The 144,179-nt window shown below is 38.6% G+C and overlaps 3 protein-coding genes across 17 annotated transcripts; 1 reads left to right on the top strand and 2 right to left on the bottom strand.

Moving 5' to 3' along the window:
- Window positions 1-211: 211 nt before the first annotated feature.
- TUBD1 (tubulin delta 1) lies at window positions 212-26,795 on the bottom strand. 5 transcript variants are annotated; one of them, XM_047709319.1, is made up of 9 exons: window positions 26,652-26,794; window positions 25,614-25,829; window positions 22,153-22,300; window positions 20,947-21,163; window positions 19,419-19,650; window positions 12,067-12,231; window positions 5,771-5,911; window positions 2,189-2,372; window positions 212-436 (listed from the first exon to the last, which is right to left on the bottom strand). In XM_047709319.1, exons 2-9 carry the CDS (start codon window positions 25,783-25,785, stop codon window positions 334-336), a joined length of 1,362 nt encoding a protein of 453 aa, XP_047565275.1. In that variant the 5' UTR covers window positions 25,786-25,829; window positions 26,652-26,794; the 3' UTR covers window positions 212-333. The 5 variants fall into 5 exon arrangements, with proteins under 5 accessions (XP_047565275.1, XP_047565276.1, XP_047565277.1 ...); XM_047709320.1 differs by lacking the exon at window positions 26,652-26,794 and adding an exon at window positions 25,939-26,168; XM_047709321.1 differs by lacking the exon at window positions 2,189-2,372 and having other exon boundaries at window positions 26,652-26,795.
- Window positions 26,796-27,019: 224 nt separating this feature from the next.
- Window positions 27,020-80,501, top strand: RPS6KB1 (ribosomal protein S6 kinase B1). 10 transcript variants are annotated; one of them, XM_047709309.1, is made up of 15 exons: window positions 27,029-27,287; window positions 35,506-35,555; window positions 36,561-36,681; window positions 38,196-38,264; window positions 46,343-46,490; window positions 48,571-48,628; window positions 50,065-50,165; window positions 52,140-52,230; window positions 52,393-52,483; window positions 52,973-53,080; window positions 54,007-54,069; window positions 54,492-54,569; window positions 58,886-58,993; window positions 60,803-60,915; window positions 80,140-80,501. In XM_047709309.1, the coding sequence occupies exons 1-15, from the start codon at window positions 27,147-27,149 to the stop codon at window positions 80,492-80,494; spliced, it is 1,695 nt and encodes a 564-aa protein (XP_047565265.1). In that variant the 5' UTR covers window positions 27,029-27,146; the 3' UTR covers window positions 80,495-80,501. The 10 variants fall into 10 exon arrangements, 9 of the variants coding, with proteins under 9 accessions (XP_047565273.1, XP_047565274.1, XP_047565265.1 ...); XM_047709313.1 differs by lacking the exon at window positions 80,140-80,501 and adding an exon at window positions 61,847-61,982 and having other exon boundaries at window positions 27,039-27,287; XM_047709315.1 differs by lacking the exon at window positions 80,140-80,501 and adding an exon at window positions 69,371-70,183 and having other exon boundaries at window positions 27,040-27,287.
- On the bottom strand, window positions 67,777-80,642 carry RNFT1 (ring finger protein, transmembrane 1). 2 transcript variants are annotated; one of them, XM_047709325.1, is made up of 9 exons: window positions 80,496-80,642; window positions 78,747-79,204; window positions 78,484-78,560; window positions 76,340-76,440; window positions 74,736-74,889; window positions 73,774-73,932; window positions 72,811-72,876; window positions 69,206-69,307; window positions 67,777-68,678 (listed from the first exon to the last, which is right to left on the bottom strand). In XM_047709325.1, the coding sequence occupies exons 2-9, from the start codon at window positions 79,147-79,149 to the stop codon at window positions 68,544-68,546; spliced, it is 1,197 nt and encodes a 398-aa protein (XP_047565281.1). In that variant the 5' UTR covers window positions 79,150-79,204; window positions 80,496-80,642; the 3' UTR covers window positions 67,777-68,543. The 2 variants fall into 2 exon arrangements, with proteins under 2 accessions (XP_047565281.1, XP_047565282.1); XM_047709326.1 differs by lacking the exon at window positions 67,777-68,678 and adding an exon at window positions 68,876-68,905.
- Between the last annotated feature and the right edge of the window lie 63,537 nt (window positions 80,643-144,179).

The following is a 144,179-nucleotide window of genomic DNA, read 5'->3' on the forward strand; positions in this document are numbered from 1 at the left end:
TTCAACTTTGTTACTTTAACAGGTAGAGATTTGAAAACCTTACAGAGAAAGTATTATTGAAAATATTTTAGCCCATGGGGTGCCTGGGTGGCTCAGTGGGTTGAAGCCTCTGCCTTTGGCTTGGGTCGTGATCCCAGGGTCCTGGGATCAAGCCCCGAATCAGGCTCTCTGCTCAGCAGGGAGCCTGCTTCTTCTCTCTCTCTGCCTGCCTCTCTGCCTACTTGTGATCTCTCTCTGTCAAATAAATAAATAAAATCTTTTCTTTAAAAATATAAATAAAAATAAAATATTTCAGCCCAAAAATGACTTAACATATTTTTCCTTTGTTCGACATCAGAGGTTGCAGTAACTGGCAACAACCTGTTCCAACAATGTGAAACTATCCAAAAAGTCCTCTTCTTCAAGTCCAAATTTTGTGTACTGATGAATGTAGGCTCTGGTGAAAGAAATAAAATGTAAAATAAAAAAAATATATCAGGCAAATGAATAACTCTTAAAATCAAACAATAAGTAGAACTTTCCTAGTTCACGAATACTTGAAGATGGCAGAACCTCTTAAATGTCTTAGATTTGCTTCAATGTTTATTCCAAAGATTAGCAAACTGAGAACGTTTATGTCAAGCTCCCTGTCTCTTTAGTGTCTAAGAGAGTGACAATAAGAAGCACATAGGAAAAAGAAGCATGTTCAGATTTGGTTATCGAACCCAGTACATACTCAACACCCTACAGAGATGACTGGGTTCAGTATCAACTCTAAAAAGTGCCTGAGAATTTTCACCTAAACCTTGAAATTTCAGAAATACATTAATCCAGTTCTAGGAATGAAGTGAAGTCTCCCAAGTATTTTTCAGACATTTAATTTGTAGTTATGCCAGGTGGTTCTATGAATACCCTGTACCCCCCAAATGAGAAATCATGTTAAAAAGAATGTCGAGCAAAGGCAGACATGGATTAAACTGAGGTAATAAGGGCGGTGGCCATTTAATGGGAGTGGGAAGAGAACAATACCAGGAAAGGACAGAGTTCACAATCCTGGGAGTGGGGGCTTATAGAATGGCCACGTGAAGGATGGGGGGCCCTTGGGAATCCTGGCTAATCACAGTAGAGGCCTTGCCCATTAATATGGAAATTTTGCTTTGACAGGAGGTAATTGTGGCCGAGGTCAGGAAATCTGATAACACATTTCTTAGTACCAAGCAGAAATTTCTTAGCAGACAGAGTTGAACTTGCAAGATTTCTTGCTGAACAAGTTCAGGGATCTCTTCCATTCTTCCAAGGGTCTTATTTTGGAAAACTATGTTATTGTCCAGCCTCATAATGAAATTTCTACTTTCATTTCATTTCATTTCATTTAGAAATGACTCCTCTAGTCAATAACAGCACTGTAGTAGGTGATTTTACATGGGTATCACATTTAATCCTCACTGCATCTCCTCAGTGTAGACCCACTGCACAGATAAGAAAATGACACCTGAACTAACATGACCCAGTTTCACACCTACAAAGCGGTAACTGTGCTTACTCCAGGCTGTAGGTTGTATGTTTATGTTCCCCCCAAATTCATACATTGAAATCCTAACCCACAAGGTGATGGTATTAGGCGGTGAGGCCTTTGGAGGGTGATTCGATCACAAGGGTGGAGCCCTCATGAATGGGATTAGTGCCTTTTAAAAGGGGCCCATGAGGGACGCCTGGGTGGCTCAGTTGGTTAAGCAGCTGCCTTCAGCTCAGGTCATGATCCCGGTGTCCTGGGATCGAGTCCCACATTGGGCTCCTTGCTCTGCAGGGAGCCTGCTTCTCCCTCTGCCTGCTATTCTGTCTGCCTGTGCTCGCTCTCTCTCCCTCTCTCTCTGATAAATAAATAAAATCTTAAAAAAATAAAAAAATAAAAAAATAAAAGGGGCCCATGAAGTTTCTTTGTCCCTTTGGCTATTTCAAGACACAAGGAAAAGAAACCACCTATGAACCAGGAAGTAGGTCTTCATCAGACATCGAATCTGCCAGCACCTTCACTTTGGACTTCCTAATCTCCAGACCTCTTGAGAAATTTTGTTGTTTATAAGGTACCCAGTCTGGGCTATTTTTGTTACAGCAAACCAAACAGACTAAAACATTCCAAATCCTGCTTTGTGTTTTAAGGTATTATCTGCCTAAGGTAGAAAGGTTTGTAGATTTATTTTTTACTTACTTTGAAGCAAACATATTCCAGGCTTTGCCCACAATTGTATCAAGTGGTTTTAGTAAGAACTGGCTATTGCTGACCAACGCTGCAGACTTCTCATATTTGCTAAAGGCTCGCTGGGTTTTCCACACATTGAAAGCATTAATAGGTTTTAACCAAGAAGTATAGAGACCTGGATCTTTAAATCCTCCTAGAGTAAAACAACACAAAGCCATTGTTTACATCATAAATCATTAATTTTAGAAACAAATTAATAAACTTTTTTTTTATTCATTTCACCAGAAATCTCCTTTTGTTTTGCCTTCTAATACTAGCTTTATGGGCGCCTGGGTGGCTCAGCTGGTTAAGCATCTGCCTTCATCTAAGGTCATGATCCCAGAGTCCTGGGAGGAGTCCTGCATCTGTCTCCCTGCTCAGTGGGCAGTCTGGGTCTCCCTCTGCCCCTCTCCCTGCTCGTGTACACTCTTTCTCTTTCGCAAAAATAAATAAATAAATAAAAATATTTAAAACTAGCTTTATGTTGCTTTTGGATAAATGATCCATATTCATTGTAAAAAAAAGTAATTCACATCATTCAGGAAAGTAAATGTGAGATAGGAAACCATCAAAAATCCTAGAGGAGAATACAGGTAACAATCTCTTTGACCTTGGCCATAGCAACTTCTTACTAGATATGCCTGGAGGCAAGGGACACAAAAGCAAGAATTAACTATTGGGACTTTATCAAGACAAAAGTCTGCACAATGAAGGAAATAGTCAACCAAACTAAAAGGCAACCTTCAGAATGGGAGAAGTTATTTGTGAATAGCATATCTGATAAAGGGTTAATATCCAAAATCTATAAGGAACCAATCAAACTCAACACCCAAAAAACAGATAATCCAGTTAAGAAATGGGCAGAAGACACGAATAGACATTTTTCCAAAGAAGACACCCAGATGGTCAACAGACAAGTGAAAAGATGCCCAACATAACTCATCATCAGGGAAATACGAATCAAAACTACAGTGAGATACTGCCTCACACCAGTCAGAATGGCTAAAATTAACAACATGGGAAACAACAGGTGTGGGTAAGGATGTGGAGAAAGGGGAACCCTCTTAACACTGTTGGTGGGAATGCAAACTGGGGCAGCCACTCGGGAAAACAGTATGGAGATTCCTCAAAAGGTTAAAAGTAGAACTACCCTCTGACCCAATAATTGCACTACTAGGTATTTACCCAAAGAATACAAAAATACTGATTCAAAGGGACACATATACCCCAATGTTTACAGCAGCATTATCAACAATAGCCAAATTATGCAAAGAGCCCAAATGTCCACTGACTGTGAATGGATAAAGAAATTGTGGTATACAGGGGTGCCAGGGTGGTTCAGTCAGTTCAGTGTCTGACTGTTGATATCCACTTGGGTCAAGATCTTGAGGTCCTGGGATTGAGCCCTGCTTCGGGTTCCCTGCTCAGTGGGGAGTGTGCTTGAAGATTTCTTTCCCTTTCCCTCTACCCCTCTCCCAGCTTGTGTTCTCACTCTCTCATTCTCTGAAATAAATAAAGTCTTTAAAAAAAAGTAGTTGTGGCATACGTATACAATGGAGTATTACTTTGCCATAAAACAAAATGAAATCTTGCCATTTCCAACAACGTGGATGGAGCTAGAGTGTATTATGCTACATGAAATAAGTCAATGAGAGAAAGACAAATACCGTGTGGTATTTAAGAAACAAAATGGACAGGGCGCCTGGGTGGCTCAGTGGGTTAAGCCGCTGCCTTCGGCTCAGGTCATGATCTCAGGGTCCTGGGATCGAGGCCCGCATCGGGCTCTCTGCTCAGCAGGGAGCCTGCTTCCTCCTCTCTCTCTCTCTGCCTGCCTTTCTGCCTACTTGTGATCTCTCTCTGTCAAATTAATAAATAAAATCTTTAAAAAAAAAAAAAGAAACAAAATGGACAAACATGGCAGGAGGGAGAGAGAGAGGCAAACCATAAAACAGACTCTTTACAGAGAACAAACTGATGGTTGCTGGAAGGGAGGTAGGCGGGGAATGGGTTAAATGGGTGATGGGTATTAAGGAGGGCACCCTGTGATGAGCACTGGGTGTTATGTGTCACTGATGAATCACTAAATCCTACACCTGAAACTAGTATTACTGTATATGTTAACTAACTGGAATTTATATAAAAACTTGAAACAAACAAACAAAAAAAAAATGAAGAAAATTTAAAAGTCAACTGAACATCTGAAATGTCACCACCCAGAGAAGACCATGAACATTTTGCTGACCTTCTTGGGTCTGTAATTTTACAAAAATGCTGTTCTGTAATCTGTTTTCATTCACCAATATGTTGTGAACCTCCTTTCCATGTCGTCAAATATCACTCATAAAGTTTTATTATATGAATATACCATAATTTATTTAACACATTTCCTACTGTTGAGCATTTAGGTTGTTTCTGCATTTTTATGTGATAGATATTGTAGTAAATATCTTTGTGAGAACACCTCTCTGTATGTCATGTGCTATGGATACATTTTTGGAAGTTTGATGACTTTATATATCCTCTTATTCTCTCAATGTAAAATCTGAAATGAAGACTATGAAGAAAATGTTCTGAGGTAGGAGAAAGTACACCATTTGACAGACTTGAAACAATCCCATCCCTTTTAATTACCACTTTCTTATCTAAGGTGTATTATAGGAACTAAATTATTTGTTTTTTTTTATTATTACAGCAAGAAGCAGGCAACTTGATACTACTAAAATCATCAAATAAGGAGTACCTGGGTGGCTCAGTTAGCAGGGTTTCCAGTAAAATAAAACCATCAAATAAAGATAAGACAAACCTGGAGATTTTCCATAAAAACACAAAGCTAAAAGAATACTTCTCTTTGAACTTCCTGAAAGTTTTATATCAAAATGCTTGTCACAGAGACCACTGGTTATGCTACATGACCTGTTCTCCCCTTCTTCTTTAGAAAGAGAACCCCCAAATTTTAACTGTATTCATGGCTGCCTTTGTAGCTAGGTGTAGCACAAGTCAGCCCCAATCAAAGCGTATAAACACCAATGTGTGCAACTCTAGGAGGAGGCTGGTGGCATGCTCATTCCTATGTGGTTTGATGCCTGAAGCTCAAACAGATGTCTGGGACTACAAAAGGGAGCCAGAAGGTGAGGACAATAAGAACAGCAAGGCTCAAAAGAAAGAATTAAACCTGTATCTTGTTTCAATCACTTCTATTTTTGGTGTCCAATTACATAGTAACTGATAGAAACACATAATTATGATTTTCTTTCTTTAAAAATAAATTCAGGGACTTCCCTTTTTAAAAATATTTTACTTATTTATTTGAAAGAGAGAGCGAGTGAGAGAGAGCATAAGTAGGGTGAAGGGCAGAGGTAGAAGGAGACTCCCCGCTGAGCAGGGAGCCCAACATGGGACTTAATCCCCAGACTCCAGGATCACTGCCTGAGCCAAAGGCAGACGCTCAACCGACTGAGTCACCCAGCCACCTGGGACTTCCTTTTTTTAAAAAAAATGTGTTACCATGTACATGTGCAGAATGTACATATTGATTTCACCTTAACTTCTTACCCAGATCAGCACTGTGCACATCTTTCCCACGAAGGATGACCAAGTTGGCAATGGAAGTGTTAAACTGAAGCTCCCTGTTGAGAGATGCTTTACCCAGAGTAGGAAGTCTTGATAAAGGAGGCTGTACCTGCCAATCAATACCTACCAAAAGAAAAAAAGCACAAGATTTTATAAATAGTTCAGAATAAGAAGAGAAAAGCATATTACGGTATGTATATTTTACATAAATTTTTATAGTTGCTTTTTTCCTACTAAATGTTTAAAAATTCGTATCTGGTTGACCCAAAATGATTCAAACTATTCAATCCCGAGAAAGGCAGGAAATATTTCTTCATAGAGTACTAAAGGATGGGGGTAGGTACATATGATGGATTTCTCTTCACCAGTAAAAAGAAACTATTAATACACATAACAAACAGCAGGGATACATCTCAAAAGCATTATGGTAAGTGAAACAAGCTTGACTCAAAAAATTATGCACTGTATGATTTACAGAACATTCTGGAAAAGGCACAACCATAAGAATGAAATTCAGATCCATGGTTGCTAGGGGCTGGAGTCAGGGGCAGAAAGTGCCTCCAAAGTATGAACGAACTTTCTGAGATGATGGAAACACTATCTCAATTGTGGTGGAGGTTATACTTTATAGAGGTTTGTCCAAATTCATAGAACCATACACCTACAAAGGGCGAACCTTACTCTATATAGAATACATACAAAAATGTTAAGGGATGTAGAAACATAAAACAAAAATAGGATTGAAAACTGACACCAGTCATGTAGAAATATTAAGAAAATACTCTTAATGTATATAATGGAATATTACTCAGCCGTCAGAAAGGATGAGTATACTTACCATTTACATTGACGTGCATGGAACTGGAGGGTATTATGCTGAGTGAAGTAAGTCAAGAAGAGAAAGACAATTATCACATGGTTTCCCTCATAGTGGACTATAAGGAATAGTGCAGAGGACCATAAGGGAAGGGAGGGAAAACTGAATGGGAAGAAATTCGAGAGGGAGACAAACATTGAGAGACTCTTAACTATGGGAAATAAACTGAGGGTGGCTGGAGGGGAGGTGGGTAAGAAGATGGGGTGACTGGGTGAAGGGCTTTAAGGAGGGCACATGATGTGATAAGCACTGGGTGTTATAAGCAACTGATGAATTGTTGAACACTACATCTGAAAATGATGTACTATTTGTTGGCTAATTGAATTTAAATTAAAAAAAAAGAAGATACTATTAAAGTATACATAGGATAGGGATAAAATTCAGCACACAGCAACAGACTGATTTTCAATGAAAATAAAAACACCATTAACTATAAACTTTGGCATGCTGAACTCAATAATAACACAAATGAGCCAATTTAAAAATCAGAAAGAGGGACGCCTGGGTGGCTCAGTGGGTTAAGCCGCTGCTTTCAGCTCAGGTCATGATCCCAGGGTCCTGGGATTGAGTCCCGCATCGGGCTCCTTGCTTGGCGGAGAGCCTGCTTCTTTCTCTGCCTCTGCCTGCCGCTCTGCCTGCTTGTGCGCTAGCTCACTCTCTCTCTCTCTCTCTCTGACAAATAAATAAATAAAATCTTAAAAAAAAAAATCAGAAAGATGTTTGAATAGAAATTTCACGGAAGAAGATAAACAAACCTAACAAGCACATTAACAGATCTCAACATCACAGTCATTAGGAAAATGCAAAATGAAACCACAAGGAGACACTACTTCACACCCATTAGAATGGCTATAATCAAAACGACTAACAATGTCAGGTGTTGGCAAGGATGTGGAAAACTGAAACCCTCTTCAACTGTTTGTGGGAATGTAAAATGGTGCAGCCATTTTGGAGAGTATAGCAATTTTACAAAACATTAAACACATACTTATCCTTTGACCAAGCAATGCCACTTACAAGTATATAACCAAGAGACTGAAAACATACGTCCACACAAAGACTTTATACAAATGCACACAGCAGCATTATTCATGACAGACACAAAGTGAAAACAAGCTAAACGTCCATCAACTGTTGGACATCTAAACAAAATGTGGTATATCCATGTAATGGGTTATCGTTCAGCAATACTGAAGTTGATACAAATTGAACTACTGATACATTCTACAACGTCGATAATTGAACTACTGATACATTCTACAACATCGATGAACCTCAAAGACATGAAGTAAAAAAGGTCAGACACGGGCACCTGGGTGGCTCAGTGGGTTAAAGCCCCTGCCTTTGGCTCAGGTCATGATCTCAGGGTCCTGGGATCCAGCCCAGCATCAAGCTCTCTGCTCAGCAGGGAGCCTGCTTCCCCCTCCCCTCTCTGCCTGCCTCTCTGCCTACCTGTGATCTCTCTGCCACACAAATAAACAAAATGTTAAAAAAAAAAAAAAAAGGTCAGACACAAAAGACTGTATATTGTCTAATTCCATTTATATGGTATGTCTAAAATTGGCAAATCTATAGAGATAGAAAGCACAGCAGTGGTTGTTTGGGAGTAGGAATAAACATGGGAATTGACTACAGTTGAACACAAGGATCTTTTTGAAGTGATCAACATGTTCTACAACTGTCTTGTGATAGGGGCACAAGGGTGGCTCAGTCGGTTAAGCGTCTGCTTTCAGCTCAGGTCGTGATCCTGGGGTCCTGGGATTGAGCCCCACCTCAACCTCCCTGCTCAGTGGGAGTCTGCTTCCCCTACTCCCTCTCTCTCTGCTCCCCCGGCTTGTGCTCTCTGTATCTCTCTTTCTCAAATAAATAAAATCTTAAAATCTTAAAAAATTTAAAACAAAACAAAAAAACTGGCATGTGATAATGGTTACATAACTCCAAATTTACTAAAAAAATCACCAAATTATACTCTTATCATAGGTGAGACATATGGTATATAAATCACATCTCAGTAAAGATATTTAAAAATTTACGACCTACTGTAAAAGCTGTATTTGTGTGTGTGTGTGTGTGTGTGTGTTTTAAGATTTCATCTATTTATTTGACAGAGAGAGAAAGAGCACAAGCAGGGGGAGCAGCAGGCAGAGGGAGAGGGAGAAGCAGGCTCCCACTGAGCAGGGAGCCCGATGCAGGGCTTGATCCCAAGACCCTGAGATCATGGTCTGAGCTAAAGGCAGATGCCTAACTGACTGAGCCCCCATGTGTCCCTACATACATGAAGATTTTTTTTTTTTAAGATTTTATTTATTTATTTGACAGAGAGAGATCACAAGTAGGCAGAGAGGCAGGCAGAGAGAGAGAGAGAAGGAAGCAGGCTCCCTGCTGAGCAGAGAGCCCGATGCGGGACTCGATCCCAGGACCCTGAGATCATGACCTGAGCCGAAGGCAGCGGCTTAACCCACTGAGCCACCCAGGCGCCCCTGAAGATTTTTTTTTTTTTTAAAGATTTTATTTATTTATTTGACAGAGAGAGATCACAAGTAGACAGAGAGGCAGGCAGAGAGAGAGAGGGAAGCAGGCTCCCCGCCGAGTAGAGAGCCCGATGCGGGACTCGATCCCAGGACCCTGAGATCATGACCGGAGCTGAAGGCAGCAGCTCAACCCACTGAGCCACCCAGGTGCCCCTACATGAAGATTTTTAAAGCTATTTGTCTCAACCTGGTAAGTGACATAAATATATTTATTCATATATACTCATATATATGAAAATATTTATATGTTCAAAGCTGTATCTATAACTGTTAAAAAATGTTGACACTCAAGGTTCTGCATGGGAAAATGACTAAGCAAACTGGTTTATTGACCTAAGAGAGCTCAGAGCAGCATGTCTCATGCTATACCCTGAGGAACACTGTGTTCCTTGAGATGTTAACAGGTATTACTAGAAAAACAGGTACTGAGGCCAAAAAATTTGGTAAGCATTCCTTTAAGATATGAAGATGTGACCTTTCTATTTATCTCCAAACCTCAGGCACTATGATCTAAAATCCATAAGGTATCACTAGTAGGTAATGTTGAGGAAATCCATCCACTTTCATAGTATTGAAACCCAACTCGTTGTTATTTGTGATAAAATATATGACAGGGGTATTTTTAAAAGGCATAAACAAGAAAACAGGGAATGGAAGAGAAGATAATGGGAACAACATTTTGGAAGCTGACAAGCAAATGAGCCAGCGGTGGCTGACTTAGCAACCAGGGAAAGCTGACATTTCTGCCCCCAGTGAAGGTCCTGGCAGGAGGCCAGGCCCTTCTAAAAGGGGGAAACAAGAGGATTAGTTAAAAATCTTCATGCAAGGGGCGCCTGGGTGGCTCAGTGGGTTAAAGCCTCTGCCTTCGGCTCAGGTCACTATCCCAGGGTCCTGGGATCCAGCCCTGCATCGGGCTCTCTGCTCAGCAGGGAGTCTGCTTTCCTTCCTCTCTCTGCCTGCCTCTCTGCCTACTTGTCTCTGTCAAATAAATAAAAAATATCTTTAAAAAAAAAAAAAATCTTCATGCAAAGTGGAGAGGCCAAGACACTTCCTCACTCCTGGCAGCAGAGGGCGTGCCCCCCCCCTTCATCCTAGAAGCCATCTGCTCAGGAAAGGCTAAACCAGTGAGGCTCCAGCCTCCACCAAACTACATGCTGGGCCCTGCGTTCCAGGCTTGGAAGATACAGCAGTAAACAAAACAGAAATCTCTGCTCTTCTAAAGCTTATATCCTACAGAGATCAATGGAAGATCCACACTAAGGAATTCCAGAATGCTAGAGACAAAGAGGAAATCCTAAAAGATTCAAGGGAGAACAAAACAGGATTAGGAATCAGATTGATGTGGGACCTCACGGCAACCACTGAAGCTGGAAGATAACAGAACAATGCCTTCAAAATTCTGAGCAAACATGACTCCCCACCCCCAGATCTTATACCTGAGCAAATATCATCAATCAAATGTAAAGGCAGAATAATGACATGTATAGCTTTAATTTTTTTTTTTTTTTTTTTTTTTTACCTTCCCTGTACTTTTTCTTAGAAAGCTCCTGGAGATCATGTCCTATCAATATGAGAGAATAAACAAAACAAAACAAAACAAAACAAAAGGCAGGTGTGGAATCTAGGAAATCAGACAGAATATAGAATGAGGCAGAGATGTTGGTGCTGGCTGCTCATCAAGCCTGGAGAGTAACCAGGGCAGCAACAAGAGGAGATCTCCAAAAGGGACATTTCCAAAGAGATAATGAAAGTAAGAGACTACCTGATGGGTTTGAACATGTTGAGAAGGGATTCATTTTTATGGGAAAAATTTAGGGATAGAAGTGTGACAGGCACACAGAATACTGAGCAAATAAGTATAATTTTTGTAAAGTAATCTCTACACCCAATGTGAGGTTCGAACCTGAGTCGCAGGTTCTACTGACTGAGCCAGACAAATGCCCCCAAATAAGTATAATTATTAACCAGAGGAAGAAAAAAATTAACTGAAGAAAAAAATTACATGAAATAAATTTACTCTATGTATACAATACATGGCTCAAGTATAAAAAATGTTTACTTATCAAAGGTAGTACAAACATTGAAAATAAATCTAATTCAAAAGTATGTTATAACCATAAAGGGAAGAGGGAGGGGAAAAGAGGGAGAGAGAAAGAGTGTGTGTGTGTATGTGTGTGTGTGTGTGTGTGTGTGTGTATTTGTGTGTATACAGAGGAAGTATAAGTAGATTCAATTCTCAATTTCACATTAGGAAAACAACTGACAATATCTAAACCTGGAAAATAAAATAAGTAACAGTATAAGCAAGATACTTAGAAATATGGAGGGGAAAACAGCTAAAAACATTGACAGTTTCATCGAGGCAGTGGGGATGTGTAGGACAAGGATCTGCTCTTTCCCTCATTATAAATTCATATTGGACAATTGGTTTTTTAAAAAAACAGATATAATTTACATACAATGCAATGTACAGATATAAGTATACACTTAGATGAGTTTTGACCATTTGATTTTTTAAAAACTATGTTCATTTATCACTTCGATAAAAATAAAACAGGGGCAGCTGGCATGGGATTCCTGGTATCAGGTTAGGGAATTTGAGTCCCAGGTTAGGTGTAGAGATTACTAAAAATAAATAAATAACCTTAAAAAAAATGTCATGCTCCTCTGAAATTTTTTTCATTTTTGGTAAATGAAACTGTGAAGTGATTAAGAAACCCTCCTGGGATGTCCTGGTGAGTTTCTGTAGGAGCCTCCCTGACCAGAAGAAGGCACCACTATTTCAACTGGCCAAGGAAGTTTATATTGAGAATTCCAGTACAGGCACTTTCCCAAGCTTGTGGCCTGCATATTTTTAAAATATCCTTTACCTTCTTCCATTTTTGAATTAGAAATGAGCATCTGTCTCAGATGTTTGAGGAGGCCGGCCCAAGTAAAGGTGCTGTATGCCAGTGAGTTCTCAGACATTTGAGGAATGTTACGAATACCCAGCATCTTGAATTCAGGATGGGGAACCAAATTCTCCATTAAGTCTCCTGTAAAGAAAAAAAAAATCTGAACTAAACTTTTAAATTCCATAATGTTTCCATTGGCCCATGTGGCTTGATGGTTTGGAGGGCCAAACATGTTTTCTCCTCCAAGACCAGAATTGCTTAAGTTTAAAAACATAAATAAAATTTCAGAGACAATGTCTATTTTAGATCACATATTTTGGCACCTATTTTAGCATGAGTGAGAAAAGACACTTTGCCAAAAAGGAGACAAGAATTTAGAAGCTAAGAAACTAGAAACATGAATGAAAAATTTAGCTACACCTCAGGAAAATAAAGTAAGCATGAGAGCTACTATGCTTTTATCATCATTCTATAGTCACTAAATATTCCTTTGGAAATTTTCCTAGATCTCTTATTTATTTTATCTACTTAAATGATAATCAGAACCTTTTAAATCAAACTCTACTAGGAAAAAAAGAGAAGATTAGGGATTCCTGAAGACAGGAATATGCCTGTCTTTAGAAACTTATATTTGTAAAAAAAAAAAAAAGAAAGAAAGAAACTTATATTTGTAATGACACAGGATTATGGAGAAAGACTAATTTGTTTTGCATTCAGAGATGTTTTATATGTTTGTAGAAAAAACTAGAGGAAAGAGAAAAATATATTACTACAAAAACATGAAATATAAATTTTATAGCAGTACAAACTCATATTCTATATCCTCAGGGAAAGAACAGATTTTGACGCCAGCATCTACAAAATGCTGCACAAATTGGTCTTCTGCCTAATGGAGTTTTCTCTAAACCTAAGAGTCCTTTTCTGCAAAATACCTAGAGCTGAATTCTGTTGCACAGCACACATAAAAGAAGTAACAGCCAATAGACGTAGCCTGAGCACTAACACATAAATTATTAATTATCACAATCCACCTTTCCCCCCAGCCTCCTTGTTCACCTACTCTCATTTTAGCCATTCTGGGAACTTGCTGAGACCCTATTATGAACTGAAGGTTTGTTCCCTCCCCTCAAATTCCTATACTGAAATCTTAACCCCTGAGGTGATGGTACGGTAAGGATGGAGCTCTTATGAATGGGATTAGTGCCCTTATAGAAGGGGTCCTCCTGAGCTCTCTAGCCCTTCCTGCCATGTGAGGACACAATGAGAAGATGGCCATCTGAGAACTAAGAATCAGGCCCTACCAGACACCACTACTGGTGTCTCGATCTTGCACTTCCCAGCCTCCAGAACCACAAGAAATAAATTTATGCTGTTTATAAGTCACCTAGTATACAGCACTTTTGATATAGCAACCTAAATGGGCTAAGACAAACTAATCCGTGGACTGCCTGACTTCTTAGTCTATTAGTCTCCCCCTTTCTTCGCTCCTCTCCTTAATCAGCTACTTGCTCTTGTCTCTTCTTCAGATCTTTCTAGTGAAAATCCAATCTTGGATCAGCCTCACTCCTCACATTCTCTGTGCCTGTCAGAGCACAGCTAAAGCAAGTCACCCTGGGGTGCCTGGGTGGCTCAGTTGTTAAGTGTCTGCCTTCAGTTCAGGTCATGATCCCAAGGTCTTGGGATTGAGCCTCGCATCAGGGTCCCTGCTCGGTGGGAAGCCTGCTTCTCCTTCTCCCACTCCCTCTATTTGTGTTCCCTCTCCCGCTGTGTCTCTTTCTGTCAAATAAATAAATAAAATCTTAAAAAAAGAAAAAAGCAAATCAGCCCATCTCACTGATGGGACCCCTCAGAATTTAGATGCCGAACACTGCTGCCCACTAATGCTGATGCTTTGTTGTAAAGGTGCCATCCCCTCAAACACCTGAGTGGAGCCATGTGGCTATCCAAGGTCATCTCATGCAGACTCTGGAGCACAGCAGACATACCTGAGAAGGGGCATGGAGGCCAACGCAGCCAGAAGAGAGTGAGTAGCAGCATATAAGATCAACAAAGCGGTGGGAAACCAGACAGAGCAAAGCGTTACATGTGATCCCAAGGACTCTGGCTTTAACTCTGGGTGAGATGGGAAACCTCCTGAAGGTTTGGAGTAGGAGAGTAACAGGATCTAATGGGATTTAACCTTTTAGACAAGTAAAGCCAGAGTTCAGTCTAGCTGCTATACTTAAGGAAAGGCTGTGCATTGGCAAAAGTTGAAGAGGGAAGACCAGCCTCCAGTCAACTCCTCACAGGACATTTCCATTACGATATAGCAAAGGCACCTCACACTCAACATGTCTAGGACCACCTCTTCCCTGCCCTGTGGCCTACAAACCACATCCTTTTTCAGTGTCCCCAGCTCTAGTGAATAGCACTACAATTTACACTGTTATGCAAACCGGGGCCCCACAAATTCTGCTCTGTACCTCCCTGTCATTTTCTAGATCTAAACCTAGTCGTGTACCACTTTACCCCACCCCCAATTGTTCTCAAATCTGTCCTTATTAGCTCCATTTGTTTAGGCCCTTTTGGCAAGGGCCTGTTATATGAGAGGCTCTGTTCTGAGGACGGGGGACATGGTGGTAAGCAAGGTAGACAGGGCCTCGCCTTCACAAAGCCTCTATTCTAGTGGTTAGAAACAAAGAATAAAAATGGTAATAGAGGGGCGCCTGGGTGGCTCAGTGGATTAAGCCGCTGCCTTCGGCTCGGGTCATGATCTCAGGGTCCTGGGATCGAGCCCCACATCGGGCTCTCTGCTCGGCAGGGAGTCTGCTTCCTCCTCTCTCTCTGCCTGCCTCTCTGCCTACTTGTGATCTCTCTCTCTGTCATAAATAAATAAAAATCTTTAAAAAAAAATGGTAATAGATGAACAAAAACAATGTCAGAGAGTAACAAATGCTGAGAAGGGAACAGATGGAGTGAGTGTCTGTAATATCACTCCATTTGTTATGGAGTGATCTATATATAGTGATATATATAGATATCTATATATAGATATCTATCTATCTATCTATCTATCTATAGATAGATAGATATCTTTAAAGGTTTCCCTCAGCATGATGAGGGTCAGATAAGGTCTCAGTTACTTGGTGGTGATAACTCTGTTGAGGGTAGACTTTTTTTTTTAAGATTTGATTTATTCATTTGAGAGAGAGACAGACAGAAAGAATACACAAGCAGGGGGAGAGGCAGAGAGAGGGAGAAGCAGGCTCCCCGCTGAGCAGGGAGCCCAATGCGAGGCTCACTCCCAGGACCTGGAGATCATGACCTGAGCTGAAGGCAGATGCCTAACCATCTGAGCCACCCAGGTGCCCCCATGGAAGGCCACTTTAAGGGGTAACTGTGACCTGAGACTGGGAAGATGAAAGGGAAATGGCCAGGAGGATATTCCTGGTAGAGGGAGCAGGAAGTTGATGAGGACAGCAAGAACAGACCGCCGGAAAATGAGCTGGGCTATGATGTGCAGTGAGGCCCCCGAGGCTGTGCTCGTGAACAGGGAAAACAGCAGAATGGAACCTGGAAGACAGAAGATGGATTACATACAACTGAGGCACTGGTAGACTCTGCTATAAGAAAGCTGGACCTAAGACTTTAGAATCCTTTTTTTTTTTTTTTTTTTTTTGGAGGCTCCATGGAGCCCTGACCTAACACTTTAAAATTGAGCAACTGAGGGAGCGAGAAAGAAACAAGCTTATGGGAGAAAGCTGTTTCAGATACATTATGTTTGGGATGTCCATACAGGAAGGCTGCAGGATATAGAAATCTGGAGCTAAGAGAATTGGTAGGAGTTGGAGATAAATCAGCAGGTTGGAGGATACAAATGGCATTTAGAGCCATGGAAGTGGGCCAGTTATCAGGGAGAGAGTCCAAGACCAGCATTTAGAGCTTGGGAAAAGGATGATGAAGCAAAAGAGGAGAAAAGAAAGGAATAAAAGGAGTGATCATTGAGATAGAAGGAAAATCAGGAGAGGGCTGTCACAAAAGACAAAGAGAAGATTTGGAAGACTAAAGGTCAGCCATGCCAAATTCTACTGACAGGTTGATGGAAACAAGGACAGCAAAGTGTCCACTGAATGTGTCAATGTGGACATGCCTGTGACTTGTAAAAAGAAATTTCAGAAAAGCAGCGAGGGAGAAACTAGAGGAGAGTGGGCTGAAGAGTAAAGAGATGAGAAAAGGACAACAAGGGCAGACACAAGTCATAATGCCCTTGTGTTGTTCTAAAGAATAACAGAGAAATAGGTTCAATAACTAGAGGTGAGGTCAAAGGAGGGTATTTTCAGTGTGAGCGATGCCATAGAGTTGTTATAATGGCAGTTATCTAGGAAAGATGCACAAGGAAGAAGAGATGAGTGAGGAATTAAGCTCCTGAAAAAAGAGAGGGAATGGGACCCAGAAGCTAAGTGAGAGACTGGCCTTTGATAGGAGCAGGACAATTCTACTGTGACACCAGGTGAAGTGCAAAGGTGAGCCCAGAGAGCACAGTAAGGTTTGCAGACATAGTGGGGGAGCTGAGAGAGCTCCTGTGTGACTAAATGCCTTTATTTCCTCAGTGAGGTCCAGTGAGGAATGACTAGACTAGTCTACAGACTCAACCACCAATTAGTTATCCACAGGCAGTCCGGCAAATTTTTCAATAATAAAAGTGACTATGTCACCAACCTGCTTAAAATTGTTCGGCAGCTTCCCCTTCTCTTTGGGTGATGAGAAAGGCCTCCAAATGGCTTACGAGGACCTGCAAGCCTGCCCCTGCTTACCATGTTAGCTTCAGATTTCAGCCACCCCCTACACCATTCCCTGCACTCCAGTGCCACTGGATTTGTTTGATGTGCCAGGCTTCCTCCTGCTGCAAGGCCTTTTCATGTGCTGTTCCCTCTGCACACGCTACTCTCTCCTCCCTCCCTAAGTCACTTCCGAGTCCTTATCCAGCTCTTGGCTCAGGTGTTGTTTTCTCAGGGCAGCCTTCTCTGCCCCTGCAGTCTAAGTCTGATTCCTTCATGACACATTCTCTTGTACTATGTTCCTTTAGAGCACTTAACTCAGTCTTTAATTATATGTTCTTGATGTAATTTATTTGTTTAATGTTTCTCCTTCCTATTTCACAGGGAACACAATGTCTGCATTGGCTCCCGCTGGATCCCTGACATTTAGCATAGCGACTGACACATAGCAGGAAGTCAATAAATATTGGTTGAGTGAACAGATGTGCAATATGGTTAAGTACCATGACATGCACAGATATGAACAAGATACAGGTCTCCAAGGAAGCTGCAAATGAGTGGGATTACATAATATGCACATGACAGAAATCCCTCTCTAAGGAAACGAATGGTGTTAGTTACAATGGTATCATCTGGGAAAGGGTGAGGACACCTACTTTTGATTACATATTCTTTTGCATTCTTTGAATGTGTGTGTGTGTGTGTGTGTTACTTTTATTTTTTTAATTTTTATTTTTTAATTATTTTTAAAAGATTTTATCCATTCATTTGAGAGAGAGAGCATGAGCGAAAGAGCACAAACAGGGACATCATAAGCAGGGAGAGCGGCAGAGGGAGAGGGAGAAGCAGACTCCCTGCTGAGCAGAGAGCTCAATGCAGGGCTTGATCCCAGGACCCTGGATCATGACCCCAGCTGAAGGCAGATGCTCAACTGACTGAGCCACCCAGGCACCCCTGTTACTTTTAAAGGTAAGCAAACACACTTAAAGAAATAATAAAGGTAAGAAACATTAAGTGACATAAAGGAGAGAATGCCTTAAAATTCAAAGGAAAGAGGGTTACATTAGGTAAAGGCCTCAGCAGGAAAGCTTTATAGAAAAATTATCACTTGAACTGGTGAGTGAAGGATGAGTTAAGGTGAAGGTGGGTGAAGGTGAAGAAGGTGAAGGTGGGAAGGAGGAAGCAATTACTGAGAAGGAACACTGAGCAAAGGGATCAGGGCTGGAAATTACCAGACTGAAGAAAGACAACGGAGACAGGATGAAAAGTAGGTGGGGGTCCATGCAGAGGAGGCAGGAAGTAATGAAGCTCGGAAGTTAGGGTTTAGGGCATAATATGGAGTCCAGGCTAAGGAATTCTGACAAATGTGGCCACAGGTTGAACAGGAGAGTTTAAGAATTAGATCTGTGCATGGGGGCGGCTCTTTTGCAGTCAGTGTGCAAGATGGACTGTAGGGGGAAGACGCAGGCAACAGAAAGGAATGCAGGGTTAGGACCACCTTAAGACAGGAACATCAATTTGATATAAGCTCTGTTTTTTGTGTGTGAGAGAGAGAGAAAGAGAGAGAGAGAAGGAGTAGAAAGAGACTAGTTTACTTTGCATTCAAGGAGAGTATGCACTATTAGATAAGAGATATCGATACCCTGAGCCAGTGTCAGACAGGAAGGGAGGGGAATAATGCAGGCAGAGGGCAGAGACGGCACCAACAGGTCTGAACATCCTGATGAGATATGAGACAGTGAGAGAAATCCAGGTGATAGAAAGTGAGGAAGAGGGACCTGGGGAGAGATGGCAGGAAAAAAAGATGGATCCATTCAGAACAATCTAAATTTAAAGAAGCAGAAGGTAATTAAGAAAAGTGGGGTAGGTGACTATTTGGGAAGGAGATTAGGACTGAGGAGGGTATAGATTATAGAGTTATTTGCATCTAGATGATATGAATTGATAAGGCATCACTTGACCAACTGAAAAAAGAATGATGAATTTCTTTATGGGGTGATGAGAATGATGGTTGTACAATTTTGTGAATATGCTAAAAATGGAATTGTACACTTTAAGTGAGTGAATTATATGGTATGTGAATTATATGTCAAAGTTTCTATAAAAAAAGAAGAGAAAGGATCCTGAAGAATGGAGTCAGTAATATCACCACTCTTCAGAAATTTAGTAACTTCTCAAAACCTCATAAGACAGTTGGAGAGTGGGGTGCCTAGGTGGCTCAGTGGGTTAAAGCCTCTGCCTTTGGCTCAGGTCATGATCCCAGGATTCTGGGATCAAGCCCCGCATTGGGCTCTCTGCTGGGCGGGGAGCCTGCTTCCTCCTCTCTCTCTCTCTGCCTGCCTCTCTGCCTACTTGTGATCTCTATCTGTCAAATAAATAAATAAAATCTTTTTTAAAAAGTGTAAAAAAAAAAAAAGGCAGTTGGAGAGTGAAGTAGCTCTTTAGGAAGGTTTTTGAGAAGAGGGAAACCTGAGTGTATCCTCAGACAGAGAGGAGGAGCTAGTGGGGAATAACTGTGAGGCTTTCAGAACATAAGACTTTCCTACAAATTACATACAAGAGGACAAATACCTAGTGGATTTCTTCTGTAGTGACATGAGCCTTCCACAGAATACGTAGGCTGGAATACGCTTCCCAACTGATGTGCAAGGACTTGGTTTATATCACTAAAGGAGATCTGCTTGATGTTCATCAGTTTCGCACAGATCTTATGAACAGCATCATTTTCATGAACAAGGAGGGCATCTGAAGATCGGTACAAGTGAGAAAGAGTCAAAATGGAGTTGTAGTTCTGGACAATAACCTGGAGAGAAAAAGGTCAGAAAAAAAGAAAGGAAGAGAAAAGAGCTGTTAAGAGGGTAGACTAGAAGGGCATCCTGCCTGGGTTCAAATCCCAGCTCTGTCACTTTCTAGCTGTTATGATCTTGGACAAGTTATGTGATGTCTCCATGCCTCAGTTTTCTCATTTGTACAGCAGGAATCATAATTACACCAGCTCCTAGAGTTGTAAGGATTAATGACAGAATCCAATTAAAGCACTTAGAGCAGTGTCCTGCTGTTTGTAAGGGCTCAAAAAACAGTGACTATTACTATTACTATCACACTTTCTTACTACATTTCCTACAGTGACTTGACTCACCTCTATTTTACCATTTCTCTTACAAGGTTGATCAACAGGAAATTGACCTATATAGAAAATTCCTCTCAATGGAAAGAAAGGAGGGGCGCCTGGGTGGCTCAGTGGGTTAAAGCCTCTGCCTTGGGCTCAGGTCACTATCCCAGGGTCCTGGGATCCAGCCCTACCTCAGGCTCTCTGCTCAGCAGGGAGCCTGCTTCTTCTTCTCTCTGCCTGCCTCTCTGCCTACTTGTGATCTCTGTCTGTCAAATAAATAAATAAAATCTTAAAAAAAAAAAGAAAGAAAAAGGAAAAGTCTTTGAAGGTTGGCAATGGCATGATGAACCCCAACATGAGATCAAGGTCCCTCCTTTACATACTGTAGCCACAGGGACAAACCCAGAAATGGGTTTCTGAGAGAAGATGCACAATTATCTCCTTTGGATGGATTTATTTATTTATTTATTTATTTCAGAGAGGGAGAATGAGTGAGAGGGAGCATGACAGGGGAAGGTCAGAGGGAGAAACAGACTCCCTGCTCAGCAGGGAGCCTGATGTGGGGCTCCATCCCAGGACTCCAGGATCATGACCTGAGCCGAAAGTGGTTGCTTAACCAACTGAGCCACCCAGGCGCCCCTCCTTTGGAGTTTTTAAAAACAAGGACACCTCACTCGTTTGGAAAAGTTTAAGCAAAGTTAAATGAATTGCTCACAAAAGTACTATATAATATAATGAATGACTCCTGATGTGGTAACTTGGTATTTCCAAAGAAAGGGTGAGAGCAATATTTTACCTATATTTATCTCACTGCAAAGAATACAAAATACAAAATTTTCTTTTTCTTTTTTTGGTAAGTTTCACTTAAGTAATCTCTATACCCCATGTGGGTCTCAAACTCACAACCCTAAGATCAAGAGTCACATGCTTTTCCAACTAAGTCAGACAGATGCCCCCAAAATATAAAATTTTTCAAAATCTTCATACCTCACCAGTTTCATAAGGCCATATAATGTGATTCATTTTCAAAGAGTTTGAGTACTGATCTTGTAAATTCTGTGTAACAAAGGCTCCTAGCCCTGATCCTGTGCCCCCAGCCATACTCATTATGATGAAAAAACCACTCAAAGAGTCACATTTCTCCACTTCCTTCTGGATTAGGTTCATTATAGATTCTTCATGCCTGGGTCCATGAACAGAGTAACTATGCAACACAAAGAAAAAAATACAAACACCTTTCAATTTACTCAGAAAGAGGCAATGCAGAGAGGAATATATACAATACCGAAGCTTTTTTAAACACATGGATGTGAACTAGCTCTTATGAAAGGTATAGGTGCCCTGATTGATAAAATTTAAATGTTAAATATATTGAACAGATGAATAGCCCTGCGGGGACAGTGAATTTACTGGGTACAATTCTCTTTTGTTGGCCATTCCTATAGCTGAAGACTTCAGTTACCAGGTACTTCTGCAAGTTTATGGTACAAAATAATATTCAATATTTATAATAATACTCCTAAAGTAGTAGTTCTCAAACTTTGCTGCACATTAGAATCACAGAGGGAAGCTTTAAAAAAATTCCAACATCCGGACTTCATCATAAATCAATTAAATCAGGGCGCCTGGGTGGCTCAGTGGGTTAACCCTCTGCCTTCAGCTCAGGTCATGATCTCAGAGTTCTGGGATCGAGTCCCGCATCAGGCTCTCTGCTCAGCGGGGAGCCTGCTTCCTCCTCTCTCTCTCTCTCTGCCTGCTTGTGATCTCTCTCTGTCAAAAAAATAAATAAAATTAAAAAAAAAATAAAAATCAATTAAATCAGAATTTCTGGAAGTAAGACCCATGCATCGGAATTTTCCAAAGAACCCCAAGACATACTACTGCCTTGTTGTGTTCCCCATTAGCTGGAATACCTGCCAGATAAAGATATTGTTTTGATAATATGCTAGTTGGCGGGATGACAGTGAAGAGGTAGAAAACCCTGTAGGAAGAGAGCTTTGGTTTTATCATTACCTGGACCAGAAGCAGAGACACCCATGAGATAGAATGAAAAGTTTCTTCTGGGTGAAGTCACACTCTAAATTTTAAAATAGCAATTTCAGGATTATGTGCTTGGTATATCAACTGTGCAGCAGTAACTATGCTAACAGGGTAGCTGTATCTAAACCAAAAATCATGAGGAATTACTCTTACCCATATGCCCAGTTGTTTCCAGAACCTTGTTTTTGACAGAAGCACGAATGCTGACCATATTTCCATCGGCCAGACTGGGCAGCCTTTGATAGTGTCTGATTGGTAACTTTAGGTTCCATATCGACAAGTATGGCCCGGGCAATTGGAACTAGAGAGAGGAAAAAGACCAAAAGAAAAATATTTCATATGTCTTATTCGGGTTATTTCAGAGCACAAATTTCTAGGTACAAAAAAAAAAAATCCAAAGATTAAGGATAGAAAGATCTGTCACACTGCTTAGATATTAAGGTGGGCAGGGGCACCTGGGTGGCTCAGTGGATTAAGCCTCTGCCTTCAGCTCAGGTCATGATATCAGGGTCCTGGGATCAAGCCCCGCATTAGGCTCTCTGCTCAGCAGGGAGCCTGCTTCCCCCTCTTTCTCTGCCTGCCTCTCTGCCTACTCGTGATCTCTCTCTCTGTCAAATAGATAAACCTTAAAAAAAAAAAAAAGAGATTAAGGTGGGCAGTAGCAGGTATATGCAGATGGTTCATAATGCCTAGCATTCTACTAAGTAGAATGGATCAGTGTAGGCTAAAATGATCACTGGGTCAGGTCTACAAACATCTGTTAAGAGCTTACAATGTCCCATGTACGGTGCTGGGAACACAGAGATGAAGACAACATCAGTCTAGCCCTAGAAGGACTGGTGGAAGAGATAAAACTTAATCTCAGTGTGATGTGATATGACCCACAATGAATCCACATTAACAGAGTAGCACATTCAGATGTATAAAATAGCATGGGCACAGAAAGTGGCTCAGGATTGTTGAAACAGAAGACAGAGAAGGAGGGAGTACACGGACTGATGAATGGGGATGCAAAGCAGGCAGGGCTCAAATCTTGGAAGTCCTGGTATGCAGTGCTAAAAAGCTTAAAAATTTATCTTTAAAATACTGTGAAACTACAAATGTTCAAGCAACTGAGGAATTGTCATATGACTTTTAATCTTATTTTTAATTAATTTTTTAAAGATTTTATTTATTTATTTGTCAGAGAGAGAGAGAGAGAGAGAGAAAGCAAGAGCACAAGAGGGGGAGCACCAGGCAGAGCAGGCAGAGGGAGAAACAGGTTCCACAGTGAGCAAAGAGCCTGATGCAGAACTCGATCCCAGGACCCTGGGATCATGACCCAAGGCCAAAGGCAGATGCTTAACAACTGAGTTACCCAAGCATCCCTTTAATTAATTAATTAATTAAATTTTAAAAGATTTTATTCATTTATTTGACAGAGAGAGAGACGGCGAGAGAGGAAATACCAGCAGGGGGAAGTGGGGGAGAGAGAAATAGGCTTCCCACCAAGCAGGGAGCTTGATGTGGGGCTCCATCCCAGGACCCTGGGAACATGACCTGAGCTGAAGGCAGATGCTAAATGACTGAGCCTCTAATTTAGTTTTTAAGTAACCTCTAATTTAGTTTTTAAGTAACCTCTACACCCACTGTGGGGCTTGAATTCACAACGCTGTTATCAAAAGTCACAAGCTCTACCAACTGAGCCAGCCAGGTGCCCCATCAGATGACCTGTTAAATACAGCAGTATGGAAGAGAGATACGACAGACACAAGAGTTAAGGCAGGGAAATAGAAGGAATGTCTTGAAAAAATCTAGGTGAGAGAGGACAAGAGCCAGAACTAAGCCAATGGCAGTGAAGATAGAAAGGGGAGAAGAGATATGTAGGAGGTAAAGTAAGCAGATCATTATGTTTGATGGTATGTGGGCAGAAAGAGCCCAAGTTCTAAATGAAAAAATAATGAATGCCCTAAGGTATGGAGATGTTGCGTTTGAGGTACACATGAGGATGCAGGTGGAGATGTCCACTAATCAGTCTGCAGCTTGGAAGAGAGGCTGCAGATTTGAGAATCACTAGTGTCAAAGAAGTGGCAAATTACAAGAGTAACTGAAATTAGCCAGAGAGAACTATACCAGAGAGAGAGGATTATACCAGTGAGGAGAGATAGCCTGAGATGCAACCAGTGGAGAAGAAAAGTTCAGAGACTAAGGAGGAGTTTCAAGGAGGGAGTTTTTGTTGTTTCTTTTTTAAATATTTAATTAATTTATTTGACAGAGAGAGAGAGATCACAAGTAGGCAGAGAGGGAGGGAGAAGCAGTCTCCCTGCTGAGCAGAGAGCCTGGATTCAGGGCTCGATCCCAAGACCCTGAGATCATGACCTGAGCTGAAGGCAGAGGCTTAACTCACTGAGCCACCCAGGTACCCCTCAAGGAGGAAGTTTTATAGTTAATGTTATAAAATCCAGGAATGAATTGAGAAAAGAGAAACAATCACAACAATCTAGTAATTAGGAGATTACTAGGAACTTTTTTTTAAAAGAGAGGTGGGGAAAGGCAGAGGGAGAGAGAGAATATTAAGCTTGCTCCACACCCAGCATGGAGCCCAATGCAGGGCCTGATCTCATAATCCTGAGATCATGACCTGAGTGAAATCAAGAGTTGGACACTTAACCAACTGAGCCACCAGGTTCCCCACTAGGAACTTTTTAAAAAAATTTAACATATAATGTACTATTGGTTTCAGAGGTATAGGTCTGTGATTCATCAGTCTTATATAATACCCAGTGCTCATTACACCACATGCCCTCCTTAATGTTCATCACCCAGTTACCCCATCCCCCTAGTCCCCTAGGAACTTTTCTTTGAGGACTTCAGTGGTGGTGTAGGGCTAAAGCAGGACTGTAGTTGGGTAAAGAGGATTCTCCTTTGAGAATCTTAGATGAGAAGGTAAAGGGATAAGAAGGAAAAAAAAAGCTTGGGGTGCCTGGTGGGCTCAGTTGGTAGAGCATGTAACTCTTGATCTTGGGGTTGTGAGTTCGAGCCCCAAGATGGGGGTAAGTTTACTTTAAATAAAATTGCAAAGCTTATTCCAAATCCTTGCACCATGTACCACCCCACAGTGCATATACCCAAAATGGAATAAAATTTTTTTCTTAAAGATTTTATTTATTTGACACACACACACAGAGAGAGAGAGCACCAGCAGGGGGAGTGGCAGGCAGAGAGGAGGGAGAAGCAAGTTCCCTGTTAACCTGGGAGCCGGATGTAGGGCTCCATCCCAGGACTCTGGGATCATGATCTGAGTCAAAGGCAGACACTTAACCCACTGAGCCAACCAGGTGCCCCAGGGAATAAGACTTTAAAAAACCAAACAGAACAAATCAAAACAAAACAAGAGAAAAAAGAAAAGAAGTTAGTCATATGTTGTTTGGTAGGTTGATGAGATCTGGGCATGCTCATGTGCTGAGGGGAAGTTGCCACTAGAGAGGGAAAGGTTGTTAACACAGAAACAAAGGGCTATGAGCAAAGTCATTCCCTAGAAAAATGGGAAGAGTTGGGGTTCAGACACCATGCGGAGGACGTGGCCTTGAAGAGATGTCAGAGTAAGGGAGAGGAATAAGATGCATCACACATACCTTCATTTTCCTCCTCACTGAAGAATCTTTCTTTGCAAGATGCTTGATATGCCTCATTCTCTCTTTTAGAGCAGAGTCCCTGGGGACAGTGTGAGTCAGTATATAGAGCATCAAATACTTCAAAACCAATCTGATTACCACACTGACCAAGTTGCACTGTTACTACTGACATGCTGAGAGGCAAACTAGGCCTATTCCCTCAAAAAAGTGAGCAACCTGTAATAGAAAAATACAGGCTTTGAGAACCACTACAGTACTAATAACCAAGGAACAAATAAAATATATGTATGTTGATAAAAATATAACTTAAAAATGCCATACATATGGTGTTATAGATGAAATAGGTTGTCTAAGGAACTAATCATTCAAGGAAGTTGTTTTCTTTCTCTACATGGTTTTGGGATTTGGAATTTACTGTACCCAAATGCATTCAAAGACAGCTCAATAGTTACTGAAATCTGATTTGTAGTCACTGTGTCCCCAAGCATGCATTTAAAACAAAACAAAACAAAATGAATGCTAGTTGAAGGAATTCCTAGTTCAACTTCAACTACACTTCACACAGAACATGGAAGTTAGCTCAACAATTGTACATTTAATTAACTTTAATTTTCTCTCTTCTAACTAATGACTTTCTCTCTCTACCAATCACCTTCTGGCCTGGTAACTACAGTAACACAAGAAATATGTGCGTTTAGCTCAGGTAGAGAGCAAGGAAGACAAAGCTTGGAAAGGGAGGACTAGATGAAATAGGAGACCGAGCTTTCACTATTTTTAACAATGAAAAGAGGATTTTTGGTAAAGACCTCACACCAGGTCTTTGCAGCACTGGAAAGAACAGTGGCTAGTGGCTTTCGAGCCAGACTGTACTTACAATTTTCCAGTAACCCTGCAAACTAGGTATTCTCATTTAATAGATAAGGAAACCGAGACTCTGAAAGGTTATGTGACTTTCACAAGGTCACTGAAATAGAACAGCAAAACCAAGTTTCTCCCTTTCTCCACTAGCCCCAGGAGCTCCCCATAAACCCCACTCACTGATCCACCCAGAACCAGCCGTTTCTGTCCTGTTCAAACTTCAGAGGGCCAACCCCCTCATCATGCGCATGCTCATTGTCAATTAAAAAAAAACTACGGAGGACGAATGCGCATGTTCACAAACGAAGAGTTTTGTTGGTTGGTGTTTTTTTTTTCCTATTCAGAAAGGTTAATTACGCATGTTCAATTTCAATTTATCAACTTCAGACTAGGTACGCATGCTCATTGTCCATCAAAAGCTTTAGCCGACAATGCGCATGATCTAGCTACCTCAAGCGGCTTCGGTCGGGGATCTGCGCATGTTTCTGCCAGTACCTGGCTCCAGGCGATAGCTCTACGCATGTTCATTGCCCGCAGTTCGGCTTCACACAACCTTGTACGCATGCTCTAGCGCTGAACTTGAGGAGCCAGTCTAGGGCCTAGGCGCAGACGCACTGAGCCCAAGCAGCCGGTGATGGCGGCAGCAGCGGCGGTGGCTGCGGCGGGTCCGGGCCCATGAGGCGACGACGGAGGCGGGACGGCTTTTACCCAGCGCCGGACTTCCGAGACAGGGAAGCTGAGGACATGGCAGGAGTATTTGACATAGACCTGGACCAGCCAGAGGACGCGGGCTCTGAGGATGAGCTGGAGGAGGGGGTGAGGCCCGGGGTCCCGGGGGGCCCGAGGTGACAGGGCCAGGGCGGCGGCGCGGGCCCTGGAAGCCCGGCGCGTCGGAGAGCTCGGAGACCCGGGGAAGCGGGGGCGCGAGTAGTCTCCAGGAGGAGTGTAGGCGCCGCGCGGTCCGAGGTAGGGGAGCGGGTGGGGCGGACTTGGCCCTAGGTGTGAGGCCGCTTCGGGGCTCGCAGGTGCAAGTCGCGCCTGTAGCCCCAGATCAGCGCAGCCCGGAGCAGTCTATTTGTGGAAGGAACGAGAAAGGGCGCGTGGTCGATTCCTTGAGCTGTTGAACTTGAGTGTGGCGGGGCGCGAGTGGTGTAAGCGCGTGTTGGGGGGGGGGGACTGCGCTTTCTGGGTGTCCCTTAAGTGCAGGTGAAGTGCGGAAGGGTTTCCCTTCGAGTGTAAGTTTTCAAGTATTAAATCTTCAGACCTCCCACAACCACCTCTCTTCTCGGCCTGTCGCTTCTCTCCTAGGAAGCGCTCAGCTGTTAGAAGTGACAGCTGAAAACTTCTGTCGGGAGTAGCGCTGCCGCTGCTGTTACAGCCACCAGGAGTTTTATTTCGGGAGCAAGGGGGCTCTGCTGCATCTTCCAGGGTTTGTTTGTTTGCTTTTTTTTTTTTTTTTTTTTAAACACCCTCTTCCGTGTGGCTTTTTTTTTTTCTTAAAGCATTTATAATGGCACACGGCATTTGTAAGTTTTCCCCTAGTTGAAGATGTCTACATTTTTTCAAAATACTTTGTGTAATTTGGGGGTGGAAAAAAACCAGCGTTGACAGCTGTGATTTGGCTTGCCAAAAATAAATTGCTTGTACTGAGACTTGTGAATGGTGGTGTGAGGGCTTTCCTTGCTGTAATTTAGGGTACTAAATTTAGAATTGTTTTTTCCTAATGCATAGCTTGGTTTTACCTTTGCTGTCTTAATAGTTTGTTATTCTTTATGGAATACCATTCTTTTTTCAAGATAAAGTTATTGAAAAATCACAAATTGCACTTGAAGTTCAAAAATACTGTTGTCATACTAAGTCACTGATTCTGGGCAAATGTTCACCCGTGGTAACCTCATGATAATTTAGATTTTAAATCCCACTGTCTAGGTGAGCATATGAGTTAAGGACTGGTGTCAGATATTTGCTCTATGTAAGAAACTTCTTTTCCTCACCTGATTTTCCTTTCCTGGAAAGTAAGTTGTTCCCTGCTTGTTGCCAAAAGATTGAGATGCTGTAAAAAAAAGAGCTTTGAACATTGTAAGAAACTAAGTGGGCTGAAATAATATTGTTTTTTTCATAATGAAATGAGTGTAAATAAAAATCACAGTTTGTAAGGTGGGTATTGAGTTGTATACTTTTTAGTATGTTTGCCTGCAGAATTCCAGGTAGCCTCTTAATACCTGATACACTACATACAATTTGAAACAGATATGGAATTACTTTCACTATGTATTGCATACTCTCATTAATTATATTGGCTCCATATGGCAGCGGCTTTGGAGTGGGGCAAGGGAGAAAACTGGGTAATTCAGGAGATGTTAAAGCAGTTGAAAGTAAAACACTGTATTAAGATTTCTGTTATGAAATGGGATCTCCTTGAGATGTGTTTTGGCCTGCTCCTGTACATTCATTTTGTTGGGTACGAGCAAACAGGTTTTGAGAGAGTGTGGAAGAGGAGACCAGAGAAATTGGTAGAAATATGAAAGAGAAAGAAATATGACCACTACCCTGGGGAGGGGAACTTTGGAGAAAAAGCAAAGGTAAAGAGGATTTTGAGGAAGAGCCTTCAATAGAATATATCTTACTTAGCAATGCTTTTGGAGTTGAAAATATTTCTTTTGAATGTGTTTTTCCAAGAGATTCCTCAAGGTAGACAAATGAAAAGAGTTGAGAATGGGATTGGGTTGGCCACTTGAGGAAATGCAGTGACATCCAGGTTTCTCTAAAACAAAATATAAAAATTCTGAAAAACAAGAGAAGTTCAGAATCTTGGAAAATCTGGATAGTTGTGAATATGCAACACTTAGTACACAAGCTTTTAAAACATTGGTCTCCGAGAAGCCCCACTTCATCATTGTATAGCAAGGAAACCGAGGCATAAACCAGAGAAGTGATTGCTCAAGACTATATAGATAACTAGTAGTTAACTGGTAGTGTCTTCTTCTTCTTTTTTTTTTTTTTTAAGTTTTTTTTTTTTCTTTTTATTTGACAGAGAGAGAGAGAGAGATCACAAATAGGCAGAGAGGCAGCAGAGAGAGGAGGAAGCAGGCTCAGTGCTGAGCAGAGAGCCCGATGTGGGGCTCGATCCCAGGACCCTGAGATCATGACCTGAGCCGAAGGCAGAGGCTTAACCCACCGAGCCACCCAGGCGCCCCTGGTAGTGTCTTCTGATTCCATTCAGCCTGAAGGCTTCATTGCACAGCTTCTTCATTGCATTTACTTGTCTTGTTCATTCTGTACCTCTTTGTGGTGGGTTAAAAGTTAATTCAAATCCCTCTAGGCATTGTCACTGACTGTGTGACTTTTTTTTTTTTTTTTTTAAGATTTTACTTATTTGAGAGAGAGACAACACAAGCAGGCAGAGCACCAGGCAGAGGGAGAGGGAGAAGCAGGCTCCCCGCCAAGCAGGGAGCCCAATATGGGGCTCTATCCCAGGACTCTGGAATCATGACCTGAGCTAAAGGCAGGCGCTTAACTGACTGAGCCACCCACGTGCCCCTGACTGTCTGACTTAGAATAAATTGCTTAATCTGACACTTTTTTCTTCTCTGTAAGATGAGGATTATTTGAGTTAAAGTATGTAAAATATTGTCCTCTTAAAATATTCTTTTTTTTTTTTTTTTTAAGATTTTTTTTTTATTTATTTGAAGAGAGAGAGGGAGAGAGAGCAAGCACAGGCAGACAGAATGGCAGGCAGAGGGAGAAGCAGGCTCCTGCTGAGCAAGGAGCCCGATGCGGGACTCGATCCCAGGACGCTGGAATCATGACCTGAGCCGAAGGCAGCTGCTTAACCAACTGAGCCACCCAGGTGTCCCTGTCCTCTTAAAATATTCTGGCATATTAAGCAGTTAGCTTGTTCATGGAAATACAGCTTGTCAGTCTTACTCATTGTCAAAAAACCAAACGTTCAAGTTTACCCTCGTTTTTGCCTAGAGACTTGATAAATGCAGTTATACCAGAGGTGCTGCATTTTTGAAACTGTAGGGTTTTTAAAAAATTATTGGTCCTAGTTAGAGATATATGCCTTCTTAGATATGTTATACTGACTAAATTTATAATAGCTAATATATATGTTTATACAGCATAGTTAATTCTTCAGTGAGTAAAGGATGTCCTCATGAGGACAGTAAATGAAAGCATTTATGGATAAAGCTGAATGTCTCTTAACTAAGAAAAGACCCTGATTGACTACCTCAAAAGACTATATTAAAAAGCAATGGGTAAGAGTGTTTTTTGGGAGGGGGCTGGATGGGTAGGTTTGGATCTTTTTTGTTTGTTTTTCACTGGTGATGGTATAATTTGGGGAGAGCGAGTTGAAACCTTTAAGGGAAAGTTTTCCTCTAGAGATTTTCATTAGATTTTGAAGATGTTGTAAACTTCTGTTTTCTATAGAGACACAAAAACAGTACTAATCCTTAATTTTTACTCTACTAATTCAAAATTTGAAGTAGTCACAGAAGCTTACTGCATGAGTTTCAGATTGGGATATCAGATTTTTATTGAGCAAAAAGTTTAAAATTTTTTAGTGCTTTGAAAAATATAGTGCTAGAGCAAATATTCACTGTTATGAAAAATTATAGAAAAACATCAGTAGTTATCCTGCATTATAATAGGCATTATAAAGCAGTTTTAAGTAGCTCAAGATTTTGAGCAAGGTTTACTCCTTTTCTCCCAATTCATTGATTTACTGAATCTTATTTTATAATGAAATGTCTGTGACAAGCAGGCAAGTGGATAAACCGTATAATGAATATCTGGATTAAGGCTATTTCACCCATTGTGTAACAACTTATTTACATTTTATGAAATGTTCTCTCTTGGATTGGGATTTTAGGCATATTAAGTTGAATTTATATACAATTTTAACTTAAAACTTGGGAAATAGTTTGGTGGGTGGTTTGAAACATACCTTGAATAGTTCCTTAGGTGAGCAGGATTCATGTTGTCAATCATAGTAGCACATGAAGAAAAGCATTAAGTCATAAAAAGTCATAAAGCTTAAAGCGGAGGAAAAAAAATCTAACTGAAAAGTTTCCTATGAAAGAGTTGTCTAGTTATTATATAATGTTAGCCTGATGCTTCAGGTGTGAGACTTTTCTAAAGGTCACGTGGGCCACAGAAAAGCATTGTGCCTCAAATGCTTCTGCTCCAGAAGGTAACGGTAGGAAGTTATAAACACAGATGGAGGTGGTAATACAGGCCTGGCTGGCTTCGGAAATGAACTATAGCCGCAGGCCGTATCTTTCTAGGTGGCTTCAAAGTCATGGTTTATGTTAACTACCCTGTGGTCTTTAATTTAAAATTAAGTAAAACTAACATTAAAGTAAAAACAATTATGTATTACTACCTTTATCACATTTGAGAGAAGTTAGTCTTTTGTCTTTAAAGTGAAGCTATTATATGTGAAGCACTGGAAACCAAAAAAACCTTTAACCATAACTACTCCTACCCCCCCAAAAGAAACTGTATCAAGTTGAAACTGCAAGAATTTTTTCCCCTTGGTATTGCCCCATCCATTTAGCTCAGTCTAACATTGAAACATACATGCCTAGTATTAGCCTTCATCCTGACTTGTTCACACCATGAGTAAATTTTGGCTGAAGACTTACAGTTTTGGGGGGACATTTAAGCATCCCTTGTTTAAGAATACTATCAGTTTTCTTTGTGTAGCTTGAATGTGTACTGGTACCTTTGAAGGAAGAATGTTCAACTAAACATTTTATAGATTATTCTAAAATGTTCAATAAAAACTTAAAAACTTACCATTTTTATTTTTTTATTTTATTTTTATTTTTATTTTTTTTAAGATTTTATTTATTTATTTGACAGAGAGAGATCACAAGCAGGCAGAGAGGCAGGCAGAGAGAGAGGAGGAAGCAGGCTCCCCGCTGAGCAGAGAGCCCGATGCGGGGCTCGATCCCAGGACCCCGAGATCATGACCTGAGCCGAAGGCAGCGGCTTAACCCACTGAGCCACCCAGGCGCCCCAAAACTTACCGTTTTTAAAAAGTACTTAGATTCCAGTTAGTCAGCCTACAGTGTAATATTAGTTTTAGGTATACAGTTTAGTGATTCAGCACTTAAAAAAACATTATTGAGAGCCCAATTAAGGGATATCCTTTTGTATAAATTGAAAGACTCATAAACAGACTGTATTCAAGAATACTTATTTTAAAGCTATATTTTATAATATTCATAACTGAATTTCTGCTGCCAAGTTTTTTTTTGGCAATCCTGTGACTTTTAGTATATTTATAGAGTTGTACAACCACCACTGCAATTTAGTTTTAAAACATTTTTATCGCCTTAAAAGAAACTGTGCCCATTTAGAGTCACTATTGCCACCTCTGTCCCTAGGTAACCAGTGGTCTACTTTCCATCTCTGTAAATTTGCTTTTTCTGGACATTCCATATAAATTGAATCATTCAGTATGCGGACTTTGTGTCTGGCTTCTTTCACTTAACATGACGTTTTTGAAGATCAGCTATGTCGTAGTATGTACATAGAACCAAGTTGTATTCCATTGTATGTGTCAACCACATTTTATTTATGAGTTCACCAGTTGATACTCATTGCAGTTGTTCCAGTTTTTGACTTGTGAATAATGCTGCTAAGAACATTTGTACCCAACTCTTTATGGAACATATATTTTTATTTTTCTTGGGTAGATACCTATGAGTAGATTTGCAGGGTTATATGTTAAGTCTATGTATAATTTTTCAAGAAACTGCCAAACTATTAAAGAGGTTGTACCATTTTATATTCCTGACAGTAGTTTACCAGTGTTCTAATTTCTCTGCTTCTTGTCCAACTTACTTTTCTGTCTTTTTAATTATAGCCATCCTGGTGGATATGAAGGGTTATCTCAGTGTGATTTTGATTTGCATTTGCATTTCTGTAATGGCTGATGATGTTGAACATTTTTTCAGGTGCTTATTGACCATTTGTGTATCTTGTTTGGAGAAATACCTGTTCAGATTCTAACATACTTTTTAAAAATTGGGTTATTTTTAAATTTTTGAGTTGTAGAAGTTCCTTATATATTCTTACTCTGTGGGTTTTCTTTTCACTTTCTTAACTTTTGAAGTGCAAAAGTTTTACATTTTGAATAAGTCCAGTTTATTGGTTTTTTTTTCTTGAATCATTTGCGCTTTTGGTGATCTGTCTTTTTTAAAGATTTTATTTATTTATTTGAGAGAGAGACAGACAGTGACCGAGAGAGAGAGAGAGAGCATGCACGCGCGCGCACACACACACACACACACACACACGCACGCACAAGTGGGGGCAGGGACAGAGAGACAAGCGGACTCCCTGCTGAGCAGGGAGCCTGACATGGAGCTCTGTCCCAGGACCCTGGGATCATGACTAAGCAAAGGCAGATGCTTAATTGACTGAGCCACTCAGGCGCACCTTGATGATGTGTCTTAAGAAATCATTGCCTATCCCAAGATCATGAAGAATTACTCTAGGTTTCTTGTAGGAGTTTTGTAGTTTTAGCTCTTATATTTAGGCCTATGACCAATTTTTTTTTTAAGGTTTACTTATTTATTTGAGAGAGAGTATGTACATGCAACAGGAAGGTACAGAGGGAGAGGGAGAGAGAATCCCAAGCAGACTCCATGCTAAGTGTGGAGCCTGATGTAGGGCTCAATCCCACGACCTTGAGATAACTATCAGAGCAGAAACCAAGAGTCTGACATCCAACCAGCTGTGCTAGCCAGGCACCCCAGGCCTGTGATGAATTTTAAGTTAATTTTTTAGTGTGGTGGAATATGGTGTGAAGTAGGGAACTGAAGTAATTTTTTTGCATGTGGATATCCAAATGTTCCAGCACCATTTATTGAAAGACTGTCTCTTTCCCATTGAATTTTCTTGGCATCGTTGTCAAAAATTAGTTAACCATAATGTAAGGGTTTCTATTTCATTCATCTGTATGTCTGTCCTTATCCCAGTATCTCATTGCCTTCATTGGTGTTGCTTTGTTGTAAATACATTTTAAAATAAGGAAATGTCAGTTCTCCAACTTTGTTCTCCTTTTTTCAAGATTGTTCTAGCTATTTTGGATCCCTTGCATTTCTGTATGAATTTTATGGTCAGCTTGTCAATTTCTGTAAGAAAGAAACCTGGGATTTTGATAGGATTGTGTTGAACCTATATACCAGTTTGGTTAGTATAACCATCTTAAACAGTATTAAGTTGTCAGATCCATGAACTTGGAATGTCTTTTATTTAGATCTATACTGTGGTCAGAATAAATGTTCAGCCAGCGTGACTCTTGACAATTTGAGGGTGATGCTTAATTATTTTGCTTTGATCAGCCACATCATACAGTACAGTGTCTTGGACTAGTTGTGGTTACTATAGGCTTAGTTAGGTGGTAGTTACATGTTAAGTTAGTCTTGTGTATCAGAATCATATCAGAATAGCACTTTATGTAAATAATTTGATTTAGTAATTCATACTTAAAATATGGTGTCTTTAGGGGCGCTTGGGTGGCTCGGTGGGTTGGGCCGCTGCCTTCGGCTCAGGTCATGATCTCAGGGTCCTGGGATCGAGTCCTGCATCGGACTCTCTGCTCGGCAGGAAGCCTGCTTCCCTCTCTCTCTCTCTCTGCCTGCCTCTCCGTCTACTTGTGATCTCTCTCTGTCAAATTAAAAAAAAAAAATATGGTGTCTTTAGTTTCACAATACACAAAATTTATCTTTTGAATAAATGTAATTCTTAAAGGAGCTATTATCCAGTTTTTTTTTGTAGATCATTATTGGGTAGCATCAGTAGCGTAACTATCATAGAAAACTAAAAGTGAAATCCCTGTGGTACTGTGTACCTTATTTTGTTCATCATGACATTTGCCTGTTATTAAAGTATAGAGAATTTTTAAGCTGGTTTATTTCATTCATTTCTCTTTTAGTAGTAGGGTGAAGCATTACATATTTTGATTTTATGTTTATGAGATTATTTATTTTTACAACTTTAATGTATTTTTCAGGGTCAGTTAAATGAAAGCATGGACCATGGGGGAGTTGGACCATATGAACTGTAAGTTTATATGAAAAGATTTCATTGTGCTGTCTTTCTTTACAAGTAGGTTTTATAAGTTCTAGTTTGTAGCCATCATGTGATTCCAGTAATCTGTTCTTAATTATCTAGTCATATATGTAAACTTGGTTTATTGAGTTTAGCTCTAATATAGTAATATATCCAGGTTTTGAGATCATATATAGATTTTAAGAGAAAGATATTCATCCTGATTAACACTAGACTGAATATGAGTCTGAATGGGTTAGAAATTTTTACTAGGTTAATAGAGTCAACTTTCTTACTTAAATAAAATTTTTAGAAATGCCTTCAAAGTCAAATGTTTTTTGTTTTGCTTGTAATATGTCATTCATACAGAGATCTCAAGCCATCTTAGGCAAACTCTGTTAAGTGAAAATGGTGATTAATCTGCTCTATACCCCAAACTTAAGTAAAAACCATGGGTTGGGGGTAGACCAAGATCTCTCATATAAAAAGCATTGAAGGGACAAATTGCCACTTAAATGCCACTTTTGGAGTCTTTAAAGCAAGCTAATAGTAGATATGGAAAGGTGCATGGATACATTCTATTAGCAAGAATTTTTGTAGCATAAAGACTTGAACTAATCGGGTACTTTTACAAAGTTCCCAGATTTTCTGAAGTTGCTAAATGAAGTTGGATAATACCTAGTCTCATAGACATTTTGAATGAACTAAATATGAATAGCCAGAAGACTTTTTTCCTTTGTCAACTTGCTCAATAAACTTGTTCTAATTTATCTTAGTTTGGGGGTGCTTGATGTTTCAAAAAATAAGTAGCATATTCTGTAAATAAGCAGATAAGCAATTATCAAGTCATCCTAATCTTGACTTACCTTGTCATTGAATCATTAGTTTATTTAAAGTCCAGATAGTAAATTTGTTGTTATGTACCTTTTCCTTTTTACTTATTTGGATTAAATTATAGTAAACTGAAGGTAATTTAACTTTTTGAGAATTTACTTTTGGTTTTAATTTTCTTCTCAGTGGCATGGAACATTGTGAGAAATTTGAAATTTCGGAAACTAGTGTGAACAGAGGGCCAGAAAAAATCAGACCAGAATGTTTTGAGCTACTTCGGGTACTTGGTAAAGGGGGCTATGGAAAGGTAGGAAGTATTTTTGAAATAAGAGCTCTTGTCTGTCTTGGGTAGGTTAATTTTTGGTGGGGGATAGGTTAATTTTTTTTTTTAAATTTTTATTAACATACAATGTATTGTTTGCCCTAGGGGTACAGGTCTGTGAATCATCAGGCTTACACATTTCACAGCACTCACCATAGCACATACCCTCCCCAGTGTCCATAACCCAGCCACCCTATCCCTACTCCCCCACCCCCAGCAACCCTCAGTTTGTTTCGTGAGATTAAGAATCTCTTATGGTTTGTCTCCCTCCCTGGTCCCATCTTGTTTCATTTTTTTGTTCCCTACCCCCATAACCCCCCGCCCTGTATATACTTGTTCAGCAGTCCTCTTCAGTCTTTGCTAGCTATCAGCAAAGGATATGATCGCTTAACCTGATATTATTTGGAAGATGTACAGAAGTTCTCTTCCTCCCAACATAAATATAAAAGAGTGACACATAATAGGCACTCAGTCAATATTTGTTGAATAAATAAATAGACAACGTTGCCAGTCAAAGTCTGTTATTAGAGGAATCCTTCCTTCTTTTGGTTAAAGGGTATCCTCTATAGGTATCCTCTTAAAAAACAAACCACTCCTTACTTTTAATGGGCATGGCATATTGCTAACTGTTACTGAGATCTAAATCTGAATTGGTTTTCTTTGACTTGCAGTATTTGGAGCTTTAGAGTTAGGGAAGCTGAAGAATGTAAGAAGGGAGAAGAAAAAGGAGGAGAACTGGTTAGCTTCATGTTTTGCCCACGTCTTTCTAACTTATGACCTTATCTTTATGTGTGCTGCCCAGGAAAATTTATACCTAGCTATTCTTTATCAAAAGGTAGACTTTGGATAACATTTTAGTAGTTAAGTTTAAGAACTATTTATGCTACTGTGTAGTGTTAATTTTTTCATTGCATGACATTTGTAGTTTCTTCTTAGGCTTAAGGACACATTCTGATTTGTTCTAATCATCTTGAATGTGGAACACATGCACTTTGAGTCTCACATTGTTTTAGCTATTGCATGATAAAGTTTTATATAGTTAGCCATTTTAAGGAATAGGTAAACAGTAATTCCTGTCAACTATTATTAAAGTTTTATGTGAAGCAAGAACAGTGGCATTCCTAGAAGAAATTTATAAAATATTTTATAATTTTTACTTTTGGTATTCTGCCTCTGGGAACCCTGATTATAGCTTTTTCCAAGCAAACTTGGATTTTGTGTATGAAGTTATATAGATTACTCATTATTAGATGATCACTGACCGACTTTGCCACCAGATGTCAGCAGACCAAATAGAACAGTCCCATGTTTGTCAGATTTCATTACTAAAGCTTTAATATAGTCTGCTCTTTGAGCTTATCATTTTTGCACAGTCTTTGTGTTACTAGTTTTTGTAAGAATATAAACTGTTGTATCTGCTTCCTATAAATAGGCATTAGGGGAGTGTGACTAACCTAGTTTAGCTTTTAGTAACAAACACTTTTTTATTTTTTATCCAGGTTTTTCAAGTACGAAAAGTAACAGGAGCAAATACTGGGAAAATATTTGCCATGAAGGTGCTTAAAAAGGTGATTCCTTCCCTCCTTTTTGGTCCTTTTTCCCTTTTTTTTTTTTTTTTAAGTAGCTCCATGCCCAGCATAGGAGGTGAACTCCATGACCCTGAGATCAAGAATTGCATGCTCCACTGAGCCAGCCAGGCATCTCTCCCCAACTTTATTGTTAACTGCTATAAAATCCACATTTTGGCCTAAAATTCTCAGTCAAGAAAATCTATTTCTAACACAATACTACAAGTCCTCTTAGAATGTGAGGTATGTTTCATTATTGGTATTCATGTTTTCTGCTTAGTGAACATGGAGAGGAGAGCTCTTTTAATTTTCCTCTGAGGTAACTCTTTTAGCTCTTTGTTCTGGTCTCCATTTCTAAGTAATAGGCATGTTCTGCTGTCACTTAATACAGCAGTTTTGAAATATGTATTGATTTCCACTCTATTCTCTTTTACTTCTTCCTCCTTTCTCCCCATATTCTGATTTTGCTTCATTTCCTTTGAGTCTGCTGTTGTCTTCTCATGCCTTCCAACAACTCTGTTTAGGTCAATGTTCTGTGGTCCCACTTACTAGGTTGTCTATCAGTTCCATTTATTTTCCTGTAGATATCCCATCAAAACCTTCTGTCCTCCATTCCTGTCTGTATTGGTAGCTCTGGAGGCATAGCTGCCATTATTGGACTTTGGTCACAATCCTTGGAATCCCCTTGGCTCCATCAGTGTTGGATTCTTTGTGTCCTGGATCCCATATCTTCCTTTATCGTAGTTTATTCCCTTGTTCCCTCTTGTGGTAACCATCTACCAGTGGCTTCCTGAGCCAAAGGCAGACACTTAACTGTCTGAGCCCCCCAGGCACTCTCAATTCCCATTTCTTTAGAGATCTATTTTTCTTATTTATTTATTTATTTGTATATTTAACGTCTTTTAAAAAGAAAAGATTTTATTTATTTATTTGTCAGGGCTGGGGAAGAGAGCACAAGCAGGGGGAGGGGCAGGCAGAGGGAAAAGCAGGTTCCCCGCTGAGCAAGGAGCCAGATGTGGGACTCAGTTCCAGGCCCCTGGGATCATGACCTGAGCCAAAGGCAGGCACTTAATGCACTGAGCCACACAGGTGTCCCTAGAGATCTATTTTTCTTTTAAAATATCTAAAATTTTCTTTAGTTTCCGTTCTAAATTCTTTACAGTGGTGTATTTATCTTCCTTTGATTCTTATTATTTTCTTTATTTTTACTCTTTGAATCTTGAGAGTTCCAGTCCTTTAATCTGTGGGAGGTTTTCTTATATGATCTCTGATAATTTCCCCCTCTACTATTTTCTATTCTTGGATTTATAGTTAGTTGGATATTGGACCTCCTGGACTGATCATCTATTTTTCTTATCTTTTCCATTTGTCTGCTTCTTTGTCTTTTTGTTTACTTTCTGAGATTTTTCTAGAAATTTGTTTTCTAATCCTTTTACTGATTTTTTTGAGCTATAATATTTGTGGTTCCTCGGAGCTTTGCCATTTTTTCTTTTTCTTTTATTTATTATTTTATTTTATTTTTATTATTTATTTATTTATTTAAGATTTTATTTATTTGTTTGACAGAGAGAGAGAGATCACAAGTAGGCAGAGGCAGGCAGAGAGAGGAGGAAGCAGGCTCCCTGCTGAGCAGAGAGCCTGATGCGGGGCTCGATCCCAGGACCCTGGGATCATGACCCGAGCCGAAGGCAGAGGCTTTAACCCACTGAGCCATCCAGGCACCCCGATTTATTTATTTTTTTAAAAAGATTTTCTATTTATTTGAGATGGAGCACAAGTGGGGCAGAGTATCAGAGGGAGAGGGAGAAGCAGACTCTTAGCCGAGCAGGAAGCCTGACATGGGGCTTAGTCCCAGGACCCTGAGGTCATAACCCAAGCTGAAGGTAGACACGTAACTGACTTTTTCTTTTTATAGCAACTGTTTTATGAGTACATTATCTTATCTTATTCCTCTGAGGGTATTAATGATAATTCTTTGAAATGTCCTTTTTTTCTAGGCATTAGATCTCTTTTCTAAGTTCCTGTTTTCTTTAAGTATGATTTAGTCTCTTTCTTCCATGTCAAAGGTCTTCTTTAGATGCCTGGTGTCCTTTACTGATTGTTCATATTTAAGAGTAAAACTCTGAAAAGCTGATCAGAAGTTCCATATGTGTAGGAAGGCATGTGGTTAGCTGGCAATTGACTGAGAACCTCCAAATATCATTTTCTGTAGTCAGTTGGTGCTGACAAAGATCCTCTATTCTTTTGCATAGAAAAAGCATCCTGGAGCTGGATGGGAGAGAAGAGATGAAGATCTTAACCTTCCAATACGCAGACCTTCACTGAAGTCAAGTTTTTACTTTAGCACTTCACTCTGTATCTGATATTTCACTCTTTTTTTTTTTTTTCTTGGAGAGTACACCTTTCCAAGTGCTAGTAATCTACCTATTTTTAGTCCTCTACCTTCTGCCTTCTACAGTCCCTAATGACTTTTTTTTTCCTTTCTTGCTTTTTATTTTTGTCTCCAATTTTTGAACCTACTAGGGTTCTATAGATGGAATCAACTTCTTTTGAGTTCTCTGTGCAGGCATTTAGGTTTGATCATATTCTACTCCACTGAGTCATGTACCATTGCTTTATCCCACTCTGTTTTCTTTACCTCCTGATGTGTGGAGTTAAATGCATTTCCTAGTTTTATTGAAAATGGGTTATGTGTGTTTGGTTTCTTGTTCTTTTTGTTTGGGATTAATTTCTGGAAAGATCACACTGTCTTAAAACAAGTCTTAGTAGAAAACTGTATTAAAAGACAATCAAAATGACTTTTAACAAAAATTACAAGGTTTGTAATACTTCAGTCTTTATCTTCCTTATTTTTACTTAAGCATTATACATGACTTATTAATTTAAAAGCTGAGGAACAAATAGGACCACAACTTTATTGGTGATTGTCTTTTTTTTTTTAATTTGTTTGTTTGTTTATTTAAGTAATCTCTACACCCAACGTGGGGCTTGAACTCATGACCCAAAATTAAGAGTCACATGCTGTTCTGACTGAGCCAGCTGAAATCACCCCTGGTGATTGTCTTAAAAGAAGCAGTTTAGATATTCTGAACTTTACTTTCTGTATTAATAAGTCAGTATTAATCTGCTGTCTGGCTTTCCCATTGGAATCATTTGAGATTAATGATGGAGATAATATAATAATGCTTGTCCTAGAAATGTTGAAAGAAGTACTGGTCAAGATTATTAGGTTAATTTATTCCTTTTGATATATTTTATAATCAAGGCTGACCATAATTAGTCACAATTCTGTCTTGAGTCAAATATGTTTCTGGCATGGGCACCTTAAATGAAAAGAAGAGGGTGTTGTTTTTCCACTGATGGTGGATAGGCACAGTGTACTGGGAAATCCATAGACTTAATTATTGCTAAATGTTAGATGTCCTTTTTGGCCCCAGGTATCTAAGACCTAACTTGCTTGCCTCTTCATGTGCTTAGTTACCACTCCCTCCCAATCTCAGGGTTTTTCTTTCCCCAAGCGTGGCTAGAGAGTCAGATGCTGTTTAATGTTTTCCTTGCTATCCCTGAAAACAAGCTCACAGTATAAATAATGAAAGTGAAGAGGTGCTAGGGTTAAGTCCAGAATTTTAATTCCTAACTAGATGATGGTATGCTGCCTTCGAGCTTCTTTATTCTGATTTTATTATTATTAACCCTCTTGAACTCGGTATGTGATAAGAACATGTCTTTTTCCAGCCTTGAAGATGAAATCAGAGTAGAACCACATGTCTCTTATTTATTTATTTGACAGAGAGAGATCACAAGTAGGCAGAGAGGCAGGCAGAGAGAGAGGAGGAAGCAGGCTTCCCGCTGAGCAGAGAACCCAATCTGGGGCTCGATCCCAGGACCCTGGGATCATGACCTGAGCCGAAGGCAGAGGCTTTAACCCACTGAGCCACCCAGGCGCCCCGCACATGTCTCTTTATCTTAAATGGTGTTTACATCTGGACAGTTTGTCTGAAATTTTCAGTTCTTCTAGGATTTTTTTTTTTTTTTTTACAAGAATGATACTACTTGGGTATTTTCTCAGGGTGGAATGTTGAGGAAAAGACTCTCTTTCCTACCAGTTGCAACAAAGATGGACCCTGGAAGCAAAGTACTGTTGCCCATGGCATTAGTTTAGCCCACACTGTAAATTTTACACTGTTTGGCTAAAGGCTTGTGGTTAACAGATTGGTCATACTTGTTTCATTCCTTCTTTTATTGAATCAGTTAAGAACTGGTAATGTGCCAGGCATTATGCTAGATACTAAGATATAGCATTTGAGGCAAATGTGGTCTCTCCCTCTCACTCTGCTTACCATATAATTCAAGGGAAGAATTGTTAAGCTTATTCTTACAATTTTTTTTTCTATCTTGTGGTCAAAATCCTTTCTACTTTGAGGTTGAAACCTCCCTCAGTATTTATCATTCTTTTTTCTCACTTCTAAACCTTGTCATCCTGTATATCTTTGCTGTCCTTATATTAAATAAGTTATCAGTAGCCCAGCCTTCTAATTCCCTGATCTCAACTCTATCAGCTTTCACCTCCATTCCACTTTACCAGCCCCCATGGCTGTATTCTCCACCTCTGAAGTGTTGGACTATAATAGAACAATAACTTTCTCACTTCTTTATTCTCACAATGCTTGGTCTTTGGCTCTCAACCTTTTAGTTCTTTGACTGTTTTGGGGGTTTTTTTGCTAAAGTTCTTAACCCCCTTCTTATTTCACTTTATTCTGAATCTGGTGTAATCAGCATGATCTGCCGTTTTAGTTCTTGCTAGCCCCATTGACCTTATGTTTAGGAAAGTCCTACTCCTAATAGTTCAGTTGTTAATATTCCTTTATTCTTTTATCTCAGCTACTGAGCATTGCTGGCAGAAATCACATAATCTTATAGATTGCTGCTAGGACAAATTCATAGTACCCAAATCATTTGGACCCTAAGTATTCATCAGCTTTTTCTCTCTCTCTCTCTCTCTCTTTTTTAAGATTTTATTTATTTATTTGACAGAGAGATAAAGAGGGCACAAGCAGGGAGAGTGTTAGGCAGAGGGAGACGGAGAGGCAGGCTCCCTGCTCGATGTGGGGCTCGATCCCAGGACCCTGGAATCATTACCTGAGCCGAAGGCAGACACTTAACTGACTGAGCCACCCAGGCGCCCCACCAACTTTTTTTCTCCATGTCCCCAGACAACTTCTTTCATTTTCTATAACTGCTATCAGTCCCTCTTAACTCTTTAGTACACTGCCTCTCCCTATTTGAGGCTGTCACATGTGATTTCCTTCCACTTCCTGTTCTAATCCCTACCCCTCATACCATATTAATCTGCATTTTTACTTGTTTTTACTTCCTTCTCTCCAGTGTTTAGTAGGAGATGTATTCCTCCTCCTTTCCAAGGTTAAGCCCTCTGCTTATGTTTTGGATCCCATCCCTTTCTGCCTGTTAGGGATCTTTGTCATTTCTTTCTGTTTTTCCATCCTCTGTCCTGACTTCTTTTTTTGTTTACGTATATTCATGCTTTTGCCATATTTCGTAAAACAGATCCTTCTTTCATACAAAGTCTTTCGATAGCTTCTACCCTCTTTGCCTTCTTAGCTGAGTTTCTTGAGAAGTCATGTTTTATTATTTTTTTCATTCACTCTATTTTGACTTAATGACTCTACTATTTCAATGAAACTCTTGTCACCACCAATCTCCTAATGGCTGAATTCAGTGGTCTCTACTTAATTCATCCTTAATTTACCTCTCTTACATTGAAGCTAAGAAAACTCTGTTTTGTTTACTTACGTGATTCTATTTACTATTTTTTTAAATTAAAGATTTATTTATTTATAAGAAATTTATAAATAAATTTATTTTTACTTGTGATCTGATAGATCACAAGTAGGCACAGAGACAGGCAGAGAGATAGGTGGAAGCAGGCTCCCCACTGAGCAGAAAGCATGATGTGGGGCTCGATTCCAGGACCCTGAGATGATGACCCGAGCCAAAGGCAGAGGCTTTAACCCACTGAGCCACCCAGGCGCCCCTATTTAGTTGCATTTATTTATTTCTGTTGTGTTCACAGTTTTATTTCCCTCACCCATCCTTGTTGATTTAATTTTATTTTTGGAATATATAAAACATCAGCATGGTTCAGAATTCAGAAACCCCCATTTTATAATCACAATAATATTTGATTTAGGTAACAGAAAAAAAAAACTTCAGGTAAGCTAAAAGCGTTGAGGCTTTACTCAGAAGGTGTTCTCAGAAGTCTAGTCCTATTACTTTTTTTTACCTTTCCACTGTCATTAGCTTTTGGTTTATCTTAGTTATCTTATTGAAGATATAAGGAGATACACGTACATATTCTTATCTCCCCTTTCTGACACAAAAGGTGGTATACTATAATACTGTTATGCCATGTATGCTCTTTTGTACCTTGGTTTCACAGAGAAATTCCCCATTCTTTTTATTTTTATTTATTTTTTTTTTAAAGATTTTATTTATTTATTTATTTGACAGACAGAGATCACAAGCAGGCAGAGAGGCAGGCAGAGAGAGAGGAGGAAGCAGGCTCCCTGCTGAGCAGAGAGCCCGATGCGGGGCTCGATCCCAGGACCCCGAGATCATGACCTGAGCCGAAGGCAGCGGCTTAACCCACTGAGCCACCCAGGCGCCCCTCCCCATTCTTTTTAAAGCTTTTTTTACACATTAGGTAGATAGTCCATAGGTTTTTATCTAGTATTCTATACATGGCCATTTAAGTTGTTTTTAATATTGCACTTTTACGAATAATATTGCAACTACTAATCTTGTGTATATGCTTTTTCATGTTACTGGAGATGTACCAGAACTTAGTCCTAGAATTTAGACCTAACATATCCAAAATAATGCATCATTTTCCCAAAACTCTTTTGATTTTCATTTCCTGTTATTGAATGATAACCATTGTCCTTTTAATTATGCAGAAACCATGGTATCATCATTTCTTCTCAACCTAGTCAGCAAGTGCTGATGATACCTTTTTCTTTTTTCCCACCTTCCTTTTCTCTTTCTTTCTTTCTTTCTTTTTAAGAGAGGTGGGGTGGGGAGGGGTAGAGGGAGAGAATCTTAAGTAGGCTCCATGACCAACGTGGAGCCCAATGTAGGGCTCAGTCTAACCACCCCGAGATCATGACCAGAGCCGCCAAAATCAAGAATTGGACGTTTAACCAACTGAACCACCCAGGTGCCCCCCACCTTCATTTTTTTAGGTACAGGTCTTACTTAATTTAGTTTACTGTATTAGCCTCCCAGCTGGTCTCATTTCTTCCCTAAAACTCCGAACTACTACTAAAACTGTCTTAAAGCCAAAGATTACTCATTTTCAGAACCTCAACATTTTTCCTCTGCCTCTGAGATAAGATTCAAGCGCTTTTGCCTAGGTACCTAGGCCTTGCATTTCCTGGTCTCCACCTACAACACCAGCCTAATGGCTAGTCACTTCTAACCGTACTGAACTACTTATAGATTACCTAGACATGTCCTGTCAAGCCTGTTTTGCACTGGAAATGCTTTTTTTATCCTCTGTGTTTCATTTTAATAATTTTTCATCACACAGTTTAGGTATTGCCGCCTCCCAGAACACTTCTTGCCATGTCAGCTGTAGTTCCTCTGTTCTCCCATAGCACCTTGTGTTTACCTGCATTGACTTCTCTCTCTTCCCTGAGACTTTGGACTCCTAATAGCTGGAGACTTCTGTTCGTTCTTCTTTCTTATTACAGAGCCTGGAGCATAGTAGACATAGAATAATTAGTGAACATATGAATAAACTTCATCTGTTTACATTTTTTAAAAAGGTATCTTTAGGTTGTTATTTACATGTTCGGTGCAAAAAATCCAAACAGTGCAGATATATATAAGAAGTGAATGTCTTCCATTACTCCTATCTCAGTCTCTGGTGGGAACTATAATTAAATTAATTATATTAAATATTAAACTATTGGCAAGAAGAGCACAAAATAGAATTTCCAGTTACTATAGAATAAAAATGTCTACTGTTTTGTTCTTATAGATCATCTCTTTTCCTTTAGGCAATGATAGTAAGAAATGCTAAAGATACAGCTCATACAAAAGCAGAACGGAATATTCTGGAGGAAGTAAAGCATCCCTTCATTGTGGATTTAATTTATGCCTTTCAGACTGGTGGAAAACTCTACCTCATCCTTGAGTATCTCAGCGGTCAGTACACTCAGTTTGGTGTAATTATTTGCATTTGCTCCAGAAACTGGGTTAAACATTATTTTCCAATGGAAAAATGCTTTTTCCCCAGTGTGATTAAATAGTTCTTAAAATTGACAAATACATTGACATAAGGAATTTAGATATGACTATGTGTTTCTTTTTGCAGACAAATATGAAGAACTTTAAAGGTTAGGTTTTTTCCCCATCTGTAAAATTTTATCTTAATCCTAATCCCTTTGTCCTCATACTTAAAATAACAAACACCTAATTGATACAGAGCCATCACATTGACTATGCTGGGGTAAGATACTATAATTCCAATGAACTATCAAAGCATTTCTAAACTCAAATGGAAAACTTACTGAGAGTATTTAAGATATTGAGTATTTTCAAAATTGCATCTCTAAACAGAGTTTTTTGGTTAGATGTAGCTTTTTTGTTAGACTATGCAGTTTACATAGGAAGACATCCACAATTTCTAGGGATTACTACCTCCTCAAACCTTGTTGCTTATCATTTCTAAATCACAGATATCTATTTCCAGCCAAGATATCTGAGTTTTCTGAAAAAAAGGTTCCACAGTGGCCTGTAACATGGAACAGAAAGATGCAGAATTTAGCAACTTTTTTGTGACTGTTGTTGCCGTTTTTTGAGTAACTTTATTTTGACAATTTCAGATTTATACAGAAAAGTTGCATAAATAGTACAAAGACTTCCCACATACCCTTCACCTAGATTCCCCAAGTGTTTTCATTTTACAGTTGTTTTGTTTCATCCTTCTTTTCTCTCCTTCTGTATATGTATACATATATATGTGTGTGTGTATATATATATGTGTGTGTGTGTGTGTATATATATATACATGTATATGTATAAACACACTTTTTTTTTTCTGGATTGCTTAAGCGAGTGTTTCAGACATGATTTCCCATTACCCCTAAATGCTCCAGTTTATATTTTCTAAAATTAATGACAGTATCTTAACTCTACTAAAGTTATCAAAACTGGAAATTAACATTGATATAGTAATATCTCTCAGTTCCCTTTAACCTAAACAGTTCCTCAGTCTTTATCTTTTGTGACCTTAACATTTTTGAAGAATATAGGCCAGTTATTTTGTAGAATGCACCAATTTGGGCTTATCTGATGTATCCTCAAGATTAGATTCAGGTTATGCATTTGGGGAGGATCATCGAAGTGACCTTATGTCTTCTGTCAGATCAGGAGGTACATGATGTTATATCTTTGTCCCATTGCTGTTGATGTTCACTTTGATCACATTTATAAGGTGGTGTTGGCCAGTTTTTCCCCTGGTGAAGTTTACCCTTTGTAATGAATAAGTATCTTGAGATACTTTGGGATTATCGAAATATCTTGTCTCTCATCAAGCTTTCACTTACAGTTTTAGCATTCATTGATTCTTGCTTGAAACAATTAACTGTAATGTTTGCCAAGTGATTTTTCTTATTCCATCATGCCTCATTCATTTATTTGGCATTCTGCTGTAACAAAGAGCTTTTCCTTCTCTCCCATTTTAAAACCTAATTTATTGATCTCTTCATTGATTTATATTATTGCGGGCTCATGTATTCTAAGATTATTCAATGGGATATAAGTCATTATTATCTTGATATTCAAAACAGTGCCATGCTTTTAATAAAGCTGCTGCTAGATTCATCTAGATTAAGAGATCTGAAAATACGGAATAAGGGCATTCACTAATTGTAAGGGTGGCTTAATTATATACTAACATTTTTCTGCTTAGGATAAAATGTGAGAGAAGTTTTAACCAAGATTACTTTTTTAACCTCAAGTCTGGAATCTTTTAACTATTTTGACGTTTAAAGATGTAAAACCTAGAATTCCAAAACATAGTTTTCACATAAGAATAAGAACACTGCAAAAATAGAATCCTGAAGACTTAGTTTTAAACCTATAGTTTTTAGGATCTGTTTTTTAGTTTTAAGGAACTGATATCTTTTAACTGTAGTTAAAAGAGAAAGCACAACCTTCTCATTAGAAATGGGTTGGAAATGAAGATTGTTTTATTTCTAAGGCCTTTTCCTTTTCTTCACAGGAGGAGAATTATTTATGCAGTTAGAAAGAGAGGGAATATTTATGGAAGACACAGCCTGGTAAGTGAAATTTTTGCAGTTGCATGGATTCAGGTAATGATTCATATAATTAAAAGCAAAGCCCTTTTCCCACTGTGGGCAGCCAAATGATTCAGTAAATTGTTCTGGAGCCAGTCAGTCACTCAGGACTTCAAGGGGGAGAAGTATCTTTGGGATGGGGCAGCTTTTGGAGGTCACATCATTCCTTTGCCCCCAGGCCTTGGGTGGAACGCTCTTCACGCCAGTTCCTAACAGAACCATTCTCACTGGGGCTTTCTTTCCTTGAATTGGTAAGCTGCCTGCCTTGGCTGTGGGTGAGTGTGGTTTTCCGGTGAAACTTTATGTCTGGAACAATGGAAAGTATCAGAAATCATCTCCTCTTTTTTTTTAGACTTTCCAGTTCCCAAGGTGCAGTCTTAGGGAGGTGATAAGCCGGCACACATCATCTGTGGATTGATTCTATGGCCAGGATGGGATCTACCCTTATATTTCTTAAGATGGCATCTGCTTCAAATTAAAAATATACACATCCTTTTGTGAGATGACAGTATTGGGTAACAATAAATCAGTTTATCCTACACATTAATTGAATAGAAAACACTTAAATGTTTTTTTCTACTTTAATTACCAAACTGCATTCCATTGTTTAATTTCAGGCTTTTTCTAACACAGAAGCTGCATTTAAGAGCCTTAGGGATGAAGTACCCTTTTTTGGAGGAGGCTCTCTGAGCCGTGTTGGAGGCTGTATTTGTGGTCCTGCTGGCTGTGAAACTGCCTCAGTCCTCTAGGACACACCCTCTCCATCCTGGAGTAATCTGCAGGATTGCAACATTGTTATGCAGCCAGTATTGCAGTGCCTTGTGCTTTTCGAATCCAGACAGGGTTGACTCAGCCCTTTATTCTTTTGAGGTAGATAAATTTGAGTGTCACACAGTTTATAGTTGTGGGCTGGCTGGCAGGAGGGAGGGCAGATACTGTGGGCATGAACTGTATATAAATATGCAGCTGTATTAAGGGATGAGTGGGCTTCTAAGGGTCAGATTACTTATAAGGTATCTTTCGAAACTAAGACTTGATCTCTGAGAATAACAAAGTTCCTGTGTCCTATGGGATTTTAAAATTGGGGGTGGGTGGGAGAAATTTGCTTTGATCTGAATGACTATTGTCCTAATTCCTATTAGGAACAGAACAAAAACCAGTGACAGTTTGGCATATTCTGGACTTTTTTACAATTAGTAGTATGTTCTAAAGAAATAAAACATTTTATAGTTTCACTAAATAAGTGAAACATAAATGTCACCATGCCTTTTGGCAGCATCCTATGCCATCTCTTTCCCCCATCCCCACTAATTTGGTCTTTGGTGCATGTCTATTTCTTTCAAGGAATTTTGCTCCATACATAAACTGCTTTGAGTATATTACTCTTTTTAATTTTATTAAATCACTTTTGTTTCCAGCTTTTACTTGGCAGAAATCTCCATGGCTTTGGGGCATTTACATCAAAAGGGGATCATCTACAGAGACCTGAAGCCGGAGAATATCATGCTTAATCACCAAGGTGGAGATATACCGTAAACAATTCTATAGTAAATAATCATCTTAAAATCCTCCCACCCAGGTCATGGTCATTTTCAAAGCCCCATAGTCATGTAACTTCTGTTATACACTCCTCCCTCAGAATTTATGGCATCCTAATGCTTGCTGAGATTTAAGTATTTAGATAATTGTGATTGATGAGATTAGAGGAAGTTAGGAATAACTGACCACTTAACTGTGTTTTCGGGTTTAATCCTTGCTCTTTATAGCTTATCATTCTTTTGAAATCTTTACATAACCTGTGGTGAGCCAAAAGCCAGTCCCAACTTTAGTTTTGGTTTGTCCCTTAAATTGGAAAGTAGATCTTAACCCTATAGATTGAGTTTTCCGTAATGAAAAAAATGCATAAATATTAGAAGCAGTACTTTTTATGATAAATTTTATTAATGCTGTAAAAAAGGATTAGAATTGAACCACAATATTTGATGTAGCCTTGGAAAGAAAATGTTGAGTAGGCATCAGTTTATTCTTGGTGTTCATAACAACAAGCATAAAAATCAAAGGCCCATACTCTGTGCAGCTGTATGTAGAGCAGACTGAGTCTTGATTACAACTGCATGCTGCTAGAGACAGTTTGATTTATGCACGAGTAATCTGGGCTCGGTAGACTTCTCAGGTCACTCATACCCCAGAGGAGCAACCAGCCAGCCAGGCTGTCTGGGTGCTGTCAGGGTGCCTTCGGTGTCTACAAAATGATACATGAGGTAGTTAAGGGTTTTAAATTCTTGGACAGGAAATGGTGTGGACAACTGATGCTAATATGAATATGTTTCAAATTGTGCTTTTTTTCTCGTTTTCCTTTTTTTTTTTTTTTTTTTAGGAGAAATGCTACTTAACCAAGTACATCATGGGAATCTATGTATCTCTGTCCCTCCCAGTTCCACTCCCATCCCCCCACACTTGGATTCTGACTCTGAATTCTAAGGCAAAGGATAGAATAGGGAAGTGACTAGTTAACTTCTTTGATCCATAATGCTGAGTGTGTCAGGTGGTTCTGTGAAAATAAAGGTCATATTTTTTTGTATGTCAGAGTATCAGTAAGCCATTACCTTTTCTTTTCTCTGAAATAAACCTGGAATAGTAGGGTTCCTGGGGTGGTTAAACCACTCTATATCTAATAACATTTCAGTAAAGCTAAGCTTGAACTGCAATGTTCTTTGTGTAAGGTGGTGAGTTTTTTACTTTTTGGATTAGAGATGACAGTCCCTTGCCATAGCAATTTCATTTCTTTTTCTGAATTGGCAGTATTGGCAGAATAAGCCAACTTGTTAGAGTGATTTCCTGAGACCATTTAAAAAACTGTCCAGTCACAGTTCACTGTGGTAAAAAGTTATATATTTGAAGTATAGTGTCAGACTTTTAAATGATGCAACATATTTTTATAAGAGTTTGTGTACTTAAACCAGACTTTTTTTTTTAAGATTTTATTTATTTATTTGATAGAGATCACAAGTAGGCAGAGAGGCGGGCAGAGAGAGAAAGGAGGAAGCAGGCTCCCTGCTGAGCAGAGAGCCTGATGCTGGGGTCCATCCCAGGACACCGGGATCATGACCTGAGCTGAAGGCAGAGGCTTTAACCCACTGAGCCATCCAGGTGCCCCTTAAACCAGGCTTTAGAGAATTTTTCTTGAAGGCTTGCTTTCTCAGGATGGTAGAGGATTCTAGGTATAGGTAAAGATAGAGCTTTGGAAAAACTGTTTTACTTTTTTCTCTATTTTCCCTTTATATTATATCATTGGCCAAAAATGACTGTGTTAGCTTTAAAAAGTTAGCATCCCATATTATGGATGGCACCTTGCTAGTTGTTTGTATCTTCAACAAATATTTAAGGCAGAAAATGTTAAATGGAAGAATAGATTATTGTCTTGTATGATACATTCAAACACTGCACATGCTTAGAATTCTCAGAATAACCATGCTGTGATCTTTCATTGTAGGTCATGTGAAACTAACAGACTTTGGACTATGCAAAGAATCTATTCACGATGGAACAGTCACACACACATTTTGTGGAACAATAGAATACATGTGAGCTGCATGTTGCAAGAAATATAACTGGTTTGAGGGGTGATAGCTAACTTTTACCTGGTTTATGTAGGACCATTGGCTCCGCATATTGTTTTTAAACTTCTAATTCAGATGATATGCAAATGGGTGAATTTTTTAGGCGTATTATTTTTCTCATTGTAGGGCCCCTGAAATCTTGATGAGAAGTGGCCACAATCGTGCTGTGGATTGGTGGAGTTTGGGAGCATTAATGTATGACATGCTGACTGGAGCAGTAGGTGCACAGTTAAAAGCTGCATGTATTATGGTCTGTGCTGAGTAGTTATTAAATCATTATGGCAAGAGACCTTTCCTGTGCTTTTAAAAAATGTTACTGATGGAGTTATTAAAAAAAAAATTAACACTAATATGCTTTATTGGTAGTAGTATGGGCCCTGTACTTTTAAAAACATTTTTGTTTAATGATCTGTCATGTCAGTCCTGTGAAATAGGTATAAAATAGATACTGCCCTTATTTTATAAAAAGAGAAAGTAAAGCATAAAATCACAGGGCTCACCTATTACCACACAGAGATAAAGTGGAAACCCAGTTTCTTCTGAGATGTTACTATTTCTTCTGTCACATTGCTTAAAAACTATAGATCTTTAGCAGTCAGCCCATATCACAGCATACATATCTGATCTTTATGCATAACTGACTAATTCAGGAAATGGATGATTTTATTTTTGTATGCTAATTTTTCTCACTCTTTTCTACTCATAGCCCCCATTCACTGGGGAGAACAGAAAGAAAACAATTGACAAAATCCTCAAATGTAAACTCAATTTGCCTCCCTACCTCACACAAGAAGCCAGAGATCTGCTTAAAAAGGTAGGACATGAGGCGCGCCTGGGTGGCTCAGTCGGTTAAGTGTCTGCCTTTGGCTTGGGTCATGATCTTGGGGTCCTGGGATCAAGCACTGTGTCAGGCTCCCTGCTCAGCAGGAGTCTGCTTCTCCCTCTCTGCACTCAGTCTCTCTCAAATAAATAAATAAATAAATAAATAAATAAATAAATCTTTTTTTTTTTTTTTTTTTTTTTTTAAAGGTAGGACATGAAATGATAACCCTCAACTACTGGAATTTAATAGATTTGAACATACATTTTATTTTATCTTATTTTTTAAGATTTATTTATTTATTTGACAGATAGATCACAAGTAGGCAGAGAGGCAGTCAGAGAGGGAGGGGGAAGCAAGCTCCCTACTGAACAGAGAGCCCAATGTGGGGCTCGATCCCAGGACCTGGGATCATGATCTGACCTGAAGGCAGAGGTTTAACCCACTGAGCCACCCAGGCACCCCTGAACATACATTTTAAATAAAGAATCATATATATTAATCAAAACACCTACAGTTTTTGCAGGTAAAGTACATATTTTTTAAAGATTTTCTTTCCTTGGGGTGCCTGGGTGGCTCAGCTCTGGTCATGGTCCCAGGTCCTGGAATTGAGCCCTGCGTTGGGCTCCCTGCTCAGCAAGGAGTCTGCTTCTCCCTCTCCCTCTGCCCCTCCCTTACACACTCCCCGCTGCCTGCCGCTTGTGTGTGCTTTCTCTCTCTGTTCTATCTCCTTAAATAAATAATTTTTTAAAAAATATTTTTTTCCTTTTTATTCCCAAGCAATATTATAAATAAATAAATAAATAAATAAAGCCAATTTTCTCAAAATAGAGAAATATAGACAAGCAAATTCTCTAAATAAAAAATAATCAATTTGACTAAGGTTTATCAATGTTTGGTTTTGTTTTCCCTCTTTAAAGCTGCTGAAAAGAAATGCTGCTTCTCGACTTGGAGCTGGTCCTGGGGATGCTGGAGAAGTTCAAGTAGGGATTGGCCTTTTTGGTGGTTTGAGGGGAAGATAGTGCTAATTTTATTTATTTGTGAGGGTTGTGTGTAGTTGTTTAAAGTATAGCTTATTTTGGGGGGCACCTGGGTGGCTCAGTTGATTAAGCATCCAACTCTTGGTTTTGGCTCAGGTCATGATCTCAGGGTCTTGGGATCAAACCCTATTTTGGGCTCCAAACTCAGCATGGAGTCTGCTTGAGAGATTCTCTCTCTTTCTCTCTCTCCCCCCCTCTGCCCCTCCCCGCACTTGTGTGCATGTTTTCTCTCTCTCAAATAAATAAATAAAATCTAAAAAATAATTATAGCTTATTTTGTGATTTGTAACTTCAAACAGACAGTTAATTTGTCAGTTCAGTGAAGTCTATTCACCTTGACTTTTCTTCCTGTTCTTTTTTTCTAGGCTCATCCATTCTTCAGGCATATTAACTGGGAAGAATTGCTGGCTCGGAAGGTGGAGCCCCCCTTTAAACCTCTGTTGGTATGTATACATGAAAGCATATACTTTGAAGGACCTGGTATTTCTTTAGAATAAAATCCCAGGGGCGCCTGAGTGGCTCAGTCGTTAAGCTGTCTGCCTTTGGCTCAGGTCATGATTCTGGGGTCCTGGGATCAGGCCCTGCATCCGGCTCCCAGCTCCATGGGAAGCCTGCTTCTCCCTCTCCCACGCTCCCTGCTTGTGTTCCCTCGCTGTCTCTTTGTCAAATAAATTAAAAAATCTTTAAAAAAAAAAGATGGGGCGCTTGGGTGGCTCAGTGGGTTAAAGCCTCTGCCTTCGGCTCAGATCATGATCCCGGGGTCCTGGGATTGAGCCCTGTGTCAGGCTCTCTGCTCAGCGGGGAGCCTGCTTCCTCCTCTCTCTCTGCCTGCCTCTCTGCCTACTTGTGATCTGTCAAATAAATAAAATCTTAGGGGAAAAAAAAAAAAGAATAAAATCTTAGAGCATTCAAAAACATTATGTTTATATTAACCATTCAGAAAACTTTGGTTTATGTTCTTCTCAGACTCTATTCTGTATAGTCTTTTCAAGGACTATTGCCATCAGCAATTGATGAGTATATTAACTATTTTTTAGTTGGTTGCCTAAGACAACTAAATATTTCAAGTAGTTAGAACTTTTTTGCTTTGTTTCCTTGATTCAACCATATTTTATTTTTATGGGGTGTAACTGTTTACTCTTTTTTTTTTTTTTTTTAAGTTTTTTTTAAGTAATCTCTACATCCCACATGGGGCTCTAACTCATGACCCCGAGATCAAGGTGTTTGGGGTACCTGGGTGGCTCAGTAAGCATATGCCTTCAGCGCAGGTCATGATCCCATGGTCCTGGGATTAAGTCCTGAATCAGGCTCCCTACTCAATGGGGAGCCTGCTTCTACCTCTGCCCCCTGCTCATGCTCTCTCTCTTTCTCTCACAAGTAAATACATAAAATCTTAAGGAAAAAAAAAAAAGTCACATGTTCTGACTGGGCCAGCCAGGTGCCCCTATTTTCTTTTTCTTTCTTTCTTTCTTTTTTTTTTTAAGATTTTATTTATTTAACAGAGAGAGCATTCACACGCACAAGCAGAGGCAGCAGCAGGCTCTCTGCTGAGCTGGGAGCCGGAACTAGGGCTCAGTCCCAGGACCCTGGGATGATGACCTGAGCTGAAGGCAAATATTTAACTGACTGAGCCCCTCAGGTGCCCCTTATTTTTTATTTCTAAATAAAGTTTAGTTGACATATAATAATATGTAAGTTTCAGGTATACAGCATAGTGATTTAACAATTATATACATAACAAAATGTTCACCGGGTTAAGTGTGGTTACCCTCTGATTCAGCCCTGTTTTGAATTTGATTTTCTGGGAATTTTCTTCAAAATATAGCATATGTGTGTATTAGTTTGCTAGGCCTGCTGTAATAAAGTACCACCAACTAGGTGGCTTACACAGCAGAAGTTTATTATATTATAGTTCTGGAGACTAGATGCCAAGATAATGTATTGACACACTTGGTTCATTATGAAGGTTATGAGAGCCCTCCTTTCCACTCTGTGCCTCTCTCCTAGCTTCTGCTGGTTTGCTAGCGATCTTTGGCCTTCTCAGCTTTGGCCATGCTAAGCTTGGAGCCCATAGGTGACATCACCCGATCTCTACCTTTATGTTTGCATTCTCCTTTTGTGCACGTCTGTGTCCAGATTTTCCCATTTTATCAGGACTGAATTAGGATCTTCCCTACTCCAAAATGGCCTCATCTTAACTAATTTCATCTGCACTGACCCTCATTCAAATTAGGTTCCGTTCTGAGGTATTTATTTGGGTTAGAACTTCAACATATGAATGTTGATGGAGACACAACTCAAATCATAACAATGTATTTATTAGTAAATGAGTTAGTGTGTTAGTTCTTGTCTTTCTTCCACCTCAGAATTTGAGAAAATATAGTTTCTTTTTCTCTTTCTTGGGGTGAAGGTGGAGGAGGAGGAGGATAATGATGATGATAATTTGGTCCTGGAGCACGAGGTGACTTGCTTTAAAATTTTCATATATATAATTATAAAGGAGGATAATTAACCCTTATGTACCAACTGTCCAGCTTGTCAGGTCATCTTGTTTAAACTTAAACAGAACTGCTAGTTATCATCACAACTAAAAAGCTGACAATTTCCCCAATTTCTTTTGTTTTCTTTTCCTCCCTATTGGTTTGTTCTAATAAGGATTCAGTCAAGGTCTGTACGGTTTGGTTATTTTATCTCTTAGGTTGTTTTCCATCTGAAGATACCCCCATCTCAATTCCTCTCCTGAGTACTTACTGAAGAAACTGGACCATTTATCCTATAGGGTTTCGAACTTTGATTTTGTGATTTTAATCCATAGTGTCATTGATCATACTCATCTCTTCCCTGTATTTCCAAAAACTAGTATTTAGATTTAGATACTTAATCTGGTTATTTATTTGATGGAGAGAGTGATCACAAGTAGGCAGGCAGGCAGAGAGAGTGGGGAAGCAGGCTCCCCGGTGAGCAGAGAGCCCGATGCAAGGCTTGATCTCAGGACCCTGAGATCATGGCCTGAGCTGAAGGCAGAGGCGTAACCACTGAGCCACCCAGGCGCCCTGAGATTAAACTTTTGATGTTGTATATTTTGGTCAGGAGGCATAATGTATGTATGTATGTGTGTGTGTGTGTGTGTGTGTGTGTATATATATGTGTGTGTGTGTGTGTGTGTGTGTGTGTGTATCTATTTTTTTTTTTTTTTTTTTTTCATCATTGCCAGCATCAGTGATTCTTAGCTATGGTCAGTTTGGCAAGATTTGGAGACAAGTTGTCACTTTTTGGGGAGGGGATGTTACTGGTTTGCAGTGAGTTGAGGCCAGAGATGCTGCTAAACATCCTCCTTTATGAAGGACAGGGCTCTGCAACAGTTATCAAGCCCAAAATGTCAGTAGTGCTGAGATTCAGAAACTCTAGCCTACTTTCAGGATTTCATTAGGGGTTTGTAAAATGTCTTATTCTAATACTATAATTGATTCCTCATTAGTGAATTTTTCCTTAAAGAGAAACTTATGTTGTTCATACAGGAAAGGCAGGATAAATGTTTCTTTCCCAGTTTTCAAAATAATCAATTAGTTCTTTAACATCTTCCAAAATTGACCAATGAATTCCGTGATTCTTTTTAAGTATAATTATGAGCTTTAATATATTTGTGTTTTAATCCACTGCAGTAATTTTTACTGATGCTTAGTTTGTATCATCTTTTGACACTAGGTGCTTCTTCATGTTGGTTTCTTAGCTCTTTTGACATGACCACAAAGTCTGATATTGTGCCAGAGAGAAGGAATTAAACAGATGTGGTAGTTAGATTTAGGTGATGTTTTTCATAAGAAAATGTACTGATGCAGAGTAGAATATCATTTTTGCTCCTTGAGAATGTAGTAGGATGAACCAAGCTATAGGAAGAAATTTTAGAGCATTTTACAAATATGTTTTGTGTTAAAACTGCCTCAGTGGTTTCTCAGGTTTATTATAAATGTGCAGTGGCCTGCTGAGCAAATTATCTCTAATAGGGAATTTATCCAGTGGACTAGGCACACTGAAATTTTTTAAGTGGGGAAGATTGATATTCAAAAAAAAATTTTTTTTTGACATTCACATTTTTTTAAAAAATGATGAGTGTGTACTAAAATCTACTTTAGTATACGCTTAAACATTGAAGATGTAATTTGACCTTTGAAACTTTCCGCTTGGGGCCACCTGGGTGGTTCAGTTGGTTAAGCATTTGCTTTAGGTTCAGGTCATGACCTTGGGCTCCTGGGATTGAGCCCTTACATTGGGCTCCCTGCTCAGTGGGGAGTCTGCTTCTCCCTCTCCCCCTGCCCATCCCCACCATTTGTGGTCTCTCTAGCTCTCTCTCTCTCTCTTTTTTTTAAGATTTTATTTATTTATTTTTGACAGAGAGAGACTTAGTGAGAGGGGAACACAAGCAGGGGGAGTGGGAGAGGGAGAACAGGCTTCCCGTGGAGCAAGGAGCCTGATTGCAGGACCCTGGGATCATGACCCGAGCCAAAGGCAGGTGCCTAATGACTGAGCCACGCAGGCACCCTCCCTCTCTCTCTTTCAAATAAATATATAAAATCTTTAAAAAGAAACTTTCTACCTGTGTTTATTCTTCAGTCTGTTCCTACTAAAACTGTTTGATATTTTATTACAGTTAAGCCCTCTGAAGAGTTTTAACTAGAGCCTTCTCTAATGCAAGTCATGCATTTGATTGATATGTATAATATAGACTATTCATTGTTTTCTAATTTTGTTTTTCACAAAGCAATCCGAAGAGGATGTGAGTCAGTTTGATTCAAAGTTTACACGTCAGACACCTGTTGACAGCCCAGATGACTCAACTCTCAGTGAAAGTGCCAACCAGGTCTTTCTGGTAAGTGAAAGAATTTCCATGTGGCCATGAGAAATTTAAGTATTAGGATGGACCCTTTTCAATAAGAAAATTCAATTTGTTTGCTTTGCAGTTGATATAGATAACCTTAGATGTTATTTTTTATTAGTTAACTTGGGTTTTTTAAGTTTTCTGACTTGCTAAATTAGAAAATTGATTCCCATAATCCAGTGTTCCATTTCAGCATTTAGAGTAGAACTGTATGGTTCTTTGGAGTATATGATTCCCTTTTACGTGGGCTGCTGACTTAAAATGAGGTTTGCCTCAGTATCTCTATTGGAAGTCACACCATTGTAACAGTAGGAGAAGAATTCACTGTAACTATTCTATTCTTGGAATAATTCCAGATTTTTGGTACATTTTCATGCAACTTTGTAGGGGATTTTTAACCTGTTAATTGTGAATATTAGACATCAAAATATATTGGTTTATATGTAGTAGGAAATAAACTAATTCTCACTGTAGAAGTATTTGTATTGATTTGTACCTTGTCTCCTCAGAAAAGCAAAGCTTTTAGATTTTTTTTTTTAGATTTTTTGAGGGCTTTTAGATTTTGATCAACAAAAACCTCATTTTATACCATTTATTTTGTTACATAAAGTGAATCTCTTTATTTTTTATTTATTTATTTTTAGGAGTTCTTATTTGACAGAGAGAGAGAGTGCACAAGCAGGCAGAATATAGAGGCAGTGGGAGAAGCAGGCTCCCTGCTGAGCAAGGAGCCCTATATGGGGCTCGATCCCAGGACCCTGGGATCATGACCTGAGCTGAAGGCAGTCGCTTAACCAACTGAGCCACCCAGGCGCCCCTCTTTAAAAACTAATAAGAAACAATAACATCTCACTTATCTGGAGATTGTGGTCAGAGCAACTTCAGTTCAATAATTATTTAAATTCCTATCACAGAATTAAAGGAAATTTAAAGATGGTTAAGGCACAGACTGGTCCTCTTGGTAGTTAAACTATGTGGGGAAATGGTTTCTGAAGTCTACATACACTTGTCACAAAGCATGTGTGCTACAGAATTGCACCTCAGTCTTTAGGACATCACCCAGAGGCTTATTGAGTCTTTTTACTATAACTCAAAATGCCTATTCATAGGTGACTAGAATTATAATTAGAAGGGAAGTTTAGGTGGAGGACTGATTGTTAAAGGCATAAACATTGACAGCAAAGAAATGACACCTGGTGGTTTGATAGCAAGGTCCAAGAAAGAACTAAAGCTAACAAAACTGCATAATTGCCTATTATAATTGAGGGTTTTCACAATGCTGACCCTTATACATCAAGAAAATACCAAATCTTAAAAAAAGAAAAAAGAAAATACCAGATCTATCCAATCATTGGTATTAAGTCAGAGAGACCATATATGCCAACTTAGAGAATTCTATTTTTACTTTGGCCTAATAATGAGAAACTGTTTGGGGTGTGATAATCTTAGTTGCTCATGTGCATGTGGCTAGAAACAGTAGAATTTTCTTTGCATTCATCTTGGTATTTAATAGCTTAACGTGGAGCCTACATTTTCCTATTTTGTTCTACTCCTTCAACAAAGTGGAATACTGTTTACTGGCATATGGGACTCAATAGAATTCTGCCTTCCTGAGATCCATGCCTCAAGAAATGGCTGGAAAGAAGCTAAAAGGTGTGAAATGAGATTGGGGAGATGAGAGGAAACAGAGTGCTGATTTTAGGTGTGCACTGTTATTTTGGTGTGTCAGAGACTGAAACCACATTTTCTTGATATATATGACAAAACGCCATTCTGGAGTCAACAATTACTATCTTTTAGGGTTTTACATATGTGGCTCCATCTGTACTTGAAAGTGTGAAAGAAAAATTTTCCTTTGAACCAAAAATCCGATCACCTCGAAGATTTATTGGCAGCCCACGAACACCTGTCAGGTATTCAGACTTTGTTATTCTCACCTCTTTTTTTTGTTTGTTTTTAACCTGGAGGAGAATGCTTTAAGAAATTTATGCCAGGTTATATAAAAGAAAGATCTGTCGTATTCTCTTTGGTTGACATAAGCATAGCGTCTGCATCTTGTATTGTATGCTCTGTAGTTTACCTTCCCTCCTGTGAAAGTAAGCTGCTGCACTGGCAAATGTCTTCCTTACCCATTCATTCAACGTTTATTGTATACTAGGGACTGTGTTGCATGATGGAGATTCATAATTAACACAAGAAGTGTCCTTGTCCTAATGCTTACAGTTTAGTGAGGAGAGAGTCAAAATAACCAAAGGAGGAAATATAGGAATTATGTAATCATATGAAATAGTATATGAAGAAGAATTTCTTCTATATGAAGAAAAATAAAGAGTGTGGCGGTAGCAAAGAATCACAGGGGGGCTTCTATTCATGGTGGTCAGAGAAAGGCCTCTCTGGTGAAGTAACATCTATGAATGAAGAGAAAAAGCCACCCATACAAAAAATATAGGATGTTACAGGTAGAGCAACAACCATACAAAAGCCAGAAGGGAGGAAAAACGTGGTCTTGGAAATGAAAGGTCAGTGTTCCTGACATGTGGTTAGTGATGAAGAGAAAGGTTTGGAGGAGTATTTTATCTTAAATACAATGGGAAACTGTTTTAAGTGGGGAGTAAAATGATAAAAAAAAAAAAAAAGTTATCACTGAGGGTTTTACATAGGCAGGTATAGAGGTAATTAGACCAGTTAGGAAACTCTAGCAATTAGTCTAGGGGAACGATGGCCTTTGTAGTAATTCACACAAAAATAAAACTAAATAAAAATAAATATCACATTACCCCACTTCCTTGAAATTTAAGGGAAATACTTCTTGTTGAGATAATCCTTGAGATAAATGAGTGATAGCTCTTCCTTGTCTTAAAGCCCAGTCAAATTTTCTCCTGGGGATTTCTGGGGAAGAGGTGCTTCAGCCAGCACGGCAAATCCTCAGACGCCTGTGGAATATCCAATGGAAACAAGTGGAGTAGAGCAGATGGATGTGACGATGAGTGGGGAAGCTTCAGCACCACTTCCAATACGACAGCCGAACTCCGGGCCATACAAAAAACAGGCTTTTCCCATGATCTCGAAACGACCAGAGCACCTACGTATGAATCTATGACAGAGCAACGATTTTAATGAATTAAGGCAAAAAAGGTGGGGAAAGGATGTGTGAGCATCCTGTAAGGTGAAACAGGAAGACTCAAAATGACAGTCTCGAAGAGTTAGTGTCATTACATTGAACACTTTGGACAGAGGAAGAATAAACATGGATTTTAAAAAATCAATCAATGGTGCAAAAAAAAAAAAACTTAAGCAAAATAGTATTGTGGAACTCTTAGGCACATCAATTAATTGATTCCTAGCAACATCTTCTCAACCTTATCAAGGATTTTGATGTTGATGGCTCGAACTGACAGTATTAAGGGTAGGATGTTGCTTCTGAATCACTGTTGAGTTCTGATTGTGTCGAAGAAGGGTTATCCTTTCATTAGGCAAAGTATGAAATTGCCTGTAATACTTGCAACTAAGGACAAATTAGCATGCAAGCTTGTTCAAACTTTTTCCAGCAACGTGGAATCAAAGACAAAAGAAACTTAACAATTGATGTTTTACGTGCAAACAACCTGAATCTTTTTTTTATATAAATATATATTTTTCAAATAGATTTTTGATTCAGCTCATTATGGAAAACATCCCAACTTTAAAATGCAAAATTATTGGTTGGTGTGAAGAAAGCCAGACAACTTCTGTTTCTTCTCTTGGTGAAATAATAAAAATGCAAATGAATCATTGTTAACCACAGCTGTGGCTCGTTTGAGGGATTGGGGTGGACTTGGGGTTTATTTTCAGTAACCCAGCTGCAATACCTGTCTGTAATACTAGAAAAAAAATTATTTAATCATTTCTACTTGCAGTACTGCTATGTGCTAAGCTTAACTGGAAGCTTTGGAATGGGCATAAATTGTATGTCCTACAGTTCATCCTTGTCCTGGGCCTGCATTGCACTGGAAAAATGTCGCCACCTGTTCTTATATCAGTATTTGGTTCAAGATGCCAAATATTTTCAGCCCATGGCTGAAGAAGGATGGAAAAGAGTCAGGATAAAATGCATACTGAGGGCAGTAAAGTGAGGGAGAGAGGGAGATCCAGGGAAAGAGGGTGTTGTCATGTTCCACTCTCTGTGTCTAATCTCTTTACAGCAAATTGGTAAGATTTTAAGTTTTACTTTTAACTGTTTTTGCTGTCTACCTTCCTTAGGTTTTTTTTCCTCAACAGTTTTAAAAGGAAAAAAGTACTTTTCTTTCTCCTATACTGGGGCTACATTTTTTGATTGTAAAAATATTTGATGGCCTTTTGATGAATGTCTTCCACAGTGAATAAGAAAACTTAGTGGCTTAATTTAGGAAACATGTTAACAAGACACTATGTTTTTGAAATTGTAACAAAATCTACATAAGTGATATACAGGTACAAAGAATAAAAATAAAGGTAACTTTACCTTTCTTAAATACTTCCTGCCTTAAAGAGAGCATTTCCATGACTTTAGCTGGTGAAAGGGTTTAATATCTGCAGAGCTTTATAAAAATACATTTCAGCGCATACTGGTATAATAGATGATCATGCAGTTGCAGTTGAGTCTTAACGTCTCTTTTTGTTTTTTATAATGTCTTCAGTCTGAGTGTGCAAAGTCAATTTGTAATATTTTGCAACCCTACAGTTTTTTTAAATAGATGCTGCTTGCTATGTTCTTCAAACCTTTTTGAGCCATAGGAGCCAAGCCATAAGATTCTTTATGCATGTTGAATTCAGTCAGAAAAGAGCAGAGCTTTGCTTATCTAAATGGCAATTCAAGTGAGATGAGATGAAATCCTATGACATTAGGCAGAATAGAACTATGAAGGAGGATTGGAAATAACACCTTTTCAATTGTGGCAATAAATGAAAGAATTGGTTACAGTTCATCTTTGGACAGCCTTTTTTTTTTTTTTTTAATCACTTCCTCTAGACCCCTTTCTCCTTTTATGCAGCAGCCTACTGATAACTTTATAACTGTAGCTAGTAAATTAGAAGCTACAGTAATGATAAGGGCAGAAATTGCACTTGGAGTACAGTTTATAATGTCCGAAAAAACAGAACCCAAAAGCTCTGGTGATAGGTGCAGGCTTTATTTCAGACTGTAAATGGCTTATGCTACTCTGATACTTGTTTTCAAATGTGTTTACTAACTGTAGTGTTGACTGCCTAACCAAATTCCAGAGAAGTTTTTACACCAAAATAGTCCTCCTCAGTCCTATTTGCTAGTAAGTAATATTTGCACTGTGATTGGCTGGCTCTAACCACCCCATAAACTGTTTTCATAATTAGTACTGCCAGCAGTAGTGGCGCACACTGCAACTTTTCTGCATAAAAAGCATAAATTGCATACCTACCATCCATACAAATAGTTTTTCAAACTTATCATTGAGTGAAATTAATTTCCGTGGCAAGTTTACAGAGAAATTGTGTTTCATAAATGGATATCCCTACTATGACTGTGAAAACATGTCAAGTGCCACTTTAGTGTCACAGACAGAAAGCACACACCTATGCAATATGGCTTACCCTATATTTATTTGTAAAAATTGAAACATAGTTTAAAATATATGATGTCAATATTACTAGTCTTAAGTTTCTAAGAGGGTTCTTTGATTATTCCAGGTAAGTGTATAAAAGAGATTAAGTGCTTTTCTTTCATCACTTGATTATTTTCTTTAAAATCAGCTATTTACAGGATATTTTTTTACTTTATACATGTTGTTTTTTAATTGAAATATAATCACTGAGAACTGAAGTTTACTAATTTTGATTTTATAAGGTTTGTAGCATTACAGAATAAACTGGGATTTATAAACCAGCTGTGATTAACAATGTAAAGAATTACTGAACTTGAACCAGATTTTTAGGAAAATTGTTACTTCTTTTCCCCTTTATGGTCTCACCTAATTTGAATCCTTCAAGAAGAATTTTTCCATACTATTTTTTGAGGTAGAAGATAATTGGGGGGTGGGGAGTAAGAATGCATGTATAATACTCCATAAATTCAACATTCTTTAACAAATGGTTATAAACAAGATGTATCTTCAATAGTAATATACTGAGCCTTGGATTGTGTGTTTAATACAGGATCTAACTATTTTGGTTACTCAGTCATATGGTTCCTAGCTTACAAGTGTTAGATCTTAAGATTATTCCCATGAGAAATGTTGAATTTATGAAGAATGGATTTTTGAGGCTTTGAAAATGGTTAATTTCTCAAATAAAAATATCAGTGTCCAAACATCTACCCTTTTTCATAGGAGTAGACACAGCAAGCTGGACAAAACAATCATAAAAGTATATGTTACACCATGACCTGTGGTCTGTTGCTGATCGATAAAAAACTTTTCTTGTGTGATTCTTAATTTATCACTACAGCACAAGTATTATCTCAGTGGATTATCCGAAGTAACATCTGAATGATGGGTTCATCTGTGTTTGCTCTTTAAGCTATTTTTTTTTTCCTATCCTAAGTTGGCTTTGCATCTATCAGAGTAAATAACTTCTTCAGCTGCCTTAGTAGGAGTGCTATGAGGGTAACACATTTTTCTGCTTTTCATCTTGTATTTAGTTTCCTGTATTAAGTATTTTGATTTCGGATTGAATGAATGTAAATAGAAATTAAATGCAAATTTGAATGAACATAAAATAGAAGTGATTTTTTTATTATTCTAAGATAGGAAGAAATAACTATCAGGTGCACAAATGGTTTCAATAATTTTTTGCTTTAACATACCAAATACATTCAGGTTCTCATATTTAATAAACTGCTTATATATGTGAGGACTGACAGTTGTAAAACTTTCTGCTGAGAATTTTAAGCTACTTAAATATATAATAAGTTTTAGTACTGATATATTAGATGTTACACACTTGTAATTTCCAAGTTCTTTTCAATAGTTGAATTGGTTGCTTAAAAAAAAACTCGTGAAAAATAACTTCACAGATAAACTAGGAAGACTTTCTTGTGCTGACAGTCAACAGTTTGCTTAGCCACACTTGTTGACTACATTTGGTTATTAGATGTGTATGTACTACATAATGTAGTGCATGAATGTTTTTAACTAATGTCTCAATATATCTAGTGTAAGATGGGTGTTTAGTGTAAGCCACTTAATTGAGGTAATTCTGTCACATTTGGATGAGTTATCTATAGAAGTTCTCAAACTGACTTTACTTTTATATAACACATGGTTTTGGCTCTTGATGCTGATAGAAACAGTCTTTCAGAGGGTATGATCTGGATTCACAGAATAAATGGGTTTTTGAATCCCTGTTCCCATTTTTGAGGTGAAGAAGTGTAAGTAGAGAAATGCTTCCAGTTCATCACTGTTGTTGGTGGATGACATAGCTCTCCTATTACATTCCCCCACACCTTTTAAATTCGTATGTGAACTGCTTTCTTGTTTATTAAGAACAAAACCCCAACTGTCTATTATGGGCCTTTTTTATTAAATCAGATTAAGAAATAATACTATCCATATAGCCATAGGGTAAGAAGAGTAGGTATTGTAATAGGGCTTACCCATGTAGTAAGATGCTACTCTTGTATTGGTAATAGGAAGTCAGCACAACTATCTTTCACACTCAAATTCTAATCCCAAACTGCCTTTCTCAGTCTTCTCCTGCTGTAAACCTAAATAACTCTTGGCTTCATCACAGTCAAAGTGATTAAGGTCAAGTAAGCTTGTTTCAGTATTTGTAACTGTTCTCAAAGCAGGTAATAGAGTTAAATATATCATCACTGATTAGCAACAGTTGTACTTATAACTTCCTACAAAATTTTGTAGGAAAAATAGTTATAGGCTAATATTTTTTTCTTTTTAAAATTTATTTATTTATTTGACAGAGAGAGCCAGAGAGCACAGTGGGGGTAAACAGTAAAGGGAGCAGGAGAAGCAGGGTTCCTACTGAGCAGGGAGCCTGATACAGGGCTTGATCCCAGGATTCTGGGATCATGACCTGAGCTGAAGACATCCGTTTAACCTACTGAGCCACCCAGGTGCCCAGCTTTCTAATACTCTTGTCAGTTTGGGTGGCTGTATAGGCATGGAATTGACTTAATCTGTAGCTGGTTGGTTACTGTCCTTATTTATCCATATGCTGGTTTAGATTTTGTCTTAATTCTATAAATTTGTTTTCTACCTCCCAGCTTTTCCTTTCCACTATCTTTTCCTTGTGTGCAAACTGATTAATGCTAATAGAGAAAATGGGCAGAAACTTCTGCTCTAGATATAATCAGTCCTTCATAGTTTTTTTTTTTTTTTAAAGATTTTATTTATTAATTTGACAGAGAGAGTGTGCACACAGCAGGGGGAGCAGCAGGGAGAGGGAGAAGCACGAAGCCCTGATGTGGGGCTCAATCCCAGCACTCTGGGATCATGACCTGAGCTGAAGGCAGACGCTTAACAACTGAGCCACCCAGGCGTCCCAGTCCTTCATACTTCTGTTAAAGATTTGATTCTGTCTTAAAGGTTCATGGGGAGAGAGAAACTGCCTCATTACCTTTTCTATCACCCTGTATAAGAAGTACTTAGAGGCAAACAGACTACACTAAGGCATCCCAGAAGCCTCTTGAGTGTAAGCTTTAATCTCAAGTAACAACTCAAGCATAAGATTCCAAAACTTTTTGGAGAAGGCTTTATAAGGGAAATCTTCTGTAGAATTTGAGTAGGTCTCATTTATCACACTATTCAAATCATCAGTGAAGCCAGCTGTTTGTAATCTATGTGATTATTTTAATAGTTACTTTAAGATAGTTCATGGCACTATACAAAAAGCAGTATCATGTACATTAAAGCTGATGGCAGATTATATGTATGAGGTCCACAAACAATGAATTTAAATCATCTGTTCTCATTTGATTGCTAAGCATATTCACAGAGCAATACAGTATTAAAATATATCATCCTCAGTAAATTAATCTTCACTTAGAAAATCTGATTGTGTACAGATAAAAAATAGCTTTTAGAACTTTCATTTAAAAATACAAACTTTATGAAAATTTTAAGAATTTTTAGAATGGGAACTATAAAAGTCAATGCTAAAGAAAATTCTACTTTCAGATAACCTGTATCTTAAAATACTATGAAAAATATTCTTTATTCTGAAAACAATGTCAGGAAAAGAATACCTGAGTTCCTCTAAAACCACTAGTTTTAGTTACCCAATTACCATTTTGATAACATTAATGAGAAAACATTCACAATTTAACACTGCAACCACCTGTCAAATAATTAGGACAGAATAAATCTTCCATATGCATTAGGCTGAACATTACTTATATATTTCTTAAAACATAAGGTTCTCTCTTTTAATCTTTTGATAAATTTGACTACACACTTAAATCTTACTATAATAACCTAAAACCGTTTGAAGCCATTTTCCTTAACTTCTAGTCCTGAAAACCCATTCTAATGTCTTTACCAATAGTCAGTGTAACCAAACGAAATTAGTGTTTTGTGGCCTTCATAGTTCATACAACTTAATATATTTGAAGGTGGAATGAAGTGGCTCCATCTTTCCATTTGTTTATATGGTCTGAGATCACAGTTCGGCACAGTGGACACGTTTTCTCTCTGTTAAACCATAAGGTAATGCATTCTTCACAAAATATATGCTGTAAGGGAATTAAAAGTTAGACTTTATACTTGATAACGTTTTAATTTAAAATCCTCACACTGCAGAGAATCATACTCTATAGCTGAAAAGAATTTTGGAGAGCACCAGTCCCTTCATTTTACAAATAAGAAAACAAAGTACATTCAAAAACACAAAGCAGTGTCAGTAGTAGAGCCAATAGTATTCTTCTGACTATTCATTTAATGACCTTTAATAAAATATATGCTATCCCTAGACGATAACTTTAAGTATAATAACTTCACAGCTTAATAAAGTCTTTGAGAGTAATTGCCATAAAATGTAAGAAAGGTCCTTACATACATTCCTCTGCATACATATCATTAGACCATAAGGGATAAGATTTAGCTAATCTACCAAACCTCTGATTACAGGTAAGAAATTACTAGTATGTGGCCTGAATGCTACTTTAGGCTAAACACTGTAGATTTTTCCTTTCAACTAAATAAATATCACTTGTGACTCAGAGAAGATACTGTATTTGGTATGCTTAAAAAATATACTTACCTGACAGATAAGCAGAATGGGTTTTTGAAATTCAGCTTGACATACTGAACAAATGTCATCCACATCTGAACACTGTCTCTTGCTGGCAGCCACTCCGTAACTCTAAGAAGAAAAAAGTTTTGTTCATCTACAAATCTTTTTCTTTCCTGTTACTCAAATACATAGGTGATGCTGTATTTCTCAAATCTCCCTGGAACTAGGCATTTGAAGACTCTCCTGAAGGACACAAACATTTCAAAACTGAACTTTGTATGCAGAACCATGTCTGGATGGACTACGTGCATCCAGGTGAAATCATTAGATACATAATAGGATCTTGAAAGACTCTTAGATGTATTAATAATAATGATGATGATGAAAATGCTATAAATCCAACTGGCTTAAGAGATTAAGCAATCTGAAATATAGCTATTATAAAATCAATATTCATGTATTATGTGTATTACCAAATAGCCCACTTATTACCTACGGCATTGATTCAAAACAGTCCATTTAAAGCTTGGCAGGCTGAATGTAACTCATGTAGAGACAGCTTTTAAAACAGATTTCTGTGCTCCACACTGGAGACTGACTCACTAGGTCCAGAATACTGGGATGTGACCCAGGAATCTAACTTTTGAAAGTTCTCTAAGTGAACTGAAAATGAAGAAGGTTTGGGAACCACTGAACAGTGTCCTTTTACTAAATCTAAAAATAAGTTGACTGTCATCCTTAATTATCACTAAAGTCAGAGAAGACTTACTACTAGGAAAAAAATAAAATTTTACAAAAGAACTGGAATTGCAAAATGCTGTGGGGCAGAGTTATACTGTCAAAACAGACTGAATGATAACACTATTCTTTGAATTTCCTTTTCTCCTAAAGTCCTTAATGTTTTTGATCTCTTTAAAACCTTAATAACTTCCTCACCAAATTGAGTAGAATATAGTCATTAACTAGACAGGACAAAATGTTGCCAATAAGATCACCTTTTTGTAGGGGGGCGCCTGGGTGGCTCAGTGGGTTAAGCCGCTGCCTTCGGCTCAGGTCATGATCTCAGGGTCCTGGGATCGAGCCCTGCATCGGGCTCTCTGCTCAGCAAGAAGCCTGCTTCCCTCTCTCTCTCTGCCTGCCTCTCCATCTACTTGTGATCTCTCTCTGTCAAATAAATAAATAAAATCTTTAAAAAAAAAAAAGAAAAAAAAAAGATCACCTTTTTGTAGAAATAATGAGGAAAAGGTGGCTGAAGAGAGGTAAGAATAACCAAGTTCAGTCATGGTAATGAGAGCAAAGCATGACCTGACTCAACCTGAGGCTATGATCTAAACTTATGTTACTAAATACTGTGAGTTAATAAAATCAAACAAAGACTCAAAGAATAAAAATATTTAAAAATAAGATTTTTTTTTTTAGTCTGGTCATATTAAAGATTCCAGACAAACTGGAACACTGATGAATGATCCTGATGCTGATTTCCCTTCATTAAAATGTCATTTAGCAGAGTGCACTGCAGATACACAAGCATAAGCTGACAAACTTTTAAAATAGCACTCCTGGGAAGCCTGGGTGTCAGTCAGTTTATCATCAGACTTGGTTTTGGGTCAGGTTGTGATCTCAGGGCCGTAGAGATTGGGCCTGCCTTGGGGGGCTTGAGCACAGTCTACTTGAGAGTTTATCTCTCTCTCCCTCTCCCCCTGCACCTCCCATTTCCTCTCTTTCTCTCTCAAACAAACAAATAAATAAACCTTAAAAAAAAAAAAAAAAGGCACTCCTGTGTGGCATTTTGCAGACTCCCTTTAGGTGAAGACTTATTTTGATGGTGATTGCCATTTCCCTGGCAAAGTTAAGGATTGTGTATATGCATGTATTCATGAGAGACTCGAGTAAATCAAAGAGTATCAAAGACTGTGATTTCTCTTTATGCCTCACAGAGAGTGACTATCAAAGTATTTCAGCACAAGCCTTACTAAATTATAGTAAAATGGTTGATACTCATATAATCAATTCAATAAACTTCCATCTAAGCAGAACTCTCAATTTTAATATACCTATCAGAAGATTGAAGTCTGAATAGGAAGCAGCAAAACTTATTAGTAGCTCTAGGGGCATGTGGTAGAGTATGTGACTCTTCATCTTGAGCTTGGGAGTTCAAGCCCCACACTGGGCACAGAGCTTGCTTTAAAAAAATAAGATTACTAGCTCTGTCTAGCCAAAGACTGTCCATATCTGAGTACTGATAATCTCTGAGACTATGAAATAGCAAATGACCCTTTCTCTGCAACGTGTAACATCAGTGGAATCACATAATAATCAAGTTTATAACTGACACTAGAGTTTCAATATATTGTTAAATTCCACATTTTGAACTTATTAGTATATATAGAATTGACTTGGTGGGGAAATTTTTCCAGTAAGAAGATTTGAAAGGACATTTTTGGTAATGAGCTTTTCTTGTATACACAATAAATTATAATGAGAGCATTTTTACAGGAGCTAAAGAGTTAATGGAAGTACACAAAGCCACCATTTGTGAAAAAAATTTTTTTTTAATTTTAAAAATTAAAAAAATTTAAAAATAAATTATTAAAATTTATTTTAAAATTAAAAAAAAAGATATATTTATATATTTTTAGAAAGCATGTGTGAGCGGGGGTGCTGAGGGAGGAGGGACAAGGGGAGAGGGAGAGAATCTCAAGCAGACCTCCTGCTGAGTACAGAGCCAAACTCAGGGCTTGATTTCATGACCTGGCTGAAACCAAGAGTCGGATGCTCAACCGACTGAGCCATCCAGGCACCCCATGTGAATTTTCAAAAAAAGGAACTATAAAAGTTCATGACAAGATTCTTAAGGGAATGTATATAAACCCTTATGTCAAGTGATCTGAAGTGGCACAAATGCAAAACATCACATCAACTATCAGGTGGTTGTCAACATTCAAGTCAAGAAACTTATCACTGGGACGCCTGGGTGGCTCAGTTGGTTAAGCAGCTGCCTTCGGCTCAGGTCATGATCCCAGCGTCCTGGGATCGAGTCCCACATCGGGCTCCTTGCTTGGCGGGGAGCCTGCTTCTCCCTCTGCCTCTGCCTGCCATTCTGTCTGCCTGTGCTCGCTCGCTCTCCTCTCTCTCTGACAAATAAATCTTAAAAAAAAAAAAAAAAAAAAAAACTTATCACTGAAATTATGTACCAAAGTACTAAAAAAGCATGTAATTATGAAATCCACACATTTTTTAAGAAGCTCTATGCCCAATGTCAGATGTGAATTCACTACCCAAAATCAAGAATCACATGCTCTACTGACTGAGCCAACCAGATGCCCTATGAAATCCATACTTTTTTTTTTTTTTAAAGATTTTATTTATTTATTTGACAGAGAGAAATCACAAGTAGGCAGAGAGGCAGGCAGAGAGAGAGGAGGAAGCAGGCTCCCTGCTGAGCAGAAAGCCCGATGCGGGGCTCGAACCCAGAACCTGGGATCATGACCTGAGCCGAAGGCAGTGGTTTAACCCACTGAGCCACCCAGGCGCCCCTGAAATCCATACTTTTAAAAACATTTTATGAACTAAAACATTTTTATAATAAAGGTAAAAAGTGTTTTTTTCTTTAAGTGATAAAAAGTACTTACTGGTCGTTTAAAAAATATTCGCAAAACCTGTTGGAAAGTTCTCAGATGTCCAAAAAAGTCCAAAAGCTGAAAAAGGAAATAAGAGAAAATTCTTGAATTCAAAGAACCCTGTGTTAAACCCAGAGATCAAAGCTAAATTCCCATAATATCAAATACTAATATTAATGTAATGCTCATTGCATATTCATTTCATTCTAAATATATTTAAAATTTAGTTATGTAATATCTTACCAATTTATAGGTTTAAGCCAACTTTTTTTTTTCCCAAGACTTTGAGAGGGAAGGGGAGAGAGAGAACGAGTAGGTGGGAGGAGCAGAGGGAGAGAGAGAAGCAGACCCCTGGCTGAGCAGGGAGCCCGATGCGGGGCTTGATCACAGGACCAATGATCATGACCTGAGCCAAAGGCAGTCGCTTAACCAAATAAGCCACCCAGGCACCCCTGTACTTAAGATTTTTTGAAGTTTCATATTAATTTGAGGGCAACAGGACAGTATACCAATTCAAGAATTTTGTGTATGGACAGATACTAACTACTTTTGGGGATGGGTATGTTCTACTCTACCCATGCTATGTGGAGGTCCACTCCCCCAATTAAATCTGAGAACTACTGGATTAAGATAAAGATAAATAATTCCATTTTTTTAAAGTAGATACAGAACCTGCCATTACTTTAAACTAGTGATATAAGCTATAAAAGTTAAAAAGAAAAGCAATAGTATGTAAAATCTGTAATCATCACATGAATCATTATACAATGAGAAGATTTATAACATTACCTACTTTTATTTATTTCTTTAAGATTTTATTTATTTATTTGGTGGCAGGGGAGAGCACAAGTAGGGGAAGGAGCAGAGGGAGAGGGAGAAACAGACTTCCCTGCTGAGCAGGGAGCCTGACGTGGGGCTTGATCCCAGGACCCTGGGATCATGACCTGAGCCACCCAGGTGCCCCATGTTACCTACTTTTAGTATGAGGTAGAGTAAAGCCAGCAATATCCCAAGACTCCATCTGGTTACATTACCAAACTCCCCATAGCTTATAAGGTAACGAAACCAAACTGGTACAGGAACGAAAGTTCGGTAATACTGACATGATTCTTCTAAAAGCATGTACCAGTAACCCTAAAAAGGAAAGGAAAAAAAAAAAAACAGCTACACAAGCTACTTATATACATAGCATAAATATTTCATACTGGACTGAAATAATCACGAGTATTTGACAAAATATAAAATTAATCTTCATAATGATAATGGTTATGATTGGCAACCTCATTCTCATAATTATTGAGCGATTTTTTTAATAGATTTTATTTATTTGACAGACAAAGATCACAAGTAGGCAGAGAGGCAGGCAAAGAGAGAGGTGTAAGCAGGCCCCCTGCTGAGCAGAGAGCCCGATGCCCATGCCAGGCTTGATCCAGGACCCTGGGATCATGACCTGAGCCGAAGGCAGAGGCTTTAACCCACTGATCCACCCAGGCGCCCCGAGCGATTTGTTTCTAAAGAATGACATAGTGAAATTTTTTTACATATACTATTAAGTAAAATTTACATTTTTGCTGATTACAAAAATTTGTATTTAAGTTTTTACTGAATATGAGAAAAACACTGAATACAGTTATCAATTATTAATTGATAAAGCCCTGGAGAACAGAAGTACAAATCTAAATTTTGTTTTTCTCTGTGTGATGTGGGGACTGATTTTTAGATTATTCTGAAGCAAATATAATTCTGATTTTATTGGACTAGATTAATATTTGGGTTCAAGTCTTTGAGTAAATGGTTGCCAATCTGAAGTAATATAGATAATTTAAATTAGGTTATTTAGGAAACTGAAAAGTTATAAAAGAGTCATTTCAACAAAGACTAAATAGCATTGGTGTGGTTTGCTAACATTTTTTCAATAAGCCATGTTAGTTTCTTACCTTGGATTTAAAAGGCATGATGAAAGAAGGCATCAGCAAAATAAGGCATTTTAAGCCCATGAAGAGGAATTTCAGAATGAAGTCTGTAATTCCAACAATCCAAAGTACTTCCCAGAAGCTTGCATTGTCCAAGGTAGGATTTAAGAAAATTAAGCTACCAAGAGAAAAACATCAAAACTTAACCAAAGCAACATACAAAGGTCAAGTTTTGATAGGGGTTTTAAATTTGCTACCAAATATTTTACTTTAATTTTATGTATAAAAAATGTTGAGTTTGGCAAGATGACAGAGTTCATGTAAATAGAGCAGAAAATCATTTTGCTTAAAGAGACTTTTCAAATGTTTAAATTTCAAATGTTTCCTCCATAGAATAAAGAAATACAGTCTTCCTAGCATGTTGGAAAGCTAGCCTGTAATCTAAAAAATTCACTAAACACTAGATACTGCTATTGTCTTCTCAACCAATCCCAATCAAGGTTCCATTCCCTCCTTTCCACTGAATTGCTTTTGCCAAAGATCATCAATTCCTTCTGTCTTGCTAAACTCAAAGGCCACTTCTCATTTTCCACCTTCCCTCTCTGAATTACTTCTTCCTAGACTTCTAACATCACACTCTTCTAGTTCTCATTATGTGATGGATGGGTCCTTAAATCTCCTTTACTCCTCCTCCCTTAATTATAGGGATGTGCAGTCCTGCCCCCTCTCCTGTCTACATTTTCTGTCCCTCATTAGTCTTGGAGAGTTCCATAGTTTTTAGATATCAACCACATGCTGGAAACCACCAAAATTTATTGCCCTAACCTTGACTCTAAGCTCATGACATATAGCTATAATCTCTTTAACAGTTCTACATGATCTCACCAACTTAACATGTCCAAAGCAAAATCAGTTCCTTCCCCAGTCTTTCCCAGCCCATAAATGGCATCACCATCCAGCCAGTTGCTAAGACTAAATCCTAGGTGTCATCTTTGATTCTTACCCCCTACCTACCTACCCAATGCAATCTGAGTGGTATTGGTTCCCCCAGAAACTATATCCTAGATTGTAACATCTCTCCAGCTCTACTGAAGCCAAAACTTCTAATTACCTGATTAGAGCCAAAAATTCAAAACATTTCCATCTGACATGGAAATTTAACTACTGTCCTTTACGAAGTCTTCACCTTGTTTCTAGAAACAGAGCACATGTTCTCACCACACACACATAACTAAAGTAGGTGATGGATGTTAACTAGCTTGACTGTGTAATCATTTCATAATGTATACATATCAAAACATCATGTTGTATTATCTCAAATATATAAAATTTTTGTCAAAACTAAATAAAAATTTAAAAAGACCACCAGAAACAACTGAATGGTATTCAAAACTATTGATTATATAAGTAAAAATTTAAGTATCAAAAATTAAATAGAACCTGCTATAAGCCAAGGCACTGATATATAAATCTGAATGAGTCACTTAGACCTATTAATTTTGGAAGGAAAGGAATAGGTAAAAATTGAACTCTAACAATAATTATATACAAGTTAAGATATATGCAAAGTGCTATGGAATAAATGATTACATAAAAAAATGTGATTGTGTATTTGGACCTCAAATTACCTGTAATAAAGTGACTGAGAATGAAAGGTGTAATATAAAAGAACAGAAGATCCTGCTAAGAATACCAGTAACCAAGCACACTGAATCTTTGAGCACCTTTCCTGAAAAATAAACAATTTTATAATTTGTTACTATGAATTATGCCAGAATTATGTCATTAAACTATTTGAATGACTATTTTTATTAACTTAGAACATTTTAATAGATTAATCTTAATAAAAATATTGTTAAATTGTACATCAGCACACTCTTATCCTTAGTGAACAAAACAGAACTCATAAATTTTTAAAATACAAGTTTCTTCACTGTATTAAAACATTACCCACATACCCAGGTTTCAAAGAAACCCAAACTTCTACAAGCTAACATAAAGGACTCGTCCAAGTACAAACTTTATCTCTGCAAAGGTATTTTTGCCTATTTTTGCCTCCCTGACAAAACAGAACTTTAAAAATGCATTTATCAGGATTTGTAAATATAATTTTCAAATAATTCAGTAAGATTTTAGCAAGGTGATTTGTTATTAGTATCACTTAGATTTTTTAAAAAAGATTTTATGTATTTATTTGACAGAGAGAGCACAAGCAAGGGAAGAGGGAGAGGGAGAAGCAGGCTCCCTGCTTCTATAGGATCATGACTGGAGCCAAAGGCAGGCAGACACTTAACTGACTGAGCCACCCAGGCACCCCTTAATTTTTTTTTTTAAAGATTTTTATTTATTTATTTGAGAGAGAGACAGTGAGAGAGAGCATGAGCGAGGAGAAGGTCAGAGGGAGAAGCAGACTCCCCATGGAGCTGGGAGCCCGATGTGGGACTCGATCCCAGGACTCCAGGATCATGACCTGAGCCGAAGGCAGTCGTCCAACCAACTGAGCCACCCAGGCGTCCCTTAATTAAAAATTTTTAAGAAAATATTTATTTATTTGGGAGAGAGAGCATGAGGTGCAGGGAGGGGGAGTGGAAAGGGACAAGAAGCAGCCTGCCCACTGAGCTCAGAGACTGACAGAGGCTTGGTCTCACAAAGACCTGAGCCAAAATTAAGAGTAAGGATGCTTAACTGATTGAGCTATCCAGGCGCCCCTTAAAATTGTTTTAATTACTAGTTTAATTAAAAGTTTTAGGGGCACCTGGGTGGCTCAGTCAGTTGAGTGTCTGCCTTTGGCTCAGGTCCTGATCCTGGAGTCCTGGGATGGAGCCCTGTATCACGCTCCCTGCTCAATGGGAAGCCTGCTTCTCCCTCTCCCACTCCCCCTGCTTGTGTTCCCTCTCTTGCTGTCTCTCTCTCTCTGTCAAATAAATAAAATCTATAAAAGTTTTACCTATTTTAAACCCTGAATTACATTTTTATAGTTTGATAGGTTCTAACTACAAACATCCAGGTCAGAATGTATGATCCTTTACAGAGATACAGCCCTTCAAAGTTGCTTTAAGGTGAAATTTTATAAACTAATCCTATTTCCCCCAATAATTTATATGACTAATAATTTGTCATTTGTGTAATGGAAAAACTATTTGGGTTTAATTTTCTTTAAATAAGAGAGACCTAAACAGTTTTAATACCTATTTTTTTTTAAAGATTTTATTTATTTATTTGACAGAGAGAGATCACAAGCAGGCAGAGAGGCAGTCAGAGAGAGAGGAGGAAGCAGGCTCCCTGCTGAGCAGAGAGCCCGATGCGGGGCTCGATCCCAGGACCCTGAGATCATGACCTGAGCCGAAGGCAGCGGCTTAACCCACTGAGCCACCCAGGCACCCCTTTAATACCTATTTGATGTATATTTTATTTAACTATTTAAAAATTTTATAGGGCAACAGCTAAAGTTTTTAATGATATTATATAGTTTGGTCAAATTGCTCAAAATATGAGGACACTTGACAAATCAGATCAAATAGTGAATTCTAAATCTTTTAATCCTATTAAGTTTTTCTATCAGGGACTCAACATACAAAGAAAATAAAGTGAAACAATGCAGTGTTAGGACAGATCATTTAGATAACAAAATTTAATATATCATGGATGCTATAACGTCTATTTAAATTTTCAAGAAAACTATCTTAATTCCTATTTCTCTCAAAAGCGAGTATATAATTAATTCTACAGAGAGAAACATTTAATGGTTTTTTCAGTTATTTGTTATACTTACTCTTAGAAAAACCTGATTTACAATGCTTTTGTTTGCATACATAAAAGTTGTAAGCAGCCCAATTCCAAGAGAAATTCCTGTTAGGAAATAAGTTCCAGTTAATTGAACGGAAAAAAAAATCCAAGAGCTAACACAATGACATGAATTTAAAGGAAACATATATAATTTTAAAAGCTAACAAAATACAAAGCTTCAAGTAGATTACCAATAAAGAAAGAAAATTAACTGACAGTGAAACAATTCAATGTTTTATTATACTCTACCTGTTATATGCTGCATAACAAGTTTGACACCGAGAATCAAAATATATGGAAGACTTTTGTGTAACCACTTGAAGAGATAGCGGAATTCTGAGAAGGAGCTACTACTATGATCTCCAGCCTCTGTGGCAGTATCATCAGGCTGCCTTGCTTCATTGTGGGAATGACTCCGTGAGCGGCTATGTATACATCCATGGGTACAGCTATGGACACCTGACCTTTTATTTCTGGAGGTTGGATTTTCAGCATATTCTTTAGGTATGGAGTTTATCTGGATATGAACATCTCCAGAATGAAGACAAGAACCTTCTCCTGTCAATTTTGTATGGACACATTGGGAGACTGAGGCATCCTCATTGCCTGCAGCTCCTGGAGGGCTGTGGAGTTGGCTACAGTTGGCTTGCATGACCCTTGAATACTTTTTCTGTGATCCAGATTTCTTTGTTTCAGGGCTCTATCTCCTAAAAATCAAAGAGCAGAAAATATTCTAAGTGAACAGTTAAATACAGACAAATACTGCTCGTAGGAATCCTTTATTCTAGAGGCCAATAGTCATAGTTGATTAATTATCTTCAGGTTATCCATCACTTGTTACTTAGACTCATCCCCCTTCCCTTAATGCAAAGGCTGTACCCAAACTATTTTTTAGGGAACATCTGGTACAAAAAAAAATTAGTTTCAGGTGCCTTCTTCTCTAGTGACAGAAGGAAAGCGCAAAATAGTCAAAGTATGAGTGCCCAGCAGATGTTAATAATGTATGAATACTCATTCATACTTGAGCATACATCAGTACATTTACTCAGCCCGAATGGAGCAGTTTCATCTCTGATGGAGACTCTACATTCCATAAAAGTCAGACTGTATTTTTTAATGCTTAGAAAGGCTAGGGAAAAAAAAAATTAAATTTTAATGCCTTTTAAAGTATCATGGAAAACTGATAATAAACACATTTCACTTAGGTGACTGACAAATTTCGTTTTATGCTGAAATAGCTTTCCCAAGGCTTAAAAGCTTTCTAATAACTACTTCCAAGAGTATTACCGTCCCCCATAAAAGAAAGCGACCCAAATACCTTTAAAATAGGGAGACTTGGGGAGTCGCCATGTAATTGCTAGGTAACTCTTTACTCTGAGTAAGGATAGTTAATATAGTCTGCCCATTAAAAATGTCATCATCTTTGGGGACGTGGGGGTTGGGGGTGGGAAGAACAAAAGACACTGGCAGGGAAGGATCCCTAAATGACCAGAGTGGGCAGAAAGATGCTAGAGTCAATCCCAGCTGACAGAACGCAGAGCCTTATCCCAGACTGCTGGTAGGAGGAAAATAAGGTTAACGTCAGGGTATGTTCTGTCATTCTATTTCATTCCTAAGTTTGAATTTTTTTTTTTTTTTTCAGTTACTGTACGGCGGTGTGGTTTTTAATGCCTTCAAAGGCTTTCACCGATGCTCCAACGCCACAGGTGCTATTTATTCCCTCAAACCTCCGAAGACCAACGTTGGACGAGACAGTTTGTGTATCTTTTTCCATAAATAAAAACGTAGAACCTTCCCACTTTCCTCCAAACACATGCAAGAAAGGGAACGAAAAAATTAAAAGCGAACGCACGCAACTCTTCCGGAATCCCCAGGACTCAGTTTTCCACCCACGTCAGAGCTTTGAGTGCCCCATTTATTTCCCACCTCCAACCCCGCCACCCCCCGAGCCCCATTCGCCGCGGTCCCCGGCCTCCGCCCGCTTTTCCCAGGCCTGACCTCTCATGACGAAGAGTGAACGGAGGCCTCGGCAGCGAGCGCAGCAACAGCGGAAGACCCCGCCGCGAGGCCTTCAATCAAGGCCATCACCTTCAAACCTCATTACCGGCAACTTCGGCCCAGCTCGGTGGCGGCGGCGGCGCGCGCGCTCCCCGGACGTCCTCACGCGCGCGTGCGCTGCCCGCCGCGTGCCCGCCCCCGCGCAACGCGCAGAGGGACAGGAGGCGCCTGGGAACCCGGCAGCCGTGAGGCCGCGTGGGGGTGGTGGCTGCGGCTAGTAGTGGGCTGTGCCTGAAGACCGCCGGTATAGGCGTCTCTGTGTCCGTATATACGTGTAATCCGCCACAAGCCTCAGAGATCTGGACATTTTGAGTTAAAAATGTTTCGGTTCCGGTAGCCTGCCCTCGGAGGAGAGGCCTGATGTTGGGGGTTGTCTGAGGCCGCCCCCGCCTCGTCCCGCAGGATCCTGGGCACCTGCCTTGTGGAGGCTGCCCATCCCCCTGGTCTCGCTTCACGCCCGTCTCCTGGGACCCGAGTTAGAGATGCCACGTCAGCTAGGGGATCGGCCCGTCTCTGAAAGAGCGGCACGGAGCGAGAGCGTTCGGGTGTTCGCGTTTGCGTTTCTCGAGATTAACCCCTGACCGAGTTGTGGCTGGGTGGTGAAGTTTTAACTGAAATGAAAAGGCTTTTCGTTATGATGCTAAAGTTGGCACCGTGTGAGCTAGACCCTGCCAAAACTTGAGAGAGGAGAAGCTAAGAGAAGTCGGACAGATATTTGGTGGCAGAGGAAGTAGATGTTAAATTTAGAAAAACCCTGGAATATAGGGAACTGTGCTGTCTTTATAAGTCCTAAAATGATAAGCTTATTAAGAAAAATCTTAGAAGAAACAACCCCGCCTGTTGATTCCTCGTGAAAATGTATTTTAAACAGTACTAAATGTATTCGACGAATCTTCCGCCATCCCGCACGATTACCAAAAGCCTTTCCATTCTGAACTGCAGGCCTTTTACCTTTAATTTATAGAAATTGACGTCAAGTAAATAATTCTTAATAGTCTTTCTACAGTATTGAATTAAATTGACGTCAAGTAAATAACTCTTAATAGTCTTCCTACAGTATTGAATTAAATATTCCATGCCCTGTGGGACTGCACTTACCTGGTAAGGGGTTTTCTTTCTTCATTAGAGACAATAAATTTTCATATTTATGCTATGAGTTGACTATGTAGTGGAATGAGTGATACTTTGTCTTTATATTGGTCACTACCTGACTTAGAACCATTCTCAATTTTGCCCAAATTAGTTTAGTTGTGTGTACTTTCTGAGGCTTTTTAATCACGAAGTTGTTTGCACTTTATTTTCTCTTGTATCAGAGTACAACTGAGCACACCGTTTATCCTTGGTTAACCACTTTGAGGCTGTACTTAAGTCAGATTAGTTCTATCACCAAACCCTTTCGCTTGCTTAGAGAGGAACTCTCCTCCCCACACCCCCACATCCACCCCCTAATTGTATTAGATCTGCTTCACACTGTTAAGATATCGGGCTTTTTATTTTTCTAATATTAATAGGTCTCCATGAGCTTGATTAACATAATTTCTTGCTGACAGATTCAGTTTCTGGGTCAGTAAGGCTGTCTTAGTCCATTTGGGCTGCAAAGTTATTGACTAGGTAGCTCATAAACAACAAATTTATTTCTCACAGTTCAGGAGCCGAAGAAGTTTACCATCAAAGTGCTGGCAGATTTGGTGTCTGGTGAGTACCTGTTTCCTTGAATATGTTTCATATTCTTGCTATGTCCTTCTATGGTGGAAGGGTGGAGGAAACTCTTTGGAATCTCATTCATAAGGGCTGTGCCCTCATGACCTAATCACCTAATGACCTAATCATCTCCACCTCCTAATACCATCACACTGGACTTTAGGATTTAGTGTATGAATTTTGTAGGGGACACAAATATTAGGACCATAGCAAAGGCCAGGCTCTGGACTGTAGTGAGTTTTTGAAGGAGACATATTTGTGTATGTATCCTTTCATTCCATCTACAACACGGATTTTTTTTTTAAAGATTTTATTTATTTTTTTGACAGACACAGCAAGAGAGGGAACACAAGCAAGGGGAGTAGGAGAGAGAGAAGCAAGCTTCCTGCTGAGCAGGGAGCCCAATGCGGGGTGGATCCCAGGATCCTAGGATCATGACCTGAGTCGAAGGCAAACGCTTAACTGAGCCACCTGGGTGCCCCTACAACATGAATAATTTTATTTTAAACTTTAAAAGGTATGGTGATTTAAGGAAAGAGAAAGAAGAGAGTCTCATGTAATCTAGCTATAGTTATAATGGGGCATCAGTCTTTTAGTACATTGATAATTTTAATACATTAGGTACATTTAAATTTTATTACATTTGTATATCTCACTGTAATGTTTAAATTCTTATTTTAACACATTCATAACACATTGCAGGTATATTAGTACATATTTAGAATTTGCTAGTATACTTGGAACTGCACTCCACTCAAACAACTTGACGAAAATAACATTTGAAGAAGAGTACTGAGGTGATGACAAGATTTGACAGTGATAGACTTATCTGATACATTTTCTTTCCACTGGCAACTAGAATGTAGAAATGGGTATTTTAATTGATTAATTCAAACAGCATTTGCTGAGTACTAAATGTCAAGAATTGTACTAGATGTTGAAGAGGTAGACATTAAAAAAAAACACAGTCCTCCCACAGTGACATAAGTGGCTAGACAAGTCTCTAAACAAACAATTGTAGTGTATTGGAATAAACACTATAATTGAAGGTTGCATGAGATGCAATGGAAGCAAGAACAGGAGTATTTAACTTTGTCAGGAAGGAACTGCTTCATTAAATTTGTGGTATTTGAGATGAATCTTGAAGAATATGCCAAAATTTGCCAGGACACAAGCAGTAAATGGATGGACATTTCAGATAAAAATAACATTAGGTGGAAAGGCATGGTATTGAACATAATGGCCCTTTGAAGGAATTTTTTTGTTTGTTTGTTTCTGAAAGAGTAGGGTGCATATGAGAGAATAGTAAGAATAAGTATGGGCTAGAAAATGAAAGATTTTGTGGGTCTCATCTAGGGATTTATTGCATAGTTTATTCTAATGGCCAAAGGAAAGCTATTTAGTTGTTTGTTTTTTTTTTAAAGATTTTATTTATTCATTTGACAGAGAGAGAGAGAGAGAGAGAGATTACAAGTAGGCAGAGAGGCAGGCAGAGAGAGGAGGAAGCAGGCTCACTGCTGAGCAGAGAGCCTGATGCAGGCCTCGATCCCAAGACCCTGAGATCATGACCTGAGCCAAAGGCAGAGGCTTAAACCACTGAGCCACCCAGGCACCCCAGAAAGCTATTTAGTTTTAAGCGGCAGAGTTTTGTGACAAGATTTGCATTTTCCAGAAAATTTACATGCTGATAGCTTATAGTAATACAAGCTCAGTTAGGAGAGTATTACAATAGAGATGAGAAGATCTTGAACTCCTCAGTAAAATGGGATTCATGAGATTGGAGGAGATAAATAAATAGGATTAAGTCTGATAATTGTTGCAGTTATGCCCTTCTTCTCAAGCCATTTGGTCATACCCTTGGGTAATCCCCTCCCAGACTGACTAACTCATGTGGCTTGCTTTGGCCATTGAGATGATAGCAGTTATAATTCAGTGGAGACTCGAAAAATGTTTGCATGTTGTGACTTGCCCTTTTACAGCTGATAACTCTTTAGCCACCATATAATCAAATCAGGCTTTGCCTCCTCTAGGAGGCACTTGGAGAGAGGCACCAAGTGTCCCAACCATCTCAGCCTTCCCAGTTGACAAACATATGTGTGAGGACATCCTAGACCACCCAGCCCCAACTAAATGGTTCAGACCAGAAGAATCAACTAGTTAACCACAGAATCACAGGAAATAATAAATATTTCCTTTTAAACCTTCAGATTTGGAGCAGTTTGTTTCATAACAAGTTAACTGATTTCCTAAGTGACCCAAGTAGATTTGGAGTTGGAAGAAGTCTAAGATGAATCTCTCTTTTGTAACTTGGGTGGATGGATAAATCAGTTTTGAAAAGCTATGAATATTAGAACAAGTAAATTGGTGGTATTACTTAAAGATAATGGGAAATACATACACATATATACATATGTAAATACATATATACACATACATACTTATATATGTATGTGTATATATGTAAATATATGTGTGTGCATATGTATGTGTATATATAATATTTTTTATAATATCTTTTTTCCTTTTTTTTTTAAGGATTTTATATTTATTTGACAGAGATCACAAGTAGGCTGAGAGGCAGGCAGAGAGAGAGGAGGAAGCAGGCTCCCTGCTGAGCAGAGAGCCCGATGGGGGGCTCGATCCCAGGACCCTGGGATCAGGACCTGAGCCCGAAGGCAGAGGCTTTAACCCACTGAGCCACCCAGGTGCCCCTATCTATCTATCTAATTTTTTAAAAATTTTATTTAGTTATTTGACAGAGATCACAAGTAGGCAGAGAGGCAGGCAGAGAGAGAGAGGAAGGGAAGCAGGCACCCTGCTGAGCAGAGAGCCCGATGCGGGGCTTGATCCCAGGACCCTGAGACCATGACCTGAGCCGAAGGCAGAGACTTAACCCACTGAGCCACCCAGGCGCCCCTCTATCTAATATTTTTAAGTAGTTTTTACACCCAGCATGGGACTTGAACTTACAACCCCGCGATCAAGGGTTGCATGTACCAGTGACTGAGCCAGCCAGGTGCCCTGGAAACATGTATTTTTAAAGACCAATTTTGGGGGCGCCTGGGTGGCTCAGTGGGTTAAGCCGCTGCCTTCGGCTCGGGTCATGATCTCAGGGTCCTGGGATGGAGTCCCGCATCGGGCTCTCTGCTCAGCGGGAAGCCTGCTTCCCTCTCTCTCTCTGCCTGCCTCTCTGTCTACTTGTGATCTCTCTCTGTCAAATAAATAAATAAAATTAAAAAAAAAAAGACCAATTTTGGAGGGATAATAAATTCAGTTGTGGAAATAGTCTTAGGAGTTGCGTTCTTGGGACATACAAGTGAAGATATCCAGTTGGCAGTTTCATATAGAGATCTGGAGATCATAAATTGTGGCTTTGAATGACATTGCCAATTTCTCATTAGTTTTGGGGATTTTTGTAAATTCTTTCATACTGTGTATTTAGTGTTGTCTGTCAAGAGAGATGGCCTCTTCCCTTCCAATCTCTATGTCATTTATTTTTTATTGTGTTGGTTTGAACTGTTGTTCAAACATGTTGAATAGGAATGGTGAGAGTAGATGTCCTTGCCTTGTTCCTGTTTTAGGGAAAAAAAATTCAGTCTTTTACTATTATGTATTACCTATAGTTTATCTTTTGTAGATGTCATTTTTTAGGTTAGGTAAGTTCCTTTCTAAGATTACTAAGTTTTTATCATGAGTAGATCTTAATTCTGTTGAATGCTTTTCCTGTCTTTTTGGAGAAATCATACAGTTTTTCTTCTTTAGTCTATTAATATGGTGAATTATGTCAGTTAGTCTTTTTTTTTTTTAAAGATTTTATTTATTTGACAGACAGAGATCACAAGTAGGCAGAGAGGCAGGCAGAGGGAGAGGAGGAGGAAGCAGGCTCCCCACTGAGCAGAGAGCCTGATGTGGGACTCGATCCCAGGACCCTGGGATCACAACCTGAGCTGAAGGCAGAGGCTTTAACCCACTGAGCGACCCAGGCGCCCCTGTCAGTTAGTTTTTAAAAGTTGAATCAGCCTTGCATTTACAGGATAAAATGCATTGGGTGGCAGTATATTATCCTTTTCATATGTTGCATATTATTTATAAATGCTTTGTGGTGGATTTTGCATCTGTGTTTATGGGAGATGTTGCCTTTCTTATAATGTATTTATCTGGCTTTGGTAACAGGGTTGTGCTCCTGAATTGGAAATGTTTCCCCTCCTTCTATTTTCAAAGAAGATTGTATGGAATTAGTATTATTTCTTTACGATTTGGTAGATTTGCCGGTGAACCTACCTGGAAAAAAATTTTCTTTATGGACAGGTTTTAAACTACAAATTTAAATTTTTTAATGGATATAGGATTATTCAGGTTATATATTTCTTCCTGAGTGAGCTTTGGTAATTTGTTATGGATGAATTGGCCTAAAGGTGTGTGTAATACTATCTTAAATATCTGTAGTGTCTGCGATGATGTTACCCTCACATTCCTGATTTTGGTAATTTGTGTCTTTTTTTTCCTAGTATGGCTAGAAGTTTATAGATTTTTGTTAGTATTTTCCTTTATTTTGTTTTATTTTATTTTATTTATTTTCGAGAGAGAGATGAGAGTACCAGCTTGAGAAGAAAGGGGAGGAGGGAGAGAGGCACAAGGGGAGGGAAAGGGAAAGGGACAGAACTCAGGTAGACTGTGTGCTGAGCATGGAGCCTGACCCCACAACCCTGAGATCATGACCTGAGCCAAAACTAAGTTCAGTGCTTAACCAGCTGAGCCACTGAGGCACTCCTATTGGTATTTTCAGTAAAATTTGGTTTCTTTTATTTTGGTGTTATTTTTCTCTGAAGTTTCCCTATTTTTAATTTTACTGATTTCTGCTCTTTATTATTTCCCTTCTGTTTGCTTTGGATTTAGTTTGCTCTTGTTTATGTGGTTTCTAAAGGTGTAAGTTTGTTTATTTTTAAGTAGGCTTCATGCCCAACATTGGGCTTGAATTCATGACCCTGAGATTAAAAGTCTCATGCTCTCAGTGAGCTAGCCATGCACCCCTCTAACGGTGGAAATTTCTTTTTTTAATTTTTTAAAAAGATATTATTTATTTATTTGAGAGAGAGAGAGAATGAGTGAGGAGGAGAGGGAGAGGGAGAAGCAGACTCCCCATTGAGCAGGGATCCCGATAAGGGGCTCAGACCCAGGACCCAGGACCTGAGCAGAAGCCAGACAGACGCTTAATCAGCTGAGCCACTTAGGTGCCCCTAAAGGTGGAAGTTTAGATCATAGATTTTTTTTCTAATATAGGCATGTGATTTTATGCATTTCTCTCTGAGCACTGCTTTAGCTGAGTCTCATACATTTCATATGTTGTATTTTTATTTGAACTCAGTTCAGAATATTTTTTAACTTCCCTGTGATGACTTATTTGATCTGTGGGTTACTTAGAAGTGTGCTAATTTCCGAATATTTATGACTTTTCTAGATATCTTTCTATTATTGGTTTCTCATTTAATTTGATATATTCAGAGACCATACTTTCTATGATTTCAATTCTTTTAAATTTGTATTATGATCTAGGGGTCCCTGGGTGGCTGAGCCAGTTAAGCTTCTGCCTTTAGCTCAGGCCATGATCCCAGGGTCCTGGGATTAAGACCTGCATCAGACTTCCTGCTAAGCCGGAAGCCTGCATCTCCCTTTCCTCTGCCCCTCCCCCCAGCTCGAGGACACGTGCTCTCTTTCCCTGTCTCATTCTCTCTTTCAAATAAATAAATCTATTAAAAAATGAAATTGTATTATGACCTAGAATATCGTCTCTTTTTTAAAGATATTTTTAGTTTATTATTTATTTATTTATTTTAAGATTTTATTTATTTATTTGAAACAGAGAGAGAGAGATCAGAAGTATGCAGAGAGGCAGGCATAGAGAGAGAGGAGAAAGCAGGCTCCCCACCGAGCAGAGAGCCCGATTCGGGCCTCGATCCCAGGACCCTGAGATCATGACCTGAGCCGAAGGCAGAGGCTCAACCCACTGAGCCACCCATGCGCCCAGTTTATTTTTTATTTATTTAAGTAATCTCTCTGCCCAATGTGGGGCTTGAACTCACAACCCCAAGATCAAGAATCACACACACTCTGTTGTTGGAGCTGAGCAAGCTAGGTGCCCCCAGACTATCATATGTCTTGATAAGTGCTACAGGTACACTTGAAAAGAATGTATAGTCTGCTGTTGTTGGGTAGAGAATTCTACAAATATCTTAGGTCAAGTTGGTTGATAGTGTTATTCAGGTCTTCTCAGTCTTTGCTGACTTTCTACTTATTCTATCCATTACTAAGAGAAATAGTGAAACCTCCAAGTATAATTATGAATTTGTCTATTTATTCATTCAAGTTTTTGCTTCATGTATTTTAAAGATCTGTTTTTAGGTCCATACACAATTACAATTCTTCTTGGCAGTTTGATCCTTTTAACATTGTATAATATCCCTCTTTATCTATGGTGATACAAAGCAACTCCCACTTCTTTTGACTAGTCTTTTAATGTTATCTTTTCAATCCTTTTACTCCTAATCTATGGGTTGTTTATTACATTTCAGTTGAATCTTTAAAAAAAAAACTCAATCTGACACTTTTTGCTTTTAATTGGTATGTTTAGATTATTTACATTAGTGTAATAATTGATGGGTTGGACTTAAGTTACCCTTTTATTGATTTCTATTTGTTTCCTCTTTTTTATTTTTCTCTTTAACCTTTTCTGCCTTTTTTTTTTGATTGTTTGGATATTTTTAGTATTCCATTATCTATTGGCTTTTTTGGTTCTCTCTCTAAGATATAAGCACTTTCATTTTCTAATTTTTAACTGGTAAAATGCACATAACAAAATTTATCATCTTAACTAATTTTAGTTGTATAGTTCAGTATTACTGAATACATTTACATTGCTGTGCAGCCATTTTCAGAAGTTTTCCATCTTGCGAAACTGAAACCCTATACCTATTAGGCAATAACTCCCCATTCTCTCTCCTCCCAAGCCCTGGCAAATACCATAATACTTTATATTTCTATGAATTTGACTGCTCTAGATAATGCATGTAAATGTATTTATACAGTATTTGTCTTTGTGACTGACTTATTTCACTTAGCATAATCTCAAATATTGTTGTAGCAAATACTAGAATTTACTTCCTTTTAAAGGCTGAATAATATTCCACTTTGTCTATATATCACCTTGCTGATGGATGCTTGGTTTCTAACCATCTTTGGTCTGTTGTGAATAATCTGCTATAAATATGGGTATACAGATGTTTCTTTGAGATTCTGCTTTATATTTTGGATATACACCTAGAAGTGGAATTATTATATCAATTTTTAATTTTTTGAGGAAGTGCCATAGTGTTTTCTTTAGCAACTGCACTATTTTACATTATCCCCAACAGTGCACAAGGGTTAATTTCTCTACATCTTCACCACACCTGTTATCTTTTCCCTCCCTCCCCCTCTTCCTTTCTTCCTTTTTTTGTAGTAGCCATTCCTGATAGATGTGAGGTGATATCTCATTGTGGTTTTCTTTTATCCAACTTTATTGAGGTATAATTGACATGTAATCATTATGGTTTGATTTGCATTTCTATAATGATTAGTTATGTTGAGCATCTTTTCAAGTGCTTGTTGGCCATTGGTATATATTAGAGATACAGTGTTTGTTTGTTTGTTTAATTTATTTGACACAGAGAGAGAGAGAGAGTGCGTGCAAGAAGGCAGAGAGGCAGGCAGAGAGAGAGGGGGAAGCAGACTCCCTGCTGAGCAGAGAGCTGGATGCGGGACTCCATCCCAGGACCCTGAGATGATGACCTAAGCCAAAGGCAGAGGCTTAACCCACTGAGCCACCCAGGCACCCAGAGATACAGTGTTTTTAATGGTTATTTTAAGGATTATAATATGCATTCCTAACCTTTCACAGTTTATTTCAAATAAAATGTCAAAATTTTATATCCAGAGTGCCTGGGTGGCTCAGTTGGTTAAGCTCAGGTCATGATCTCAGGGTCGGGAATCAAGCCCCATGTCAGGCCCTGTGCCCAACAGGGAGTCTGCTTTTCCCTCTCGCTCTCCCTCTGCCTCCCCCCACTGCTGTGTGCGCTCTCTCTCTCTCTGTCAAGTATATAAAGTAAAGAAAATAAATTAAGAAAAAAAATAAATTAAGAAAAATAAAATAAATTAAAACAAACAAAAAACCTAAATCCAAGGCACCTGGGTGGCTTAGTTGGTTAAGCAACGGCCTTTGGCTCAGGTCATGATCTTGGAGTCCCAGGATTGAGTCCTGCATTGGGCTCCCTGCTCAGCAAGGAGTCTGCTTTTCCCTCTGACTTCCCCCCTCCATTTCTCTCTCTCTCTTTCAAATAATAATAATAATTAAAAAATCCTAAATCCATATATGTGCCTTTGTTTTCTTCTCTTCTGTTTGTGTCATGTTGATCACATTTCTGTCATTTGAAAACTGCATCAAATGGTGTTATGATTTTTGCTTGTAATAGTCATACAAATTTTAAAGAACTTTAGTGAAAAAAAAATAGTCTTTTATATTTATCTACATATTTACGTTTCTTTTGCATTTCTTTCATGCTTCAAGTTCTGTGTTTCCCTGGTATCATTTCCCTTAGTTCTGAAGAACTTCTATTCTGTTTCTGTTAGGTCTACTGGCAATATATTCTCTTAGTTTTTCTTACTCAGATAATGTCTTCATTTTACTTTCATAATGAAAGCTGCTTTGATTGATATTTAATTTTGGATAGTTTCTTTCAGCATTTTACAGATATCTCATTGTTCTTATTCTCCAAGGTGTCTCATGAGAAATCCATAGTCATTTAAGTCTTTGCTCCTCCATATGTTATGTATTATTTTCCTCTAGCTACTCTCAAGATTTTTTCTTTATCTTGGGTTTCCAGCAGGTTTTTTTTTGTTTTGTATCATTTAATTGAGTTATAATTGACATACAACACCATATTAGTTTCAGGTGTACAACACAACGAATCAATATTTGTATATCCAGCAGTTTTATTATGATTTCTTGGGAGTGGTTTTCTGTGAGTTTATCCTGTTTGAAATTCTCTAAGATGCTTAAATCTCAGCAGATCTGTAAATTTACACTTTCACCAAATTTGTGGAGTTTTTGCTAATTATTTCTTCAAAAAAATTTGTGTGTGTGCACTAATGGCTACCCAGAGATATCAAGACTTAATCCTAGAAATTAAAGTATTACTTTATTAGGAAAAACAGTCTTTGCTGATGTAATTAAGGATTTTGAGTTAAGGCTCTTCCCCGGGATTTTCCAAGTAGGCCCTAAACTCCATCACAAGTGTCCTTATAAGAGAGAGGAGAAGGAGATAACATAGAGACGCTAAGGAGAAGGCAGTGTGAAGATGGAGTAGAGAGAAATGACCACAAGCTAAGGAATTCTGATAGCTACCAGAAGCTGGAAGACTGCAAGTCATGGATTCTTTCCTAGAGCCTCTACTGGGAATGCAGCCCTTCTAACACCTTAATTTCAGAATTCTGGCCTCTAGATTTGTGAGGGAATGATTTCTGTTGTTTTAAGCCACAAAGTTTGTTGTAATTTTTTTTTTAAAGATTTTATTTATTTATTTGACAGTGAGAGAGACACAGCAAGAGAGGGAACACAAACAGGGTGAGTGGGAGGAGAAGCAGGCTTCCTGCAGAGCAAGGAGCCCCATATGGGGCTCGATCCCAGTACCCCGGGATCATGACCTGAGCCAAAGGCAGATGCTCAATGACTGAGCCACCCAGGCGCCCCAGTTTGTTGTAATTTGATATAACATCAACAGGAAACTAATACACCTCCACTGTACCTTTATGTAGAAACTAATGTACCTTTCTGGAACTCCAATGAAATGAATGTCAGACCATTAGATATTGTCCCACAGATTCCAGAGGTTGTCTTCATTTTCTTTTCAATCTTATTTTTCCTCTGTTCTTCAGACTGGATAATTTCTATTGATCTATCTTCAGGTTGCTCTACCACCTTTATCCTGTTTTTGATCTTATTTAATGAAATTTTTTGTCTGTATATATTTCTCAGTTTAAAGTATCTCTTTTTGGGGTGCCTGGGTGGCTTAGTTGGTTAAGTGTCTGATTCTTGATTTCAGCTCAGGTCATGATCTCAGGGTCAGGCTCTGCAAATAGCAGGGAGTCTCCTCGAGATTCTCTCCCTCTCTCTCTGCACCCGCCCCCAACTCGTGTTCTCTCTGTCTCTCAAATAAACAAATCTTTAAAAAAGAAAATAAAATTTTTATTTGTTTCTTTTCCATAATTTCTTTTTCTCTGGCTGAGAACTTGTATCTTTCCATTATTTTTAAGCCGGTTCATTTTTATCTTATAGAGCATAATAATAATAACTGTGTGGTATAATAAGAATTATATATTTGTTCTCTTCCCCAGGTTCCTAACAGAACTTCTAAAACCCTTATAATAATTTCCTGAGCAATGAGGGTGATTAGGAATATTTTACATAGAGGTTCTAACCCTTTGGAATTTCCTGGGTGATAGGAGCATATTTTGTTCTAATGAGTTGACTCTTGGTTGATTCCTGGATAGTTTTAGCGTTGGGACTGGTCATCAGGAATACCATTCCATGATTAGAAGTTTAGAACTTTCAGTCCTACCTTCATCCTTAGGAGAGGGGAAAGAAGATGGAGATTGAGGTAATGCTTAATCATGTGTACATGATACCTCCATAAAAATCCATAAACTACAAGGAGAGCTTCTGGGTTGCTGCACACATCCGCATGCCAGGAAGGTGATGTACCCCAGTTCTATGGCAGCAGATATTCCAACACATGGAACCCCTTTAGACCTTATCCTTTGTACCTCTTCATCTGTATTCATTACAATATCCTTTATAGGAAACTGGTAAACATAAGTAAATGTTTCCTTGAGTTTTGCAAGCCATTCTAGCAAATTATTAAATCTGAGGGGGTGATTATAGGAACCCTTGACTTTGTAGCCAAGTCAGACAAAAATCGGTCCCATTAGGGACTCATTACTTGTGATTGGCATTTGAATTGAAGATAATCTTGTGGGACTGAGTCCATAAGTCTGTGGATGTTAAAATAGGATACCCAGTTGGTATCCAGAGTGGGAAGTGTAAGTGATGTACTTCAAAACAAAACAAAACAAAACAGGGGCACCTGGGTGGCTCAGTGGGTTAAAGCCTCTGCCTTTGGCTCAGGTCATGATCCCAGGGTCCTGGGATCCAGGCCCATGTCAGGTTCTCTGCTCCGAGGAGAGCCTGCTTCCTCCTCCTCTCTCTCTGCCTGTCTCTCTGCCTACTTGTGATCTCTGTCTGTCAAATAAATAAATAAAATCTTAAAAAAAAAAAAACAACCAACCCTCATACACTTGGTGTCAGAAGTGTTCTGTGGGCAGAGAAACAGTTTTCTTTTCGTTGGTGTCAGAGAAATGAGATTCGCTAGAATGGGCCTTATCTCAAGGAAATACTTGATTTATGAAGGGAAAGGATGAAAGGGTAGGAGGTAAAGAACCTTTGAGTCCTGGATGGCTGCCTAGTCACCCATGGTATGAAACTGCAGCTGTACTGCAATCAGTGACTAAAGGTAATAATTAACAGTGGAGGGGCGCCTGGGTGGTTCAGTCAGCATCTGACTCTTGGTTTCAGCTCAGGTCCTGCTGTCAGGGTCCTGGGATCAAGTCTTCTGAGCCCTGCATCCGTCTTGGTGCTCAGCACAGAGTCTGCTTCTCCCTTTCCCTCCCCTCCCTCCAGCACTCTTTCTCTCTGTCTCTCAAATAAATAAAATCTTTCTTAAAAAATTACCAGTATAATTTAGAAATGGTGGTAGACCCAATTCCTATAGAGTTGTCTTATTGGATATGTAAGGAAATGAAAAATAAGAAGAAACATGTTAACCATGTAATTCCTTGGTTATTGTTATCTGTAATATTAAGATGAAAGAAAGTGTGGTTAGGCTTTGATGCTGGACCAAGCTCAGACTTTGATTGGTCTGAGCTTTGGCCACAAAGCTGCCCACCAAGGGAAAAATTATGCCAGAACAATAGAAATTACCTCTAATACCTCTGGTCATCAATAAGGTAGTCAACATGGGAGAAAGGCAAAACCAAGAAACTACTGAGAACAGTGGTTATAGTGTGAAGGATTTGTCTCATTTTGTAGATCAGTATTATCAGCTTTCTGAAGAACCTTTACTAAAATGGATTGTAAGAGTAAATAAGGAGAAGTATCTTTGGTTTTAAATGCTGCTGTATGAAAGAGTTTGGGCTGGTACAGGACCTGAAGCTCACTGTTAAACAATCACACGTGGTTATACATGATCCAGACAAACATGTGGTTATTCCCAGGAGAACAGCCATCCTGGTGGACTGGATAAAAGTCACTGGAAATTGTGTTTATCTGAGAAAGGGGGAACTGCCTCACTCCCCCCATAATTGCCAAATGGAACCAATTGTAGATGAAGCAGCTGATGTGCTTTTTATGCAAGCATTAAGGGACTGGCTTTATGATGACTGGGCTGTTCACTTGATGAATATGCTTATTACTCAGGTTCTGGAAGATGCTGTGATTAAGGAGGCTTCTGTTGCACGAGCATGCCATATAACTTTACTTTTGCAGAAATGAAACATCATGAGAAGTCCTATCAGATTTGTGGTCTCAATTTCTCAGTATGGGTTTTACTGAAAACAAGATCATTAAAGTAACAAGAAAATGGAGGAAAGACAGAGGGGCATGTCAGGGGACTTGTCTCAGCAGAGTGGAAGGCTTAGAAGGTTATAGAGAAATGGAATGAGAGTGGTGGATGTTGATATTGTTGAAACAAAGACGTTGATACAGCACTACCAAAGTTGGAAGGGCCAGTGGGACTCCCTGCTAGTTCCTCAATGTTGAAAGGCCCCACATTAGTCTGCTTCATTGACCTCAGTTTGGAGGAATTTTTAAAGCCAGAAGGTATAGATTACAATGAGAAAAATCTACCCAGAATTGCTTGGGGTGATGGCTAGGTTTATTAATCAAGGTAAAGATTTACCAAGGGGCCAGAATTTTCTGGCCTGACACCCAAGGCCATATGAACTTGTGTGGATAAAATGATCAGGGGACAGAGAAATTTCTGGTACTCCTTTGCAACACAGTTCCATGCACTGTGGTATGGAAACCTGCTTATGAAGCTCTAACTTGGACTACCATCAAATTGAGAGAATATAGAAATATAAGAGTTTATAGGATTATAAAATTAGATGTTGAAACAGGCTTTATATAAAGAAATTGTCTCTTTTATCTGAATGTTTTATAGAAATGAATATTATGTATGACTGGGGAACACCTTCCATGGTCAGTGTTATAAAACCAGAACCTGTTGATGAAGTCCTAATGGAAGCTACAGCTAAGAATGTAAAGGCTGATGAAATTAAGGTGAAAGTGTTTTTTTTTTTTAATTTTATATTTTATTTATTATTTGACAGAGAGAGACACAGCGACAGAGAGAACACAAGCAGGGGGAGTGGGAGAGGGAGAAGCAGGCTTCCTGCTGAGCAGGGACCCCGATGCAGGTTTCGATCCCAGGACCCTGAGACCATGACCTGACCTGAAGGCAGACGCTTAATAACTGAGCCACCCAGGCGGCCCAAGATGAAAGCTTAGATGAGAATTAATGTTTCAGTGGGCCTTACGTGAAATGGTTTTATCTTTCACCTGATTGCATTATGGGGATGAACATTATATCTGATTGGGGAACAGCTACTTATAATTGTAAAATAGAAGGCACGTAAATCTGCCCTTCAAGCAGTATTAATTGGACATGCTAAATGGGAATCAATAAGATTACGTGAATCTTAACGATATAGAATAGGAGCTGGAGTGCTGATTTGGACAAATTCTTTTTTGTTGTTGCTGTTTTTTTAAGATTTTATTTATTTATTAGAGAGCGAGAAAGCACAAGCAGGCAGAGTGGTAGAGGGAGAGGGAGAAGCAGGCTCCTTGCTGAGCAGGGAGCCCTATGTGGGGTTCTATCCCAGGACCCTGGGATCATGACCCAAGCCAAAGGCAGACATTTAACCAACTGAGCTGCCCAGGCACCTCTGGACAAATTCTTTGTGCAATAACTGTATGTAGAACATATACTGGGGCTTATCACAAAAGCCTGGGAGCACCTCCCAGCTTTTGAGACTTTGGTCTGGAGAATTCCCACTGAGGGAATTACTAGGTTGCGTCAGATGTTAATTAAAACTCCCCTTGTGACTTGGACATAAAATATTGAAACCTAAAATGCCTTTGATACTGTTGGAAAAACACTGTATTGGGGAGGGCAGTGCCCAGAATAGTTCCATAATAAAATGAAAATAGTTTATGCAGAGTCATGTTACCTATGGAAAGCAAAGATGATGTACTTAAAATAGGGAGCCTCTTTTCAAACCCTAAGCCTGACTTTGAAATTTTGAGGAGCCTCTAGATTCTGTCATCACTTGACTATGCCTTATAGACATCTCTTAGCTGACTAACAAAGATCTCCTTGGTTCATGGATGGCAGTTGTAAAGTAAGTGGACAAAATCCTATTTGGGAGACTGCCACGCTGATCAAAGAAGGTAAAAATCAGCTAGGTAGGCCGAATTGCATACTGTTTTCTTAGCATTGGTGGAAGAATTAGACAATGATAACAATCCTTAGATTTCATTTTTACCAACTCATGGACAATGGCCAATGAAGGGCAGTGGAAACCTGGCCCATTAAAGGGGTGCCAGTATGGGGCACAGCTCTGTGGAAAATCACTATGGAAATTTGAGGGGCACATTGAACTAGGAGGTATCAATGCCCATCAGGAAAAAAAAAACCCTTTCTGGACATTTTGAATATTATTTTGTGACATTCTCGATTCTAGTACAATCCTCTGGAGGATGTTGACTTTTATTGTTGTCTTCAGCAGTCAGTATGTCACTTGGATTGAGACTGCAAGGTCTATCTTGCCTTGTTATCCCTTTTGGATTCTAATGTCAGAACTGTTTTCAAATCCTATACTGTGTTCTTTAAATCTGTCCTACATCTTTGCTATTTAGGGGTTGATCTTGGACTCTGGTTTGCTTTATACTGTCATTCAGTTCTCAAGGACTTTAACTCTGTTGCTGTGGGATGTTCTGTGTGTGTGTTTGTGAGAAATGAGCCCTGGATATATGCTCATTTGTACACCGAACCGGCTCTCTCCTCTCTGGGATTCTCTTCAACTTCCTGCCTCTGTCCTATAGCTAGAATGATGAGGTTTCTTTAGGAGTTTTAGTTGCCCATTTCACAGCAAGAGAAAAGAGAGAGAAAATGGGGATTTCTCCCCCACTACTGTTTAAAACCCAAGGACCCTTTTTCTCAGTTTCTCTGTCTACAAAGACAGGGTTGCTCTAAGAGTTTTAGCTGCCTTTGCTGCCACTGCCACAGCTTCACTGGGCACCCATCATCCTGTAAAATTCTCTCTCACTACCCATCCGCATACACACACACACACACACACACACACAAAAGTATGAATCTCCTGAAAGGATCCTTTTTCCAGTTTGATTCTTCTCCTAGTACTGCTTTTGCTTTTGTTAACTTTTCCAGAGTGCTCAGGTAGTGGCTTTTGTACTTCATCCAGAGTGTTTAGTTATAATCAGCAGTGGAGACAGGCTTCAGTGGACTGTTCCTTGCCCAGCACTGAAATCTCTGAACACTTATTACTTGTATTAGCTATTTAATGTCTCTTCCACCATTCTCACTGTCAGTAGGGACTATGTTGGTTTTATTACTGTATCCCCATTACTAATACAGTTTTTGGCATATATTAAGAACCCAATAAATATTTACTGAATATATGAATGAATGGACACTTTTCAGATCTCATTTTATGTGACTTTTTGTAGCATTCTACACCATGGATTGTTCTTACCTGGAATCTTTTCCCTCTAGTCTTCCTTATTAGTGAAGTCTGCTGGTTTCATCACTTCTCTAGCCTTCCTTTACTGGTAAGTTGCCCTTCCTTCCTTTCTCTTTCTTTCTAAGATTTTATTTATTTATTTGAGAGAGTGTGTGAGCAGGAGGGTGAGGGAGTGAGAATCTGAAGCAGACTCTGTGTTGAGTGTGGAGCCTGATGCAAGGCTGGATCTCACAACCATGAAATCATGACCTATGCCCAAACCAAGAGATGGGCGCTCAGCCAACAGAGCCACCCAGGCATCTCAAGTTGCCATTTCTTTATGAACATTACAGCTTTAGAAATTGCTTTTGAAAAGGGGATACCTGCATAGTCACTTCATGTAGGCAACACCTAAATTCTTAGTAATAAATACTCAGTCACCAGTTCATCATTCTAGAACAAAGTAGGTATTTGTTAACAGCATAGTTACACTCCTTTGCTGTCTTCTTGTTACCTGATATTAGGGCCTCTGTAACTCTTTTTCCCTGTTTATCTAGTTTATTATTTGCTACACACACATTTGCTAGAATATAATTTTCAAAAACTTAAAAACATGGTTCTTATTCAAATGTAACAGGAAAATATTTCAAATATTTTATTCAACTCATTAACTATGAGAACATATAAGATATTAAGACTGGTTCAAAGAAAAATTCAAGAACAGAGAATTTGTATAGTCAAAGGAATGCTGAAAACTAATTTGTCAACAGATGCAGATTTCTGCATGGTAAGAGACATACTATTTCAGGTTATGTTTTTTCCAGATGTAAAACAGTTAAATTTCTACCAGGAGATTTGTATTTATGTGACTAAGGACAGGAGTCATTTGCATTGCTCTCCAATAGGAAGAGCAATTTGCTTTGTTATTGGTTACCTGCAATTTAATCACTACCCCTATAAAGTTGTAAAACAGTCTAGTCAATAGAAAGTCAGATTAAGATGTACATTTCTAGGGGCGCCTGGGTGGCTCAGTGGGTTAAGCCGCTGCCTTCGGCTCAGGTCATGATCTCAGGGTCCTGGGATCGAGTCCCGCATCGGGCTCTCTGCTCAGCAGGGAGCCTGCTTCCCTCTCTCTCTTTCTCTCTCTCTGCCTGCCTCTCCGTCTACTTGTGATCTCTCTCTGTCAAATAAATAAATAAAATCTTAAAAAAAAAAAAAGATGTACATTTCTACACAATCAGCTAAATCCCAGAGGGTCTGCTAAATATATCTTGTATTCCATTGGAATGAACCCAGTGACCTCTTCTGCCTATTTCCAAGTTTCAAATGTTTTTTCTTAATGCTTTTTACCCTGACAAGAAAACTTTACTTCTGCTTTGCTTTAGTACCTGTCCCCCTTCCTTCATAGAATGTTTTTTCCCCTCCTTGTGCCCAGTTATCTCTCCAGCACCATTAAATCTTGGCCCTAGCTTGCTTCCTTTCAACACAAATTTTTGGTTTTCTTTCTTTCACCCTTATATGATGTGGCTGATCCACAGTTCACTTCCTAAACATTTGGAGAATAATTTGGAGTGTTAGTTTTTTATTTTATGGTATAGTAAGATGGTATTATTTTTATTAAAATGGTCTTTATTGGTTTGGCATATGTATATTTTCAGTTCTACTTTAAGCTCTGTTATAAACTACAAGTGATTGGGTTTTTTTGTATGGGAATTGTATCCACTAGGGTACCTGGGTGGCTCAGTTGGTTAAGTGTCTGCCTTTGGCTTAGGTTATGATATTGGGGTCCTAGGATCAGGCCCTATGTTGGGCTCCCTGCTCTGTGGGGAGTCTGCTTGTTCCTCCCCCTCTCCCCACTAATACTGTCTCTTTCTCAAATAAATAAATAAATAAAATCTTAAAAAAAAAAAAAAGAAATTGTATCCACTAATTCAGGGATAGTAAATGGATAGCACTTGTGCCATCACTTCATCTACCCATACCTATGGCAGGTATTGACAACTGATGTCAAATTCATTCTTGTTCAGCCTGAACTCAGCCTCAATTCCTTCTTCATAGAGAATCCAGCCATTCCTATCAATAAGTTGAAGTTGACCCGATGTGAACATGTTTTAAGTGAATGCTTTTAGGAAAAATGTCATAGAGCAATCTGGTTCTAGAGTTGGGATATAAGAAGGCAGTCTTTGTTTCTCTCTCAAAATAAAAATGTCTTTGGGAATTGTTTTTAGGTAATTAGTTGTATGAAGTTGAGTATAATCTTAAAAAACATCTTTTCCTTAATGCAAATCAAAATCACAATAGGATATCACCTTATGCCAGTCAGAATGACTAGAATCAAAATGACACGAAATAACAAATGTTGGTAAGGAATTGGAGAAAACAAAATCCTCGTGCACTCATGGGAATGTAAATTGGTGTAGCCACATTGGAAAACTATGGAGGTTCCTCAAAAAATTAAAAATAGAGGGGCGCCTGGGTGGCTTAGTGGGTTAAGCCTCTGCCTTCGGGTCAGGTCATGGTCTCAGGGTCCTGGGATCGAGCCCCACATCAGGCTCTCTGCTCAATGGAGAGCCTGCTTCCCCCTCTCTCTCTGCCTGCCTCTCTGCCTACTAGTGCTCTCTCTCTGTGTCAGATAAATAAATAAAAATCTTTTAAAAAATTAGAAATAGAAATACCATATGATCCAGTAATTCTACTACCCAAAGAAAACAAAAACTATTTCAAAAAGATATATGCATCCCTATTGTTTATTGTGGCATTATTTAAAATGGCCAGGATCTGGAGCAAGCGTCCATCGATAGATGAATGAAGATATGGTGTATATATAGAATGGAATATTATTCAACTAGAAAATAATGAGCTATTGCTATTTCTGGCAACATGGATGGACCGTGAGGGTATTAAGCTAAGTGAAATAAGTCAAGACAGAGAAGGACAGATATCACATAATTTAACTTATATGTGGAATCTAAAAAACCAAACAAACAAAAAGCAGAATCAGACTTAAAACTAAATACAGAGAACAAACTGTTTTTTGCCAGAGGGGTTGGCAAAATGGGTGAAGGGGAATTGTAGATGGGTAGGCAAAATGGGTGAAGGGGAATTGAAGGTATAGGTTTCCAGTTATGGAATGAATAAGTCACAGGGATAAAATGTACAGCATAGGGAATATAGTCAGTGGTATTGTAATAGTGTTGAGGGGTGACAGATGGCAGCTGCACTTGTAGTGAGCATAGCATAAAGTATAGGGTTATCAAATCACTATGTGGTACACCTGAAACTAATGTTAATATTGTATGTCAACTATACTTCAACGAAAAAAATAATAGATAACTTGAAAAAAAGAAATATGTTTTCCTTTTTTTAGCTAAAAATCCAAATTACCAAAGTAGATACGATTTTATATAGAAATTTATTTCTATCATGATTAACCATCTAGAAAATAAAGATATGGATTTATTAACCTGATTTCAATTTTTTTTTTCAACTTCACACCTTTTATTTGTGCTGCTTATGCTTTGTCTTGAAAATACCTTCTCCCTCTGCCCCAACAATGCATTGGCAGGGAGGTGGCAGCAAAAAATTGAAAAAAAAAAAAAAAAAAAAAGACATCCCTCTTTACTGCACGTGGACACATTACACAGGCCCACCTGGTGAAGGCGAGGGGGAGCCTTGGCACATTCTCAGATCCTGTTCATGTGGGGATTGGGTTACTGGAGTGGCATCACATGTGAGAGGGGTATCTCCAGGGTAGCTACTCTAGTCCTGGCTATTGGTCCTTGTGTTTCCTGGTTCTCCATGCCTTCCTTGTAATGCCTCCCTCAGTGACACCTCCAGTGTTGTTTTTATAAAAATTTTTCATAAAATTTTTATAAAATCTACTTGCTTTAGAGAGAAAGAAAGAACATGCGGGGGGGGGGGGGCGGTCAGAGGAATAGAATCTCAAGCAAACCCTGTTGAGCACAAGTGGGCTCACAACCTGTGAGATCATGACCCGAGCTGAAACCATGAGTCTGATGCCCAACTGACTGAGCCACCCAGGTCCCCTCCAGTGTATCTTTATTTTAATGTAGTTATGTTTGATCCCAAAGTAACGTGCTTTAGATTGAAAACTGTTTGCTTTCCATAAATCTAGAGTGTTTTGTCATAGGTCAAAGAGGTTTCAAAACCAGAAATTAGTTACTCCTTTCTTGTAAAAGAACTTTACAATAAGTCTCAGATGTACCATATGTCCAAAAAAAGAACTTGGTATTTTGTAGAGGGAAGTTCAGAATAGGAGATTTGAAAGATCTATAATCTTGTTTAGTGTTCTCAGTGCTCTTGATATATACATAGAGTAATTATTAAAAATGGACTGTGGTGCCAAACTCCCTTGGATTCAGCTTGGACAAACTGCTTAACTTTGCTCTGTCTCAGTTCCCTCTTCTTAATGTGGTTATTGTGAGAAATTTTTTTACGTGTTTATTTATATAATTGTGAGCAACACACACATTCATATACACATACACATGTATGTATGCAAACATATATACACAGTGTCTTATGTATGGCATTTAGAACAATCTAAGAACATGATAAGCACTGCATATCTTAGTTATTATTTATCTTTACAAATTAGTTAATACCATTCCTCAAATGCTTACCAGTACCACATCTTTCTCCTGAAAGTATTAAAATTTATTTTAAATGTTTATATCATAACTACACAATTCTTTTGTTTTCTTTTTGTAAATAGGTTTTTTGAACGAGCTGTTTGCTCAAGAAAAGAAACTCAATTTTTTCAGATCCAGGAAAAATAGATCAATTTAAAGTATTCTTCATAAAATGGATGTAAGAGGCAGCCAGTGCTAAGAAACATGAATTTATGGACATAGCCACATGCTTTTTTCCTTTCAGTTTGATTTAAATTTAATATCCTCCCACAATGGAAAATGATTTACAATAAAGAGATGAACTGGGAGGAATAGGAAAATGGAAACAAGATGTCATTTCTTTTACTATCCAACAGATTTACCATCTGTTTTAAAATGGTGTTTGACCATCTACAGTAAATGAAACAAAATGCTTTTTAAAATAATGTAATACTTTAAACTATTTTTACTACCAAACTCTCCCTCCCCTGTGAACACATTCATTTTACTGAGTAAAGGTTTATTTAAGCTCCACTTACATCTATGTCGTTTTTAGCTCATTTCATTTTTAAAAAAGCAATTGGTGAGTTTATTTCCCAGTTTAAGCTGTTATAATAAAATATAAAAGCCATTTCTGTTTTGGCCTCTACTATAGCATTATCGAAAGCTATGAAAGTCACAGCAAAATATAGGACAGCATAAAATTAGAAACTGCTGGTATTTCTTTAGCAGCAGTTACTGCACTTGCAAAATGTTTTCACCCCTCTTGCTACCAGCCCAAATCTGAGAGTCACTGCTTTGTACCAAACACCGAAACCTAAGTGTGTTGTTTTTTTTATTTTTTCTAATTACACTTTTTATTTTCTTTCTTATTCGTCTTCATTCATAAAAATGGTTCAGTAATGATAGTAGAGATTATAAGAAACATAAATGAGTGTAATTTTTCTCATATAAAATTTTTTATTCATTCAAGCTAACTTTTTAAATAACAGCTTTATTAAGGTATTATTCACATAGCATAAAAATTTACCCTTTTAAAGTATACAGTTCAGTGGGTTGTTATCCACAGAGCTGTGTAACCATCATCATTATAAATTTAGAGCATTTTCTTCACTTCAGAAAGAAACCCAGTGCTCGCTCTGGTGAGTGCTATGGTGTGTAAACCCAGAGATTCACAAACCTGTACCTCTGGGGCTAGTAATACATTATAGTTAATAAAAAATTAAAAAAAAGAAAGAAACCCAGTGCTCATTAATAGTTACTCCTCATTCCCCCATCCCCTAGCAATCATTAATCTACTTTCTGTCTCTGTGGAGTTACCTATTCTAGACATTTCATATAAATGGAATCATATAATATGTAGCTTTCTGTGACTGTTTTCTTTCACTTAGCAAAGTATTTTCAAGGTTTATCCATGTTGAAGCATGTATCAATATTTCATTCCTTTTTATTGCTCAGTAATATTCCATTATATGGATGTGACATGTTTGTTTATTCATTCACCAGCTGATGGATGCCTGAATTGCCTCCCACTTGTTCACAATGTTAAGACAATGCTGCTTTTAACATTCATGTATAAGGTGTTTTGTCTTTAAGATTTCATTTATTTTGGGGTGCCTGGGCGGCTCAGTGGGTTAAGCCTCTGCCTTCGGCTCAGGTCATGATCTCAGGTTCCTGGGATCGAGTCCCACATTGGGCTCTCTGCTCAGCAGGGAGGCTGCTTCCCCTCTCTCTCTGCCTGTCTCTCTGCCTACTTGTGATCTCTCTCTCTGTGTCAAATAAATAAAATAAAATAATAGATTTTACTTATTTATTTGATAGAGCAAGCACAAGCAGGTGGAGGGGCAGAGGCAGAGGGAGAAGCAGACACATGCTGAGCAGGGAGACTGACTGACTCGATCCCAGGACCCTGAGGTCATGACCTGAGTGGAAGGCAGATGCTTAACCATGGTGCCCTAAGGTTTTTTGTTTTGTTTTAATTTTATTTTTAAGTATTCTCTACCCCCAACATGGGGCTCAAACTAACAACCCTAAGATCAAAAGTCACATGCTCAGGGGACACCTGGGTGGCTCAGTCAGTTAAGCATCTGCCTTTGGCTTAGGTCATGATCCCAGGGCCCTAGGATTGAGCCCTGCATTGGGATTCCTGCTTAGTAGAGGAGTCTGCTTCTCCCTTTCTCTCTGCTCATGCTTGTGTTCTCTCTCTTACTCACTCTCTCTCTCTCAAAATAAAATAAAATAAAATAAAATCTTTAAAAAAAAAGTCACATGCTCTACCAACTGAGCTAACCAGGCACCTCCATGTATAAGTTTTTATATGGTCATATATTTTCATTTTTCTTGAGTATATACATCAGAGTGAAATTGCTGAATCATATGGTAACTCTATGTTTAACCTTTTGAGGAACTGCCAGGCTATCTTCCAAAATTAGGCCATACCATTTTACATTCCCACCAGCAGTGTGTGAGCATACCAATTTCTTCACATCCTCTCTAACACTTACTGTCTGTCTTTCTGACTATAACTATCCTAATGTGTGTAAAGTGGCATCTCATTGCAGTTTTGATTTGCATTCCCCTCATTGCTAATGATGTTGAGCATTTTTTCATTTGCTTATTGTCCATTTGTATGTCTTTGGAGGAATATCTTTTCAAATACTTAAAAAAAATTTTTTTTGAAAAACGAAAAAACATTTAAAACCTATTCAAATAGGTTCTAGTTCAGTTTGTTAGTATGAATTGTCATAGCTGGTTCACCGAAAACAAACAATTAAAATTGATTTACCTCAAGATGTTGTGCAGAAAAATGGGTGAAGGATAAACTGTCTAGACAGAGCCCACTTAGCAGAATGTACTTAGCCTGTCTAGACAGAGCCCACTTAGCCTTCTTGTTCTTCTTTGTGCCCCAACCCATTGTGATGATGGCGCTCATGCTACGTGAGTTGGCTCAGCGTTGTCCTTGTTGTAGTAGAGCAAAATGGGTGTCAGGCTGTCACCACTCACCCAGTTTTTTTTAAAAGAAACTTTTACTAAGGGAGCATCTTTGGATTATCTGTTTTTAAAACCTTCTGAACAATGACTTGGAGCATAAAGTAGGCTATGGCTGTGGACTTCAACACAACCATCAACAATGCTATTCAAGAAATTATAATTTACATCCGTTCAAAGTTATAAATGCTAGTCTTCCCCCCCCCAATAAAAAGACCACTAACTTAAAAAAATTAGGGTTTTTAATCTTACTAATGGGTTTGACTATATATTCTGGATACAACTTCTATATCAGATATGTGGTTTGCAAATACTTTCTCCCATATTGTGGTTGTCTTACTTTTTTGATGGTATTTTTGAAGGACTAAATTTTTTTATTTTGATGAAGTCCAGTTTATCTATTTTTTCCCTTTGTTTGCTTGTGCTTTTATTTTTTAATTTTTTATTTTTTTTAAGATTTTATTTATTTGACAGATCACAAGTAGGCAGAGAGGCAGGCAGAGAGAGAAGAGGAAGCAGGCTCTCTGTGGAGCAGAGAGCCCGATGCGGGCCTCGATCCCAGGACCCTGGGATCATGACCTGAGCCGAAGGCAGAGGCTTAACCCACTGAGCCATCCAGGCACCCCTGCTTGTGCTTTTAGTGTCATCTCTAAGGAAACCATTTCCTAACCCACGTCTGCAAGAATTTACTTCTTTTTTTTTCTAAGAGTTTTACAGTTTTAGCTTTTACATTTGTCATCTCTTTTGAGTTAATTCTTGTATATGGTGTGAAGTAGGAGTGCAAATTAATTTTTTTTGAAGATTTTATTTGAGAGAGAGAGAGTGCACACAGGAGCAGGGGGAGGAGCAGAGGGAGAAGCAGACTCCCCTCTGAGCAGGGAATGTGGGCTCCATCCTAGGACCTGGGGATCATGACCTCTGCTGAAGGCAGACCCTTAACCAACTGAGCCACCGAGGTGCTCTCAAATTAATTTTTTATATGGATATCAAGTTTATTGAAAGACTGTCTCTTTCCCATTGAATTTTCTTGACAACTTCCTTGAAAATCAATTGACCAGAAATGTAAGCATGTACATTTCTAGTCCATTGATCTACATATCTCTCTATACCAGTACTTCCTAATTTCTGGCTTTATGTTATGTTTTGAAATCAGGAAGTGTCAGGACTCCAACTTTATTCTCTTTTTCAAGATTGTTTTGGCAATTTTGGGTTTCATTTCTGTATGAATTTTGGGATCAGCTTGACAATTTCTTCAGTTTTGTGTGGCTTTCTTATCTTTATGCATATATAAATATATCTTCTACAACACATGAATATATTAAAACAAAATTATAATGATACTATGTTTTTCTGCAAATTTCTTTTCTCCCCCAACATTTTATTATGAAAATTTTCAGAGATAATGAAAGAATTGTAGTAAACACCTAAAAAACGCTGCCCTCTCCATCTCCCACCCCTAGTCTGTATTCTACAGGAGACATTTTGGTATATTTGCTTCATCATATAAGTAGCCATTCCTAGCCATAATCACCTATTCCATGTGTCCATCAAGCCATCTTATTTTGTGCTTTTTTTTTTTTTTAAGATTTTATTTATTTATTTGACAGAGATCACAAGTAGTCAGAGATGCAGGCAGAGAGAGAGGGAGGAGGAAGCAGACTCCCTGCTCAGCAGAGAGCCCAATGTGGGGCTTGATCCCAGACCCTGGGATCATGACCTGAGCCAAAGGCAGAGGCTTTAACCCACTGAGCCACCCAGGTGCCCCATTATTTTGTGCATTTCAAAGCAAATCACATATAACAATATACTTTACCTTTAAATATGTCATCATACATATTGTTAACTAAGGTTCCATTTTTTTTTAAGGTATGAGGAAATTTAATTTAAAAAATGTTATTTATTTGAGAGAGAGAAAACATGGGCATGGGGGAGGGGCAGAAGGAGTAGCAGACTCCCCACTTACCAGGGAGCCTAATGCAGGGCTCAACCCCAGGACTCTGAGCCAAAGGCAGATGCTTAACTGATTGAGCCACCCAGCATTCAATTTTTTAAAATAACTTTTTTATACAAAGTAAAATGCACAGATCTTGAGTGTGTACCTTATGAGTTTTGACAAATATGTTCACCTGTGTAACCCTAATCCTTTTTAAGATCTAGAACATTTTCATCACCCCCAAAAGATTATGGATGCCCCTTCCCACTCAATTTCTGTCCCTAACCCTTGTGAAAAAAAATTAGTATTCCAGTTTTTTAAAAACAAATATTTAATATAAAAATGTGACTTTTAGGGGTACGTAGGTGGCTCAGTTGGTTGAGTGTCTGACTCTTGATCTCAGCTCAGGTCTTGATCTTGCAGTCCTGAGTTTGAGTCCCATGTTGGGCTCTACACTGAGTGTGGGGCCTACTTAAAAAAAATGTAACTTTAAAAAATTATAGGGACGCCTGGGTGGCTCAGTTGGTTAAGCAGCTGCCTTCGGCTCAGGTCATGATCCCAGCGTCCTGGGATCAAGTCCCACATCGGGCTCCTTGCTTGGCAGCGAGCCTGCTTCTCCCTCTGCCTCTGCCTGCCACTCTCTCTGCCTGTGCTCACTCTCGCTTCTCTCTCTATGACAAATAAATAAATAAAATCTTTAAAAAAAATTATAAAAAAGTAAGTGGTTAGAGCTTTAAAATTGGAAAAGGCCTATATTAAGGATCTTAAGGGGACCCTCATGCACTGTTGGTGGGAAGGAAAATTGGTGCAGCCACTGTGGAAAACAATATGGAAGTTCTTCAAAAAATTAAAAGTAGAATTACTGTATAATCCAGCTATCCCACTTATGCAATTTATCTGGAAAAAATACCTAATTCAAAAAGATATGTGCATCCCTTTGTTCATCTTGTAATAGTCAAGATATGGAAACCACCTAAGTGTCCATCAGTAGATGAATAGATAAAGAAGATATAGTGTATGTACACACACTGGAATACTACTCAACCACTAAAAAGAATGAAATCTTACTACTTGCAACAACATGGATGGACCTTGAGGAAATCATGCTAGGCAAAATAAGTCAGAGAAAGACAAATATTGTATGATTTCACTTGCATGTAGAGTAAAAAAAAAAATGAACAAACAAAATGAAACAAAACTCTCAGATACAGAGGACAGAATGGTATTTATCAGAAGGGTGTTGGATTGGGAAGTTGGGCAAAATGGGTGAAGTACAAACTTCCAGTTATAAAATAAATAAATCACAAGGGTGTAACATATATCATGGTAAGTATAGTCAATGATACTGTATGCATACCTGAAGATTGTCAGGAGGAGATTAAATCCTAAAAGTTAACTTTCTAGGGAATAGATAGTAACTAGATTTATTGTGATCACAGTGTATACACATATCAAATTGTTATGTTGTATACCTGAAATCAGTATGTTATATGTCAATTATACTTCAATAAAAACATTAAAAATGTGTAGGGGGTGAAATAATATATTTGAATCTGTAACTTCATGTATGATGAACTAGCCTTGAGACCTTTGTCATCCAAGATGGTAGTCACTAACCGCATGTCACTACCCAACACCTGAAATGTAGTTTGTTTGAATTTGATTTGTGCTAATGAGGTATAAAATATATACCAGATTTCTAAGACTTAGTACAAAAAAATGTAAACTATCTCACAAATTATTTTTTTGTTGATTACATTTTGCATTGATAGTCATTTTGGATATATTGAGTTAAATAAAATATATTATTAAAATTAATTTCAGGAGGAGTCAAGATGGCAGAGAAGTAGCAGGCTGAGACTACTTCAGGTAGCAGGAGATGAGCTAGATAGCTTATCTAAAGATTGCAAACACCTACAAATCCAACGGGAGATGGAAGAGAAGAAGAACAGCAATTCTAGAACAGAAAATCAACCACTTTCTGAAAGGTAGGACTGGCGGAGAAGTGAATCCAAAGCGACGGAGAGATAGACCGCAGGGGGAGGGGCCGGCTCCCGGCAAGTGGCGGAGCAACGGAGCACAAAATCAGGACTTTTAAAAGTCTGTTCCGCTGAGGGAGACATCGCTCCAGAGGCTTAACCGGGGTGAAGCCCACGTGGGGTCAGCGTGGCCTCAGGTCCCGCAGGGTCACAGAAGGATCGGGGTGTCTGAGTGTCGCAGAGCTTACAGGTATTAGAACGGGGAAGCCGGCTACAGAGACAGAGCTGAGGAGTGAGCTCTCAGCTCGGTTTACCTTGAACCGGTCGCAGGGTTGGTCAGCTTGGAGCGCGGCCGGAGGCCAGGGTGACGGGAATAATTGGGCGCTGTTCTCTGAGGGCGCACTGAGGAGTGGGGCCCCGGGTTCTCGGCTCCTCCGGGCCAAGACCGGGAGGCCGCCATCTTCATTCCCGCCCTCCGGAACTCTACGGAAAGCACTCAGGGAACAAAGCTCCTGAAAGCAAACCCAAGTGGATTACTCAGCCTGGCCCTTGGTAAGGGCGGTGCAACTCCGCCTGGGGCAAAGACGCTTGAGAATCACTACAACAGGCCCCTCCCCCAGAAGATCAACAAGAAATCCGGCCAGGACCAAGTTCACCTACCAAGGAGTGCGGTTTCAATACCAAGGAGAGCAGCGGAATTCCAGAGGAGGGGAAAGCAAAGCACAGAACTCATGGCTTTCTCCCCATGATTCTTTAGCCTTGCAGTTAATTTAATTTTTTTTTTCTTTTTCAATTTTTTTTCTCTACTTCTGCCAAAATTTTTTTAACTTTTACCCTGTTCTTTTTTAATGTTTTTTAACTAGTTTATCTAATATATATATATTTTCTTTTTTATATTTTTTTTTATTCGTTTTCTTTTTTTAAAATTGTTTCTTTCTTTCTTTCTTTTTTTTTTTCCCTTTCTGAACCTCTTTTTATCCCCTTTCTCCCCCCTCACGATTTGGGATCTCTTCTGATTTGATTAAAGCATATTTTCCTGGGGTTGTTGTCACCCTTTTTTTTTTTTTTTTTTTTAAGATTTTATTTATTTATTTGACACAGAGAAATCACAAGTAGACGGAGAGGCAGGCAGAGAGCGAGAGAGAGGGAAGCAGGCTCCCTGCTGAGCAGAGAGCCCGATGCGGGCCTCGATCCCAGGACCCTGAGATCATGACTTGAGCCGAAGGCAGTGGCTTAACCCACTGAGCCACCCAGGCGCCCTGTTGTCACCCTTTTAATATTTTACTTGCTCCTTCATATACTCTTATCTGGACAAAATGACAAGGCGGAAAAATTCACCACAAAAAAAAGAACAAGAGGCAGTACCAAAGGCTGGGGACCTAATAAATACAGACATTGGTAATATGTCAGATCTAGAGTTCAGAATGACGATTCTCAAGGTTCTTGCCGGGCTCGAAAAAGGCATGGAAGATATTAGAGAAACCCTCTCGGGAGACATAAAAGCCCTTTCTGGAGAAATAAAAGAACTAAAATCTAACCAAGTTGAAATAAAAAAAGCTATTAATGAGATGCAATAAAAAATGGAGGCTCTCACTGCTAGGATAAATGAGGCAGAAGAAAGAATTAGTGATATAGAAGACTAAATGACAGAGAATAAAGAAGCTGAGCAAAAGAGGGACAAACAGCTACTGGACCACAAGGGGAGAATTCGAGAGATAAGTGACACCATAAGATGAAACAACATTAGAATAATTGGGATTCCAGAAGAAGAAGAAAGAGAGAGGGGAGCAGAAGGTATATTGGAGAGAATTATTGGAAAGAATTTCCCCAATATGGCAAAGGGAACAAGCATCAAAATCCAGGAGGTTCAGAGAACCCCCCTCAAAATCAATAAGAATAGGTCCACACCCCGTCACCCAATAGTAACATTTACAAGTCTTAGTGACAAAGAGAAAATCCTGAAAGCAGTCCGGGAAAAGAAGTCTGTAACATACAATGGTAAAAATATTAGATTGGCAGCAGACTTATCCACAGAGACCTGGCAGACCAGAAAGAGCTGGCATGATATATTCAGAGCACTAAACGAGAAAAACATGCAGCCAAGAATACTATATCCAGCTAGGCTATCATTGAAAATAGAAGGAGAGATTAAAAGCTTCCAGGACAAACAAAAACTGAAAGAATTTGCAAACACCAAACCAGCTCTACAGGAAATATTGAAAGGGGTCCTCTAAGCAAAGAGAGGGCCTAAAAGTAGTCGATCAGAAAGGAACAGAGACAATATACAATAACAGTCACCTTACAGGCAATACAATGGTACTAAATTCATATCTCTCAATAGTTACCCTGAATGTTAATGGGCTAAATGCCCCAATCAAAAGACACAGGGTATCAGAATGGATAAAAAAACAAAACCCATCTATATGTTGCCTCCAAGAAACTCATTTTAAACCCAAAGACACCTCCAGATTTAAAGTGAGGGGGTGGAAAAGAATTTACCATGCTAATGGACATCAGAAGAAAGTAGGGATGGCAATCCTTATATCAGATCAATTAGATTTTAAGCCAAAGACTATAATAAGAGATGAGGAAGGACACTATATCATACTCAAAGGATCTGTCCAACAAGAAGATCTAACAATTTTAAATATCTATGCCCCTAACATGGGAGCAGCCAACTATATAAACCAATTAATAACAAAATCAAAGAGAAAAACATCAACCATAATACAATAATAGTAGGGGACTTTAACACTCTTCTCACTGAAATGGACAGATCATCCAAGCAAAAGATCAACAAGGAAATAGAGGCCTTAAATGACACACTGGACCAGATGGACATCACAGATATATTCAGAACATTTCATTCCAAAGCAACAGAATACACATTCTTCTCTAGTGCACATGGAACATTCTCCAGAATAGATCACATCCTCGGTCCTAAATCAGGTTTGAACCGGTATCAAAAGATTGGGATCATTCCCTGCATACTTTCATACCACAATGCTCTGAAGCTAGAACTCAATCACAAGAGGAAATTTGGAAAGAACCCAAATACATGGAGACTAAACAGCATCCTTCTAAAGAATGAATGGGTCAACCAGGAAATTAAAGAAGAATTGAAAAAATTCATGGAAACAAATGATAATGAAAACACAATGGTTCAAAATCTGTGGGACACAACAAAGGCAGTCCTGAGAGGAAAATATATAGCGGTACAAGACTTTCTCAAAAAACAAGAAATGTCTCAGGTACACAACCTAACCCTACACCTAAAGGAGCTGGAGAAAGAACAAGAAAGAAACCCTAAACCCAGCAGGAGAAGAGAAATCATAAAGATCAGAGCAGAAATCAATGAAATAGAAACCCAGAAAACAATAGAACAAATCAATGAAACTAGGAGCTGGTTCTTTGAAAGAATTAATAAGATTGATAAAGCCCTGGCCAGACTTATCAAAAAGAAAAGAGAAAGGACCCAAATAAATAAAATCATGAATGAAAGAGGAGAGATCACAACTAACACCAAGGAAATACAGACAACTATAAGAACATACTATGAGCAACTCTACGCCAACAAATTTGACAATCTGGAAGAAATGGATGCATTCCTAGAGACATATAAGCTACCACAACTGAACCAGGAAGAAATAGAAAGCCTGAACAGACCCATAACCAGTAAGGAGATTGAAACAGTCATCAAAAATCTCCAAACAAACAAAAGCCCAGGGCCAGACGGCTTCCCGGGGGAATTCTACCAAACATTTAAAGAAGAACTAATTCCTATTCTCCTGAAACTGTTCCAAAAAATAGAAATGGAAGGAAAACTTCCAAACTCATTTTATGAGGCCAGCATTAAGTGTATTAAGCACATTCCAATCGCAGGACGAGATATAACATATTTTATTCAGCAGTTGTTAAGAGACCGAGAAAACCAGACAAGGATCCCATCAAAAAAGAGAACTACAGACTAATATCCTTGATGAACACAGATGTGAAAATTCTCACCAAAATACTAGCCAATAGGATTCAACAATACATTAAAAGGATTATTCACCACAACCAAGTGGGATTTATTCCAGGGCTGCAAGGTTGGTTCAACATCTGCAAATCAATCAGTGTGATACAACACATTAATAAAAGAAAGAACAAGAACCATATGATACTCTCCATAGATGCTGAAAAAGCATTTGACAAAGTACAGCATCCCTTCCTGATCAAAACTCTTCAAAGTGTAGGGATAGACGGCACATACCTCAATATTATCAAAGCCATCTATGAGAAACCCACTGCAAATATCATTCTCAATGGAGAAAAACTGAAAGCTTTTCTGCTAAGGTCAGGAACACGGCAGGGATGTCCATTATCACCACTGCTTTTCAACATAGTACTAGAAGTCCTAGCCTCAGCAATCAGACAACAAAAGGAAATTAAAGGCATCCAAATCGTCAAAGAAGAAGTTAAACCATCACTCTTTGCAGATGATATGATACTATATGTGGAAAACCCAAAAGACTCCACTCCAAAACTGCTAGAACTTGTACAGGAATTCAGTAAAGTGTCAGGATATAAAATCAATGCACAGAAGTCAGTTGCATTTCTCTACACCAACAACAAGACAGAAGAAAAAGAAATTAAGGAGTCAATCCCATTTACAATTGCACCCAAAACTCTAAGATACCTAGGAATAAACCTAACCAAAGAGGCTAAGAATCTATACACAGAAACTATAAAGTACTCATGAAAGAAATTGAGGAAGACACAAAGAAATGGAAAAATGTTCCATGCACCTGGATTGGAAGAATAAATATTGTGAAAATGTCTATGCTACCTAAAGCAATCTACACATTTAATGCAATTCCTATCAAAGTACCATCCATTTTTTTTCAAAGAAATGGAACAAATAATCCTAAAATTTATATGGAACCAGAAAAGACCTCGAATAGCCAAAGGAATATTGAAAAAGAAAGCCAAGTCAGTGGCATCACAATTCCGGACTTCAAGCTCTATTACAAAGCTGTCATCATCAAGACAGCATGGTACTGGCACAAAAACAGACACATAGATCAATGGAACAGAATAGAGAGCCCAGAAATAGACCTCAACTCTATGGTCAACTCATCTTCGACAAAGCAGGAAAGAATGTCCAATGGAAAAAAGACAGCCTCTTCAATAAATGGTGTTAGGAAAATTGGACAGCCACATGCAGAAAAATGAAATTGGATCATTTCCTTACACCACACACGAAAATAGACTCAAAATGGATGAAGGACCTCAATGTGAGAAAGGAATCCATCAAAATCCTTGAGGAGAACACAGGCAGCAACCTCTTCAACCTCAGCTGCAGCAACATCTTCCTAGGAACATCGCCAAAGGCAAGGGAAGCAAGGGCAAAAATGAACTATTGGGATTTTATCAAGATCAAAAGCTTTTGCACAGCAAAGGAAACAGTTAACAAAACCAAAAGACAGCTGACAGAATGGGAGAAGATATTTGCAAACGACATATCAGATAAAGGGCTAGTGTCCAAAATCTATAAAGAACTTAGCAAACTCAACACCCAAAGAACAAGTAATCCAATCAAGAAATGGGCAGAAGACATGAACAGACGTTTCTGCAAAGAAGACATCCAGATGGCCAACAGACCCATGAAAAAGAGGGTATCATGCTTAGCGAAATAAGTCATTTCGAGAAAGACAACTATCATATGATCTCCCTGATATGAGGGAGAGGAGATGAAACATTGGGGGGTTAAGGGGGTAGGAGAAGAGTAAATGAAACAAGATGGGATTGGGAGGGAGACAAACCATAAGTGACTCTTAATCTCACAAAACAAACTGAGGGTTGATGGGGGGAGGAGGGTTGGGGGGGGGTTATGGACATTGGGGAGGGTATGTGCCATGGTGAGTGCTGTGAAGTGTGTAAGCCTGGCGATTCACAGACCTGTACCCCTGGGGATTAAAATATATTATATGTTTATAAAAAATAAAAAAATAAAAAAATTAATTTCATTGTTTCCTTTTGCTGTTCTTTTTTTTTTAATTTAATAATTTATTTGTCAGAGAGAGAGAGCATGCACAAGCAGGCAGAGTGGCAGGCAGAGGCAGAGAGAGAAGCAGCTCCCCACTGAGCAAGGAACCCAATGTGGGACTTGATCCCAGGACCCTAGGATCATGACCTGAGCTGAAGGCAGTGGCTTAACCCACTGAGCCACCCAGGCGTCTCCTTTTGCTGTTCTTAATGTAGCTACTTAAAACTTAAATTGCACATGTGACATCATTAAATTTCTTTTGGACAGTATTACTCTGAACTAAAAGATGAAGATCCTAATACTTAATAGTTGCATAATAGTCTTTAACAGGGATATAAATTCATTTACCATTTTCCACTGATTACATTCAGGGTTTTGTAGCTTGTTTTATTTGTTTGTATGTTATACCAGTATATCAGTTGTCTTTTGCTGTGAAACAAAATCATCTAAATTTAGTGGTTTAAAACAACGGACATTATTTCTCATAATTCTTTTTTTTTTTTTTTTAAAGAAATCGGGACTTTATTTTATTTTACTTTTAAATATTGTATTTATTTGACAGAGCGAGAGATCACAAGTAGGCAGAGAGGCAGGCAAAGAGAGAACGGGAGAAGCAGGGTCCCCACTGAGCAGAGAGCCCAATGCGGGGCTTGATCCCAGGACCCTGAGATCATGACCTGAGCTGAAGGCAAAGGCCTAACCCGCTGAGCTACCCAGGCACCCCTATTTCTCATAATTCTGAGGGTAGTTCTAGTCTGGGCCAGCTCAGCTGGGACTGGATGATTTAGGATGGCCTCAGTCATGTATCTGGGGACCTCAGCTAGAATGGTTGGGAGAACCAGAGGCTTCTTCACAATGATCTTTCATTCTCCAGGAGGCTGGTCTGGGGTTTTGTTCACACAGTGGTGGAAGGGTTCCTAACAGCGAGAGAGAGCAAGTTCCAATATGCAATTATTATACCTTCTGCTTGTGCCACATTTGTACCCTCCCATTGGCCAAAGGAAGTCACCTGGCCAAGTCTAGGATTCAAGGGGATAGATAAATAGATTTAACCTCTCCAGTAGGTAAAGACTTTACTTCACCAGGAAGGAAGAGCAAATCACTTTGCAAAAAAGGCAAGTATGCCAGGAATTATAGGGAGCTACATATATGAAATGAAAATCCAATAATTACTGCTGGGGAACTCTGTTATGTTGAACTTCTCCCTTCTCCCTGAAACCAACATGACACAGCAGGTGAGGCCCCAGTATGAGGCAAAAGAGAAAAGAGTTCCAAGTCAGGAGGAAGCAGTAAGATCCCGGTGAATGCCTTGGACCCTGACCAATTACTTTAACCACTCCTCCTAAGAACAAAGGGACCCAAGAAAGCCTTTATAGGTTGGTAACATGAGGAGACTGAGCAGAAGTGTTTTCTTCCCTGAAATCTACAAAAGGGAACCTTATGCCTCACATGTAACCAAAATGTTCCACAGAGTAAAAATTGAGGTGAGGTTTTGATGGCTGTGGCTAGGGCTATTGTCCCCTTAGTCTATTTGTGTTCTATGAGTGTTCATAACTTTTATAACCCTACTTCCTCAGAATTTCTCATTAGAAACTTCAAGAATTACTTTTAGGATGGGTGCCTGGGTGGCTCAGTTATTAAGCCTCTGCCTTTGGCTCAGATCATGATCCCAGGTCCTGGGATTAAGCCCCACATTGGGCTCCCTGCTCAGTGGGGAGCCTGCTTTTCCCTCCCCAGCGTGGGCTCTCTCTCTCTCTGTCAAATAAATTAGAGAAATTTAAACAAAAGAATTAACCTTTAGGGTATTTGACCCTGCCGCTGGTATCCTCCATAAATATCATTGTTTCAAGGTCTTTCTTGAGGTGGTTTTGCTAGGACATAATTCTAGGTTGACAATTATTTTCCTCTCAGACTTTAGAGATATAACCAGACATACCTCAGAGATATTGCAGGTTTGATTCCAGACCCTGGCAGTAAAGCAAATATCTCAATAAAGCAAGTAAATTTAATTTTTTGGTTTCCCAGTGCATATAAAATTTGTTTATGCTAATTAAGTGTATGATAGCATTATGTTTAAAAATACAATGGGCATACATTAATGGCATTAATTTAAAAATACTTTAGGATTAATTAAATCAATTAAAAAATACTTTGGGATCTGGGTGGCTCAGTTGGTTTACTGTCTGACTCTTGATTTCAGCTCAGGTCATGATCTCAGGGTCATGGGATTGAGCCCTGTATTGGGCTCTGTGCTGGATGTGGAGCCTGCTTAAGATTCTCTCTCAGGATGCCTGGATGGCTCAGTCAGTTAAGCGCCCACCGATGGGTTGGGCCATGATCCCAGGGTCCTGGTATCGAGCCCCGAATTGGGAGCCTGCTTCTTCCTCTGCCTGTTCTACCTGCTCTGCCTGCCGCTCTCCCTAGTTGTACTCTATCTCTCTGACAAATAAGTAAAATCTTAAAAAATAAGTAAATAAAAATTCCCTCTCTCCTTCTGCCTCTCCCTTCTCTAAGAAAAACTTTATTTCTAGAAAATCTGAACCGTCATCTGAGTTTTCAGTAAGTCATAATCTCTTTGCTGGTGAAGAGTTTTGCCTCCATGTTGATGGCTGAGGACTGAACAGAGTGGCGATTGCTAAAGATTGGGGTGGCTGGTGACTGTGGCAATTTCTTTTTTTTTTTCTTCTTCTTCTTCTTTTTTTTTAAATTTTTTAAATTTATTTTCAGCACAACAGTATTCCTTGTTTTTGCACCACACCCAGTGCTTCATGCAATCCGTGCCCTCTCCAATACCCACCACCTGGTTCCCCCAACCTCCCACCCCCCACCCCTTCAAAACCCTCAGATTGTTTTTCAGAGTCCATAGTCTCTCATGGTTCACCTCCCCTTCCAATTTCCCTCAACTCTCTTCTCCTCTCCATCTCCCCTTGTCCTCCATGCTATTTGTTAGGCTCCACAAATAAGTGAAACCTTATGATAATTGACTCTCTCTGCTTGACTTATTTCACTCAACATAATCTCTTCCAGTCCCGTCCATGTTGCTACAAAAGTTGGGTATTCATCCTTTCTGATGGAGGCATAATACTCCATAGTGTATATGGACCACATCTTCCTTATCCATTCGTCCATTGAAGGGTATCTTGTTTCTTTCCACAGTTTGGCGACCGTGGCCATTGCTGCTATAAACATTGGGGTACAGATGGCCCTTCTTTTCACTACATCTGTATCTTTGGGGTGACTGTGGCAATTTCTTAACATAAAAGAGCAATGAAGCTTGTTGCCATGTCGATTGACACTCTTCCTTTCATAGGATGATTTCCCTGTAATATGTGATGCTGTTTGATAGAGCTACAGTAGGGCTTCTTTCAAACTTGGACTCAATTGTCTCAAGCCCTGTGACTGTTTGATCAACTAAGTTTATGAATATTCTAAACCATCTGTTGTCATTTCAATAGTCTTCACAGTACCTTTACCAGGAGTAGATTCCATCTCAAAAAACCCACTGTCTTTGCTCATCCATAAGAAAGAAGTCCTCATTCACTAAAGTTTTATCATGAGATTGCAGCAATTTACCACATCTTCAGGCTCCAGTAGTAACATCAAAGAACACTGATCACTATAACAAATATAATAATAGTGGAAAAATTTAACATATTGTGAGAATTACTGAAATGTAACACAGAGACAAGAAATAAGCAAATTTTATTAGAAAATGGTGCTGATAAACTTGCTCAGTGCAGGGTTGTTATCAACCTTCGATTTGTTAAAAAAAATGCAGTATTTGTGGAACACAGTAAAGTGAAGTGCAATAAAATGAAGTATGTGTATTTCACTATCTTCTGGCTTCTACTGTTGCTGGAATGTCCTATCACTTTCATTTTTTTTTTTTTTTTTTTTAGGTAAGCTGTCTTTCTTTCTGTTGTTACAGGATCTTCTTTTATTTGGTTTTCTGTAGTTTCACTATGATGTATCTTGAGTGGATTTCTTTTCATTTCTTTACATTGGGAATCATAGTTTCTTCAGACTAAGAATTTGAGTTTTATTCTGGAAAATTCTCAGTCATAATTTTTCAAATATGGCCTCTGTTCCGTTTTCTCCATTTTCTTCTTCTGGAACTCCAAATGTACATTGGACCTTTGCACTTTATCATCAATGGCACTTTCTTTTTTTCATCCTTTCCATTTCTTTGTGTCTGTGTTACATTCTAGGTAACTTATTTGGCTGTCTTCTAGGTAATTATTCCACTGAACTTTTCAGCTATTTAATCTTTGCATTGATTTTGTACTTTCAAATATATTTTTCATTTCAGAAATTCTGTTTGATTGTCTAATCACTAACCACTCTCATGCTATATTTTAACCAAGTTACGCTGCTTACAATTTTCCGTATGTTGGTAGTAGTTAAAGCTGGGTAATGGATATGTGGGGGATTCATTATACATTTTCATCTACTTTTTTGATATGTTAAGTAATTTCCATAACAATTTAAAAATTGGAGGTGGGGAAAATCATGACACTTTCAAAGGTTGGAAACAGTCAAACAATAGGCCATATGAAAACAACTTAAACTGGGTCACGGAGAAGACAGAATTGTGAGGTGTGGAACTTTTCTCCAGATGCAGTGAAGGATTCTGAATGGGAAGAGGATAGCAGGAAGGGAGGCTGTGGATATGTGAGAGATGGAAAAGAAGTTGGAAATAGGAAATGAATTCTAAGTCTTGGTGGGAGGATACAAACAGTCTATTCATTTTTCCATGGGGAGTAGAATCAGAGAGTCATTGAGAATCATTTCATATGCTACCTTTGTTTGAATAAGATGGGTTGCTTGTGTTGGTTTCAGGGATTTGGTAAGATGAAAACTCTGGGTTCTGCCAGGGTAACATCACTGCCCCATTCTAGCTAGTCCACCATAGCCAGTCTGACTTCTTGACTTAACTGGTGTAACCACCAACCAGTCCATGCCTTGTTGCTAAGAAAAAAATGCATAAGAGGCGATGAAGAATAGTTTAGACTTTCTTTCTTAGGTGACATAATTTTTTCTTCCCACTTTCTCTCATGAAAATTTGAAGAAAAATTTTGTTAAAATCAGTAGAGCCTCACATTCAAGGATTTTCCACACACAAAACAATGCCTAAAATATGTCTTTGTAATCACCAAGTTTTCTCTTGTAAACATTTTAATAACACTTCTCTCTTTAAAAAATGTGGTTGCTTATGTCATGTTATTAGATCTTTACAGCAACTCTCTTGGGTGAAGCAGTTATTATTAAGTCATTTTATAGAAGTAAGAAAAAAACAGTACTTTTTTGCTCTACTTTAGTAGCTTTGGGTTCCTTCAGTTTGACATCTCATACCTGGCACACAGTGGGGCCCCTCAATAAATATTTGTTGGATGAATGCCATTTAAAATATGGTTGGATTTATGAGATTTTAAAATTTTATGTATAGTTTTTTTAAAAAATGAGATTCTCTTGTGGCTCCCTGCAATATAATCTTTTCAAGTAGGAAGAAATCTCTGCAGTGACTTAAGTAAATTTTTATTTGGAAAAACTGAGTTAGAAATGTCCCTTTGAGCTGTTCCCCACCCCTAAAAAGCTATCATATATAATTGACAACTTCATTGGCTACATATTTTTTTCAGACATGATAAAATAATATTGTTTTTTTTTAAAGATTATTTATTTATTTATTTATTTGACAGAGATCACAAGTAGGCAGAGAGGCAGACAGAGAGAGAGAGGAGGAAGCAGGCTCCCTGCTGAGCAGAGAGCCTGATGCGGGACTCGATCCCAAGACCCTGAGATCATGACCTGAGCCGAAGGCAGCGGCTTAACCCACCGAGCCACCCAGGCGCCCCCGATAAAATAATATTGTAATGAAAAGCTTATCTCGGAAGTTTTAAGGGAAACACACTTTAAGTCATTAAAATATAAACCAGCACAATAACTTTACTACTTTAGAATAAAATTTGGTATATGAAAAGCTTGATAGTGAACTGTAGTAGTATTAATCACACTCTTTATCATTTACTGAGTGGTACTTGAAACCATTATAAATGGGAAAATAAAGGTATTATAATTGTATTGCTATGAGATAAACAATTTTCAGTTATTTAAAACATTACAAGAAAGACACACATGAGGGCGCTCTAATCAGTCAGAAACTGGAAGTGCATAAGCATTTCTTGCTAAGACTTAGATTTTTAGTAAGTCAAAACCAATACTATACAGATATACTGATGGGAGAATTAAGGCCCAAAGATATTGTGACTTTGTATGCCCTATTATTTAGAGTAAATAGAGTATTCGTATTTTTTGAAAGATTGTACAACAGTCCCTTTTCAGTGATTTTATGCTGGAGACTTGACTCTCATCCTGGCAACTTCTTAATTCAAATCTTTACCCAGGGTATTGTATAACTTATTTATAAAATATGTAGAAACAATTATTTAGAATGTTTATTTTTATGAATATTTGCTCCACAAAGCGTTTTTTTTTTAAGATTTCTTTCTTTCTTTATTATTATTATTTTTTTTTACTTATTTGAGAGAGAGTGAAAGTGAGAGAGATTAGAGGGAGAGGGAGAAGCAGACTTGCTTCTGAGTAGAAAGCCGGATGCAGGGCTCAATCCCAGGACCCTGAAATCATGACCTGAGCTGAAGGGAGACATTTAACCAACTGAGCCACTCAAGTGCCCCTGGTTTTGTTTTTGTTTTTTTTTTTTTAATATAACACCACATTAAAAAATAACAACAACAACAAAATACAACACCACATGTGTTTTATTGTTTAGAATACAGAGGAGCTCTATGTTTTGCTATTTACAAAGTTATTTTGTTGATTCAATTCAGCTTCTCTCTCCACCTTTTTTTTTTTTTTAAAGATTTTATTTATTTATTTATTTGACAGACAGAGATCACAGGTAGACAGAGAGGCAGGCAGAGAGAGGAAGGGAAGCAGGCTCCCTGCTGAGCAGAGAGCCCGATGTGGGGCTCGATCCCAGGACCCTGGGATCATGACCTGAGCTGAAGGCAGAGGCTTTAACCCACTGAGCCACCCAGGCGCCCCCTCTCCGCCTTTTTTTTAATTAAAAAATTTTTTTAAAAAATTTTTTATAATTTTAAAACATTCTTCATTTAAATTCTGTTTAGTTAACATATACTGTATTATTAGTTACTGGGGTAGAATTTAGTGATTCATCAGTTACATCTAACACCCAGTGCTCATAACATCAAGTGCCCTTCTTAATGCCCATTCACCCAATTACTCCTTCCTCATACCCACCTCCCCACCAGCAATTCAGTTTGTTTCCTAGAGTTCAGCATCTCTTATGGTTTGCCTTCCTCTCTAATTTCATCTTATTTTATTTTTCCTTTCCATTCCCTATGTTAATCTGTTTTGTTTCTTAAATTCCACATATGAGGGGCGCCTCTGCCTTCGGCTCCAGTCATGATCCCAGGGTCCTGAGATTGAGCCGCGTGTCAGGCTCTCTGCTTAGCGGGGAGCCTGCTTCCCTCTCTCTCTACCTGTCTTTCTGCCTACTTTTGATCTCTCTCTGTCAAATAATTAAATAAAATCTTAAAAAAAATTCCACATATGAATGAATCATATGGTATTTATCTTTCTCCAACTTATTTTATTAGCATAAGACCCTTTAGTTCCATCCACATTTTGGCAAATGGCAAGATTTCATTCTTTTTGATGGCTGAGTAATATTCCTGTGTGTGTGTGTGTGTGTGTGTGTGTGTGCGCGCGCGCGCGTGCTTGTGCGTGTACACGTGTGTGTGTACGCTTCTTCTTGTCTCTCTGACCCTCATCCTTCTCCCAAAGTCCTGAACAGAGTTGGGGGCAGATTGCCATCATTTCTGGGGCAAGAGTGAGTATGTAAGTCAATGAGAGCCCAGCCAAGCTCCCCTGGTTTTGGGAGGAAGAGCTGCCACCCTCCCCAGCTATGCATTCTGCTTGTCTCCTCTGGCATCCCCACCCCTCACCAGGGGCCCCACAAGTCAGGGCTGGGTTGTCACCAAGTGTTCAGACAGGATATGGTGCAAATGAAGCTGCACTGAGCATACCCCTTCCCTGTAAGAGCTAGTCTCAGGTGTTCCCTGGGGATGCTTCAAGACTAGAAGTTCCTAGACCTTTCTAAAGCTAAATGTCCTGTGTAAACACAGGTACTCCTGCAGCAATAGCACAAATCAGGGGTGATCACTGGACACGGGCCCTCTCATTTCTTCCAAAGCACTCAGTGTGCCGGTTCCCGGTTGGGCCTTGTGAGCTTGCCTGGCACTCATATATACCACATCTTATTTAACTATTTGTCTGTCAATGGACATCTGGACTCTTTTCATATTTTGGCTATTTTGGACATTATTATATAAATATTGTGATGCATGTGTCCCTTTGAATCCCTATGTTTGTTTCTTTTGGGTAAATATCTAGTAATGCAATTCCTGGGTCATAGGGTAGCTCTAAGTAATCTCTACTCCCAACATGAGACTTGAACCCTGGACCCTGACATCAAGAGTCACATGCTCTTCCAACTGAGTCAGCCAAGTATCCCCACAAAGCGTTAATTGTGCTTTATTTAATACTTAAACCTGATTCTCAACTGATTTCTGTGGTTACGATACTTAATCTTTTCACCATCTTTGAATCTTGGATATATTCTTAGTTTGTTCTTTGGCTTTCATATAAATATAAAGTCACCAGGCTGCCTGTGGAATTTTCAGAGAGAATAAAAGATTTTATTAGGGAGGAACTATAATAAGAATATAGGATATAGGTACTCCCCTACCCAAAATCAGTCTATATATGACAGTATTTGTTTTATAGGCAAATTTTCTTCAACTTAAGTGTTACCATTGTCATAGGAAGATTTCCTTCATTACGCACCCCATACAACTTGGCCAGTTCCACTTTCCTACTTTTGCAAAGGATTTCTTTCCTTAAATATTAAACTCACTTTTTTTCAAAAACAAAGTAAAAAATGAAACAAAACAAAACCTAGGGCTCTCAAGAAATAAGATCTCTCATTTAAGGGGGTAGATGGTGAAAAAGAAAGTCTGTTATGAATCTTATTTTCTGTTTTTTCTTATTAATGACATATATATGTATATATGGCATGGCTATATATTTGGTCCCTGATTTATTTGTATTTTATGAATCAGAAATTAAGCCTTTTCCAGTCCCTGAAAGTAGTTGGCACTACTTTAATACAAAGCATGGGATTTTTATTTATTAATTTTATTTAAGTAAGCTCTGTGCCTAATGTGGGGCTTGAACTTATGACTCTGAGATCAAGACTACTGACTGAGCCAGCCAGGCACCCCAAAGTGATTTTTTTTTTTTTAAAGATTTTTATTTATTTATTTGACAGAGAGAAATCACAAGTAAGCAGAGAGGCAGGCAGAGAGAGAGGAGGAAGCAGGCTCCCCGCTGAGCAGAAAGCCGGATGCGGGGCTCGAACCCAGGACCTGGGATCATGACCTGAGCCGAAGGCAGCGGCCCAACCCACTGAGCCACCCAGGCGCCCCCCAAAGTGATTTTTAAATCAGGGGTGCAAATACTAGATAACATTATAAATACTAAAAGTTGTGTTTCTATTTATGTTTTGTCTGTATTTAGTTAAATATATCAGACAAGTAAAAATTTAATAGCATGCATATGACTATAATTTGGCCCTGCCCACCACTTAACTTAATTTCTTATTACTCCCCATTAAGTCATTGCACATTGGTCACACTGGTCTTTCTGCACAGCAAACATGCCAAATGTCTGCCTGGAACAGCACCATTATACTTTCTGTTCCCTCTACTTGGAATATTCTTATTATTATTTTTTTTTATTTTTTTAAAGATTTTTATTTATTTATTTGTCAGAGAGAGAGAGGGAGAGAGAGCAAGCACAGGCAGACAGAATGGCAGGCAGAGGCAGAGGGAGAAGCAGGCTCCCTGATGAGCAAGGAGCCCGATGTGGGACTCGATCCCAGGACGCTGGGATCATGACCTGAGCCGAAGGCAGCTGCTTAACCACCTGAGCCACCCAGGCGTCCCTGGAATATTCTTATTATTTTATTTCTTTCCTTTGATCATTGGGATGAAAGCTCTGGGATAGCAGGGGCCCTGCCTGTTTAGCAAGGGTCTCAATAGAAAACGGATGGTACAGAATAATCCCAAGAAAGTTTCTTTTTTTTACAAACTGGTTATTTTTTTTAGGGGGTTATTTACAAAGAGGCAAGTATGGGGAAACCCTGGAGCATTTGTGAAGTTACCATCTATAGGTCCCAAATGGCTGGAAAATAGTTATAGTAGTTAGTAGAACGTAAAAGAGATAGTACACAAAGTTGACTGCCTTGAAAGATCAGTAACTCTCCCTGGAGAGACACAGCAGGCCCAATGTGTCCTTTCAGTGAGCAAGCCAAAAGAATTAAATACCCTAACCCCATCTTCTTTTCCACTGTGTTCTCCTGCCTGAACTCCATTGGCCAAACCCAACCAAAGCATGAGAACCCTTTTGGTATGGACTGTTAGGTAAGTCTCTAAGAGCAGAGTGCAGAGTGGTGAAGGCTGAGGAGTGAATCTGGAAGGGTAAATGGAAGACATGTGTCAACTAGTGTATTTGCACCACCTAGAACAAAGCCAGACACAAGAATTTTGGAAATGTAACAGCTTTATCGAGGTATGTCATATACCATACAATTCACCCATTAAAATGTTTAATTCATTGGGGTTTTTTTTTGTTGTTTTTTTTTTTTAAGATTTTATTTATTTATTTGACAGACAGAGATCACAAGCAGGCAGAGAGGCAGGCAGAGAGAGAGGAGGAAGCAGGCTCCCTGCTGAGCAGAGAGCCCGATGCGGGGCTCGATCCCAGGACCCTGAGACCATGACCTGAGCCGAAGGCAGCGGCTCAACCCACTGAGCCACCCAGGCGCCCCAATTCATTGGGTTTTAATATGTTCACAGAGTTGTGCAAACATCATCACAATCAATTTTTGAGCATTTTATTACTCCCCCAAAAGAGGCTCCATTCCCACTAATAGTCCCATTTTGTCCATATCCCAACCCTAAGTAACCTCTGATCTATTCTGTTTCTGTGGGTTTGCCTATTCTGGATATTTCATATAAATGGAATAATAAAATAGGTAGTCTTTGTGACTAGCATTTTTTACTTTTCTATTAATTTATTTCTTCTTTTCTTTTTTAGGTTTTTATTTTAATTCCACTATAGCAAACATACAGTGTTGTATTAGTTTCAGATGTATAATGTAGTGATTCAACAATTGTATACATTACTCAGTGCTCATCATGATAAGTGTACTCTTTAATTCCCATCACCTATTTCACCCATCCTCCCACCCACTTGGTAACTGTTTGTTCTCCATAAGTAATACTCTGCTCCTTGGGTGCCTGGGTGGCTCAGTGGGTTAAGCCTCTGCCTTTGGCTCAGGTTGTGATCCCAGGGTCCTGGGATCGAGGCCCATGTTGGGCTCTCTGCTCAGCAGGGAGCCTGCTTCCCTCTCTCTCTGCCTGCCTCTCTGCCTACTTGTGATCTCTCTCTCTCTGTCAAATAAATAAATAATATATTTTTTAAAAAAGAGTCTGTTCCTTGGTTTGTCTCTCTCTTTTATTCCTTTGTTTTGTTTCTTAAATTCCACATATGAGCGAAATCATACAGTATTTGTCTTTTTCTAACTGACTTCATTTAGCATTATGCTCTCTAGGTCCATCCATGTTGTTGGAAATGGCAGGATTTTGTTCTTTTTTATGGCTGAATATATTCTGTTGTGTATATCTATCACATCTTAATCCATTCATCTATTGATGGATGCTTGGGCTGCTTTCATAATTTGACTATTGTAAATAATGCTTCAAAAACACAGGGATGCACGAATCCCTTTGAATTAGTGTTTTTGTATTTGGGGGATAAATACCTAGTAGTGCTATTACTGGATGGGTACAAATACCTAGTAGAGCTATTACTGGACTGTAGGGTAGTTCTATTTTTAATTTTTGAGGAAACCATACTGTTTTCCACAGTGGCTTTACTAGTTTGCATTCCCATCAACAGTACATGATTGTTCCCTTTCTCTACATCCTCGCCAACACGTGTTGCTTTTTTTTTAAAGATTTTATTTATTTATTTGACAGAAAGAGAAAGAGCACATGCACAAGCTGGGAGAGTGGCAGGCAGAGGGAGAGGGAGAAGAACACTCTGCATCTATTGAAATGATCATATGATTCTTATCCTTTCTCTTATTGATATGATGTATCACCTTTATTGATTTGTGAATATCACAAATAATAATGATATTAATATAATAACATTATTCTTATATATTATAATATATATTATATTTATAACATATTTTATATATCATATTTATACACAATATATTTCAATATATTATATATTTATTTTTATTTATAATATATATTTATAATTTATATTATGTATTATTTATAGTATTTATTTATAATATATTTACTATATGTTATATATTTTATGATTTATATACTTATAATATATTTATAATATATTAATTTATATTTATAATATGTATATGATATATGATAATAAGATATAATATAATTAATATTCACAATAAATGTGAATATTTGTGAACCACCTTGCATCCCAGTAATAAATTCCATTTGATTATGGTACATGATTTTTTTAAATGTAATGTGTTGGATTTGGTTTGCTAATATTTTGTTGAAGATTTATGCATCTATATTCATCATGGATATTGGCCTTTAATTCTCTTTTCTTATCTGGTTTTGATATCAGGATAATGCAGGCCTTGTAGAATGATTTTGAAAGTTTTCCTTTCTCTTCTATTTTTTGGAATAGTCTGAGAATAGATATTAATTCTTCTTTGAATTTGTGGTAGAATTCATCTGTGGAACCATCTGGTCCTGGACTTTTGTATGTTGGGAGTTTTTATTTTGTTTTTTTACTGATTTAATTTCATTGCTGGTAATCGGTTTATTCAAATTTTCTATTTCTTCCTGGCTTAATTTTAGGAGATCATATGTTTCTAGGAATTTATCCATTTCTTCTTGGTTGTCCAATTTGTTGCTATATAATTTTTCATGATATTCTCTTGTCCTTTGTATTTCTGTGCTGTGAGTTGTTATATCTCCTCACTCATTAGTTGTTGTATCTCCTCGCCCATTTCTGATTTTGCTTATTTGAATCCTCTCTCTCTTTCTCTCTCTCTCTCTCTCTCTCTTTTTGGATGAGTCTAGCTAAGGGTTTATTCAGTTTGTTGATCTTTTCAAAGAACCAGCTCCTGGTTTCATTGATCTGTACTATTGCCGTTTTAGTTTCTGTTTCTTTCATTTCTTTTTTTTTTTTTTTCTCATTTTTTTTATTTGAGAGAGAGAGAGAGATAGCAAGAGAGAGCAAGAGCAGGGAGGAAGGGAGAAGCAGACTCCCTGCTGAGCAAGGAACCTGATGTGAGGCTCAATCCCAGGACCCTGGGATCATGACCTGAGTCAAAGGCAGATGCTTAACTGAGCCACCCAGCTGCCCCTATTTCATTCATTTCTGCTCTATATTATTTCCTTCCTTCTACTGTTTTTGGGTTTTGTTTGTTCTTTCTTTGCTAGTCCCTTTAAGTGTAAGACGAGATTGTTTATTTCAGATTTTTCTTGCTTCTTGATGTAGGCCTGTATTGCTACAAACTTCCCTCCTAGAACAACTTTTGCTGCATCCCAGAGATTTTTGGACCATTGTGTTTTCATTTTTATTTGTCTCTGTAAGGGCCTATTTAGCCAGAGCGATGCCATCTGGTTAAACAGTGATTTTGTTGTTTATGCAGTAAAACTTAAACTGACCCTGCTCCCCATCAGGGAACTTACTTAAAAGCAAGTCCCAGAAACCAGTCTCAGGTAACAAAGCCCAAATACAAGGGTGGGTCAGGCCAGGTGGAGACATTCAATGGGGTGTGGGGGGGCACATACTGTCTCCTTAGCTACCAAAGTGTATGGGCCCCGCCTTTTGAGCACCAGTTCTGACCAAGGTGATAGGCCAGTTCAAATATCTACTATAGGGTAAATTGTAATTCAATTGGTCACTCGTGTGTGACCTAGCATGACTGGGCAGCTTTCTCTGTGTGTGTTGCAATCTTATTGGCCACCTGTGCATGGCCAGGCCCAACCACATGGCCTTTGCCCTTAAAAGCTAGTCGGTAAGGCAGAGAGGGGTCGCTACTTTGTAAGAGATGGCCCTGACCCATCGGTTTGGTTCTCGATGCTTGGCTCGAAATAAAGCTTTGCTTTACCTTTGCTTTGTATCAGTCTCGCACCTTTGATCACGGACCTATTATTGGGGGACCTAACAATGTCCATGTACTTTTTGATTTCCTCTTTGATTTTTTTGGTTGACCTATTTATTATTTAGTAACATGTTATTTAACCTCTGTGTATTTGTGCTCTTTCCAGATTTTCTCTTGTGCTTGATTTCTAGTTTCATAGTATTGTGGTCAGAAAAGATACATGGAATGACTTCAGTCTTTTTTAATTTGTTGAGACTTGTTTTGTGACCTCTATGTGATGTATTCTGGAGAGTGTTCAATGTGCATTTGAAATGAATGTGTTTTCTGTTGTTTTAGGAAGGAATATTCTGACTGTATCTGTTAAATGCATCTGGTCCAATGTGTCATTCAAAGCCACTGTTTCCTTGTTGATTTCCCGTTTTGATAATCTGTCCATTGATGTAAGTGGGGTATTAAAATCCCCTACTATAGTATTACTATTGATACTTCCTTTATGTTTGTTATTAACTGCTTTAAGGATTTGGGTGCTCCCATGTTGGATGCATAAATACTTAGAATTATTATGTCTTCGGATTGACCCTTATATAGTATCTTTCTTTGTCTCTTGTTACAGCCTTTGTTTTAAAGTCTATTTTGTCCAATATAAGTATCGCTACCCCAGCTTTCTTTTCACATCTTTTTGCATGAGAAATGCTTCTCCACCCCTTCACTTTTAATCTGCATGTGTCTTTAGGTCTGAAGTGAGTCTCTTGTAGGCAGCACGTAAGTGGGTATTGTTTTTGTATCCATTCCATCACCTTATGTTTTTTGATTGGAGCATTTAGTCCATTTACATTCAAAGTAATTATTAACAGGTATGTATTTATTGTCATTTTATTATTTGTTTTATGGTTGTTTTTGTAGTTTCTCTCTTTTCTTCTTTTGGTCTCCTCTCTGGAGATTAGTTTGCTTTCTTTAGTCATATATTTGGATTCCTTTCTCTTTATTTTTTGCATGTCTATTATTGTTTTTTGATTTGTGGTTACCATTCAGTTTGTGTAAAACATGTTCTGTATCTAGCAGTCTGTATTAAGTTGATAGTCATTTAAATTTGAACCCATTCTTTACTCCTCTCCTCCCACATTTTAGGTATATATGTCATACTTTACTTCATTTTATGAATCCCTTGACTGATTTTTACAGATAGACTTATTTTTACTGCTTTTGTGCTTCCTTCTTTCCTTACTCTTGGTTATGGTCTTTCCTTTCCACTCAAAGGGTCCCCTTTGACATTTCTTGTAGAGCTGGTGTAGGGGCTCACGAATTCCTTTAACTTTGTTTGTCTGGGAAACTATTTATCTCTCCTATTCTGAATGATAGCCTTGCTGGATAGAGTATTCTTGGCTACAGATTTTTTTCTTTCAGCACTTTGAATATAACATGCCACTGTCTTCTGACCTGCGAAGTTTCTGCTGAAAAATCAGCTGGTATCCTTATGGGGTTTCCCTTGTGTTTAACTGCTTTCTTTTCTCTTGCTGTTTTTGAAATTCTTTCTGTATCACTATTTATTGTCATCTTTTTTTTTTTTTTAAAGATTTTTATTTATTTATTTGACAGAGAGAGATCACAAGCAGGCAGAGAGGCAGGCAGAGAGACAGGAGGAAGCAGGCTCCCCGCTGAGCAGAGAGCCCGATGCGGGACTCGATCCCAGGACTCCGAGATCATGACCCGAGCTGAAGGCAGCGGCTTAACCCACTGAGCCACCCAGGCGCCCTATTTATTGTCATCTTAATTGCTATGTGTCTTGGTGTGGACTGCCTTGGCTTGATTTTGTAGGGGGATATTTGTGCTTCCTGGATCTGGATTTCTGTTTCCTTCCTCAGATTTGGGAAGTTTTCAAATGTTATTTTTTCAAATAAATTTTCTGCCCCCTTTACTTTTTCTTCTCCTTCTGGGATCCCTATCATGTAAATGTTATTACATTTAATGGTGTCACTGATTTCCCTAAGTCTCTTCTCATTTTGCATATTTTTTTTTCTTACTTGCTCAACTTGATTACTTTCCATTATCCTGTTTTCTAGGTGACTGATTTATTCCTCTTCATTGAGTCTGCTGTTTATTCCATCTAATGTATTTTCTTTTTTTAAACATTTAAAAAATTTTTGTTTACATTTTTAAAAAGATTTTATTTATTTGTTTGACAAAGAGAGGCAGAGCAAGAATACAAGCAGGGAGAGTGGGAGAGGAAAGCAGGCTTCCTGCCGAGTAGGGAGCCTGATGTGGGGCTTCATCCCAGGTGGGATCATGACCTGAGCAAAAGGCAGATGCTCAATGACTGAGCCCCCAGGTGCCCCTAGTGTACTTTCAATTTCATTTATTGTGTTCTTCATCTCTGATTGGTTCTTTTTAAATCTCATTTAAAAAGTGGTGTCTTCCACTCTTTTCTCAAGTCCATTGAGTCATCTTTATGATTATTACTTTAAATTCTCTATCAGGCGTGTTACATATCTCTGTTTCTCCTAGGTGTCTTACTATGATTTTGTCCTGTTCTTTTATTTGTGACATATTCCTCTGTCTCTTTATTTTATCTCACTCTCTGTGTGTGTTTCTGTGTATTAGGAGACTTCTACATCTCCTGCACTTGACTGGCCTAATGAAGTCTCGCAGTGCCCTGACATGCTGTGTCCCTTGTTCACCAGAACCTGGCACTACACAGGTCCTACGTGTGATGCATGTGCTTTGCTGTTCTGGCTGAGCTGCTTTTTCCCTCAGTCCAGTTGTCTGCAGTGGCTCTTTCTGCCTTTTATGGGCAGCGTTTGGCCCTGTGGTGTTAGTGGGCCAGTCTGGGAATGCCTTGGGCTTGAATTGTGTCAAACCAGCCATTTGCCAGAGATGCAGTGGTGCCAAACTGTAGTGCACTTTCCCTGTGTTGGCCCTGAGAAGGTTCCATTTGTGGGTGGGGCTTGCAGTCAGACCAGTTGTCTGCCTCCAGCCTACTATTGGGATCTCCATCTGACTGGTGTGTGTTATATTTCCCTCTCTCTGGGGCAGGAGTCACTTTGGAGTAGTGCTGGCCACTTTTGAGGCTGCTTGTACACTGCCAGACCTGTGGCATCACCTTTTATTGGTTCTGGCCAAGAGTGTATTGGAGAGGGTGGTTCTGCTGAAGCACATCACTGGGGATTGTGGTTCTGGGGTGAAGGGGTGCCACCAAGCTTTGCCTGCCCCCAGTCCTCTGCAGGAGGGTCCCTGCAGTGTGGACTGAAATGGTCTAGCTTCACAGAAGCACAGCATGGGGGTGAAGTCATATGGAAGGACAGTGGTACCAGCAAGCTTTGAACACCCCCTTTTTCTGTGGAAGGGGCTCTGCAGCTCCCGGACTGAGGCAGGACTTCCAGAGGGATGGATTGGCAGAAGCACAGTACAGGGAGTGCTTGCAAATTAGGTAGTGAGTCTCACAGGTGGCCGTGTGTTTATCCTGAGGGTGGGGAGAGAAATGGCACCCGCCAGTTCCTTTGTTCCTAAAGGACCTCCCAGCTATTCTGTCCCTCTGGGATACACTCTGAGTTTAATAAATAACTCCCTCTCATATGTCCCAAAGGCCTTTCAAAACTACTGCTTCTATGCTGTGTCTTTGTGGGTTGTTTATTGTACTGGCTCTTTAAGGACAGGAACTCAGTTTCCTTTTACCCTTCTGTCTCTCCCAGAGCCGAGCCCACTAATTTTTTTTAAATTCCAAGTTTTAAGTCCTATTGGTTGTAAAAACTTATGAAATTCAGCCTCTCTGCTTTTCAAAGCCAGATGTCATGGGGATTCATTTTTCCCATTTTGCTTCCTGCTGCGGGGGTCTATTTCTCTCCCCTCTCTGTGCCCTTGGCATCCCTCCCTCCAAAGACAGCCCCATGAGTCTCTTTAGTTACCAACTACATCTCTGCCCTTCCTACTTTCTTTGATGTGGCTTCTTCTCTACATTTAGTTGTGGAGTTTGTTCTGCCAGTCTTCAGGTTGTTTTCTGGGTTATTTACACGGATGTGAGTTTTACCTGGTCATAGTATCAAATGGGATGAGGTGACACTAGGGCACTCTTACTCCACCATCTTCCCCAGATGACTGGCTTCTTTTGCTTAGCATGTTTTCAAGGTTCATCTGTGTTACAGCATGTATGAGTACTTCATTCCTTTTTATTACTCAGTGATATTCCATAGTATGAATATGCTTCATTGTGTTTATTCAGTCATCACTTTCTTGGTATTTGAGTGATTTCTGCTTTGGGGTATTATGAATAATGCTGCTATGGACATTTATTTATAAGTTTTTATTTGGACATATGTTTTCATTTCTCTCAGAAATATGCCCAGAAGTGGAATTGCTGGGTCATGTGTTAACTATATATTTAAACTTTGAGGAACTCCCAGATTGTTTTCCAAAGCAATTATACCATTTTTCATTCCCACCAGCAATGTATAGGGGTTCTAATTTTCCCACATCCTCTCCAACACTTACTATTATCTATCTTTTTTTATTACAGCCATTCTAGTACATGTGAAAGTATATCTCATTGTGGTTTTGATTTGTATTTCCCTGATGGCAAGTGATGTTGAGCATTTTTTCATGTGCTTATTGGCCATTTGTAAATTTTTTTTTGGAGAAATGTCTATTCAGATCTTTTGCCTATTTTTAAATTGGGTTACTTCTTTTTTAAAAATGGAATTGTAGGGGTTCTTTATATATTCTAGATGCAAGAGTTTTTCTCCCATTCCCTGAGTTGTTTTTCACATTCTTTTTTGTTTTTTTATTTAAATAATTTCTATACCAACATGGGGCTCAATGTAGACCTGTTCATACTGACATCAACAGATTTCTAACATATATTAAATGAAAAAAAAAAAGCCAGTTAGAAAGCAGAATGTTTAGGATAATACCATTTTTATTTTTATTAAAAGAGTAAAAAAACTCTCCATATAAGAGATATAGCTATATATGTGTGAGAAGGAAAATTGAATGTTAAGTGTTAAATTATGAGTGTTTTCCATTGCTGCTCCTGCTCTCCCAACCTTTCTAAGCCAAATATGGGATTACTTTGGCTGAACACTGGAAAAGCCTACAGACTGCTTTACTTGAGAAAAGAATAGGAAAGCATAAAGGAAAAGCAAGAGAAAGGGAAGGAAATTTGAGAAAAGGTGCTTTTGAGTACAGAGGGAGAGAGCATGAGTGTGCAAGCAGTTTTATGAGATGGAGAAAAAATGGCTAAAGTAGACCCATTGGAAGTTTTATGGTGACATGCAATATCATTTTCATGTTATTCATTTCCTCACACGAAAAATATAAAGCTGTGGCATTTGTTGCCTTATTTCAAGGCAAAAGTTTAAAGTAGTGAAATAAAAATGACTTTTCATTCTACCCAATGCTTTTAAATCAAAGCTTTCTCATTGATAATACTAAATAAACCAGCTGCCTTTATTTTTGAAGGCATTGACTAAACTTAATTTTCATTACAGATATTTGTTCAAGTTGCTGTAAGCAATTGGGATTGTCAGCTATATAAGATGTGTATATGTGTGTATAATCACCTATTGTTTAACACTTTTTATCAGCTTCAGTTCATAGCCTTCTGCAGTTTCAGTAATTGCTTGCTTGTATATAATTTTTCTTTTTTAAAAAATAGACTATTTTTTAAAAATTTTAAATAAAAGACTATTTTTCAGAGCAGTTTTACATTCACAGCAAAATTGAGAGGAAGATACAGAGAATTCCCATGTACCCTCTGTCCCCACATATACATAGCCGTCCCCATTATCAATATCCCTCTATAGAGTTGTACATTTGTTGTAACTGATGAATCTACACTGAATTACACTGAATTACTGATTCTACACATCATTATTATCCAGAGTCCATAGTTTACGTTATGGTTCACTCTTGTTGTTGTATATTCTATGGGTATGGACAAATGTGTAATGATATATACCCACCATGATAGTATCATATAAAGTAGCTTCTTCACTGACCTAAAAATTCTTTGTGCTCCACCCATTCATCCCTCCCTCCCTGCTAAACCCTGGCAAAGACTGATGTTTTTACTCTTTCAACAGTTTTCCTTTTCCAGAATGTCAAATGGTTGGAATTGTACAGTCTGAAGATTGGCTTCTTTCACTTAGTAATATTCATTTAAGTTTTCTCCATGACTTTCTTTTTAGTGCTGAATACTTTTCCATTGTTTGAATGTTCCACAGTTTATTTGTCCATTCACTAACATACAGAACTCCTTTAGGTATGTAACAAGGAGCCTGATTGCTGGATTGTTTGGTATGGGTATGTTTAGTTTAGGTTTTTTTTTTTTAAAGATTTTATTTATTTGACAGACAGAGATCACAAGTAGGCAGAGAGGCCAGCAGAGAGAAAGGAAGGGAAGTAGGCTCCCTGCTGAGCAGAAAACCCGATGCGGGGCTCAATCCCAGGACCCTGGGATCATGACCTGAGCTGAAGGCAGAGACTTTAAATCACTGAGCCACCCAGGCCCCCCAGGTATTTTTAGTTTTGTTAGAAACCGCCAAACTACCTTACAAAGTGGCTATACTATTTTGTAGTCCCAGAAGTGATGAATGAGAGTTCTTGTTGCTCCACATTGTTGCCAGCATTTGGTATCAGTATTACAGGTTTTGCCATTCTAATAGTTGTGTGGTGTAGTTGTATAGTGTTTTTTTTTATAATTTTATTTTTTTTTTTCAGCATAACAGTATTCATTGTTTTTGCACCACACCCAGTGCTCCATGCAATCCGTGCCCTCTCCAATACCCACCACCTGGTTCCCCCAACCTCCCACCCCCCACCCCTTCAAAACCCTCAGATTGTTTTTCAGAGTCCATAGTCTCTCATGGTTCACCTCCCCTTCCAATTTTCCCCAACTCCCTTCTCCTCTCTAACTCCCCTTGTCCTCCATGCTATTTGTTAGGCTCCACAAATAAGTGAAACCATGATAATTGACTCTCTCTGCTTGACTTATTTCACTCAGCATAATCTCTTCCAGTCCCATCCATGTTGCTACAAAAGTTGGGTATTCATCCTTTCTGATGGAGGCATAATACTCCATAGTGTATATGGACCACATCTTCCTTATCTATTCGTCCGATGAAGGGCATCTTGTTTCTTTCCACAGTTTGGCGACCGTGGCCATTGCTGCTATAAACATTGGGGTACAGATGGCCCTTCTTTTCACTACATCTGTATCTTTGGGGTAAATACCCAGTAGTGCAATTGCAGGGTCATAGAGAAGCTCTATTTTTAATTTCTTGAGGAATCTCCACACTGTTTTCCAAAGCAGCTGCACCAACTTGCATTCCCACCAACAGTGTAAGAGGGTTCCCCTTTCTCCACATCCCCTCCAACACATGTTGTTTCCTGCCTTGCTAATTTTGGCCATTCTAACTGGTGTAAGGTGGTATCTCAATGTGGTTTTAATTTGAATCTCCCTGATGGCTAGTGATGATGAACATTTTTTCATGTGTCTGATAGCCATTTGTATGTCTTCATTGGAGAAGTGTCTGTTCATATCTTCTGCCATTTTTTGATATGATTATCTGTTTTGTGTGTGTTGAGTTTGAGGAGTTCTTTATAGATCCTGGATATCAACCTTTTGTCTGTACTGTCATTTGCAAATATCTTCTCCCATTCCGTGGGTTGCCTCTTTGTTTTGTGGACTGTTTCCTTTGCTGTGCAGAAGCTTTTGATCTTGATGAAGTCCCAAAAGTTTATTTTCGCTTTTGTTTCCTTTGCCTTTGGAGACATATCTTGAAAGAAGTTGCCGTGGCTGATATCGAAGAGATTACTGCCTATGTTCTCCTCTAGGATTCTGATGGATTCTTGTCTCACGTTGAGGTTTTTTATCCATTTTGAGTTTATTTTTGTGTACGGTGTAAGAGAATGGTCAAGTTTCATTCTTCTACATATAGCTGTCCAGTTTTCCCAGCACCATTTATTGAAGAGACTGTCTTTTTTCCACTGTATATTTTTTCCTGTTTTGTTGAAGATTATTTGACCATAGAGTTGAGGGTCCATATCTGGGCTCTCTACTCCGTTCCACTGGTCTATGTGTCTGTTTTTATGTCAGTACCATGCTGTCTTGGTGATCATAGCTTTGTAGTAAAGCTTGAAAGTTGTATAGTGTTTTAATTTGCATTTCTCTGATGACATATGATGCAGAGCATCTTTTCATATGCTTATTTGAGTTCTTTGATGAGATGTCTGGTAAGGTCTTTGGCCCATTTTTAAATCGGGTTGTTTGTTTTCTTATTGTTGAGTTTTAAGAGTTCTTTATGTATTTTGAATAACAGTCCTTTATTTGAAATACATTTTGCAAAGACTTTCTCTCACTATATGGCTTGTCTTTTCATTCTCTTTCCAGTGTCTTTTGCAGAGCAGAAATTTTTAATTTTAATGAAGCCCAGCTTACTAATTTTTTCTTTCTTGGATCATCCCTTTGATCTTGCAACTAAAAAGTCATCACCAAACCCAAGTTCATCTAAGTTTCCTCCTATGTTATTTTCTAGGAGTTTTGTAGTTTTGTGTTTTACATTTAGGTCTGTGATCCATTTTTAATTAATTTTGGGAAGGATATAAGGTTGGTGTCTAGATTCTTTTTTTTTCATGTGCATGTCCAGTTGTTCTAACACCATTTTTTGAAAAGACTGCCTTTTCTCCAATGTATTGCTTTTGTTCCTTTGTCAAAAATCAGTTGGCTTTATTTATTTTATGATTATTTACTGCTATTATTATTATTTTTAAAAATATTTTATTTATTTATTTGACAGAGAGAGAGAGCACACACACAAGCAGGGGAGTGGCAGGCAGAGGGAGATGCAGGCTCCCCACTGAGCAGGGAGCCCAATGCGGGGCTTGATCTCAGGACCCTGGAATCAGTTTGCTGATTAAGACAGTTGCTTAACTGACTGAGCCATCCAGGCACCCCTTATTTAAAATTATTATTATCAGTATTATCAGTTGACTGTAGTTCTGGGCTCTGTATTCTGTGTGATTGATGTATTTGTCTATACTTTTTAAATACCACATTGTCTTGATTACTGTAGCTTTATAGTAAATCTTGAAGTCAAGTAGTGTCAGTCCTCTGACTGTGTCCTCTTTCTCTCTCTCTTTTTTTTTTCTTTAAGAGAGGGAGAGTGAGAGAGTGAGTGGGGGATGGTGGGGAAAGGGGCAGCGGGAAAGGGAGAGAGAGAATCTTAAGCAGACTCCATACCCAGCATGGAGCCCAGTGCAGGTCTCCATCTCACCACCCTGAAATCATGACCTGAGCCAAAATCAAGAGTCAGACGCTCAACTGACTGAGCTACCCAGCATCCCTGTGTCCTTCTCTTTTAATATTGAGTTGGCTATTCTGGGTCTCTTCCCTCTTCATATGAGCTTCAAAATTAGTTTGTCAATATCCACAACATAATTTCCTAGGGTTTGGGTTGGGAGGGATTGATCTGTAGATCAGGTTGGGAAGAATTGGCATCTTGACAACACTGAGTTTTTCTACTTATGAACATGGACTCTATCTTTCCATTTATTTAGTTCTTTGATTTCGTTCATCAGAGTTTTGTAGTTTTCCTCATGTATATAATTTTGTATGTTGCAAATTGACCTTAGAAATTATTATATGAAGTTCAACCAGTTTATTCTACTCATACAGTAAGTCCTGGTTCATATAAGCTGTGGGAACCAGGATCCAGACAGCCATAATAAGGACTTCTTGGCTTTTCTTATTCAAAAGAGCACTTCTTCTTGGACTTAAATGTTTTAATGGAGACATAATAACACAGTTGCCAGAATTCCAGCCTTCCTCTTCATTGACATGGTATAACATGGCAGTATTATATGGTTCTGTGTGTGACCTTGAGCTAGTTAGTTCCCCTCTTTGTGCCTCAGTTTTCTATATATAAAATGAGGGACTAATACCCTCCTTCATAAGGTTGCTATAGAAATTAAATAAGGAAATATATGCAAGTGTTTATAGCATAGCACTAGCATATGCTATGTACTCAAAAAATGATAGAAATGATAGCTAGTAGTAGTTTGCTATTTTGAATTTTCTTTCAGAATTTTAAACTGTGTCAGAAAAAACAAACAGCTATCAATTTTAACAAATTTTACACTTAATTCAATCTGATATAAATCTAGTTGTATTCATGGTAAGCCTGAAGTAGTAATGTAAAAGGATTTTGTTTGGTTGGTTTTGTTTTTAAATTGTAAAGGGAGTTCAAAGGAGCAACAGAATGAAGCATACTTAAATGGTGAAACAGTAGTCCCTTCCATCTACTCCCCACTCCTCTACAATCATCAGCATTCATTTCCTTGAGCAAAGGATGATAAAAGTGAAAAGCTTTTGAGTTAAAAGAACCTGAACTTTTGAGTTTGAAAAACCCAAGGCCTAAAAGATTCAAGATAAGGAGTTCATGCCATCAACAGTGGATTTGGAAGAACAGATGAAGGATGAGTCTGCTTACTCCACTCTGGACTAATAAAATGTTTATGGGCCCAGCAGGATGTGGGCACAAGGAAAGAGCCTTCATGAATGTAAACATGAAATGTGTAGGCAACAGGCCTGAGAGAGACCCCACCTTATTGAAGAGGCCAGCAGACCCAAAAAGGCCCTACTCTCAGGACCAGTCAGGCATCCCAATACCTAGCAGGGCCCAGATAGGAATGAACACATGGCAGCTTGAATAGATGCGGCCCAGAGGCCTCAACGTCATGTCCACCTCTGGAACTTAGGTACAGCCCAGGAAAGGCAGGAGGGGGACATTCTGGATTCACTGAGATTAAGTTGCTATTGGGTGGAATGGAGGCTCAAAATAGGAATTACGTCTAGTGATATGAAATTAATTTTTTATGCTCCTGAGTTAGGGTCTTAAATCTATAAGGATCTAAATATGTTCTCAATGTCTTACTGTAATGTTTTAAAATGTAATATCTTTCTTATATCTGAAAAACTGTAGCCTGCCTCCCAACCATCATACCTAGAAAAAAGGTGTCATTGTCCATGATGCTAATTACACATTACATAGAGAGTAAATGCTTTAACCATACTAGGGTAGAATTAAAATACATACTTTATTTGGAAGGACTCCTAAATTTGTAAAAAAACTACATTTTAGAATACTTGGTAGTTAAAATGATTTCCATGTATAGATGCTAAGTGGTCTAGACTTGCTTTATGAAGATGGGCTCCCTCAAACCCCACCATCTTAGATAATTCAGCATTCAATGCAACAGCGAAAACATAGCACGTTAAATCTGGCTAGAATGTAGATAGAGACTGACATGTTAGATTTAGTACAACTGTAGAATTAATACTCAAAACCCCCATGCTGCACAGTTTTCCCATATGCTACATAAAAATGCTATATAGTTTCTCACTCACAAGCTGCTATGCTAGGGTGCTAGCTGATTTTATGCCTTCAACTTGCTTAATGTTTTCATTTATATACAATAGATTTTTACATCACATCGGTTAGCCTATTGCAAAATAATTTATGACAAAATCATAATTTATACAAAGTATTGATTTAGCATTAATTTCCAAACTAAAATTCAATGAATTATAAATCTATAAATAAGTCAGTGAAGCAAAAGACATAAATGACAAAAAAAAACAGTCATTGTGTTGTGTATTTGCTTTTTAGATAGCTATATGGGGAAAATATATGGGAGAAGACTTCATAAAATTTAAAATTAGTAACATAAAAATAACACAATACACAAAGAATTAGACTATCTCAACAAAATTGTGAAGAAAAATCACCCAAGAATCTGGTTCATAATTTTGACATACTGGCATCACAGTTCAGTTGAATGATACCCTGTAAAGGAAAGCATCTTCACACCCTAGTTCTTCCAAAAAATTTTGGAGCTAGATCGATAACACAATCTATTTAATTCTCAGAATATCATGTTTCTGTTTGTGTGCATATGTTTGAATATCTTTACTATTTAAAAGACCACATGGAAGACATTACCTTGGCAATGTAATATTCCAAACTCCCAGTGGATGTTTGAATCTCCTCTACTATGTGCTTTATAAGCAATCACCCTGCCTAGGTTTGATCACCTATAGTGATGGGAACTCATTATCTTAGATACATAAAGGTCTATTTGTATTAGCTTTGGCTGGTTACTTAGAGATTAAGGCAATGCCAGTTCAGTTTCCATTTTGGTCAAAGAAAATCTTTTTTCTAAGACCATATTTAGCAGATCCTTTGCAACCCAATCTTAGGGGTGTCAAGTGGGCACAATAGAGATCAGATAAGAGAGTAATTGTGTTAATGAAGATACCATTATTGCTTGGGAAAAAAGTTAACTCCTTTATTTTGACACATTTTATTGATAGTTGCTGTTTTCATTAGGTACTATTGTTTAGTGAAAAAAAAGTCAGGATTTTCATTTGGAAAATTATGGCATGAGAATGTACATTCCTGTCAAGAGTCTTAAGATCCACTGTGCTTGGACTGATTAGGTTTTGTTCATGTGCCCACCATTGGCCAGGAAAATGGGATGCATTAGGCCTGGTCGTGTGCTTTAACTCCAGGCCCAGGGGTATTATCTTATCAGATCATGTTGACTGTGATGGGGTGAGCAGTGAATCACAAAGGAAAATTAGGGCTGTGACCTGGTCTCCACTAAATATTGTGTGGGTTGTATACTGCACAACTAAAAGGGTCACAATTCACACAGTCTGCGATGTGATTGCAGTGTACAACCACTGAAATTTTTCAATGTACAACCTGTGCAGCTGTATGCAGTAACCCTAAGTTGTGACTTGGAAAAGAAATAATAAATGCTGGAAAAGCAAATTACAAATATCCTCTATTCTGATTACTACTTTTTTTTTTAAGATTTTATTTATTTATTTGACAGAGATCACAAATAGAGAGGCAGGCAGAGAGAGAGGAGGAAACGGGCTCCCCGCAGAGCAGAGAGACCGGTGTGGGGCTAGATCCCAGGACCCTGAGACCATGACCTGAGTGGAAGGCAGAGGCTTTAACCCACTGAGCCACCTAGGCGCCCCTGATTAACTACCTTTGCTTATCTATATGCTCCCTAAAGTTTAAGAGAGTACTTATGATACCATTTTCTTCCTTCCTTTCTTTTTTTTTTTAAATTAAGATCCCAATTTTGGGCACCTGGGTGGCTCAGTGGGTTAAGCCGCTGCCTTCGGCTCAGGTCATGATCTCAGGGTCCTGGGATCGAGGCCCGCATCGGGCTCTCTGCTCGGCAGGGAGCCTGCTTCCTCCTCTCTCTCTGCCTGCCTCTCTGCCTGCTTGTGATCTCTCTCTGTCAAATAAATAAATAAATAAAATCTTTAAAAAAAAAAAAAAATTAAGATCCCAATTTTGGGGCACCTGGGTGGCTCAGTGGGTTAAGCCTCTGCCTTCAGCTCAGGTCATGATCTCAGAGTCCTGGGATGTAGCCCTGATAAGGCTGTCTGCTCAGTGGGGAACCAGCTTCCACCTCTCTGCCTGCCTCTCTGCCTACTTGTGATCTCTCTCTGTCCAAAAAAAAAAAAAAAATCCCTATTTTAACTATTTCCAGATCTGTTTATATATTTTGCCTCTGAAACAGTAGTTTTTAAAAGTCTTATTTATTTTTTAATTCAAGTTAGTTAACATATAGTGTAGTATTGGTTTCAGGAGTAGATTTTAGTGATTCATCATTTACATACAATACCCAGTGATTATTCCAACAAGTGCCTTCCTTAACCCCTATCAGCCATTTAGCCTATGCCCCCATCTACCTCCCCTCTAGCAACCCTTAGTTTTTTTCTCTACATTTAAGAGTCTCTTATTGTTTGCCTCCCTCTCTGTTTTTATTTTATTTTTCCTTCCCTTTCCATATTTTCATGTGTTTTTTTCCCTTAAATTCCACATGTGAGTGAAATCTTATGATATTTGTCTTTCTCTGACTGACTTATTTCTTGTAAATGGGAAGATTTCATTCCTTTTGATCACTGATTAATAGTCCATTGTGTTTTATACATACACGTATATATATACACACACACACGTGTATATATATACACATGTATATACATACACACATACCACATCTCTATATATCTATATCTATATCTATCTATCTATCTATCTACACCACATCTTGTTTCTCCATTCATCAGTTGAGGGATATTTGGTCTCTTTCCATAATTTGGCTATTGATAATAATGCTAT

The sequence above is a fragment of the Lutra lutra genome, chromosome 16 (assembly GCF_902655055.1).
Source record: "Lutra lutra chromosome 16, mLutLut1.2, whole genome shotgun sequence".
Classification (NCBI taxonomy): domain Eukaryota; kingdom Metazoa; phylum Chordata; class Mammalia; order Carnivora; family Mustelidae; genus Lutra; species Lutra lutra.

Bases quoted from the DNA above. Each gene is read 5' to 3' on its own strand.
- RPS6KB1 (XM_047709309.1), top strand. From the start codon at position 27,147: ATGAGGCGACGACGGAGGCGGGACGGCTTTTACCCAGCGCCGGACTTC. The intron at 35,556-36,560 runs GTAAGTTTATAT...TTTTCTTCTCAG, and splicing joins GGAGTTGGACCATATGAACT to TGGCATGGAACATTGTGAGA. The intron at 53,081-54,006 runs GTAGGACATGAG...CCCTCTTTAAAG, and splicing joins CCAGAGATCTGCTTAAAAAG to CTGCTGAAAAGAAATGCTGC.
- TUBD1 (XM_047709319.1), bottom strand. From the start codon at position 25,785: ATGTCAGTAGTAACAGTGCAACTTGGTCAGTGTGGTAATCAGATTGGT. The intron at 5,912-12,066 runs GTAAAGGATATT...TTCTTTTGGTAG, and splicing joins TAATTCAAAAATGGAAGAAG to GTATTGATTGGCAGGTACAG. The intron at 437-2,188 runs GTAAGTAAAAAA...TTCTTTCACCAG, and splicing joins TGGAATATGTTTGCTTCAAA to AGCCTACATTCATCAGTACA.
- RNFT1 (XM_047709325.1), bottom strand. From the start codon at position 79,149: ATGCAAGCCAACTGTAGCCAACTCCACAGCCCTCCAGGAGCTGCAGGC. The intron at 72,877-73,773 runs GTAGGTAACATG...TTCCTTTTTCAG, and splicing joins TACTCTACCTCATACTAAAA to CTTTTGGACTTTTTTGGACA. The intron at 68,679-69,205 runs GTAAGTATATTT...ATTCCCTTACAG, and splicing joins CCATTCTGCTTATCTGTCAG to CATATATTTTGTGAAGAATG.